Source organism: Lissotriton vulgaris, chromosome 7 (assembly GCF_964263255.1).
Source record: "Lissotriton vulgaris chromosome 7, aLisVul1.2, whole genome shotgun sequence".
In the NCBI taxonomy this organism is placed as follows: domain Eukaryota; kingdom Metazoa; phylum Chordata; class Amphibia; order Caudata; family Salamandridae; genus Lissotriton; species Lissotriton vulgaris.
In genome coordinates, this window is record NC_141695.1 from 187,698,085 (window position 1) to 187,842,263 (window position 144,179).

Genomic DNA, 144,179 nt, shown 5'->3' on the forward strand with positions numbered 1-144,179 from the left:
GATTTAAAGCGATGCAAGGAGTTCTTTTCAGCATCTACAACTGTCAGGTGCATGGCTTCATGCGTCATAAGAGCAATATGTGCCTCTTCTTACAGTGGAAAGTCATTGACATAGGAAAGGGATAATATAATATATGTTTACTTTATGAGTGCAGCCCTTTCTAGGTTTTGCAACAAGACAGCGCCTGCACTGTCGCTTGCGAGACATTTTGTTAGCTCACAGTGGGTATGGAGCGCATCCATTCCCACCACTGGTTGGCTGCGCTGCTTCTTCTTTATGTTAAGGCCCTCAACTAGAGGGCATATCTTTCCCAAAAGTGCCTTTCGTGTATTCTTTCCCCTCTGCAATACTTGTGTTGCTGTTGCCATATTCACGTGCATTTCCCCACCCTTTTGTGCTTATTCCCACCCCCTTGCCCTACCCATGTTGCTCTGGCCCCCATCCGCCCTGCCTATTGCTTCCCTGTCACTCCTTGAGTTGCTTCCTGCCTACCTTTCTTAACAAAATTACAAAAGAATCTCCCATTTAATTTTTCAGGTGTGCCGCACATTCTTCATGCATGTGCCTTCATAATGATGGCTAGTCATGTCATAGGCTTGTTCTTTTAAAAGGCCATGCTCACGCTACACAGCACCAGATAAGCTGTGCAGAATGGCTTGAACCATTAGCAAGGCCAAAATATCCCAAAAGCGAGACCTATTGACTTGTATTTGTATTTGTATTTTGCAATTGAATTTATAAGGCTCACAGCTACCCACAGGGGGTATCCCGGCGCCAATAGAGTAGTGATTACGCATCGCAGTTGTTATTGAGAGAAGAGCCAGGTTTTAAGATCTTTGCGGAATTTTAACAAAGATGGTTCAAGTTTCAGTGTGGCCGGAAGAGAATTCCACAACCTGGGACTTCACAATGCTTGCTTCAATGCACCTGTTACGTATTCAGCATCAAAGTTTCCACATGTTACTTTAAATGTTTTATCAATATCTATCAAAAGGAGTGCTGCCCAATGGTGCAAATCCAGAATCAGTTTTTAGTTTTAAACTCAGCAACAATGTTCATAGTGTTTCTTTAAAACATACAATACTTTGTTTGAAAAAAGGGCAGCAGAACCTTGTGATAAACAGTTGCTTTGTATGTCATTCGTTGAACACAAGTCGAGAAACTACCTTTTCTCTATCCCATGAAGCAGAACATTGCATGCAGGTGGACATAAAAGAATGACACACATTATAGCCAATATGTTATTGACATCTCTGTAATGTTATGTTATGTTGTGTAATTGAATGTAAAATTGTGTAATTTTATGTTATGTTATGTTATGTTGATATTTATAGCGCACTAATCACCAGATAGGTTATGCAGGTGCTTGGGCAGGTGTGTATTGTGAGGTCCCAAAGGTGCTTATATGAAGAGCCAGGTGGCAAGAAGTGACAAGGAGACTCTGATGTGATGAGGTCGTTCCATGTCTTGGGTGCAATGCAGGGAAATGAGTGACCTCCAGGTTTGCATTTGCGGATGAGGGGATTGTGTGCGAGTGAGAGTGAGGAAGATCATAGGTGTCTGGTTGGTTGGTGAAAGTGTATGTGGCTGTTCGAGTATTCTGGTCCTGTGTTGTTTAATGCTTTGTATGTTCATGTGAGCAGTTTGAATTTGCTGCGCTTGTGAATGGGGCGCCAGTGAAGGTTCTTGAAGTGAAGTCTGATGTGGGTGCGGCGTGGGAGGTCAAGTATGACTCTTGCTGTGGTGTTCTGGATGGTCTAGATCCTGTATATAGGTTATTTAGAGATTCCAGTGTAGAGAGTGTTGCCACAGTCCAGCATGCTTAGGATGTGGAAGCAGGAGGTGCACCCTGAGATGACTTGAGCCGTCATATAGAGCTTGTCGTTTAAGATGATCCTTAGATTTCTTACAAGGAATGTGGGTGTAAGTGCTGCTCCTAGCTCCAATTGCCACAAGATAAAATCCCATGGGGAGGTCTTATTGCTGAAGACCAGTACTTTCGTCTTCACGGCGTTGCGCTTCAAACAGTGGGCTCACATCTAGTCTGCTACTATGGTCATGCTGTTAGTGAAGTTGGTTCTGGTGAAGGTTATCTTGTCCGTCAGGGAGAGGATGAGGCCCTGGACTGGGCCACCTCCTTCCTCTCCGGGAGAACCCAGAGCGTCCGCCTTCCTCCCTTCCACTTCGAAGCCACCAAGATCATCTGCGGTGTACCCCAAGGCACATCCCTCAGCCCAACTCTGTTCAACGTATACATCGCACCACTCACCCACGTCGCCCGACGACACGACCTAAACATCATCTCCTACGCCGACGACACCCAGCTGATCCTCTCGCTCACCAAGGACCCCCACAACCTCCACGAAGGAATGAAGGCCTTCGCCGACTGGATGACGAAGAGCCGGTTGAAGCTAAACTCGGACAAGACGGAGGTCCTCATCCTCGGTTCCACCGCCTTGGCATGGGACGACTCCGGGTGGCCGACGGCACTAAGAACACCCCCTACACCCACTGACCACGCAAAACACTTAGGGGTCATCCTCGACTCCACACTTTCCATGACGAAGCAGGTAAACGCCGTCTCCTCCTCCTGCTTCAACACCCTCCGCATGCTCCGCAGGATCTTCAAGTGGATCCCCACCAAAACAAGAAGGACGGTCACCCAGGCCCTCATCAGCAGTAGACTGGACTACGGCAACGCACTCTATGCAGGAGCCCCGGCCAAACTACTGAAACGGCTCCAAGGCCTCCAGAACACCTTTGCACGCCTGATCCTTGACATCCCCCGCCGCTGCCACATCACACCCCACGTGAGAGACCTGTACTGGCTCCCCATCAACAAGAGGATAACCTTCAAGCTCTTCACCCACGCACACAAGGCACTCCACGACACCGGACCTGCATACCTCAACAGCTGACTCAGCCTCTACAACCCCGGCCGCCAGCTCCACTCCGCAGACCGTGCCCTCGCCACCGTACCCCACATCCGAAGTTACCTCCGGCGGCAGATCATTCTCCCACCTCACCGCTAAGACGTGGAACACCCTACCCATCAGCCAACGGCAGACCGAAGTCCTCCTAACCTTCAGGAGACTCCTCAAGACTTGGCTCTTCGAACAGTAGCAGCGTCCCCCCCCCTAGCGCCTTGAGACCCTCACAGGTATGTAGTGCGCTTTACAAATGCTATGATTGATTGATTGATCGGCGTAGGAGTTCATGGTGTTGTCTTGTGATTGGATGATGTTGGTGAGCGGTCTCATGTATATGTTGAAAAGGGTGGGGTTGAGGAGCGATCCCTGTGGGAGTCTGCACTCTTAGTCTCTGAAGTGAAGGTTGGCAGCCTGACCCTTTGTTTTCTTCCCATGAGGATGCAACAGATCCATTTGAGAGAAGATCCTTGTATGTCAATCTCACTGAGTCTTCTGCTGAGGATGTAGTGGGTGACAGTGTTGTAGGTCATGGGGAGGTTGAGCAGGATGAGGGCTACTGTTTCACCTCAGTCTAGGATGATTAAAATGTTGTTGGTGGCCATAATGAGTGCCGTTTCAGTCCTGTGATTATTCGGATTTCATGTTGTCTAGCAGATGATGAAATTTGTGGTGGGTTATGAGTTGCTTGTTGATGGCCTTCTCAATCACTTTGGCTGGGTAGGGGAGCAGTGAGATGGACTGGCAGTTGCTCTATTTATTCGGATTGTTTGTGGGCTTTTTGAAGAAGGTGTCAATTTCTGCAAAATTCCATTCATCTGGATGTAATGGAGGTGTTGATGATGTGCATCAGGGTGGTGCTGATTGGTGGTTTTCCCAGGTTGTAGTTGTGGTGGGGTCATGGGTCATTGGTGCCCCTAAATGGAAGGTCCACATGATTGCTGCTGTGTCATTTCTGGTGAGGGTTGTCTATTCGACAGGTGGCCATCTTGGTTGATGGTGGGTAGGTTAGCAATGAATTCTCTGAGGTTGGGTTGATGTGCAAATTTTCTGTAGATATTTGTGATTTTGCTGTGGAAAAAGTTGTGAAATCTTGATGATCGTGAAATTTTCTTTCAGCTGTTGGGGCTTATTTCGATGCAGTCCACTAGTTCCTATTCTTTGATGTCTCCTATGTACTGATGTTAGTGTCTGAGTGCAGCCTTGTAGGTAGTTCTGTCGGGGGTGTTGTGGCTTGCTTCCCATTTCCTTTTGTAGCTGTTTACAGTGTTATTTGATGTCTCGGAGGTCTTCTGTGTATAGCTCGCCTACTTGTTTGATCTACTATGCTTGTTGGGTTTGAAAGGTGTGAGGGAGTCTGGGCCGTTCTTGATCCAGTTGTTTAAGTATTTGATGTCCTTGCCAAGGTTATATGTGGGGCCAGGTTGATCTGTGTAGAGGGCGCTGAGCCAGTCTGCTTCGGTGATTTTGTCCCAGCTGCGGCTTGCAATGCTATACCTGGAAGGGGTGTTGACTTGAGATGTGTTGATTTGGAAGTGGATGATAAAGTGGTCGGTCTATAAAAGCTGTGTGGTGGAGATGTATTTGTTGCTGTCATTTGTGGTGAAGATGGGGTCCAGTGTGTCTTCTGTGTTGTGTGTTGGTTCTGAGACGAGTGGGGTGAGTCTGATATTGCTCAAGCTTTCGAGGAGTGCTGTGGAGCAGGGGTAGTTTCAGTCTTCTAGGTGAAAGTTGAGGTCACCGAGGAGAATGTAGGCTCTTGAGATGTTGGTGAGCAGAGCAACAAAGTCAGTAATGCGGTTGGTAAAAGTGGCTTGTGGTCCTGGTAGGATAGGGATCCCTTCAGGGTGAAGTTTTCAGAGGTTTGCACATTAAATTGCAGGTGTTCAATGTATAGCGTGGTGTTCTCTGTGGATGTTGTGCATTTGGTGGATTCTTTGTAGATGATAGCGAGTGTTCCTCCTGTCTTGTGAAGGAGGTCCTGTCAAGCAATCTTGTAGCCTGCTGGGATTGCTGTGGCGATGTTGGACGCTGTCTGGATCCTGCAAAGATAAGATGAAACTTCAGTTAGTGTTTAAGGACAGACCGGACACTTTAGATGCGTGACTGGCTAAATCAAAAGGTATACACATAGAGTAAAAATACAACAAGTGTATGGTATGATGTTAGCATTAATTAGATTTGATGAGATTTACTTTGTGTCACACAACCAATGCCCACCTTCATGAACCATTGGTTGCTTGTAACTCATTAACGTAATAGTGCAGGTAGCAGCAGTGTATTCTTCCTCACGCACACAGAACAGGTACAGCATGTGCAGCGGCAGGGATCATTTCCCATTGTGAGAGAACTAAGTCTTGGCTACTGATCCTAATGTGCAAATGTATAAGTCAATGGCTCAAACTTGCAAACATGGTCTCAGTGTCTACCTAAGCATATGCTTTTCAATTTAAATTAAGAAATGCTCCTTCCACAAGGGCATCATATTTTACAAATAACACAGAAACAACTTTCAACATATAACACCACAAGCCTACAGTATCTTAGCTATATGTTTCTCTATTTATATATAAAGCTTATACATTTCTTATTTGTTGTATCATTAATGACTTTACATTCTAGCCAACATACCCAAATTAAAAGACAATCATATTGCGTTTGCCAGTGCTTGGTTTTTTGCTTCCTATATATGGAACATTTGAGAATCTATAATCCTATTTTATCTAGCGTGTCTAACCCCACTACCCCCATGCATGGGTTTGTAGATTCTTGCGCCTTACTGATTTGTGGGTCCTTGCTGGGCCCTTGGTCCTCACTCCTCAGAGGTTAGCATCTCCAATTTGTATTTAGGTCTACATACATGCCAATGAACTGCATACCGAAGTCATGGCATGGGACTTGCTACTTAACCTGGATACAGTATTTACAAGATGGTATTTTTTTAACAAGCATGCCAAGATGTGAATGAAACACATCCCCCAACCACAACATGTTAGGATAATGGCAGGATAATGTTTTCCATAATGGTTGCAGGACAGTAACTGGCCAGATGTACTAAGAATTGATTTGGTATAACGTCATGCAAATTGCACATGACTTGTACCAAATCCATTCTGTTTTTGTGAGCCAACCTATGTACTAATAGGTCGGTTCGCAAAAAACCTGATTGTGGGTCAACCTACCTCATGAATATTAATTGCAAATTGCAACCCACTATGGATTCCAGCCATCACAGCGATGAAGGCCTACTAAGGTCAGGAGACCAACCTGTCCGTGATTGCTTTTTAATCAAGCAATTTTTACAAATAAAATGCAACCCTTTTCCCCTAAAGAAAAATGGGATGTGTTTACAAAAAATTGTAACTAACATTAGTTTCAGCATTCTGCTGTCCTGCACACATCTTCCTGTCTTATATGTGCCATTTCTTTGATCTTTAGTCTCTGGCAGCTGGCAAAGAACCATCAACATTCACAACAAAATAACACCACAGCAAAGACGCTATTGGGTTCGATGGCTAGGTACTGCCTCCAACATTTAATAGTTGGTGGTGGAGACATTAATTATGTGTATTCTAACTGAAAAACACTGTAGCCCAGTAGTCACCCAGGTAAGGGTCTGGACTGAGGGCTCAGATCAGATTGCACAGGGACTGACTGGCATCCACTTAGAAGATCCAGGTGTTTGACCAAAGTTGTTACTGACCTTGACTGATATTTAGATATGGGTCCTGGTGGGTCAGCCATGCATTCCTAGCATTGCGCTACCCAATAGTATGTCAGTGGTAAACAAAACTTACCTGGTATGCTTTAGGCACAACTGATTAAAGTCACGCCTTAACCATGTTCTGCATTGAAATCATCATCAAAATGTTCCTCTATCTTCCAATGAAAGATCTGATTCTGTAGGATGGGCCATTCCGTGAAACAAGTGCTTCTATAAGCAATCAAAGGAGTGGAATACATGAACATCAACTAACCAACAAGCAAGGGATAGCAGAATTACATCACACGCTATTTGACCTTTGCTATCCTATCACTCGCACACTCATGCCTACACATTAACCACTATCAGTGTAATAACAAAATGACATAAAACAAGGAAAGTGGAGCCCCTACCAACCTCCATAAGGACGAGCTGGCTATGTGTTTCTGGCACTGAGTTTGCCACCAATGTGGCCAGGGGTCAGAAAGGCAGTGCCAGGGACCGCAAAGGGCAAGCCAGGGGCTGCTACTGTGATGCTTGGTGACCCGAAATGATGTCCATGGCTAAATATCTGAAATTTTGTTCTGACCTGAACCTTAATCAAAGGTGAAATGTGGCTGCCTAGTTAAAAGTTTTGGGTGTTTGCAAAGCGAAAAAAATTGCTGGGTCCTGAACGTCGGTTGCAAACCCTAGTGAGAGTGTCTTCTTGTTTTCTGACAATTGTGGGTTTGTATTTGTTTCTTAGCCACATGATTGGATCACAGGACCTGAAGTCAACTAGTCACAGGCAGTGGGAAGTCGACCAAGTGCAAGATGAAAAAGTGGCCAAGAGGAGGGAAATCGGAGCTAGAGGTGCGTGCAGATGTTGCTTGGAGGCTACAATGTGGTTATAAACTCTACTCCAAGCTCTAGTTGCTCGCAAGAATTGATCAAGGACTTCCAAACCTGGATAATACAGCAAAACGTCCAGCAGACCGTGGGAGATTATTCCTTCCCTCTCCTTCAGGTTTCTGACTTGGGCACTGTGCAATCTGGGTGCAGGGCCTCACACTAGAAGGGAGTATGGTGCAATCTGGGTGCAGGGCCTCACACTGGAAGGGAGCATGGTGCAATCTGGGTGCAGGGCCTCACACTGGAAGGGAGTATGGTGCAGTCTGGGAGCAAGGTCTCACACTGGAAGGGAGTAGGGTGCAGTCTGGGAGCAGGTGCTCACACTGGAAGGGAGCAGGGTGCAGTCTGGGAGCAGGGCCTCACACTAGAAGGGAGTAGGGTGCAGTCTGGGAGCAGGTGCTCGCACTGGAAGGGAGCAGGGTGCAGTCTGGGAGCAGGGCCTCGCAGTAGAAGGGAGTATGATGCAGTCTGTGAGCAGGGCCTCACACTAGAAGGGAGTAGGGTGCAGTCTGGGAGCAAGGTCTCACACTGGAAGGGAGTAGGGTGCAGTCTGGGAGCAGGGCCTCACATTAGAAGGGAGTACGTGCAGTCTGGGAGCAGGGCCTCACATTAGAAGGGAGTAGGGTGCAGTCTGGGAGCAGGGCCTCACACTGGAAGGGAGTATGGTGCAGTCTGGGAGCAAGGTCTCACACTGGAAGGGAGTAGGGTGCAGTCTGGGAGCAAGGTCTCACACTGGAAGGGAGCATGGTGCAATCTGGGTGCAGGGCCTCACACTAGAAGGGAGTATGGTGCAGTCTGGGAGCAAGGTCTCACACTGGAAGGGAGTAGGGTGCAGTCTGGGAGCAAGGTCTCACACTGGAAGGGAGCATGGTGCAATCTGGGTGCAGGGCCTCACACTGGAAGGGAGTATGGTGCAGTCTGGGAGCAGGGTCTCACACTGGAAGGGAGTAGGGTGCAGTCTGGGAGCAAGGTCTCACACTGAAAGGGAGCATGGTGCAATCTGGGTGCAGGGCCTCACACTAGAAGGGAGTATGGTGCAGTCTGTGAGGAGGGCCTCACACTAGAAGGGAGTAGGGTGCAGTCTGGGTGCAGGGCCTCACACTAGAAGGGAGTAGGGTGCAGTCAGGGAGCAGGGCCTCACACTAGAAGGGAGTAGGGTGCAGTCTGGGAGCCAAGAGGAGGGAAATCGGAGCTAGAGGTGCGTGCAGATGTTGCTTGGAGGCTACAATGTGGTTATAAACTCTACTCCAAGCTCTAGTTGCTCGCAAGAATTGATCAAGGACTTCCAAACCTGGATAATACAGCAAAACGTCCAGCAGACCGTGGGAGATTATTCCTTCCCTCTCCTTCAGGTTTCTGACTTGGGCACTGTGCAATCTGGGTGCAGGGCCTCACACTGGAAGGGAGTATGGTGCAATCTGGGTGCAGGGCCTCACACTGGAAGGGAGCATGGTGCAATCTGGGTGCAGGGCCTCACACTGGAAGGGAGTATGGTGCAGTCTGGGAGCAAGGTCTCACACTGGAAGGGAGTAGGGTGCAGTCTGGGAGCAGGTGCTCACACTGGAAGGGAGCAGGGTGCAGTCTGGGAGCAGGGCCTCACACTAGAAGGGAGTAGGGTGCAGTCTGGGAGCAGGTGCTCACACTGGAAGGGAGCAGGGTGCAGTCTGGGAGCAGGGCCTCGCAGTAGAAGGGAGTATGATGCAGTCTGTGAGCAGGGCCTCACACTAGAAGGGAGTAGGGTGCAGTCTGGGAGCAAGGTCTCACACTGGAAGGGAGTAGGGTGCAGTCTGGGAGCAGGGCCTCACATTAGAAGGGAGTACGTGCAGTCTGGGAGCAGGGCCTCACATTAGAAGGGAGTAGGGTGCAGTCTGGGAGCAGGGCCTCACACTGGAAGGGAGTATGGTGCAGTCTGGGAGCAAGGTCTCACACTGGAAGGGAGTAGGGTGCAGTCTGGGAGCAAGGTCTCACACTGGAAGGGAGCATGGTGCAATCTGGGTGCAGGGCCTCACACTAGAAGGGAGTATGGTGCAGTCTGGGAGCAAGGTCTCCCACTGGAAGGGAGTAGGGTGCAGTCTGGGAGCAAGGTCTCACACTGGAAGGGAGCATGGTGCAATCTGGGTGCAGGGCCTCACACTGGAAGGGAGTAGGGTGCAGTCTGGGTGCAGGGCCTCACACTAGAAGGGAGTAGGGTGCAGTCTGGGAGCAGGGCCTCACATTAGAAGGGAGTAGGGTGCAGTTTGGGAGCAGGGCCTCGCACTGGAAGGGAGTATGGTGCAGTCTGGCAGCAGTGCCTCACACTAGAAGGGAGTATGGTGTAGTCTGGGAGCTGGGCCTCACACTAGAAGGGAGTAGGGTGCAGTCTGGGAGCAGGGCCTCACATTAGAAGGGAGTAGGGTGCAGTCTGGGAGCAGGGCCTCGCACTGGAAGGGAGTATGGTGCAGTCTGGCAGCAGTGCCTCACACTAGAAGGGAGTATGGTGCAGTCTGGGAGCAGGGCCTCACACTAAGAGGGAGTAGGGTGCAGTGTGGCTGCAGTGCCTCACACTGGAAGGGAGTATGGTGTAGTCTGGGAGCAGGGCCTCACACTAGAAGGGAGTAGGGTGCAGTCTGGGAGCAGGGCCTCGCACTGGAAGGGAGTATGGTGCAGTCTGGGAGCAGGGCCTCACACTAGAAAGGAGTAGGGTGCAGTCTGGGAGCAGGGCCTCACACTAAGAGGGAGTAGGGTGCAGTCGGGCAGCAGTGCCTCACACTGGAAGGGAGTATGGTGTAGTCTGAGAGCTGGGCATCACACTAGAAGGGAGTAGGGTGCAGTCTGGGAGCAGGGCCTCACACTAAGAGGGAGTAGGGTGCAGTCTGGCAGCAGTGCCTCACACTGGAAGGGAGTATGGTGTAGTCTGGGAGCTGGGCCTCACACTAGAAGGGAGTAGGGTGCAGTCTGGGAGCAGGGCCTCACACTGGAAGGGAGTATGGTGTAGTCTGGGAGCTGGGCCTCACACTAGAAGGGAGTAGGGTGCAGTCTGGGAGCAGGGCCTCACACTGAAAGGGAGTATGGTGCAGTCTGGCAGCAGTGCCTCACACTAGAAGGGAGTATGGTGCTGTCTGGGAGCAGGGTCTCACACTAGAAGGGAGTATGGTGCAGTCTGGCAGCAGTGCCTCACACTAGAAGGGAGTATGGTGCAGTCTGGGAGCAGAGCCTCACAGTAGAAGGGAGTAGGGTGCAGTCTGGCAGCAGTGCCTCACACTGGAAGGGAGTATGGTGTAGTCTGGGAGCAGGGCCTCACACTGGAATAGAGTATGGTGCAGTCTGGGAGCAGGGCCTCGCACTGGAAGGGAGTATGGTGCAGTTTGGGAGAAGTGCCTCACACTAGTAGGGAGTAAGGTGCAGTCTGGGAGCAGGTGCTCACACTGGAAGGGAGAAGTTTGCAGTCTGGGAGCTGGGCCTCACACTGGAATAGAGTATGGTGCAGTCTGGGAGCAAGTGCTCACACTGGAAGGGAGTATGGTGCAGTCTGGGAGCAAGGTCTCACACTGGAAGGGAGCATGGTGCAGCCTGGGAGCAGGGTCTCACACTGGAAGGGAGTAGGGTGCAGTCTGGGAGCAGGGCCTCAGCCTGGGAGCAGGGTCTCACACTGGAAGGGAGTAGGGTGCAGTCTGGGAGCAGGGCCTCACACTGGAAGGGAGTAGGGTGCAGTCTGGGAGCACAACCTCACAATGGAAGGGAGTATGGTGTAGTCTGGGAGCAAGGCCTCACACTGGAATGGAGTATGGTGCAGTCTGGGAGCAGGGCCTCACACTAGAAGGGAGTATGGTGCAGTCTGGGAGCAGGGCCTCACACTGGAAGGGAGTAGTTTGCAGTCTGTGAGCAGGTGCTCACACTGGAAGGTAGTATGGTGCAGTCTGGGAGCAGGTGCTCACACTGGAAGGGCGTATGGTGCAGTCTGGGAGCAGGGACTCACACTGGAAGGGAGTATGGTGCAGTCTGGGAGCAGGGACTCACACTGGAAGGGAGTAGGGTGCAGTCTGGGAGCAGGGCCTCACACTATAAGGGAGTAGGGTGCAGTCTGGGAGCAGGTGCTCACCTGGAAGGGAGTATGGTGCAGTCTGGGAGCAGTGCCTCACACTAGAAGGGAGTAGGGTGCAGTCTGGGAGCAGGTGCTCACACTGGAAGGGAGTAGTTTGCAGTCTGGGAGCAGGTTCTCACACTGGAAGGTAGTATGGTGCAGTCTGGGAGCAGGGCCTCACACTGGACGGGAGTATGGTGCAGTCTGGGAGCAGGGCCTCACACTGGAAGGGAGTATCGTGCAGTCTGGGAGCAGGGCCTCACACTGGACGGGAGTATGGTGCAGTCTGGGAGCAGGGACTCACACTGGAAGGGAGTATCGTGCAGTCTGGGAGCAGGTGCTCACACTGGAAGGGAGCAGGGTGCAGTCTGGGAGCAGGGCCTCACAGTAGAAGGGAGTAGGGTGCAGTCTGGAAGCAGGGCCTCACACTGGAAGGGAGAATGGTGCAGTCTGGGAGCAGGTGCTCACACTGGAAAAGAATATGTTGCAGTCTGGTTGGCATGGTCTCACACTAGAAGGGAGTAGAGTGCAGTATGGGAGCAGGGCCTCACACTGGAAGGGAGTAGGGTGCAGTCTGGGAGCAGGGCCTCACACTGGGAGGGAGTATGGTGCAGTCTGGGAGCAGGTGCTCACATTGGAAGGTAGCATGGTGCAGCCTGGGAGCAGGGCCTCACACTGGAAGGGAGTAGGGTGCAGTCTGGGAGCACGGCCTCACACTCGAAGGGAGTATGGTGCAGTCTGGGAGCAGGTGTTCACACTTGAAGGGAGTATGGTGCAGTCTGGGAGCAGGGCCACACACTGGAAGGGTGCATGGTGAAGTCTGGGAGCAGGGCCTCACACTGGAAGGGAGTATGGTGCAGTCTGGGAGCAGGGCCTCACACTGGAAGGGAGTATAGTGAAGTCTGGGAGCAGGGCCTCACACTGGAAGGGAGTATGATGAAGTCTGGGAGCAGGTGCTCACACTGGAAGAGAGTAGTTTGCATTCTGGGAGCAGGTGCTCACACTGGAATGGAGTATGGTGCAGTCTGGGAGCAGGGCCTCTCACTAGAAGAGAGTAGGGAGCAGTCTGGGAGCAGGTGCTCACACTGGAAGGGAGTATGGTGCAGTCTGGGAGCAGGTGCTCAAACTGGAAGGGAGTAGAGTTCAGTCTGGGAGCGGGGCCTCACAGTAGAAGGGAGTATGGTGCACTCTGGGAGCAGGGCCTCGCACTGGAAGGGAGTAAGGTGCAGTCTGGGAGCAGGGCCTCACAGTAGAAGGGAATAGGGTGCACTCTGGGAGCAGGGCCTCACACTGGAAGAGGTTAGGGTGCAGTCTGGGAGCAGGGCCTCACAGTAGAAGGGAGTATGGTGCAGTCTGGGAGCAGGGCCTCACACTGGAAGAGGTTAGGGTGCAGTCTGGGAGCAGGGCCTCACAGTAGAAGGGGGTATGGTGCAGTCTGGGAGCAGGGCCTCACAGTAGAAGGGAATAGGGTGCACTCTGGGTACAGGGCCTCACACTGGAAGAGGTTAGGGTGCAGTCTGGGAGCAGGGCCTCACAGTAGAAGGGAGTATGGTGCAGTCTGGGAGCAGGGCCTCACACTGGAAGAGGTTAGGGTGCAGTCTGGGAGCAGGGCCTCACAGTAGAAGGGGGTATGGTGCAGTCTGGGAGCAGGGCCTCACAGTAGAAGGGAATAGGGTGCACTCTGGGAACAGGGCCTCACACTGGAAGAGGTTAGGGTGCAGTCTGGGAGCAGGGCCTCACAGTAGAAGGGAGTATGGTGCAGTCTGGGAGCAGGGCCTCACACTGGAAGAGGTTAGGGTGCAGTCTGGGAGCAGGGCCTCACAGTAGAAGGGGGTATGGTGCAGTCTGGGAGCAGGGCCTCACAGTAGAAGGGAATAGGGTGCACTCTGGGAACAGGGCCTCACACTGGAAGAGGTTAGGGTGCAGTCTGGGAGCAGGGCCTCACAGTAGAAGGGAGAATGGTGCAGTCTGGGAGCAGTGCCTCACACTGGAAGGGAGTAGGGTGCAGTCTGGGAGCAAGGTCTCACACTGGAAGGGAGCATGGTGCAATCTGGGTGCAGGGCCTCACACTGGAAGAGGTTAGGGTGCAGTCTGGGAGCAGGGCCTCGCACTGGGAGGTTGGGAGATGGGCTTCGCACTTACTACAACTCACAATAACAGCGATGACAGACTCTCACAGTCATAATGTGTAAGGACGGGGAGCTCTGTTAATTCACATAAGTCCCCCCTTGTCTACATCGCATGAGCTGCCGATCTAGGCCCCAGCGCACAGATACCATAGGGCCAGATGTGCGAACACATTTTCCCATAGGCACATAATGGGGTTGATACATCTGGCCCTAGCCCTTCTCCTAAGGCAGCATTCCCTTAAACATATGGGGAAAAATCTTCGTTCTCACGGCGCCATACATGCCAAACTCTTAAAATCTTATGCTATAGACGTGACCCCAGTTTTCCCTCAAGGACTCCGCCCATTTGATCTAAAGCCGTCCCAGTCACCACAACCCTAAAAATAAATGACCTTAACTTGTCATGCTTCAACCGCCTGACTGCTCCTGGGTAACCTTATTGGAAAATCGGTAGCCCTTCGATGATATCCCAGCTGAGCACCATTAACCTTCAGGGCCTAGCAATCAGAGCACAAATGACCTTGACACATCACGTCAATCTGCGAATGCCTCCATTGGCCGCCTCCAAGTGTGGCTTATCGGCTTCAGAGCCCTCACCCTTGACCCACCCCCTCTGTCTGCACGCCAAGATTCGCTCTGCAGGAGGCTCTCAAATCACAGCAATGAAAGAAAGACTTTGGTTGGATAGCATTACAAAACAGAAGACATTTCAAGCTCGAAAAAAATTGGGGCTTGGTTGAGTCGGAAGCAACTCCATTGAGAGAACGGGAGTATAGCGTCTCTCCCACACAAAGCGCTATAAGATTATCTAGCAAATACTCACTCCGGCTGTCAATAAATGCTCTGCGTCTTATTCTAAAGTATGAGAATGCTCTTTTAATTCTGCTGTGCCATACCCAGCTATCAAATGTTACCCATAGAACGCCCCTCAACGGAGGGGGGAGGTCTCCCCATGCCAATACTTAAAATGCATAAGAAATACCCACCCCGCCTGCCACCACCTCACCCTCCACAACACCCAACAACACCTGTTTGCTATGCAGCAGCACACCCACTGCAGAGGGTCTCACTCGAGAAGAGCATGTTGTGATGCCAACAATCTGTCACAACCACTAAAGGGACCACTTCCCGGAGAGGCCCCCCCCAGGCACCCCGCCTCCAGCAGTAACAAGGCTAGTTGATGCGGGTTTAACTGTGTGCATTCTCGCCACCTCATTCATCACCGCCATGGATTTAGTTGTCCTGCTCTTCGCTTCTCGTTAGCCCCCCTGTCGCTACAGTGAAAGCATGGCGCGCGCCGCCCTTCCGCTCCTATTACTGTCCGTATTCAATGGAACAGCTATCCAAGTGTTCGTTCTCTGGGCTTAGGGAGTCGATAAGGTTTGTGGGCCCTGCTTTCGACCGTGGGGGCTTCTTGACCAGGAAGTCAATGTGTAAGTGTGGAGATTCTGGTTCAAGTGCTGAAGCCTCCACACATTTCAATTGAGATCTGTGGATCACAAAGACCTGGCCAAGCCACTAAGTGCTGACACAGCATTTGTGATGAAAGGTGGACCCGGGGGTGGAATAGGCAGCGTGGGTCTCTTCTACCACGGTGTAGGAAATGCACTCCATGACATAGGGCAAAAAACAAATGATACGTCAGTTTTCAATGTAATAGTGTTCCATTGTGTAACAATAAAAAATTGGCGCGATTCATTCAGGTTGCTACAATGGGTAATAGTAACTCTTACTTTTTACAGTGCTATGAAATGGCTTCACTGCTATAGAAATCGATATATAAAATACACATATGTATTATTATTGTTGATATCAGAGAGCAGGGTCTTCATAAAAGAGTCTGGAGTCATTCAGGGAGGCGAGAAGCTATTCATTTCAATGTGAGGTTCTCTGTGTTCCAGCAACAGCAGGTTGGTCTTGTCAGGGTTCTGTACCCCCATGCAACTCTTTCTCTCTGCAACTCCCCACCACACAGCAATATTCCATTCCATTATTCACTCAGCATTCAATACACTACCTAAGACAGGCTCAAATAAGCACTGACAAAGCCAATAGGTCTCACCCGGGAAGAGCCATTGTTGAGTGCATTGGCATAGAGTTTAGTGGCATAGAGTAGAGTGCAGGGGCACAGAGTGGCGTATCCTGCATTGGTGTAAAGCATAGTGGTGTAGACTAGATTGTTTTAGAGTAGAGTGCCGTGGTGTAGAGTGGAGTGGCGTTGAGTAATGCTGGAAACACTAATATGGGTATCCTTTTAAAGGTGCAAGCTTGAACAACCCACAGACACAATTTAGGTACTTCCTCAAAACACTAAGGAGGAGTAATCCTTGACACCATGGACGTCTCCGATAGAGGTGTATAGGGTACTAAAGGCGCACATTAGTACTACTCAGGAAACCTGTTAAATAAGTACCTGACCAAAGTTGGTAGCGCCATGTTGCACGGATTCTGCTGGTAACACAGTCCTGCGTGTTAGTTTGATAGGACGTTCCAATGTGGGGACTGAGTCCCTCTACTATGTTGGTGCCTGTCAGTCCAATCCTGGCTAGCTCACAGTGCTGCACCTGATCTCCAAACCTTCCCAGAGTAACAGGTCATTTCAGCAACCCCTCTAGTCCCAAACTAAACTGTGGAAACAGTTCCTCCCCTTTTGCTACTCACTTACTTACTAATGCTTGCCCATACTATACATAAGATAGACACGCAGGAAGTTTGCAATACATTTATTGAAACTATTGTAGTCTATTGTGAGGCAAATGTGCTGCAATCATTAGGCAAATGCAACTAAACAAAGTAAGTAGCATTACTAAGCAGACTGTATAGATCAAACATCCCTACCATGGAAAATTAACTATCTGTTCAGGTCTGCTCTTACTGTGTGAGCACAGGGATATATTTACGATCTCTGTGATTGACCTAGTACATCATACCTGGTGCATGCAGTTAGGTTATCTGCATCATGAGTGTAAACCTAGATTACACAGGGCAACAGGCCACGCACTACTGTCATTCCAGAACAGTTGTCTCTGCCGGGAATTCTCCTCTCTGGCCCCCAAGGGGACGAAACACAGTTTGTATGATAATACCATTGTGCTATTCTGGAGATACAGCTGTGTGACTGTGTTATGTCCAAACAGTAGGAACTGTTGTGGAACGAGCAAACAAAACAGTACACCCTGTTGTTATGTATTCCAGGCAACCGTGTACAAAATGTAAAGAAAAGGAAGATGGCAGTGGTGTAACAAACTGCCAGCACAACTGTCAGGTGGGTAAATACAACATAGGAATATGTATGGTGTGCTCAAATGGATAAACAATATGCCATCATTGTAGTGTATGTTAATATATGGAAATATTTTTTTTCTCACATATACAAATATTTTACAATTCAGAACACTACACCAGTTGAGGCATTTTGATCCGTCAATATTGCAGATCCAATATGAATTTTTTAAAACACTCCAACAACAGCAGAAATTCATACAAAAGTCTATAAATGAACAGTATTGACAGCCAATAAATTGTTGACACGAAGGTCTAAAGATGAAGCACACAGCCGACACGTGTTTTGTGGTATTGACGACTTTTTCAAGGCTTGAAAATAGTAGGAACCTCATTTGATCTTCTCGAATTGAGGATTACAGCGTCAGCACCTCTCTTACGTTTGGCAGAAGTGAACAAAAAGTCCAACGCTTAAGATCTAGAGACCTGGATAGACCAAATGAGGAATCTATTTGAGACCTCCGGTTAAATATCTGGAAAAGTAATCCACTGGATTTTGATTGTGCTTCTCAGGTTTCAGGTACAATCTCATAGTCATCCTCTCACAGCCTCAACCCCCCACCTTGCGATGTACTAATGTCATTTTGTATTGTATTGCCACTGTGAATGACCCTTGGCTTTGTAACGGTTTAGAAGCTGCCCAGGCGTAAACTTTTGTGTCTGCAGGAGTGAGGAGAGGAACAGGCTATATATAGGCTGTTGAACTTTTCCACTGGCATGAAATTAATTAATGCCCCACTGTTGATGATGAACATTACAGGTTGACCATTTACCTTCAATGTAATTCTGGGACAGGGTCTAAACGGGGTTCAGCATTTTGTTCAATGATCTTTTCTTGAGCTTCGGTCTTCACGGGCAGCTAACCTCACATGTGCATGTTGTCCTTTTGTGAACATCATTAGCAAGCCCCCAACTCCTTCACTGGTACTAGATAGCAATGTTGAAGGGCCTTTATATGATGAACTTGATGACAACGGACTTTGCTTGATCTCTGCTTGGCGTAGTCGATATTGCTTTTTGATGTTGTGGCCGTGATGAGAGTGTTTCCGGCACATTCTCGTGTCCATCTTTTCTTTCTTTTCTTTCGTGACACACTTAATTTTTCTTTAGACAAACACACAGTTATAAAGTAGTTCTCCTTCCGAGAAACATTACAGATTTTTTCCTAGGGCTGGACATTTACCCTCACTTGAAAGCAAAAATCCACACCAGAAGCATAGTTTTGTTTTCTTCGAGGACTTTGATTTATGGGCATCTCTTTTATGCTTGCTTTTCATGGTCAATGCTGTTCTTTGTGCGTGTCCCTGCATCTATGTCAGCAGCTGGACGTTCCGCTCATTCCTCTGCTCTCACAGCCATCAGCATTTTCTCTAGACTGAGTGCCTCTCTCAACATGAGCCCTCTGAAAGCCAGCCATCGAAGATGCTGAGGCGCATGTCTTCTTTATCTGTGAAATCACTGAACTTGCAATGTTTAATAAGTGCATCGTCTTCCAGCAAACTCATCCATTGTTTCGCCAGTCTGTTGTCATGCTTTGCTTAAGATATTACCTTTCATAGTCAACATTCAGCATTGGATTGAAGATGGCATCCAGCGCTTCTTTCACTGTTCGGTACGATTTTGCTTAAGCCAGTGAAACTTTCTTTACAACTTCTTTCAGTCGATCACCTGCAAGGTTTTTCAAATATTTGATGATTTTCTTATCATCTTCCTCCTCAAGAACATCTATGAAGTGATTGAATGTTTCAATCCACTCAGTCCACCTGGCACCAATGTTTTGTTTCTTGACTGTCTCAAATGGTGGTGGTGGCATTAAGAACATGACTGTATTCTATTTCACACTAGCTTATGCCGCCATTGTATTAGCATGTGTCTTCCAATAGGTTTTGCAGTGCAGGGTGGCTTACATAACTTCTGCAAGCCACAGCCACGGGCAGGTGCATGTGTCACAGTAGACTCCAATCATTTTGGAGTGTAAGTATCCGCTCTTTGTTTTCTATTTCTGGTACTTTATCAGTGCTTTAGTTACTTTTCTTACGTCAACTGAATTGTTACTCCCTTGGCTTGTGCTGATACTTCAGTGAGTAATCGGTCATCACGCTTCTCATGCATGTATTGCACATTCTTCAAATGACTCAATTTCTCAGGGCACACATCACCATGAAGCGCTAAGGTTGTTTCTGTCACTTTGGCGTGTTCAGAGCAATACACTGTTTCAGGTCCCCCCCTAGTCACTTACAGCTAGATTCATCAAAGGGCCGTTTTGCGAGTCCTTAATAGCGATTATTAAGGAATCGCTATTAAGGACTTGCAAAACGGGATTCATGTAGGAATCGCTAAATAAATTGTGATTCCTACACATTCCTTATTTGCGATTAGCAAATTGCTAATCGCAAATAAGGAATAACTCCCCATTCATTCCTATGGGCCTAGCGGCCAGATTCATGAAAGACCCGTTTTGCGAGTCTGAAATAGCGATTCATAAGGAATCGCTATTACAGACTCGCAAAACGGGATTCATGTAGGAATCGCAAAATTAAATGCGATTCCTACAGATTCCTTATTTGCGATTAGCAAATTGCTAATCGCAAATAAGGAATAACTCCCCATTCATTCCTATGGGCCAAAAGGCCCATAGGAATGAATGGGGAGTTATTCCTAATCGCAAATAAGATAGCGATTTGAAGGATGCCAGGGGTGTCCAAAGGACACCCTGTAGCACCCCTTAAATGCACATTTCAATAGGTGTTGCGCAGACACATGTCCTAAGGACATGTGTGTGTGCAACATGCAACTCAGAAAAATGCTTTTAAAAGCATTTTTCTGAGTTTTCGCTATTTACCACGAGGTTTGACCACGCGGTAAATAGCGGGCCGAAATTGTGAATTCGCAAATTTTAAATGGATGATGAATTGCATTTAAGGAATCTCAAATAGAGATTCCTTAAATGTAATTCCTCGCAAAATCGCAAAATCGCTATTACCGATTTTTGCATTTGGGATGATGAATCCCAAATGCAAAAATAGCGCTCGCAAAGGGCCAGATTCTCAGAATCTGGCTCTTTGCGAGCTGATTTCGGCTTGATGAATCAGGCTGTAAAGGCCCATAGGAATTAATGGAATCGCTAATAAGGAATGACTCCCCATTCATTCTTATGGGCCTAAAGGCCCATAGGAATGAATGGGGAGTATTCCTTATTTGCGATTAGCAATTTGCTAATCGCAAATAAGATAGCGATTTCAAGGGTGCCAGGGGTGTCCAAAGGACACCCTGTAGCACCCCTGAAATGCAAATTTACACAGGTGTTGCGCACACACATATCACACAGGCTGGGCTCGCACACCGCTCACTCATCAGCGGGATCGCCCCACAGGATCATGGTAATTGTAGTTACCTTTGTTCAGAACGTCGTATCTTCTTATTAAATTAAATATCATATCTTCGCCATCCCTGGACACGTGTTTCGTGGTATTTGCCACTCGTCAGCAGGGAGCAGGTCAGTTTCAGGGGTTGCCGATGGCTGCCGCATATCACCCGGTATAATACCAAAAGGCGCGCGGGTGCAGAGTCCCATGCTCGTCAGCCAGGAACAAAATATCACACAGGTTGGGCTCGCACACCGCTCACTCATCAGCGGGATCGCCCCACAGGATCATGGTAATTGTAGTTACCTTTGGTCAGAACGTCGTATCTTCTTATTAAATTAAATATCATATCTTCGCCATCCCTGGACAGGTGTTTCGTGGTATTTGCCACTCGTCAGCAGGGAGCAGGTCAGTTTCAGGGGTTGCCGATGGCTGCCGCATATCACCAGGTATAATACCAAAAGGCGCGCGGGTGCAGAGTCCCATGCTCGTCAGCCAGGAACAAAATATCACAACCTGTGTGATATTTTGTTCCTGGCTGACGAGCATGGGTAGCTACAAAGGTAACTACAATTACCATGATCCTGTGGGGCGATCCCGCTGATGAGTGAGCGGTGTGCGAGCCCAACCTGTGTGATATGTTGCGCACACACATGTCCAAAGGACATGTGTGTGTGTAACATGCAACAGAGAAAAATGCACTAAAGTGCTTTTTTCTATTTTTTTCGCTATTTACCACGAAGTCAGACTTCGTGGTAAACAGCGGCCAAATATTGCGAATTCGCAATTTAAAATTGGTTAATGAATTGCATTTAAGGAATCTCTAATAGAGATTCCTTAAATGCAATTCCTCGCTAATATGCGATTTTGCAAATAGCGATTTTTGCATTTGGGATGATGAATCCCAAATGCAAAAATTACGCTTGCAAAGGGTCAGATTCTCAGAATCTGGCCCTTTGCGAGCGCAATTTCCTTTCATGAATCTAGTTGTATGTGTTCGAGGCACAGCGCAGCGTCTTTGCCACCAACCTCACCATCGGTAATGGCGGACATTTTTAACACGCTTTTCTGCCAGGGCTCCGATACTTTCTGTGGCTGCTGTGATAGGGCTGGCGCCGGTCTTTGACTCCGTGCATGCTGATTGCAGACTGCCATGCATCAACTCTGGCACACCCAGCACGCACCAACAGTTTGCCATACGGCTGCAAACTCCCAGCCAGACCAGTCTTGTTCTTCACATGCACGTATCTCCTACTTGTCGCCAGATGTAGCATCTTTATTCTCCAACATTCTTTCATATTCTGCACATTACGTCAAACTTTCCTTAACCACACTTTACACATCCTCCGTATATTATGTAGTTCCTGTTCAGAGTCTGCTCAGAATCACGAGGGTCCTAGTGCGTGTAGAATCGATATGCTACACCGCCCATAACCTTGCCATACTCGATTTTATTGATTTAAGAACCTATTCGAAATCACATCAGTTCTACCTTCTGCACCAATTGCCTTCCATGACCATTGAGGGCTCCCAGACAATATCCGTCTGCAAAGAAATGTACCCAGAGCTCGGAAATGCCAAACTCCGGCCACCCTCTGCAGATGCAGCAGTGCACAAAGAACATGCAGACGTGTTGATGATGCGAGGCAATCACTGACCCACTGAAGCGCTCACTTGCAGAGCTTGGGAAGACACTGTTCTGGGGCCTATACTGGTCATTAGAGGCCCTCCAGCCGGGCAGTATGCCAGGTGAACCAGTGTCCTTGTTACAGCTGACTGACTGATTGTTGAAGGAAATCTGAGAAAGAGTTTTCCCTTGGTGGACAGATTGTACCAATAAACAATTAAACGAACAATTATGAAATTGTCAACACATGAAAAACATCGCAAAATATTAACCCATACGTTGAGTGTTGCCTACTTCTAAGTATCACCAGACAACGTAAAAAATGTAATATACTTTCATTTAAAAATACAATGGTGTATTGCAATTAAAAATTATAAGCATAAAATTCATAACCGCCTATCATCCTATCTTAAAAACATGTATTCTACCTTTATGTAGAGAAAGAAACCCCAAATTGCCCTAGGCAACTAAACATCAAAAACAAGCAAAAACTTTTTTGCTTAAAATAAATTACAGAATAACATAATTAGTTTGTACTATTTTACTTGGAGTATGTGTTTAGACAGATATGTATAACATTTACTGATATCGTAATGTTGAAAGGGAAAAAAACTTTGAAGTTATTTAGCTTTGAAAAGTGTGTTGTGGCAGAACCACTGTTGGTTTCATGCAATTGTCCCCAGGTTCCACACTACACTGGGTATCCCCATTGATTAATATGAGCCATGTCTTAATCAGCAGATCCAACAAGGGCGGGTGTCATCAGTGCTGCACTGGTCTGTCTGACATTGAAAGCCATCTCAAGATGTTGGTTGTTGTACAAAGCCAGTTGGGCTGGAGAAAAGTCAGTACCGTGTATGCAAGTAACACGCAAAAGAGTGATGAACAAGTGGGGGTTTACACAGCATTGAGGGAGAATGTTGGGAGTTGTTGGAATGACAATAGGGGAGAAGAACAAGGGGAGAGGCGGGGGTATTAGCATCCATAGATCCACCATGGGAGGTAGATCCTTCTCCTACTTAGCGGCCAAAACCTGGAATTCTCTCCCCACCCACCTCCGCCTTACACAGAACCACCTCTCCTTCAGAAAGCAGCTAAAAACCTGGCTATTCGATAAATAATGCACCAACCCTCCCTCAAGCGCCTTGAGACCCTCTGGGTGAGTAGTGCGCTATACAAATTCCTTAACTTGAACTTCAGATGAAACTAGATCCTGGGAACCTAACCTTTCAAGAACTTTAGTGTATCCATTTTGTTCACTAAAGTGCGTATCGTGCGCATCAGATTACATCACAAAAGGCCACATTACTTTTTAGGCACGAGACAATTAAGTGATTTGCCCGAAATCATAGGATGTTGACCCGAAGGCGCACTCAAATCCGGTTCCCCAGTTCCAAAATCGTTACATTAGCTCTGGTCAGTGGCCACATCTCCTCTTCAACCTTCCAATGGAATTTGGCACCTTCAGGAAAAAAGACTTGTGACTTGTCTTTTCCTGTGTGCATACCCTTGCTACCAGTCTGCGGGTACTTCTGTTGTGCTGGTCAGATACAGCTGTGCCATTAACACTTGGCCTGCCCTTACCACTCTGCACCAAACCTTATTCCCATAAACCTCTATGGTCATCCTTCTTCCATCGTTCTGCCCTTCAGCCTCCTTGCAGCTTTTAAAATTCCAGTGTACCATATGTTTAGTGAGCTCGCCTCCTATTTGACTGGCAATGCCAGCTTGAGCAGCTTCTGTTTTTAATCTTTCCTATGGATGATTGACATCTGTTCATCAAGAGAGGACTCTGTTGATATAAACATGTCCTGTAATGTACTCAGCATATCTGTGGAAGCTGCCTACCTCGAGCTGCAACCCCTCAATTAAACCTCAAATGTGACAGTAACATATGCAATGTTTGTGTTACAATCTCTCCTTCAACCACTGACAGCAGAAGCCGGTCTGTCGCTACCAAATATATCAAACTTGATTTATTTGCAAAATCCACTTGTGTCAGAAACCAGACAGAATTGCCAATGTCTGTAGGCGCTGGCTGTATTTACTTGTCAGACAATTACTGGACAAGGGCCAGGTAGGGCGCATGAACTGGCTTATTGTAGTTAAGTATCCATTCTGTTGGAAAAATTACACCCATGACCTTCATGAAGATCATTTTAAGCTTTTCACACATCCGAGGACGGGGCAACTGTTAAAAAAAAATGTGAAGACAAAAAATAGCAACATTTCACTTCTAATGGCAAAATTCACTTGCAAAATTGTTTTACATCGAAAAAGTTTGATAAACCCTTTTTTGTGAAAATGAGACACATAGGTTAGTGTTTAGAAGTTAACAATGTCACAACATTCTCTAATTGCAAATTCATCAGCTTTCAGTAATCTTTGCAGATGAAATGTAAATTCCGACACTACTAGTGATGACCATTACCACCATTTATAACTGAAGACTTCCATAAAAAAAAAATACTTGAGTGGATCTAGAAATAGAAGATGGTCATTACAGGTCAGGAAGCCATGAGGCAGTTCCAAAAGTCAAGAATCGGAATAAACATGCATTTAATACAACACCTTGAAAGTTAGGTTGGAAAGGCGGTTTGTTTGTTACCCAGGGTCACTGTTGCTTCGGCATTTAATGAATCTATGTCTTCAGGGCCACTACAACCACTTATAATTTTTATTCTACAATCCATTGTAATCTCGAACTTCAGTCCATTAATGAATTGCAAAGCAGGGGCATTTCTTCGCTCCTTCCCACAGATCTATTTTCTGGCTGGTATTCGGTTCCAGACTCTCAGTTGGGTTTGTCGGTGTCTGTTTCAGGTTTCACTTGGGTTCAGTAGTACTGGGGGGAGGGGGGAAGTGCACAGTACATTTTCGCCCTAAAATTGAATTCTTTGATTTGCCAAACTCCCTCTCCCCTTAGGGAAAGCAACCAGAGTAATTAATATGCGACATGGGTATAGATTTCCGAATTTATTGATCACCTGTGTCATTAAGCAATTCCATTTTTGTCACCTTAATGACTACGATCTGTCGTGGTCCTCCAGATACCTTCTTGGTAGGACGTAAGTGCTGCGCCTCACCTGGCTACGGCTCAGGTAGATAGAGCACCACTCTGCCCGTTGGTACTCCAGGCGTCCCTCTGGGCCGTCTCGGGGAGGGATTTGCTTAAGGACACAGGTGATCTTTATTGTACTCACTTATATGCAGTAGCGTAGTCTTAGGTCGTGAAGAAAGCAGTGGACAATAGGTCCCCTATCTGCTGAAACATGTCGACCTCTTTTACAACTATATAGTAGATATTTGTTAATCCTACTATGTTCGCACACTGTTTTTAAGCTTTTGGAAGTATTATAGATAATTAATAAATCACTGTTTGCTCCATACTCTCCATTTTTTATTCTCACACTTTCACTCCCCTCTTTTTTTGCTCATGCACTGCTTTTCAGGTATCGTAGATGAGTAACCATTAAAGACCCTAAGCCACATTGGGGCATCCACTTCTTTTTACTGTGGGATGCAGTAATACACTTCTTGGCGGAAGGAGTCCCAGATGATGACAAGGGCGGCACCGAACGATATCTGATGGGTACTTTTACACCTTAGATGCATCATTCACTGGTTAGGGATATGCGTTAATTAAGAGTAGAACGGTGATCATTAACTCTTAACACACTATTTCCTTTAGACCCACTTTTACTTTGTGTTTTCAATGGCACATTCAGTAACCACCGAGCCCTTTTAAACTGGGCATCTGGGGGTGGTACAGAAAAAGGCGCAAGTGCAAAAGCCAAGCTCTTGCCTGGCTATAAGACATACTCCTCTGCCTTTTCAGTAGGATCTGCATGTGTGCTTGTCACTGGCAATCACTTGGAGTAGCATTACAACCCATCGTTCTTTTGCCCACCATGCCACCTAAGTGCCAAGGGTATGCCCGGACGTGGGTCCCATGCTCACTGTGCCACTGGAACCAAGCTATACCCAACTGATGAGATCTAATCAGTGTGGAAATGGTCTTGGGTTGCTTGTGTTCTGGGTCAGGGAGGACCTGGCCTGCAGTGTGGGCTGGACTGTTCCTATTGGAGCAGGGTCAGACTGATTTGCATATGGCTGGGTCCAAGCTGGAATGACATGGTGAACAAAAGAACGATGGGTTGAGATACTACTCTGAGCATTTGCCAGTAAATAGACACATTTCAAACATTCCTTCCATCACCTTTCACGTGTTTGCACCAGGAGATTGGCCAAATAAGAGCTACCCATTTCAGATCTGATGGCCCAGCCAGTTTTAGTGAGGGCGGGGGTACAGAGCACCTGGATTACTTGCTTGAATGTTATGGTCAGAGAGTACTCACCATTTTGTGTCATGGGCTTTGAACCCGGTGTTCAAGGGCTTCCAAAGTCACACTCCGGTTGCTATGGTGAACATTTCCCTACCTGGATGCTTTCCTCCCATCTCCGGCCCGATATCCATCTATTCTGCAGGTGCTCGTTGCTCCAGGCCTCTCCCATACACAAGAACAAACATGGTACTGTTAGAAAAAGTGCAAGCTTCACACATGCATGCATGCGCACAAACATACACACACACACACACCCGTTCCCTCTCTCTCTCTCACACACACACACACACGCACGCACACACACACTCAAACAGCATCAACAAACATGAAGGGAATTGTTACATGCCTTATGATGGAAGAGAAAAAACAAAGTACAGACAGAACTTTCACAACATTCAGAGAGTGGCAGTCACTCATTACCGGAAGCACTCTCGCATCCCTACGGGGTACTAGTCGCACCTTACTGGAAGCATTCTTACACTCTTGACATACCAGCAGTCTCGCACTGCTGACAGCACTCGGCAGACCCTGTCCAAAAGGCAGCTGCACCGTGCTAGAAGCACTCACAGCCCTCAGAATTAAGCAACCAATACTGACAGCACTCACAGCTGTTAAAGGGTGAAATTCTGACACTACCAAAAGCACCCTCACAGCCTCCTCACTAGCATTCTCCCACTATAACACGATCACAGACCAGAAGTCACAGACTACCTGAAGCGCTCTTACACTCCTCACACTCGTTAATCCACTCTCACATGCATCCGAGACTTCACCCCTCAAAAACTAGCACCAACACTCCATCCGAGATGCACTCTTACAGCTCTTGAACTCATTAATGCCTCACAGACTCCGAGTCAGACCCTATCAGGAACACTCTCACACCCTCAACAACTAGCAGCAACTCTCCATCAGAGAAGCACTCATACACCACTCACACTCAGTAATGTCTCATAGACTATGAGTCAGACACTATCAGAAGCACTCTCACACTCTCACACCACTCAAAAACTACATACACCTCTTGCACTCATTAATGTCTCACATACTACGAGTCAGACCCTATCAGGAACTATCTAACATCCTCAAAAACTAGCAACAACTCTCCATCAGGGAAGGACTCACACACCCCTCAAAAACTAGCACCAACACTCCATCCGAGATGCACTCATACACCTCTTGCACTCATTAATGCCTCACAGACTACGAGTCAGACCCTATCAGGAACACTCTTACACCCTCAAGAACTAGCAGCAACTTTCCATCAGAGAAGCACTTGTACACCACTCACACTCAGTAATGTATCATAGATTATGAGTCAGACACTATCAGGAGTACTCTTGCATTCCTCAAAAACTAGCACCACACTCCATCAGAAAAGCACTCATGCACCTCTCGCACTGATTAATGCCTCACAGACTACGAGTCAGACCCTATCAGGAACTATCTAACATCCTCAAGAACTAGCAACAACTCTCCATCAGGGAAGGACTCACACACCCCTCAAATACTAGCACCAACACTCCATCCGAGATGCACTCATACACCTCTTGCACTCATTAATGCCTCACAGACTACGAGTCAGACCCTATCAGGAACTATCTAACATCCTCAAGAACTAGCAACAACTCTCCATCAGGGAAGGACTCACACACCCCTCAAATACTAGCACCAACACTCCATCCGAGATGCACTCATACACCTCTTGCACTCATTATTGCCTCACAGACTCCGAGTCAGACCCTATCAGGAACATTCTTACACCCTCAAGAACTAGCAGCAACTTTCCATCAGAGAAGCACTCGTACACCACTCACACTCAGTAATGTATCATAGATTATGAGTCAGACACTATCAGGAGTACTCTTGCATTCCTCAAAAACTAGCACTACACTCCATCAGAAAAGCACTCATGCACCTCTCGCACTCATTAATGCCTCACAGACAACGAGTCAGACCCTATCAGGAACTATCTAACATCCTCAAAAACTAGCAACAACTCTCCATCAGGGAAGGACTCACACACCCCTCAAAAACTAGCACCAACACTCCATCCGAGATGCACTCATACACCTCTTGCACTCATTAATGCCTCACAGACTACGAGTCAGACCCTATCAGGAACACTCTTACACCCTCAAGAACTAGCAGCAACTTTCCATCAGAGAAGCACTTGTACACCACTCACACTCAGTAATGTATCATAGATTATGAGTCAGACACTATCAGGAGTACTCTTGCATTCCTCAAAAACTAGCACCACACTCCATCAGAAAAGCACTCATGCACCTCTCGCACTGATTAATGCCTCACAGACTACGAGTCAGACCCTATCAGGAACTATCTAACATCCTCAAGAACTAGCAACAACTCTCCATCAGAGAACAACTCACACACCCCTCAAAAACTGGCACCAACACTCCATCAGAGATGCACTCATACACCTCTTGCACTAATTAATGCCTCACAGACTACGAGTCAGACCCTATCAGGAACACTCTCACACCCTCAAGAACTAGCAACAACTCCCCATCAGAGAAAGACTCACACACCCCTCAGAAACTAGCACCACCACTCCATCAGAGATACACTCATACACCTCTCACGCTCATTAATGCCTCACAGACCACAAGTGAGACACTATCAGAAGCACTCTCAAACCCTCAAGAACTAGCAGCAACTCTCCATCAGAGAAGCACTCATACACCACTCACACTCAGTAATGTCTCATAGACTATGAGTCAGACACTATCGGAAGCACTCTCACACCCCCTCAAAAAATACATACACCTCTTGCACTCATTAATGTCTCACAGACTACGAGTCAGACTGTATCAGGAACAGGGCCGGACTGGCCGTTGCGGGCACCGGACAATCCCCCTCTGCCTCAGCAGCCCTCAATGTCCTCCATTGGCTACCACTCCACAAAAGAATCTTGTTCAAACTTTTACTGACTGTATACAAAGCAACCAGGAAAACAGGTCCCCTCTACTTCTCCAAGCGTTTCACCTATTACAATCCACTACGCTGTTTAAGATCCTCAGGGACCAATCTTGTTATAATTCCAAGATTTAAGTTAAAAACCAAGGGGGGAAAAACCTTTTCCTTCCTGGCTGCCAGAGCCTGGAACAGCCTCCCTGTTAATCTCAGGCAAGCTGAAACTGAACCCCACTTCAGGAAACTTCTGAAAACCTGGGTGTTCCAGCAATCTGACACTTCAGTCCTAGCAGCTATATGATCTACTTTACTTCCTCGTTTCCAACTATCTTCTGCTTGCTTAGCGCCAAGATGCTCCTCCCGGAGCGATAGCCGCGCTTTACAAAATTCCATAAATATCAAATATCAAGAGTGGGGGCCGGTTTTGGGCCTCTGGGGGCCTTTTTTGTTACAGGGCCGTTTTTGCAGCATAGCTGCTAAATCGGCCCTGTAACAAAATCGTCCGAAAACCGGCCTCGGCAAAGAGCTCTGCCGCACCACCAATCTCCCCCTGGGCAGCCGGCCGAGCATTTTGCCAGGGCCGGTTTTGGTTCCCAGTCTGGCCCTGATCAGGAACACTCTAACACCCTCAAGAAATAGCAACAACTCTTCATCAGAGAAGGACTCACAACCCCTCAAAAACTAGCACCAACACTCCATCAGAAAAGCACTCATTAATGCCTCACAGACAACGAGTCAGACCCTATCAGGGACTATCTAACATCCTCAAAAACTAGCAACAACTCGCCATCAGGGAAGGACTCACACACCCCTCAAAAACTAGCACCAACACTCCATCCGAGATGCACTCATATACCTCTTGCACTCATGAATGCCTCACAGACTACGAGTCAGACCCTATCAGGAACACTCTCACACCCTCAAGAACTAGCAACAACTCCCCATCAGAGAAGGACTCACACACCCCTCAGAAACTAGCACCAACACTCCATCAGAGATACACTCATACACCTCTCACGCTCATTAATGCCTCACAGACTACGAGTCAGATACTGTCAGAAGCACTCTCAAACCCTCAAGAACTAGCAGCAACTCTCCATCAGAGAAGCACTCATACACCACTCACACTCAGTAATGTCTCATAGACTATGAGTCAGACACTATCAGAAGCACTCTCACACTCTCACACCCCTCAAAAACTTCATACACCTCTCGCACACAACAGTGCCTCACAGACTCTGTCAGGAGCACTATCACACCCCACAAAAACTAGCAGCAACGCTCAATCAGAGGAGCACTCATATGCATCTCACAAACTAGCAGCAATGATCTATCAGAGAGGCACGCACACACCTCTCCTAAACTAGCAGCAATGCTTCAACAGAGAAGCACTCATACACCTCTCGTACTCAGCAATGCCTCACACACTAGGAGTCAGACACTGTCAGTAGCACTCTCACACTCTCACACCACTCAAAAACTACATACACCTCTTGCACTCATTAATGTCTCACATACTACGAGTCAGACCCTATCAGGAACTATCTAACATCCTCAAAAACTAGCAACAACTCTCCATCAGGGAAGGACTCACACACCCCTCAAATACTAGCACCAACACTCCATCCGAGATGCACTCATACACCTCTTGCACTCATTAATGCCTCACAGACTACGAGTCAGACCCTATCAGGAACTATCTAACATCCTCAAGAACTAGCAACAACTCTCCATCAGGGAAGGACTCACACACCCCTCAAATACTAGCACCAACACTCCATCCGAGATGCACTCATACACCTCTTGCACTCATTATTGCCTCACAGACTCCGAGTCAGACCCTATCAGGAACATTCTTACACCCTCAAGAACTAGCAGCAACTTTCCATCAGAGAAGCACTCGTACACCACTCACACTCAGTAATGTATCATAGATTATGAGTCAGACACTATCAGGAGTACTCTTGCATTCCTCAAAAACTAGCACTACACTCCATCAGAAAAGCACTCATGCACCTCTCGCACTCATTAATGCCTCACAGACAACGAGTCAGACCCTATCAGGAACTATCTAACATCCTCAAAAACTAGCAACAACTCTCCATCAGGGAAGGACTCACACACCCCTCAAAAACTAGCACCAACACTCCATCCGAGATGCACTCATACACCTCTTGCACTCATTAATGCCTCACAGACTACGAGTCAGACCCTATCAGGAACACTCTTACACCCTCAAGAACTAGCAGCAACTTTCCATCAGAGAAGCACTTGTACACCACTCACACTCAGTAATGTATCATAGATTATGAGTCAGACACTATCAGGAGTACTCTTGCATTCCTCAAAAACTAGCACCACACTCCATCAGAAAAGCACTCATGCACCTCTCGCACTGATTAATGCCTCACAGACTACGAGTCAGACCCTATCAGGAACTATCTAACATCCTCAAGAACTAGCAACAACTCTCCATCAGAGAACAACTCACACACCCCTCAAAAACTGGCACCAACACTCCATCAGAGATGCACTCATACACCTCTTGCACTAATTAATGCCTCACAGACTACGAGTCAGACCCTATCAGGAACACTCTCACACCCTCAAGAACTAGCAACAACTCCCCATCAGAGAAAGACTCACACACCCCTCAGAAACTAGCACCACCACTCCATCAGAGATACACTCATACACCTCTCACGCTCATTAATGCCTCACAGACCACAAGTGAGACACTATCAGAAGCACTCTCAAACCCTCAAGAACTAGCAGCAACTCTCCATCAGAGAAGCACTCATACACCACTCACACTCAGTAATGTCTCATAGACTATGAGTCAGACACTATCGGAAGCACTCTCACACCCCCTCAAAAAATACATACACCTCTTGCACTCATTAATGTCTCACAGACTACGAGTCAGACTGTATCAGGAACAGGGCCGGACTGGCCGTTGCGGGCACCGGACAATCCCCCTCTGCCTCAGCAGCCCTCAATGTCCTCCATTGGCTACCACTCCACAAAAGAATCTTGTTCAAACTTTTACTGACTGTATACAAAGCAACCAGGAAAACAGGTCCCCTCTACTTCTCCAAGCGTTTCACCTATTACAATCCACTACGCTGTTTAAGATCCTCAGGGACCAATCTTGTTATAATTCCAAGATTTAAGTTAAAAACCAAGGGGGGAAAAACCTTTTCCTTCCTGGCTGCCAGAGCCTGGAACAGCCTCCCTGTTAATCTCAGGCAAGCTGAAACTGAACCCCACTTCAGGAAACTTCTGAAAACCTGGGTGTTCCAGCAATCTGACACTTCAGTCCTAGCAGCTATATGATCTACTTTACTTCCTCGTTTCCAACTATCTTCTGCTTGCTTAGCGCCAAGATGCTCCTCCCGGAGCGATAGCCGCGCTTTACAAAATTCCATAAATATCAAATATCAAGAGTGGGGGCCGGTTTTGGGCCTCTGGGGGCCTTTTTTGTTACAGGGCCGTTTTTGCAGCATAGCTGCTAAATCGGCCCTGTAACAAAATCGTCCGAAAACCGGCCTCGGCAAAGAGCTCTGCCGCACCACCAATCTCCCCCTGGGCAGCCGGCCGAGCATTTTGCCAGGGCCGGTTTTGGTTCCCAGTCTGGCCCTGATCAGGAACACTCTAACACCCTCAAGAAATAGCAACAACTCTTCATCAGAGAAGGACTCACACACCCCTCAAAAACTAGCACCAACACTCCATCAGAAAAGCACTCATTAATGCCTCACAGACAACGAGTCAGACCCTATCAGGGACTATCTAACATCCTCAAAAACTAGCAACAACTCGCCATCAGGGAAGGACTCACACACCCCTCAAAAACTAGCACCAACACTCCATCCGAGATGCACTCATATACCTCTTGCACTCATGAATGCCTCACAGACTACGAGTCAGACCCTATCAGGAACACTCTCACACCCTCAAGAACTAGCAACAACTCCCCATCAGAGAAGGACTCACACACCCCTCAGAAACTAGCACCAACACTCCATCAGAGATACACTCATACACCTCTCACGCTCATTAATGCCTCACAGACTACGAGTCAGATACTGTCAGAAGCACTCTCAAACCCTCAAGAACTAGCAGCAACTCTCCATCAGAGAAACACTCATACACCACTCACACTCAGTAATGTCTCATAGACTATGAGTCAGACACTATCAGAAGCACTCTCACACTCTCACACCCCTCAAAAACTTCATACACCTCTCGCACACAACAGTGCCTCACAGACTCTGTCAGGAGCACTATCACACCCCACAAAAACTAGCAGCAACGCTCAATCAGAGGAGCACTCATATGCATCTCACAAACTAGCAGCAATGATCTATCAGAGAGGCACGCACACACCTCTCCTAAACTAGCAGCAATGCTTCAACAGAGAAGCACTCATACACCTCTCGTACTCAGCAATGCCTCACACACTAGGAGTCAGACACTGTCAGTAGCACTCTCACACTCTCACACCACTCAAAAACTACATACACCTCTTGCACTCATTAATGTCTCACATACTACGAGTCAGACCCTATCAGGAACTATCTAACATCCTCAAAAACTAGCAACAACTCTCCATCAGGGAAGGACTCACACACCCCTCAAATACTAGCACCAACACTCCATCCGAGATGCACTCATACACCTCTTGCACTCATTAATGCCTCACAGACTACGAGTCAGACCCTATCAGGAACTATCTAACATCCTCAAGAACTAGCAACAACTCTCCATCAGGGAAGGACTCACACACCCCTCAAATACTAGCACCAACACTCCATCCGAGATGCACTCATACACCTCTTGCACTCATTATTGCCTCACAGACTCCGAGTCAGACCCTATCAGGAACATTCTTACACCCTCAAGAACTAGCAGCAACTTTCCATCAGAGAAGCACTCGTACACCACTCACACTCAGTAATGTATCATAGATTATGAGTCAGACACTATCAGGAGTACTCTTGCATTCCTCAAAAACTAGCACTACACTCCATCAGAAAAGCACTCATGCACCTCTCGCACTCATTAATGCCTCACAGACAACGAGTCAGACCCTATCAGGAACTATCTAACATCCTCAAAAACTAGCAACAACTCTCCATCAGGGAAGGACTCACACACCCCTCAAAAACTAGCACCAACACTCCATCCGAGATGCACTCATACACCTCTTGCACTCATTAATGCCTCACAGACTACGAGTCAGACCCTATCAGGAACACTCTTACACCCTCAAGAACTAGCAGCAACTTTCCATCAGAGAAGCACTTGTACACCACTCACACTCAGTAATGTATCATAGATTATGAGTCAGACACTATCAGGAGTACTCTTGCATTCCTCAAAAACTAGCACCACACTCCATCAGAAAAGCACTCATGCACCTCTCGCACTGATTAATGCCTCACAGACTACGAGTCAGACCCTATCAGGAACTATCTAACATCCTCAAGAACTAGCAACAACTCTCCATCAGAGAACAACTCACACACCCCTCAAAAACTGGCACCAACACTCCATCAGAGATGCACTCATACACCTCTTGCACTAATTAATGCCTCACAGACTACGAGTCAGACCCTATCAGGAACACTCTCACACCCTCAAGAACTAGCAACAACTCCCCATCAGAGAAAGACTCACACACCCCTCAGAAACTAGCACCACCACTCCATCAGAGATACACTCATACACCTCTCACGCTCATTAATGCCTCACAGACCACAAGTGAGACACTATCAGAAGCACTCTCAAACCCTCAAGAACTAGCAGCAACTCTCCATCAGAGAAGCACTCATACACCACTCACACTCAGTAATGTCTCATAGACTATGAGTCAGACACTATCGGAAGCACTCTCACACCCCCTCAAAAAATACATACACCTCTTGCACTCATTAATGTCTCACAGACTACGAGTCAGACTGTATCAGGAACAGGGCCGGACTGGCCGTTGCGGGCACCGGACAATCCCCCTCTGCCTCAGCAGCCCTCAATGTCCTCCATTGGCTACCACTCCACAAAAGAATCTTGTTCAAACTTTTACTGACTGTATACAAAGCAACCAGGAAAACAGGTCCCCTCTACTTCTCCAAGCGTTTCACCTATTACAATCCACTACGCTGTTTAAGATCCTCAGGGACCAATCTTGTTATAATTCCAAGATTTAAGTTAAAAACCAAGGGGGGAAAAACCTTTTCCTTCCTGGCTGCCAGAGCCTGGAACAGCCTCCCTGTTAATCTCAGGCAAGCTGAAACTGAACCCCACTTCAGGAAACTTCTGAAAACCTGGGTGTTCCAGCAATCTGACACTTCAGTCCTAGCAGCTATATGATCTACTTTACTTCCTCGTTTCCAACTATCTTCTGCTTGCTTAGCGCCAAGATGCTCCTCCCGGAGCGATAGCCGCGCTTTACAAAATTCCATAAATATCAAATATCAAGAGTGGGGGCCGGTTTTGGGCCTCTGGGGGCCTTTTTTGTTACAGGGCCGTTTTTGCAGCATAGCTGCTAAATCGGCCCTGTAACAAAATCGTCCGAAAACCGGCCTCGGCAAAGAGCTCTGCCGCACCACCAATCTCCCCCTGGGCAGCCGGCCGAGCATTTTGCCAGGGCCGGTTTTGGTTCCCAGTCTGGCCCTGATCAGGAACACTCTAACACCCTCAAGAAATAGCAACAACTCTTCATCAGAGAAGGACTCACACACCCCTCAAAAACTAGCACCAACACTCCATCAGAAAAGCACTCATGCACCTCTCGCACTCATTAATGCCTCACAGACAACGAGTCAGACCCTATCAGGGACTATCTAACATCCTCAAAAACTAGCAACAACTCTCCATCAGGGAAGGACTCACACACCCCTCAAAAACTAGCACCAACACTCCATCCGAGATGCACTCATATACCTCTTGCACTCATGAATGCCTCACAGACTACGAGTCAGACCCTATCAGGAACACTCTCACACCCTCAAGAACTAGCAACAACTCCCCATCAGAGAAGGACTCACACACCCCTCAGAAACTAGCACCAACACTCCATCAGAGATACACTCATACACCTCTCACGCTCATTAATGCCTCACAGACTACGAGTCAGATACTGTCAGAAGCACTCTCAAACCCTCAAGAACTAGCAGCAACTCTCCATCAGAGAAGCACTCATACACCACTCACACTCAGTAATGTCTCATAGACTATGAGTCAGACACTATCAGAAGCACTCTCACACTCTCACACCCCTCAAAAACTTCATACACCTCTCGCACACAACAGTGCCTCACAGACTCTGTCAGGAGCACTATCACACCCCACAAAAACTAGCAGCAACGCTCAATCAGAGGAGCACTCATATGCATCTCACAAACTAGCAGCAATGATCTATCAGAGAGGCACGCACACACCTCTCCTAAACTAGCAGCAATGCTTCAACAGAGAAGCACTCATACACCTCTCGTACTCAGCAATGCCTCACACACTAGGAGTCAGACACTGTCAGTAGCACTCTCACACTCTCACACCACTCAAAAACTACATACACCTCTTGCACTCATTAATGTCTCACATACTACGAGTCAGACCCTATCAGGAACTATCTAACATCCTCAAAAACTAGCAACAACTCTCCATCAGGGAAGGACTCACACACCCCTCAAATACTAGCACCAACACTCCATCCGAGATGCACTCATACACCTCTTGCACTCATTAATGCCTCACAGACTACGAGTCAGACCCTATCAGGAACTATCTAACATCCTCAAGAACTAGCAACAACTCTCCATCAGGGAAGGACTCACACACCCCTCAAATACTAGCACCAACACTCCATCCGAGATGCACTCATACACCTCTTGCACTCATTATTGCCTCACAGACTCCGAGTCAGACCCTATCAGGAACATTCTTACACCCTCAAGAACTAGCAGCAACTTTCCATCAGAGAAGCACTCGTACACCACTCACACTCAGTAATGTATCATAGATTATGAGTCAGACACTATCAGGAGTACTCTTGCATTCCTCAAAAACTAGCACTACACTCCATCAGAAAAGCACTCATGCACCTCTCGCACTCATTAATGCCTCACAGACAACGAGTCAGACCCTATCAGGAACTATCTAACATCCTCAAAAACTAGCAACAACTCTCCATCAGGGAAGGACTCACACACCCCTCAAAAACTAGCACCAACACTCCATCCGAGATGCACTCATACACCTCTTGCACTCATTAATGCCTCACAGACTACGAGTCAGACCCTATCAGGAACACTCTTACACCCTCAAGAACTAGCAGCAACTTTCCATCAGAGAAGCACTTGTACACCACTCACACTCAGTAATGTATCATAGATTATGAGTCAGACACTATCAGGAGTACTCTTGCATTCCTCAAAAACTAGCACCACACTCCATCAGAAAATCACTCATGCACCTCTCGCACTGATTAATGCCTCACAGACTACGAGTCAGACCCTATCAGGAACTATCTAACATCCTCAAGAACTAGCAACAACTCTCCATCAGAGAACAACTCACACACCCCTCAAAAACTGGCACCAACACTCCATCAGAGATGCACTCATACACCTCTTGCACTAATTAATGCCTCACAGACTACGAGTCAGACCCTATCAGGAACACTCTCACACCCTCAAGAACTAGCAACAACTCCCCATCAGAGAAAGACTCACACACCCCTCAGAAACTAGCACCACCACTCCATCAGAGATACACTCATACACCTCTCACGCTCATTAATGCCTCACAGACCACAAGTGAGACACTATCAGAAGCACTCTCAAACCCTCAAGAACTAGCAGCAACTCTCCATCAGAGAAGCACTCATACACCACTCACACTCAGTAATGTCTCATAGACTATGAGTCAGACACTATCGGAAGCACTCTCACACCCCCTCAAAAAATACATACACCTCTTGCACTCATTAATGTCTCACAGACTACGAGTCAGACTGTATCAGGAACAGGGCCGGACTGGCCGTTGCGGGCACCGGACAATCCCCCTCTGCCTCAGCAGCCCTCAATGTCCTCCATTGGCTACCACTCCACAAAAGAATCTTGTTCAAACTTTTACTGACTGTATACAAAGCAACCAGGAAAACAGGTCCCCTCTACTTCTCCAAGCGTTTCACCTATTACAATCCACTACGCTGTTTAAGATCCTCAGGGACCAATCTTGTTATAATTCCAAGATTTAAGTTAAAAACCAAGGGGGGAAAAACCTTTTCCTTCCTGGCTGCCAGAGCCTGGAACAGCCTCCCTGTTAATCTCAGGCAAGCTGAAACTGAACCCCACTTCAGGAAACTTCTGAAAACCTGGGTGTTCCAGCAATCTGACACTTCAGTCCTAGCAGCTATATGATCTACTTTACTTCCTCGTTTCCAACTATCTTCTGCTTGCTTAGCGCCAAGATGCTCCTCCCGGAGCGATAGCCGCGCTTTACAAAATTCCATAAATATCAAATATCAAGAGTGGGGGCCGGTTTTGGGCCTCTGGGGGCCTTTTTTGTTACAGGGCCGTTTTTGCAGCATAGCTGCTAAATCGGCCCTGTAACAAAATCGTCCGAAAACCGGCCTCGGCAAAGAGCTCTGCCGCACCACCAATCTCCCCCTGGGCAGCCGGCCGAGCATTTTGCCAGGGCCGGTTTTGGTTCCCAGTCTGGCCCTGATCAGGAACACTCTAACACCCTCAAGAAATAGCAACAACTCTTCATCAGAGAAGGACTCACACACCCCTCAAAAACTAGCACCAACACTCCATCAGAAAAGCACTCATGCACCTCTCGCACTCATTAATGCCTCACAGACAACGAGTCAGACCCTATCAGGGACTATCTAACATCCTCAAAAACTAGCAACAACTCTCCATCAGGGAAGGACTCACACACCCCTCAAAAACTAGCACCAACACTCCATCCGAGATGCACTCATATACCTCTTGCACTCATGAATGCCTCACAGACTACGAGTCAGACCCTATCAGGAACACTCTCACACCCTCAAGAACTAGCAACAACTCCCCATCAGAGAAGGACTCACACACCCCTCAGAAACTAGCACCAACACTCCATCAGAGATACACTCATACACCTCTCACGCTCATTAATGCCTCACAGACTACGAGTCAGATACTGTCAGAAGCACTCTCAAACCCTCAAGAACTAGCAGCAACTCTCCATCAGAGAAGCACTCATACACCACTCACACTCAGTAATGTCTCATAGACTATGAGTCAGACACTATCAGAAGCACTCTCACACTCTCACACCCCTCAAAAACTTCATACACCTCTCGCACACAACAGTGCCTCACAGACTCTGTCAGGAGCACTATCACACCCCACAAAAACTAGCAGCAACGCTCAATCAGAGGAGCACTCATATGCATCTCACAAACTAGCAGCAATGATCTATCAGAGAGGCACGCACACACCTCTCCTAAACTAGCAGCAATGCTTCAACAGAGAAGCACTCATACACCTCTCGTACTCAGCAATGCCTCACACACTAGGAGTCAGACACTGTCAGTAGCACTCTCACACCCCACAAAAACTAGCAGCAACGCTCGATCAGAGAAGCACTCACACATCTCTCAACCTGATTAACGCCTCACAGGCACTATCATGAGCATTCTCGCACCCTGCAAAAACTAGGAGCAACGCTCCATCATAGAAGTACTAATACACCTCTCACGCCATTAATGCCTCACAGACTACAAGTCGGACACTATCAGAAGCTTTCTCACACCACTCAACAATCATCAGAGGAGCACTTTCCCACTTCTCACAAACTAGCAACAATGCTCCGATAGAGAAGCACTCATACATCTCTCACAGACAAGCAGCAATGCTCCATCAAAGAAGCACTCTCACACTCCTCAAAAACTAGCAGCAATGCTTCGACAGAGAAGCACTCCCACACTCCTCAAAAACTAGCAGCAGTGCTCCATCAAAGAAGCACTCTTACACTCCTCAAAAACTAGCAGCAATGCTTCGACAGAGAATCACTCATACACCTCTCACACTCATTATTTTCTCACAGTCTACAAGTCAGACACTATCAGAAGCACTCTCCTGCCCCTCAAAAACTAGCAGCAATGCATCATCATGGAAGCACTCATTCACCTCTCACAAACTAGCAGCAATGTTTCGTCAGAGAGGCACTCATACATCTCTAACACTCATTAATGTCTCACAGACTATGAGCCAGACACTATCAGTAGCACTCTCAAACCCCTCAGATGCTAGCAGCAACGCATCATCAGAGAAGCCCCCATACACCTCTCACATTCATTAATGCCTCACATACCTCATAGACACTCTCACACCCCTCAAACGCTAGCGGCAACGCTCCATCAGAAAATCAGATCTCACTGCTAACTGAAAGTGAATCTTCATTGATTGGTTAGGTTGTGTTTTTGAGATTACAGAGTGGTGAGTGGAGGCATGCACTGATAATTCAGAGGATGGATAATTAAGTAAGTGGGTGAGTAGGTGAATGCATGGATGATGAGTGTTTCTGGGAGCATGGAAGAGTGACTTCATGAATCGAAGTATCCAAGCATTTTAGTTAGAAGCCCGATCAATTGCCAGTGCTTGTTTCTTCATTTCCCATGGTGAAAGCTATTTTTCTCTTTCCCTTACAAAACTCCTTCACTCCTCACCCTACCAATTTTGAAGGGATTCCGAGCTCTTCGGCTCCCACTGACTGGAGTAAATGCCACTACTTGTGGAGTGGGGATTGGTAGGAGACAAGTTCATGAACACCCACAAAGATACTCTGAGCACAAAACACAAACTTTACAGCTTTGAAGTTGGATTTGCACATCATTGGCTGGCCACCCTTCCCAGCAACTATGCACTCTACAAATCTGCATAGCACAGCATAGCGCATGCACAGAAGCACACCACTGTGCTGCACTGTTACCATGAATAAATGAATTAATGAGCGCAGTCACTTTTCGTGAGCATGCTGCATTCAAGTAATTTACACATGTAAGTTCAACTTACACATGCAGACGGAAAACAAGGTCAAAATATCTTGCTGTGAAACGGAGGAGAGATCAGGGAACTTTAAAAAATGCCCCTCCCCTTCCTTTTTAGGTCTTGCCTAGCGAACGCAGCGCATGCGCTGTTTTGCCTTGGCAGGACTATTGTCGTCGCTTTGGTTTGCGAAGGGAGACAAACCATGTGGGCACCTGGACAGGCGATGTGCACCCGCACGGCGTTATGACACTTCATACGTGTGCACATCTACTGCCCCCGTGTAGGGCTTGTTTTACACAGCGCGCACATCGCGCGCTTTCACTCCCCCCCTCCATCGACTCCACGGAGACAGCTTGTCAGTGACTTTTCAGCGGAGGACACGTGGGACTTTCTTGCAGTTTTTCCTGTGTTCCTGCGTGTGTTAGTCTGCTGCCTGCCGGGTGCCTGCTGCTTGGCACAGAGTTGACTGCAGAGCGAAATTTCTCAATGAAGACTCCCCCCCCCCCCTTGCTTGGCAACGTCGGTGTATTTACAGCTTGATTCCTTCAATGCATACAATTATGTGGGAGGAGTTCTGCCTCGGGGGCAGGTTTAATCGCTAATTCACAAACCAGCAGTTAAAAACAGCTTTTTCAAAGATATTGTGTAATTTGTAGCATCGCCAAGATAGGGATACAGCCGGCATTGCATTAGCAACCTGAAGAATACAAGGAATGTGTGTTCCCAGGAGCCGGTCGTGCTCTCCAGCTCCTTCCAGGAAGGATCCAATGGCGTGTTTTGACTCACTAGCGCCCTTGTTTCTACCTTGCGTGCTTTGAAGAGTATCTTGTTTTACTGCATGGAAGCTTACAGCACGCTGAGCAATGCAGACAGCTGGTTCCCGGGCTTCGACTTGAGTTTTCTTTTGTGAATGAAATTTGACAGTTGGCGTGTGCGTGCATGCTGTGCGTTTCACAATTTTGCAATTAAACTATCTGGAGATTTTGCATACGGCAGTTATGTATGTTTGTCTGTTTACAAACCAGCAGTGGCAAGAAACAAGGACCTTACCAAACAAGCATTTGCAATGCAATAGGTCTCGCATTTGCCAAAGTCTGAGCTATTGGCATTTAAATGACAATGCTTTTTATTTATGTGTAGTTTTTCAAAATAGATCAATAAAATGGCATTGTTATTTACAATGCCAATCACTTAAACTTGTGCAAATGCAAGACCTATTACATTGTAAATGCTTGTTAGGAGGGGCTGTGGAAGGGGTCTGAGAGCAGGATAAAGGCTCCCTGGGACTGGGCTGATATCCCTCCATCTATACATTCATGCTTTGTGCAGTCCCGTTTTAACAAGAAGTCCTGAGTTTCAGAGAAATGTTTGGCTCTTGCATATCAACATCACTCGTTTTACTTCTTACAACTCCATTAGGCCAGTGTGATAAGGCACCTTCCCCTTTTGTTGCAGAGTGCAGCGGGGGGACAGCTGGTACGGGTATTTAATTGCATACCAACACCTGCAGCTAACACGAGAAATGTAATAAAAATACTGATATCAACCTTGAAATATGCAAACCTGTGAGCATTCTATTACCGGTTTAAGTAGGTCACCAAAAACATGGGATTGTGGACAAGTAGGTGTGCCTTTTAAACATCAAATTCTTACAATGTGTAATTTAAAAAATATTTATAAATTAGATGCAAAAAATAATGTTCCAATACCATGTTGCTTGCCCCTCGTCACATTTTCTTTTATTGGAATCTGCTTTCAAGTTAACCGGACCCGCTACATTCGAGAGTGTACTATGTAGAGCGTCCTCGCCGCGAGACGCTTCTGGTGACGTGGAAATGTTCTTTGTTAAGAACTCTAAAGCATTTTGGAGTTCAGTTCATAGGGGATCACAGTGCCACAAAACATAACCAATCTGTAGGTCCCTCACACCAACACGTGCACGTGTACAACCACACATGCCATGTTGTGCAACATGTGTAGCACGTGCATTATCTCACTACGCTATCTTGCAGGCCTTGGCATATGTGACATGCAGGTTGCATATAAATAACTTTGGCTAACGCCCAGCCTACTAAGCTATCTTTTCAAGGCTGCAGGGTGGAGCCTGCAAGTGACACATAAGTGCTCGGCTGGACCTTCATTTTGTTCCACCGGGCATTTCCCCGGTGGGCTGGAGCTCTTGGGGCCTGGTTTTGAAAGCCAAGGGCCGATCCTGGTGCCCCGGCCACTTTACCCAGCTCCTTGAGGTTAATTGTAGCTGGCACAGAGAGGCTTCAAGAGAGAGAGAAAGAGCAGGAGCGATAAGGAAGGTACAGAGGAAGCAATCAGAGAGAGAGAGAGAGAGAGAGAGAGAGAGAGAGAGAGAGAGAGAGAGAGCTAGATAGGGAGAGAATGAGAGAGAGAGATAAGGAAGGTACAGAGAAAGTGAGGAGAGGGGGAGATGAGAAGGTATAGAGAAAGTGAGGAGAGAGAGAGAGAGAGATGAGAAGGTATAGAGAATGTGAGGAGGGGAAAGAGAGAGAAAGAGTGCTAAAAGAAGGAAGGAGCAGGGTTTGGACAGATGGTGGTATAGGAGACACAGGTTGAGTAGGTGCTGCATCGGTCCACTAGTAGAATTTTGCTGGAAAAAGTCTTGTCATAAAAAATGCCCCACTTGCCTTCTAAACAACAAGGTTGTGGGTTACTTTGTAGCGTAGGCATATGCTAAAATAAAAAAAGGGAGACAAGCAAATGAAAAAAATAAGCAAACAAAATGTGGAAGGCAGATGCTCCAATAAAAACAAAACTATAGGTTCACACTGGTCTGCCATTTTGGAACAGTAAAAACCAGAACAGCATGCAAAATACCATTTCCAGTTGGTGGCTTGCAGCAGTGGTGCTGGCTCTCAGCATAACAAAGTTGTGGTTGGTTGCAATGGCAGCACCACTGCTGGTACTCTCATTCCTCAAATAGCACTAGTTACCATTTGCAGGTGAGCGTCTGGCTGGTGAACTAAATGAAATATCTCCTGATGTTGGACTTCTGTGGAAGCAGATTAATACAGAAAAAGTAGGCAAACTACTATTACTCACACCACCTGGCATCCTAAAGACCAGCAGTCATCTACTAGGCAGAGGCAAACATTGACAACATAGTCAAAGGCGGATCCACTGTCCGAATGTGTGTATGCTGTTCTGATCGCCTGAATCAATATGTGAATGACAAATCTGTGTGATAAATAACTCAAATGGGCTTACCTACAGCCCATTTTCTCTAAGCAAAATTATGTATTATATTTGAGAAATCCTGAGGCTTGAGAGACACCTAATACAGTCTTTTAGGCAGACCTAAAATACACAGAAATAGACAGAGCACGGGGAGGATGAGTTTGGAGAGTACTTGGCCCACACACAAAAGACATACAGAATGGGTCCAGAGCATCACAGTGTTCCCTCAAAGACCTGGAACAAGTGTGCAACTGCAGGACCAGTGTAAGATTCCTTTAAAGAAATGAAACAAGTGTGATACTGCAGTGCCAGCCAGTGCAAGCTTCCTTGAAAAGCAATGGAGCAAGCTTCATTCGAAGACAGGAAAATATGTGGTACTGCAGGGCCAGTGCGAGCTTCCTACGAAAACATGGAACAAGTGTGGCATTGCAGGACCAGTCCAAGCTTCCTTCAATGACATGCAACAAGTGTGGAACTGGGCAGCATCATTCAATGCCTCCCTTAGATACAACGAACAAGGAGCATTTTAAATTTGGTAAAAGTGTAGGGAACAGTAGTGGGGTCTTTAAGTGCAAGCTTGATTCACACACATAGCAAGATTTCCAAATACAAAACAGGAATAGCACCAGGCAGGAGTAAACGCTTCCCTCACACCCTTAGAACACGTACCTATCCAGTCGGAAACAATGCAAGCTTCCATCGCATGCACAGAACATGGACAGCATCTGTGGCAGTAGGTCAAGTCTGTTTATAAACCCACACACACAGGGGGTCATTAGGATGGAGGATTTTCTGCATCCTCCGGGCCGGCGGAAGCCACCGCCGGCCCGGAGGATGCGGAAAATCCTCTGCGGACCCACCAGGACCCACCGCCACATTAGGATGGCTGGTGGGTCATGGTTTAGGTCCGCAGCTTTTCCGCCGCGGCTGGCTTACAACCGCGGCGGAAAAGCACTAAAATGGTGAAGGTGTCTCTTAGACACCGTCAGCCAGATTTGGATGTGCTTGGGAACATGCTTTTCCGCGGCGGCTTTTCCGCCGTGGAAAAGCATGTGTAACTGCACTGCAGGGGTCCGTTGCGGGCCCCCTAGGTGTAGTGGGGGGTGGGGGGTGCACATGGGGGGTACCTATGGTACCCCCCTGCATTTGGGTGCACAATGCAGCAGGCACTGCGCGGTGCCTGCCGCTTTGTGCACGCAAATGCTGTGCATGCATTTTTAACATTGCTGCGGGTGCAGCTTGAAGCTCCACTCGCAGCAATGTTAAAAATAGAGGATGTGACCGCCACCCTGGCGGTCACATCCTAATCTGCACAGAGGGAACGCCGCAGCCCATGCGGACGTTCCCTCATGCTCTGGGGTCGCGGACGGACTCAAGTCCGTCCGCGATCCTAATGACCCCCATAGTGTGGAGAACTTTTCAGCAGTGTAAATGCCCCTTACACACAGCACAGGTACAAGATTGTCATCAGCAGTGCCCACTAGGATATCTTCACATCCGTAGAGGAATCACAATGGCTGAAGCGTCCAAGTGTATTTAAGGCACAGGTAATCCAAAGAAAAGTATAGAGGTGGGTGAGCTCCTGAAGGCACAAGCCAGATGCTAGTCTCTGGTTCAGTTTTAGGTACACGTGGGCCCAAAAAGAGTTGAGCTTTCTTGTGCCTTCTGTCTGCTACGCACACTCTAACCTCATGCACCAAGAATGAAAGACAAGTCATTAAACTTTGATGTCGAACAGGAGCAAGAAAGGGATAGCAATATAGTAGCTAAATTGCACAACGAGAGCAGAAAACCTGGAATAAATCCTGGCTTGGCTACATGACCATATAATGTGATCCTGGGCAACTGTATTATTTTACCGTTCCATCTATTTTTGTCCATTATTGAGTATGAGAACATTTTGAAATACAGGAGGATGTGTGCTGTACAAAGATTTTTCGTGTTTGACTCAATGCATTATAATATGGCTCTTTGTAAAACAAGACTATGTCCCACATATTTGGATGCATATAACAACGGATCTGTCTCTTAGTTTGTTATAGTAATGCCATCAGAGTGATGGGTGGAAGCATGAATATTTCTGAGTTCATGTTTAAAAACATCATTTTTAATAAACACCTCTCAATGCAGTGATACAATGTGTTGTACTAACCTGAAATGCTTGTCAAAGAAATATATCTTTCTGAATGTTGTTGTTCCTGGGCACTTAGAGTCAAGACAGACCCTTAACTCAGCTCTCCCTGTACAGTGTATAACTGTTACTCGAGTTTCCTCTCTCTCAATATCTTGCTTTGGGGAGCAGTTTCTAGTTTTTGAACATTCTGTCTGGTTACCATGGGTCTCAAAGGGATAACTATTCCTACTTCTGGTTTTTAAAAGTAAAAACTGTGCCTTAGAGACCCCAAGCAGATGTAAAGCTAGTTGTGCATTTAAAAAAAATAAAATGCAGTAGCGGCTGCAACTGATCGCGAGCGGTGGGCGGGGGAGAGGGACGGGGTGCGGTATGGAATGAAAAAAAAAACCACTGGGGATGGATGTTCCTCACCAGGCTGTGTAAAGCAAGCCCAGTGGGGAAGATGCAAAGTGTGCAGGACTGTGTGGCCAGCCTGAGAGGGCCGGCCAAGCAGTCATGCGCACTTAGGTAGTGCAAACCACTCCTCTCCCTAATCTGGCCAGCCCGCCCTAAAGCCACTCACTTCAATAGGAAAAATAAAATGATAATAACAATATGTTTTTATCATTTTATGTTTAGGTCTCACCCAGCGTTGCAGCGCACATGCGCTGTCGCTTTGCGAGACATGCAGAATACATTATACCAGGGAAGCTTCATGTAAGCTCCGCCCACTCTCCGCCCATGTTTTTCATTCGCTTACATTCTAAATGCTGCATTCTCATCGGTTTTCAGCTTGTTAGTCCCTCCTCCTGATGGCCATGTCGTCATTTGTGTCCTTTCATGGCTATATGCCCCTTTACATTCAAAAGTATTTTGTTCCCCTGCCTACCCCCGTTTCCTCCTGTGGTCCGTAATTTGTCAACACACCACCCTCCCACCCACCCCACTCCCGTTCATGCCTTTGGACGCCCGCACTTCCGTTATAAATGCAATAGGTCTTGCGTAAATAATAGTCCTATTGCATTTTAAATGCTTGTTTGTCCTGTGATTTGCTAGCTGAATTCGCACTCCTTTTTACGTGTTGCCTAGTGTTGCAGCGCATGTGCTGCTCGATTTGTTTGTGTTGCGTGCTAAGCCGGAAAGCAGCAGGAATCCCTGGCGAGCTGGCTGCGGCACAGGGGGCCATGGAACACAGCTTGCCCGACCTACCCCTGGTGTGCAACTCTAACACACTGCCTTTCCGGGCTGGGGAACATCTTGTTTTATGAAGCGTAGTTTTCAGGCTCTCAAGCCATAGACATCCTAAATTCCACCATGCATTTTTGGCAAGCTGTATACATCCTAAGGGTTTCAGAGCCAAACACAAAACCGCTTTGAACAAAGGTTTTGACAGCAAAACAGCGAGCCTTTTATATTGCTAGTCGTGCTCTAAAATAATAGCTGTTCTATTTGCAGAACAATACAGGCAGTTTTACATGCGCAGATTGCTGTAGCTAATGCCACTCTTGGCTGAAGAGCGTGCCAGAACTCTGCATGCGCACACCAGCGAACACGCTACAGTACACACGCAGTCTCGGCTTGGCACACAAACAAAATGAAGGCTACCGAGACAGCGTGCCACTTGCAGCTTTTGAACTATCCGTTAAAAACTGGAAAACGAAATCTACCCTGAAACATGCTTCGGGGCTTCCAGACCGCTGCCGGGCCACCACACTGCGCCAGTTCACATGCACGGCTGCCAACTGCTGCAGCTAGGAGAAATGGTGGAACCAAACGTGGAAAACATATCGCAGCCGATAACATCTCGCCCCTCATAAAAATAAGAGCAACTCTTATGCTGTTGAGACGTTAAAACGTGCCCCGCTTTCCAAAACGCACCACGGTACTGCACAGTTGGTGATTTTATTTTGTACTTTCCCTTTTGGTTTCTGGCCGGAGCACAGGATACGAGTGGCAGGCCAGTCTCTCCTGTCCTGTTACCTGGGGTTGTTTATTTAATCAGTGCTTGAAATAGAAATACAGAATTACAGCTACTCCTTGTCCCAGAGTACCTGTTTGCTGCTGAGTAGCGCTGTACAATCCCTCCCAAATAAATGAAGTGCAGGTACTGAGTAACTGCCTGTTTAAAGCACTACATTTGATAGTATTAGCCGAAAAACATATTTTTAAAAATCCATCGTCACTTGAGGATCTGTAAGTGAAACAACACCTATGTGACATGCATGTAAGACTTGGTTGGCAGGGCCAGAGAGGAAAATCTAGGTGGTGTACACCCCTGAGGAGCATTTAAATTATACACAATTAAATGGCGCTAGAAACATACCTTGGGTAGATGTGTGCATTGGTATGGTATGGCCGTGCAGCATAAAGCGATATACGTGTATACTAGCAAGATGTGTTTATTTGTATAGCGCTATATACTATCCAGGCTCCTTCAGAGCACTAGGTCTTATATCCATGCATACATTTATCTATTTGTCTGCATTGTGCTCTATGCTATCCTGGTTGTCTCTGTGATCAGCTCTCGCTATGTCATTACCCCACCCCCTTAAGCTGCCGCCCCTTTAAAGCAACCCCTATAATAATTGTTGGAGCTGATAATCACCGGCCGGATCAAGTGCTGTCAACCTGCAAAGCTCCAGGCTTGCACACAGCTGGGCAGGGTACATTCAATGGGTACTTTTGTCTGCACAGAAAGTGTATGCCTTTCTCAAAACACCTCTGCTGCTACAAGTACTCTGCACCCTAAAGTTCCTCCACATACACGCCAGCTTCTTATTCTAAAAGAGATTGTGCCCGTAACACCACCTAGAGGTAAGATGAGAACTTATCCGCTTCCGGTCTTTGGTCTCTCTGATGAAATGAATAACTTGTGATTTGTGCTTTTCTGTTTGTTTAGTTTGAAACGTGCACCATTGATTTACATGTGTGTCTGTGTTAGAAGAATAGAACATCATACAGTCTTTCCTTTCACAGCAGCAAGATTCTCATATAGTTCACTTTACAAAAACCTCGCACTTTTCAGATGGTTAAAGAAAAGTAAACACCAGTCTCCATGTTAAAAGAATAAGAACAATTTATCTGAAGATAAAAAACAACATTTAAAGTAATGTTAATGCTCCTTCAAATTCACAGCTCCAGCTCAGTTATTTAGATTTCAATAACAGGTCTCAAGCGGCCGTTGTCATTGGACCCCAGCCACGTACATTGCACTGGCTTCCCCAATAGTAACTACGCCCCTGATTCTGATCAGGAAACTTCTGACCTATTCTGCCTGCTTTTAGCAGGCAGAGGGGTGACCTGGACACCCATGGTGGGTGAGGGGGTGGTTTGACTAGAGAACAAGGTACAGGGAACGCATGTGCAGGGGAGCATTGTGTGCAGGCATGGTCTGCTCTAGGGTGTTGCGACCGGTGAAACCGCACCTGGTGCGGACTTCGGGTTGTAGGCACCCTATTTGCAAATATATAATTGATTTAAAATAACCTGCTGCCTGTTTCCTTGCATCCAGCAATGTTCAGGCAACAATAAAAATGTCAAGATAACTCCAGTGATTAATGTTGTTGCTGGAGAGAGATCTGAGTTTTGTCTAGTGGAAGTTTTGACTCATCATAAAGCAGCACAGAGGGTTAATGTATTCGGGCTGCAAAGAATGTGTACCATGCAGAACACAAAGTACATATAATGTAAATAGGCCAGCTGGTTGCTGCTATTGTTAGATAGATCATTTGTGCCTTGCAACTTATAAGTTAAAATCCTAACATAGAACAGTGAGCTATTGACTGTCAGGTAAGAGCGGCATGTAAACTGCAAGGTATAAATTAGAGCGTTATCATTTTTTCCTGTCTTTCGTTATCCAAATGTTGCATAAAGGGTAGCATCTCCAACCATGGTGTTACCTTTTAAATTCCGAGTTTGTGTTTCTCCAGACCAAGCACTCTTAAACTATATTGCCTTCAGGTATGGATGACATGTGTCACACCTACACTGTGTAGTCCTTTATCTGATGCAGCATTTCCTATACACTGATTTACACACCTATGATTGATTGTCTCTGTGTAATGTGTGTGTGATGTAAAGTGCTCTGACACCCTACACTGGTAGGAGCAGCACTATAACACTTGAGGGGCGCAGTTGAAGGGTGGAAGTGAGGCAATCAGTGGCAGAGGCAGTCATTGAGGGAGGGGGGGCGCCAACAAACATTGTCGCACTAGGAGTCACTAGCACCAAAGCGTGCTCTGTCTGCAGGGGTCAAGCGAAGCCTTGGCTGTGATGCTGTCGACAGACCCTGCAGCACCTGAGACTTGCCGGAGTCTCCGGGGGTGAGTTATCGGCCGCAGTTTGCGGAACCGAATACGAAGGTCCTGGAGAAACTTAGAATTCCGAGTTGTGGAATTTCACCCAGACTTATCTCTCCTAGTGAAATACTTCGATTCTTAATCACAATCTTAGTATTTCGGATTTTCAGTTGCATTCTGCACACAATTTAAGCATCAGGGCACAGGAGAAGAGAAATCCAAACAATTCTCATTAAAGTTGCATATATTAAAAATGCTCTAAATGCCAGGAAAGAGATTAGAAGAGAGTAGGTCAGTAATACAAACAATTAAAATGGCAGCAATACTCAGGGAGTGGAGACGACGCTGCTGAGCTCTGATGACATTGTTCCCAGAGCTCCAGGGCGCAAATAATAAATTACGGTCACGTGGAGCATGCTTTATATATGCACTGTCTGTGATAAGGATGTTCATTTTTATGCCTGCTTTATAGTTCTAAAACTATGTGGGGGGTAAAAAAGCGCTTTAAAGTGGAAGAGGTAGGGATCTGGAGCATGGGCATCCGCAGAAATTTTTCCAGGGGGGCTAACCTTGCAAACGAAGGGGCGTGGCTAATTTTAAACAATAGGGGCGGGGCTAAAATGGCAGACAATCAGGATCGGGTAATGCTCAGGCCAAGCTGAGAAAAAAAAGTGGTGAATTCTGCATTTGAAACTGGACAACAATTAGGGCACACTTATAAACCCTAATATTACCCCCCTGGCTCCTTAAAACTCATACATTCCCTGTTCCCTAAAATTAGCCCCCTTGAGGGCGTGGCCAAGATGGCGGGGTGAGCGGACGCTTCCTCCCGTAGCTCCTCCGGCCCAGCTCAGCTCGAGCCCCGATTCCTGCGCTTCTCTCCCCCCGCGGCTGCACTGCGGGCGAGAGAACTGTGCCGGAGTTCCTGGGGCACATTTTGATATCACTCTGACTCCTGTTGCCCCGGAGGAAGTGCCCGAAAAGTTTGTTCAACAATCGGCCCACGGAGAAGAGCCTGGATCGGCCCGAGAAGAGCCTGGAGGCGGAGCGTCTTGCGGCGCTGTCCGCGCGCCTCGGCTGGGCCGAGTGCTGAAAGCTAGTAATCCCGAGGGAACGGACCTGACGGGCTCCGCGGTGCACGGAGGCTTCCTGGCCGGAGCCTTCGTGACCAGAGTCATCGCTGGGCAACGGACCCCGGACCCACGCTGGCGATCTGCCCCCTTGCCATGGATGTTGGTGTATGATGCCATGCGGACCTCGAGCCTGGAGGCAGGAGACGGAGGGATTTGAGCGGCGACCGATCTGGGTGTTTCGGCCGGTACAACTGTGGGACACTGGTTTTGCACTTTCCCGACCCATTGCTGCCCAAGGGTCGCCCGCGGACTTGCTGGCCTAGACCGCCCTCCCGGGTTCCGCCCTTCCGCCATCTTGTCGCCGAGGAGCTGGAGCTGGCGACCCTCGCCCGCACCCTTGTCAAACGGATGGCTTCTTTACTCCTAGCTCCTGCACCATCCTCCCTGGGAGTACACTGCTGAAGGACTCTGGCTTTGGCCCTGTTACCGCCCTGGTTGGCCTGATGATCGTCTCGCCCCGGCCTGTGCCGCCATTTTGTCGCCTGTGACGCATCACCCTTGTCTTCGGCGGGGCCTTCACATCTGGTGCCCGCGAGCGACTGGGCGCATCTACAGCGGCCAGCTCTGAGCTTCACCCACCGCGGAGGCCAAGATGACTGGGAGTGGAGGCGCGAGAAGGGGGGACCGCACTCTACCAGACATGCTCAGCAGGGCCCAGCAACTGCGGGACAGGACACAGCCGTCCCCGGGGTCCTCTCGGGCCTCGGCAGACGCCACCGGGGGCGAACCACCGGTCACGAGGTCCATCATGGAGGACTTATTCAGCTCCCTCAAAGAGGAATTCCAGACGCTCAAGACCGAGGTGGCCAGCGAGGTCCGTGAAGTGCGCAGAGAGGTTGAGGGCCTAGGCGAGCGTGTCGACACGGTGGAAACGGCGGCCCAGCGTCGCGATGAGGAGATAGTCCATCTCCAGCAGGACGTTCTCCGCCTACGGGAGCAGTGTGTCGAGCTCCAGGCCCACTCTGAGGACCTCGAGAATAGGTCCAGGCGAAACAATATCCGGGTGCGGGGCGTCCCGTCCGCGGATGAGGGAGAGGACCTGGTGGCCTACCTGCAGGATCTGTTCCGGGACATTTTGGGAGAAGGAGCGGACTTCCCGATCCGCATCGACAGAGCGCACAGAGTGGGCCGCCAGCGCCAGTCATCGGCACCCCCACCTGATATCCTGGCGTTTCTGCCGGATTTCCCCCTGAAGGAGCGCATTATGAGGGAGGCCCGCAGGAAGCAGCCAGTAACCTTCAGAGAACGGCCCGTGGCGCTCTACCAGGACCTGTCCGCCATCACGCTGCAGAAGCGCAGGTCCTTCCGTATCGCTACGGACTTTCTGCGGGAACATGAGACGGCCTACTCTTGGGGTCACCCCTTCCGTCTCATCTTTCGATGGAATGGGGTGCTGCACCAGCTGCGCTCCCTCCAGGATGTCTGTGGGGTGCTGGGACTCACGGCTACAGAAGAGGAAGGGGCGACACCCGCGTGGAGGCGCCCCGAGAGACGGGGCCGACGGAGATCGAGAAGGCGCCAATCGTCGGCGTCTGCGAGTCGCCCTGACTCCCCTACCATCAGGGCGGACATGGCGGAGGCCCTGAGAACTGCGGCCAGGAACCTGCCTGAATCTAACGGCGTGGCCTTGACGGCCTAACTTCACTCCGGGGGGAGAGATTCTTAGCCTCTGCGATGCTGGGTTGGGGCTAGGGGTTGGGGGGGGAATGGTTGGAGGTGAGTGGCTGAACGTCCACTTGATTGTTTTCTACAGACTCGCCCGTTTGGGCTGGACTGAGACAATGGGGTGTTTTTTCTTGTTTATGGTTTTGGCTAGTTGCCATGTGTTGGTTTTGGGGGGGTTTAGGAGTTGGTTCGATGTGGGTGGGGTCCCGTCCGATATTGTCCATGCACACGCGAGGCCGGCTCTGGCCTTCCCTGCGCCCCTGTCCCGCGCGCCCCCTCCACTGATCCCTCACTTACTACATAGCGCTTTGATTCCCTGGGAGCGATGCCGTCCTTGAAAGTGGTGACCCTTAATGTTAAGGGTCTGAATAACCCTGTGAAGCGTAGGGCGATCCTTTCCCTGCTAGAGGGGTCGCGGGCGGACATTTGCCTCCTGCATGAAACTCATTTACTCCCCAAAGATTGCCATAGGCTGCGTTCTGCCAAGTTCCCCACCCAATTCTTCTCCTCGGCAGCGACCAAGACTGCGGGTGTAGCCATTCTTCTAGCCAGCTCCTTTAGGGGCGAGGTATTGTACAAATTTGCCGAACAGAAGGGGAGACTCCTAGTGTATCGCATGCGGCTTGGGGGTATCGCCTTTACGGTTGGCTCCGTGTACAGCCCGAATGACCACCAGGATCGCTTCCTGGAATCTGTGTTGGTGGACGTCACTGCCTCGCCCGATCGCCATGTTGTCTTGGGGGGAGACCTAAATATGGTCTTCGACTCAACCTTGGATAGGTCTGCCCAGCGCTTCCCGCAGACGGGGGAGCTTTCTCGAGCGGTACAGGACCAGATTGCGGAGATGGATCTGCATGACCTCTGGCGCACTATGCACCCCACCGATAGGGACTATTCATGTTTTTCTCACGCGCACCGCACTTACTCGCGGTTGGACTATCTTTTGGTGAGCGGGCCGCTTCGCTCGGCCGCCACGGCGGCAGACATTGGGGTCTTGTCCCTGTCCGATCATGCACCGGTTTCCGGAGTTTTTGCTTGGCCGGCAGCCCCCCCCTCCAGAGGGATGTGGCGGCTTCGGGACACGCTTCTCCATAGGAAGTCGGTGGTGAAGCGAGTGGGGGAGGTCATTCAGGAGTACCTGGTCCACAATAGCAACTCCGACACGTCTCTAGCGACGCAGTGGGCAGCCTTGAAAGCGGTCCTCAGAGGGGAATTTATTTCCATCTCCTCGGCGGAGAACAGAGAACGGCAATGTAAGAGGGATGAACTGACGGCGCAAGTCAGGGAACTTGAACAGGTTCACCGCCGGACGGGGGCTCCTCGAGTTTGGAGGCAGCTGAAGGCGGCGAGGAAACTCCTCTCTGCGCTGGACCTGGACCGGGCGGAATATGCAGCGTTGCGCCTGAGGCATGCCTTTTATACCGGCGGGGACAGATGCGGTAAGCTCTTGGCCCACCGGCTCAGGGCTGCGCAGCAACGCAACGTAGTAAAAGAGCTAGTGGGCGCGGATGGGGTCCCGGTTTCCGGTGATGCGGAGGTGGCGGATTCTTTCCGTGGCTTTTACGAGGCGCTGTACGCCGCAGAACCCTCCCCACCGGGAGAGGCTGAGGCCTATCTGGAGTCAGTGACCCTCCCAGCCCTGGAACCCGCCCGGGCGGACCACCTGGAGAGGGACATCCATGTGGAGGAAGTCATCTCCGCTATTGCACGGCTGAAACACGGTAAGGCCCCGGGCCCGGATGGCTATACGGCCTTGTTCTACAAGACCTTCTGCTCCACTGTGGCGCCTCTCCTGGCTCGCTTGTTCAACTCCTTCTCTGAGCCGGGGGCCATCCCACCGGACCTTCTCTCGGCGACGGTGTCGGTTATTCCAAAACCTGGGAAGGATCGGACCCTGTGCGGCTCGTATCGGCCCATTTCGCTTCTGAATGTGGACCTCAAGCTCTACACGGGGATCTTGGCGGCCAGACTGGGACTGCACCTGCCGGGCCTGGTGGAGGTGGACCAGGCTGGTTTTGTACCTGGTAGGCAGACGGTCGACAACACCAAGAGGGTGACGCACGTGCTAGAAAAGGCCTCACGCGTCCCGGGGGAGCGGATGCTACTGTCGGTCGATGCGAAGAAGGCCTTTGATAGGGTTCATTGGCCGTACCATGAGCTGGTTCTCGGGAAGCTGGGGATCGGCGAGAAGTTCCGCACCATGGTCTTTAATTGTTATAAGAGACCGTCGGCATCGGTGCGCGTCAACGGACACAGCTCTAGTAGCTTTGCCATTGAGCGTGGCACGAGACAGGGTTGCCCCCTCTCACCGCTCTTGTTCGCCCTCTACATGGAGCCGTTTGCCCAGAGGATTCGCGACAATCCGGACGCTATTGGGGTGAAGATGGGTCAGTATACACATACTGTTAGCTTATATGCGGACGATGTCCTGCTGACCCTGGATGACCCCAGGCGGTCGCTCCCTGCCTGCGTCCAGGAACTGAACGCCTTTGCTCGCGTGGCCGGCTTTAAAATGAACATGTCCAAATCGGCTGCCCTGGATGTGTCACTTTCCGCAGACACCAGGCGGGACCTCCAGCGTCTTTTCCCTATGCAGTGGTCCTCCTCCACGGTGCCATACCTGGGGATTCTGTTAGCACCTTCGCTGCCTGAAATGGTCACGGCCAACTATTCTTCCCTGGGCAAAAAGATCAAGGAGGAACTCGGCCGATGGGGCAAGGGCCTGCTCTCGTGGCTGGGCCGTATCGCGGCGGTGAAGATGACGGTACTGCCTCAGATCTTGTATCTTTTTCGCGCTCTACCTCTCCAGCCCCCTGTGGGTTGGATACAGCAAGCGCAGGCTGACATCTCCCGTTTCGTGTGGCAAGGCCGTAAGCCTCGGATGAAGAGGGTTCTTTCCACGCTTGCCCCGGAGGCAGGGGGTCTCGGAGTTCCGGACCTCCGGAAGTACTTTCAGGCGGCGCAACTCCGGTATTTGGTGGAATGGAGCAGGTGGGAGTCGGACAAGCACTGGCTCTTTCAAGACCAGGCCGTTGCGGGCCGTACCCTCCAGGAGGTTCCATTCCTGCGGCGCGCTCACCGCCCGTCTAATCTCTACGCCTCTTTTATCACCCGGGTTCCGCTACGGGTGTGGGATGCGGTGTGTGAGCTCCGCGAGCTCACTACTTTCCCATCACCGTTTACTCCTATTGCTGGCAACCCGGACTTCACCCTGAGCCTGGAACCGGGAGCCTTTTCCCACTGGGTGAGCGCGGGTTGCAGGGCGCTCTTTCAGATTTACGGGCCGGAGGGCGTGCTCCCCTTCCAACAGCTCCGACAGGAGTTTGGTCTGACGGAGGGGGACAGGATGCGTTATATGCAGGTCCGCCATTGGGCACTCCAACCCACAGTGCGCGACGTCGCTGCCCGTCCAATCACGCCCTATGAGCGGTGGCTGGTGACCCGGACCTCGGATGCCAAGCTTATCACCGATTTATATAAATTTCTCCAACCCCCGCCGTTTCATTACCATAACCCGGGGAGAGAGCGCTGGCACAGGGAGTTGGGCAGAACTCTGAGCCACAAGGAGTGGGACAAGATCGCATATCGGGCGAGGCACTCTGCGTACCACACTGGGCTGACGGAGACCTTTACCAAGGTGTCTACCTACTGGTATTACACCCCGGAGAGGCTCTACGAAATGCACAAACTCACGGATAAGGGCTGCTGGCGTAGCTGCGGACAGGAGGGTACTCTCTCGCACATTCTCTGGGCGTGTCCGGTGCTGTCTGCCTATTGGAAGGAGATCTTGGATGAGGTGGACAGGCACTTTGAGATCGAACTCCCGCGCTTCCCGGCATATGTCCTGCTGGGCCTCCCCAATGACTTGATGTACCCGCTGAAGTCCCGCAGGGGCAGGCAGATTGCGATCGCGCTAGGCTCGGAGGTTCAAAATATCCTTGTACACTGGCGCACCCCCACTGCCCCCTCTATCACTGGCTGGTTACACAGGCTTTGGCAGGTACTGGGTATGGAGAAGATGTCGCTTACAGTGGCTGGAAATGTAGATCAGTTTGAAGAGCTCTGGCACCCCTTTTTGGCACTGCTGTCCACGGAATTCCGCGAGCTCACATGTCCGCGGTACCTACGCCTTCTTCGGCTGACACCGCCGGCGGCTCCGGCAGTATGAGAGAGCTGGGATCGGGGGTTTGGAGGTTGGGTGAAGGGGATGGGGGTACATGCTTCTAACACGGACTTTTGGACGGGGTTGTTGGGGTATTGTTTTCTTCCTTTTTCTTCCCTTTGTATTTTCCCCTCCTAATTTCTTTGGGGGCGGGGGGCTCGGAGGGACTGTGTTATTTTCACTGTGTTGCGGGACGCTACTCAGGCTTAGCTTTGATTGGGAGGTTGGGGACTACTGGAGGTTTCTTCGCACTGCCTTATTGCCTTACGACATACGCCTTGTTCCCCTCCGGGGCTGCCGACCTCCCTACTCTCCTCTAGACTCGATGCAACATTCAGCCTTTTGTACTGTATGTAAACTTGACCTCCTATTCCCCTTCCCCATGCCTTTTTGTGCTTTAATAAAATGCTTTAAACCTAAAATTAGCCCCTTGGCACCCCAAAACCCATAACCCATACCTGCCCTGACCCCTAAAATTGTCCTCCTGGCACCCCAAAACCCATACGCGCCCTGAACCCTAAAATGTCCCCCCTTCCAACCCAAAACCCATACCCACCCTGAATCCTAAAATTACCCCTGGCACCCCAAAACCCATATCCACCCTGAACTCTAACATTTCCCCTGGCACCCCAAAACCCATACCCGCCCTGAACCCTAAATTTACCCCTGGCACCCCAAAACTCATACCCACCTTGAACCCTAAAATAATCACTGCCACCCCAAAACCCATACCCACCCTGAACCCTAAAATTACCCCACTGGCATCCCAAAAGCTGAACGCTACGGGGCAGATTTACAAGCCAACTGGCATGGGTGCAAATTCAGGACAGTGAGTGTAAAAATTCAGGACAAAGGGTCAAAATTCGGGACAAAAATTCAGGACAGCGGGTCAAAATTCAGGACAAAATGTAAGGTTTACAGACATATACTATTGCGCAACCTTCTCTGATGTAAGTAAGCAAATAGACAACCACTAAAGTACAAGTGAAAATAAGTTTATATTAGGTTGAGACAATTGTGCACTTCATGGTTTGTCAGTATAAGCGCAGCTTTAAGCAAATGTGCAGGTCTTTTTGTGGTAACAAAACCGCCCCCACCTTTCCTGCTCCCAGAGAAAACACCTGATGCCCGGTCCGGCCAGTCTGGCCTTGATACCACCCTCCAATGGCGCCCCTCATCTTCACATAGACCCTCTCTCACGTGTATTTAATTTCTTCTATAGTGCTACTCATCCCAAGTATGCGTGGCAGAGTTTTGGAGTGCGTTACAACACACACATATTATAAAGAGACAATCACTCATATAAATGGGAAAGTCAATGTATAGGAAATGTTGCTTAAGATAATGGGGCTTACAATGTGTAATCAAACTTTCATTCATCATTCAGTCTTTCACCATTCATTCTGTCCTTCCATCTGTGTGCCCAACAATGTCCATATTCATCCATTTACATACCTATCCATCACGTATCCTTACAACCATCATTTCACTTATCTATCCCTCAATCCACCCTTTTACTCATCCATCGTTCATCCATCTACCCTTTCACCCTATCCATTTATTCGCTCATCCATCCACTCTTCCACCCATCCATCCATTAACTCATCCATCCAGCCATTCACCCGTTCAATTATCCATTTACCCATACCCCTCCCTCTTTCAATTACCCTTTCACATAGCCATCCATCCTTAAATCCACCCACCCATCCATCTACTCATCCACTCATGAATCCATCCATTGAACCTATCATTCATCCATCATTTCACTCATCCATCCACCTTTTCACTCCTTCACTCATTGATCCATCCTTTTGTCCATCTACCCGCCCTTTCACTCACTCATCCAGCCTTACATCCACCCTTTCACTCATCCGTCCATCCATTAACCCTTTCACTTATCAATTCATCAATCCATCAATTCACTCATCTATACAGCCACCCATCCCTTCACTTTTCACATGAACTATGAGACCTATCAAGAACTCAATCATCAATCATTTCACTCATCCATCCAACCATTCACTTGCCTGTCATCCACCCTTTCACTCATCCATCCATCCATCATTTCACTCATCTATCCAGCCACCCATCCACCCATCCCTTCACTTTTCACATGAATTATGAGACCTATCAAGAACTGTAGCTGTAGTTCCTAACGCAAGGGGTGGGGTGGAGCAGGGTTCACTATGCCCCTGCACAAAGGCAAACTGAAAAAGTGGAAGGCATGAGTCATGCATGATGCACAGTACTTTGACGTGGGGCGACTGACATGGTGTTGTTTCCAGAGCGTTAAGTGGGATGAAAAAACTAGGGGGGTCTCTCCAAAAGGGTGTTTGATGTAATAAAATGCGTGGCTTAAAACACATATTCTAAAAATCTGTGCTTAATATAATGTTCCGCCCGACTGGTATTTTTTTGTTGCTTCTGTCATTGCATCCAGATACATAATACAACAAGTAACGTTACACTTGGAACAAGTAACGTTACACCTACAACAAGCCAGAACTATTGGCTTTGTCTATTTTTGTTAGTTGCATAAAATAAATAAAAAAGCAGCAACCATGGCTGCTATACTATAACTATAATCCTTTCTTTTCAACTTCTTTCACCGCCTTCCTTTGGCTAACCGGATTCTCAGGTAGCTGCAGCTTGGGCGTTTTTGCACGTCTGTGTGACAGAATGCCCTGCCCTGGCCTGAGGCTGGAGGAGGCCCACCACATGCTGTGCCAGCCCAGACTGACCCATTGTCATTCTGTATGTGGCAATCAGCCCCACACAGAATGTCAATGGGTGGGGTGGGGCTGCTCAGAGGAGTGCGAGGCGGCCCCATCAGGGAGATGAGGCCTTTTGCAGGGGAACAGCTCGGTTCCCTGCAGTGCCTAAAATTAAGGCGGACGGTTGGATGATGTCCTGCCTGAGGATGAGCCCCGGTGCCAGGCCTCCCTCGGGGATGCATTTGTGCACATGGGCGTGCGCAGGGGGGGGCAAGGAGAGGCGCTCCAGGGGGGGAGGGCAAGCGCCCCTCCTTGCCCCCCCAACCCCCTCCCCTGCGGACGCCCATGGTCTGGAGAGCTGTCCAGGCAACTAGAAGGTATACTAGGCAATACTGGACAGTTGGGCTTGCTTACAATGTTTTAGGATATTTGAGTAGGTTTTCTTGGGATGTGCTTGGGGTAGCGGGAAGGCAAATGCTCAGGGGTGGGTTTTATCAAGGGAGGGAGTTTGAGAAACCTTTGGGATTTTGCGCAAATGTAAAAATACAGATAGTAAGAGATTATATGTTGCAGTTAGCTTTTGGTGCTATTGTGCTTTGAGACAGTGGGAAATGTTCGGTATGTAACTCTGCAAATATGGCTCACTCAGGCCTCACCTATGTAGCATGTGGAAAGGGCTATGTTCATTGGTAGAACATTTTAACAGCCACTGAACAGTAAGTGTTTCTGTGTCGAATAGATACACTCAAGTTGCTTCTCACCAGTGCACCATCTGACCAGGCATCTTGCCAATCAATCAATCAGTAGAATTGTTGAGCACTACCTGTCACCCGTGAGAGTATCCAGGCACTAGAATGTATGTTTGAAGATACACCTGTATACAGCAAAGGGTTCCAGGTTCCCACAGGGTCATGACATCAGGGCTAGTGAAAATACTACATTATGTACATGTTAGCTTAGAATATCTTCAGCTATGTTAGAAAAGCTTCTTTTACTAATGGTTCTCAGGATTACACAAATGTGGGCAGGGTGCTGTAAGCCATTGAAAGGCAAGCTCCAGTTTATGGGCCAGATGTAGGTAATCCCAGATTACCGACCCTTAAATACAGAATCATACCGATTCGGTATTTAAGAACTGGCAATCGGGATTTAGGTAATTTTACAGATTTCATTACCGAATCGGTATGATTCGGTAATTACCGAATCGGTATTTAGCGATTCGGTAATTGCCATTCAGTCCTATGGGCTTGGAGGCCCATAGGAATGAATGTCAATTACCGAATCAGTAAATACTGATTCGGTAATTGGGGGAAACATTGAAGGGTGTCACTTTGACACCCTGTTCCACCCCTCAATTGTTCATGGGTGCACATGTTGCAGGCATACATGCCCTCAGGGCATGTATGTCTGCAACATGGCACTGTTTAAAAAGAAAAAATATGCTTTTTAAAGGGTTTTCATTATTTACCACCAACTTCTAGTTGGTGGTAATTAACGAATTCTTAAACCCCTGTAACACTGATTGCAGTGCTACCTACATGTCAAAATACAGAATCAGTAATTTTACAGATTCGGTATTTTACAGAATCGGTAAAATTACCGATTCGGTAAAATTACTGAATCTTTATTTTAACATGCCCCTACATCTCCATCTTCAAATACCGGTCTGTAACGGCCGAAATCGGCCGTTACTGACCGGTATTTGCCTTCCTACATCTGGACCTATGTCTTTTGTGTATTTAGAACCGCAATTAGAAGACCTCTATGTCACATTTCCGGTAAGAAGTGAAGGCTGGCAGAGTAGGCAAAATGAGGAGAATATTGATAATAGAGCTGCCCCAATCACACAGGGAGTCTGAGGTAAACAACACATCCAGTGGGAGAGATTCTACACAATGTAACAAGAAAGTTAAAGCACAAAAAGAGCAGGCACTCCAAAGGTAATTTCGCCTTCAGAATATTTAACATCCGTGGTGAGCAAGACATCAGATAACAACATCAACAGTAAAAGGGATGTGGAGTAAAGCACTCTGGAGCTTCAGGTGGTAGTCCCGAAGCTCAGTAAGTTCCTCGCCCACATTTGCAGGTATTGATGCAGAGTGCAAAAATTCCACATGTAAGACAGCCTACAAATGGAGTGCCTGCAGAGCTGATACTTACAGTGATGTGATGCAAGTACCACAATTACAACAGTCTCAGTGTAAAATAGCCTAGGTTGTCAGCTATGCCCACTAATCCTGCCGAGCACACGTTAGCATGCAGCGAGTGGCAGAAGGATGGACAGGGTCAGGATCAGGGGCGCAACTAAACCCGAACTTCGGGGGAGGGAGCTAACACTCCCAGCCAGGGCTGGCCCTAACACTGGCCGCACACAGTGCAACAGTCTATTTTGGTGCTCCCTCCCCCATTTCTCCTTCTTCATGAATTCCCTCACACCTTCCAGGTAGGTCGCTCCCCCACCGCACAGCACTGCCTGTGCCCGTTCTCTCCCTCGCTGCCCCCGTGTCTCTCTGCCCGGTTTTTCCTTCTGCTCCCCTCGCTGCCCCCGTGTCTCTCTGTCCGTTTTGCCTTCTGTTGCTTAGCTGCCTCTACATTTCTGTGACCTTTCTGCCCTTTCTTGGGACCTTTCTGCCTCTGTGCCACTCGTTTCCCCCCGTTTTTTGAGACCTTTCTGCCCTTTCTTGGGACTTTTCTGCCTCCTGTACCACTCATTTCCCCCCGTTTTTTTGTGACCTTTCTGCCTTTTCTTGTGAGCTTTCTGCCTCTGTGCCACTCATTTCGCCCTGTTTTTTGTGACCTTTCTGCCCTTTCTGCCTCCTGTGCCAGTCGTTTCCCCCCATCTTTTGTGACCTTTCTTGTGACCTTTGTGCCTCTGTGCCGCTCGTTTTCCCCCATTTTTTGTGACCTTTCTGCACTTTTTTATGACCTTTGACCCTGCTCGCAGGCAGGTCGCCCCCACGCCGCTGCTCATCACCTGACTACCTGGTTCCTGCCACCCTGCTGCTTCCTTGTTTCCTGGGTTTTTCCCTTCCCTCTGCCCTGTGCCCCAGTTCCCCCTGCCCCCGCCGCGCCCGATCCGGCCCTTTCCCGCCGCTGCTTCACTGTGGCCCGCCCCCCCCTCACACCCATTTTCCTCCCCTCTCCTGCCTCCCAGCTGCTCCTCCCTCCCAAGCAACCTCATATGCAGGCCGAGAAGCGGCCGCACATAGGGTGCGCAGATGGCGTGCCGAAGGCGCGCCTAAGGCAAGCCGGTCTGCGCCCATCCGCGCCTGGACCGCACGCAGCGCCAGAACCCCTGGACCCCACGAACGCCACAACACCAGAATCCACTACGACGCCAGCACCCTCCACGCACTCAATGCCAGCCGAAACCACACCTGCTTTTAGGCTGCCCCGAAACGGGCCCACGGACCCTTCTCCTGCCACACCTGTAGCTTCACCTGCAACAGAACCACCAAACCTCCAAGGACTGGACCCAACCACCTCCACTGCATACTCCTCAACACCCACTCCACACGCAAACATGCCATCGAGCTCTGGGATCTGCTCAACACCTCCGCCCCAGAAGTGGCCTTCCTGACCGAGACCTGGTGGAATAACTCCTCGGCGCCCGACATCGCCATAGCCATCCCACAAGATCACCCGCAGGGATCGCACCAACGGAATCGGAGGAGGAATAGCCATCCTCCACAAGTCCACCCTCAAGGTCGCCACCCATGCAGACGACACCCTCAACACCGCTGAATACCTGCACTTCCGGATCCACACCGAACCCAACACCACCCTCAGAGGAACACTCATCTACAGAACCCCAGGACCCCGGGCTCAGTTCAGCGACTCCATCGTCGACCTCGCCAGCACCCACGCACTCGCCTCAACGGACTACATCCTCCTCAGGGACCTGAACTTTCACCTCGAGAACAACAACAACCCCAACTCCACCACCCTGATCGACAACCTCGCCAACCTCGGCCTCAGACAACTCGTCACCGCACCAACCCACGCCGCCGGCAACACACTGCATCCCGATTTCTCCACAGGCTCCCACGTTGCCTTCGATCACACCACCGAACTCCACTGGACCGACTACGGCTGCATCCATTTAACCTTCAAGAAACCAACCACGCACCACCGCACCCAACAGCTGCCTCGCCGCTGCTGGAGCAAAGTCACCGAAGACCAGCTGATCACCTCCCTCGCCAAGAACCAACCCACCGACCCCACCAACCCAGACGCCGCAGCTCGAAACCTCAGCCAGTGGATCGACGACTGCACCAACACTCTCCCCCCGCTCAAGAAACCCTCCAACAGCCACGCCAACAAGAGAGCCACCTGGTTTACCAACGAGCTCATGAACTCCATCCACTCAGGATTTACGTCTGACCGGTGCCCACACCACGTATTCAACAAAGCAGACGCAGCCATCGCACCCCAACTACGGAAGGTCATCAACATGTTCAGAACATTAATAAAGAGTCTGGAAGTCATCACATGGAAGTAGCACAAGGAGAGGGGAAACAACCTTTACAACGCACTACCATTACAACAAAACTTTTACAACGCAAGATCAATTACAACGCATGCCATTACAACGCAACCATTACAGAGCATGACACTACAACGCATACCACTACAACGCATGTCATTACAACGCAATCAATACAACGCATACCATTACAACACATACTATCACAACGCATAGTCCCCTTACACTATCCAACACTTACTCTACTTTTGCATCCCCTGGAGTTAGAATAGTAATTTTTACCCCTACACTATCCAACACTTACCCTACTGTTGCACCCCCCCGGTGTTAGAATAGTAACTTTTACCCCTATACTATCTAATACTTACCATACATGCAAAGTAATGGTATGCGTTGTAATGGTATGCGTTGTAAAGGTAGTATGTGTTGTAATGGAATGCGTTGTAAATGTAGTTTGTAAAAATTTGTTGTAATGGCATGCGTTGTAATGGAATGCGTTGTAATGGATGTTACATTGTAAAAAATGCGTTGTAAAGGTATGCGTTGTAAAAGTATGCATTGTAACGTCATACATCCCAAGGAGAGGGGCTTGGTTGAACAATGAAGTGTGTCACAGGTAGGCCCCCTAGGGGTGGGAGTAGATTACAGGGTGCGAATCGTGACACTCTGGATTGGGTCCCAATGATCTGGTAGGAGCATACAGTGAAGAAAATTAGGAAAGACTTCTTCGAATTTGCCAATTTTTTGTCAGTGTTTTACAAGAAGGATTTTAAATTACATTGGGCCGGTGATTGGAATCCAACGCAGACAGACATCATTCCTACACCATGGGCTGCTTGTGTCAGGACCAACCTTATCACTTTTGGTCAGCCTTCCTCGATTTGATCTCGTCACTTCCTCCGGTTCTCACCGCTGCCCCAGGAGCAGTCGTGCAGCACATATGTGCTGTGTCCTGCCAGACCATGGGTAGGGAGGCACTACCAGGATAGGCAGGTATGCGTGGAGCAACAAACATGAATCTGGACATCACGCATGCATTACCTTCTCTATTTCGCGACTCCAACCTGATGGCAACATTGCACACTACACTACTTCCATGCTCCTGGCGGCTGCTGTTTCTTGCAAGAGAGTTACATAGCGGTTGGGCTCATCTGTTGACATCAGACACCTGTTCTATTTGGAGTAGTGTCCAAAGTACTGCTAAATGCTCATAGTGGTCCCCTGGATGTGAAAACACTAAGGGCCCGATGTAGGTCGGTCAGTAACGGCCGAAAATCAGCATTTTCGGCCGTTACCGATCGGTAAATAGGCGAATGGTATGTAGGGGGCATTATTTTACCGAATCGGGAAAATTACCGATTCGATAATTTTACCGATTCGGTAAAAAGAGTAACCAGTAAATTTACCGATTCAGAGCCACCCATATGTAGCTGGGACTCTTCAGAGTCCCAGGAGCCTTAACGAATCGGTATTTTACCATCAAATCCAATTTGATGGTAAAATACCGATTCTGGTGTGCATGCACATGTGTGCATGCACACCTATGCCATGTGACAGGCAGACCTGCCCTTAGGGCAGGTATGCCTGCCACATGGCACCCGTGCCTGTTTTGGGGGTGCCAGAGGGTGTCAAAGTGACACCCCCTGCACCCTTGTGTGATTTATAGATTTTCATATTGGTCACTTATTTTCCTTGTCACCTTCCCCCCCCCCACTGATGCACACAACATACAGATATATTCAATTATAAGGCGAACACGGTTTCTGGAAGAGAGCTGGAGAGACCTAGCAAGAAAAAGTATTTTTTTCCTCATTTTTCTTACAGTCTATGGGATCCTTATTGCCTTGTTCCACTCCATCCTACCAAGTGCCTTAATTTGTTAAAACAAATATATATATATATATCTATATATAAAACAATAATAATAAATAAAGTGTCGGCCCCAAAAAATCTGATGTCCCCTTTTTGTGGTCAGCAGCTGCAGCGTTACCAGTGGCTGGAGCCCCTACCATATTTGATAGCGGCCAGTCCATCAGCTCTGCATGCACACTTCACAGGAGTGTGAAAAAACTGCCCTTATTGGATTTCCACTATGTTTGTAGAAATAGAAGAAGGGCCGCAAAAACATTGAATGATCACTATATTGGTGATTCTTCTTCTGTTTCGTGACCTTCAAGGGACTTTTGATCTACTGTCCTTTGCGGCTCTGCAGACTGAGACAAGGATGGTGCAGAGGGTGCCAAAGAGTCCCGGCTCCCTGCAATAAGGGTTGGTGATACTCACTGGCATTTAAGTATTGAGCTTGCACTGACATATTCTGAAGTACCTATTAAGGTCCTGGATGTAATCCGCCTCTATTCATGAAATTTAACCTTGGAGTCTTAGCATGTTCCAGACAGGCACATTGGGTCTGTAATAGGTCTAGGAATTTTTTTTAAAACTCTGGAGTCATTTGCATAATTTCGGTAATTTATAGTTACACTAGTTATGCAAAATTTCCTAAATTACGCCACACCATGTAATTATGCGCTATTCCTCTAAAAGTTTACCACAAATGCACAGAACAACATAAGAGGAGCTATTGTTATTCATGATGCTTTTGTTTTTTTACTACAAAATGCGCCCTTACCTAAAAAATTGACACCGACACAGTTTATACTAAAATATAGTGCAGAAAGACTAAGCATTCTTCCCCAGGAGGCGAGGACAGCGAAGCCAGACATGCATGCACAGATGGCTGCTACACTGCTAGGAAAGACTGAGGAAGATGAGGTAACGAGCGGAAGGCCCGCTAAGATCGAAGACGCCGAGAATCTCCCTACAAGTAGAGACGCCGAGACTATGACGAAGAAAAGGAGGCCCAGTGGGACAGCTCGACACTGGTCTGAATCAGTGGCATAGCAAGGGGGGAAGGGAGTAGGTCCGCCACAGGCGGCAGAGTTTTGGCGAAGGCGGCCTTCCACCGTTCTTACCTGCAGTTTTGAGGCTGCACTCTCCCCACTCTTCAATCGGTGACAAACAAAATAGAGATCTTGCCAGCACCCCCACCCTCACCCCCTCTACACTCTGGCCACTGCAGGGGGGCAAACTGAAAAATGTCCTAGTTTACACAAAGGAAAGTTTCAATTCTATTAACCCCTTCGATGCTGATGACAAGCTCAGCTCGTCATCAGCTACGGCGCTCGTATGCTGATGACGAGCTGAGCTCGTCATGTAACGCGGTATTTTAAAAAACGCCGCACACAGCGGGAAAAGCCGCCGCAGCGATGTGGTTAAGGGCGCAGAGGCGAGGATTATGCATTTCTTTCTTCACTCTTTATTACCAGCAATTTTAAAGAAACTTAAAAAACAACACATCAAAACTACAACTCCCATGAACACCGGGAGTAACTATGGTCACCAACAGTCCAATCAAGTCACATTCCGACAGTCCACATATTACAATCAGCAGCGTAGTCCTTCGACTTTCTGCGCTGAAGGAAGTTAAGCCCTTTGGTATTTAATCCGCTTTGGAATCCGATCCTGGGACGAAAGTGTAAAAAGTTAATACCTTTCCCCTAAACTGATCTCAGCAAAAGAGCCAAAACATTTCAATACATAGGGAATTGCATATGCACCTAAACACTGGTTTATAATGAATACAGAAGTGTGAGAGGTTGGCTCGATATGCAGCGTTCGCTATTCTAGCGACCACTATGTATCGTTCCAAACGACCCTTATGGTGATTGGTTGAAAGTCAACCTTAGACCAGCTATCCTAGTAGCGTGGATACGAGCAGTCTTCGGGCTAAACTCTAGAGGGCGTGTTAAGCCAGCTGTAATACCATTGCATACCCCTTGAACACCAAGTGAAAGGACACCACACAAGTGTTATGAAAATAAACAGTATATTTATTAGAATCACAACAGCCCTGTACTCTTTATGAGGACAGGGTACTAAGCACAGAACCAAAGCTCTTACAAAATACTTCAAGTGCACAATTAAAACAAGTGCCCGAGGGCACGGCAAGTTTAGTGGTCTCGGGCGGACCCGATAAGGCAAGTCAGAAGCGAGGGACTCGGGACCCTAGAGTAAGGAGGCTATGCAGGCACCGAAATGCTGAAGTTACCTAGCCACGTGGGCTGCGGCTGCACAAGTCTTACAGGCGTCGGGGGTCTTCGCTGACGAGCCAGGAGCCGGAAGAAAAGGAGTTGCTGGCCGGCGACCAGTGATGAATAGTTCGTAGAGATCCAAGCCTGGATCAGTGATCGTTGATACCTGAAAGCAGAGGGGACCAAGTTTGTACTACTAGCCAGTAGTCAGAGGGTACCAGGAAGGCACCGGATGGCCGTCACCTCGACTAGGTGAGTGGGCGACGCTAGGCGCTGCAGTCTCACAGACCAGGAGGCATTGTCGGCGACCAGGATGGAGGTGCGAGCTGTCCCACAAAGGTTGATGCTGTCGGCGTCGCTGGGCCCAGGATTGGGGCAACAAGCCTTGGCAGATCTCAGGGCCACGTGGTGGGCCTAAGATGGCGTCTTGAGTGGACCAGGAGGGTCCGGGCTGCTCCTCTCGAAAAAGGGAGCAAGGGCCGGTCTGGAGCAACCAGACCAGCAGCGTTGGTTGTCGGATGTCGTCAAAGAAGGGCACAAGCCAGCGGCTAGTGACCAGACAACATGCTGAGCAGCGAGCAGAAGGGCCCCACGCAGATCGTGGAGATGCTGGGAGACTGCACTTCGGAGCTGGAGCTACTTAGGGTCGGGGCTTCTCGGACCCCAGAGCACTCACCAGAGAATTGCTTCGATGGTCGTGCTGGTTAAGAAAGCATGCAGGTTGTGATGATGGCCGGTCCCTCGAGGTCTCGTCGCACCCACAGATCTCAGCTGAGCTGACGACGTGGGTAGAGGTCGGAGGTGCCAGGGAAGCCGGTTCTCGTCGAGCTGTGCCGTCGGATCCTTGAGGAAGGACTTGCAGCAAACCGCAGAGTTCTTAGATGGTGCCTGCGGATGCAGGGTGACTACTCCTTAGCCACAAGGGAGAAATCTTGAGAAGAGTCTCGAAGTCCTTTCGTAGAAAGTATTCTTGATTCAAAGATAATCTAATTTGGAAGGGTCCCCGCTCCGGCCTTTATCCTAAAGAAAGGGGCGGTTACATGACTAGGTCCTGCCCTAAGGGTGGGACCAGGAAGGGGGGTAGTTACACCCCTCTCCCCCTGCTGGACTTTCCCCAGGTCAGGGGCTGCGCGCCCCTGGAACTGGTTCTAGCCGGCATATGCGTAGTGAGCATCGGGGTGCCACTCCGCAGTCACCTCCTAGCGAAGCCCTACCTACCCAGAATACACAAACCCTGTCTGGGACGGTGCGAACACCGCCCTTGACAGGAAACCCTTTGTCCAAGCTCTCCTCGCTGGAAGGACTCCCAGCAGCAGGAGGTCAGACTTGTGTCTGTGGTGGCAGCGTCCATTTTGTGGAGCTGAGGCTTTAGTTAACTTTAACCGGGGTTCACAGTTACGTACATGTTGTGTCCCTCTAGAAGGGCGGAATGCTAATCTCATCGCCAGGAATGGTGAGAGGGCAGCACCCCGATTCGTATGACACCTTACTCGACATGTCTTGATAACGCGATACCGAAGTTACCGATATGATACGCGTTATCATGGAACAGCCATTGGGTCTTGGTTCCGCAAGCTGCAACCGGGCTCGGCTCATGCCAGAGCCCAATTCACACGGTTCCATGCACTCTGCCTTCAGGATTGTCAAGGCCTGCCATAGGAGTGACTGAGAGGAACTTGGGTGTCCATTTTAAGGTTAGGTATAGGGATACTACACCTACAGCAACGGGCGAGTACGCCACGTGGCCCCAGCTGTCGTGCAGCCAGTTGTGTCAGATTTAGATGGCCATCCAGGGGTGGCATAATACATGCTTCAGCCCCTGGTAGGCCCTGGGTACACCGATGCCCTGAGTTACAGGGTCTGACAGGGTGGCCCAGTTCCAATTGGGTAATGCACCTAAGGTACACATATGAATTTAGCGAGAGAACATCTAGGCTGTGGGTCTGATTGGCAGGCCCACAGCCCGAGAAAGTCGTAAACCAGTGAAACAAAAGCAAAAAGTCTGGGTGATCATAGGATTGCAGACCCTACTCTCCTACATGACCCCCCCCCCAAACGCTGGGACAATAAGCTAACCTTGACCAGGTGAGTCTTCTTGTTCTAAGTGGAAATACCTGGAGAGCCCATCTGCATTGCCATGATCAGTGCCAGGTCTATGCTCCACTGTGAAGTCCATCCCCTGTAGGGAAATGGACCACCTAAGCAGTTTGGGGTTTTCACCCTTCATCTGATTTAGCCATAGGAGGGGCTTATGGTCGGTCTGAATCTTGAAATGAGTGCCAAACAAGTATGGCCTCAGTTTCTTCAGGGCCCACACCACAGCGAAGGCCTCCCTCTCTATAGCTGACCAATTTTTCTCTCTGGGGGTCAGCCGTCTGCTTATAAAAGCAATGGGCTGGTCATTACCATCAAAATTCAGTTGAGATAGAACAGCTCCCACACCCAACTCAGAAGCATCTGTTTGGACAATGAATGGTTTGGAGTAGTCTGGACTCTTGAGGATAGGTGCCGTGCACATTGCTTGTTTTAGGTCATCGAATGCTTTTTGACAGCTCGCTGTCCACTGAACCTTTTTTGGCATTTTCTTACTCATCAGTTCATTGAGCGGAGTCACAATCGATCCGTAATTCCTGACGAACTTCCGGTAGTAACCAGTCAGGCCCAAGAAAGCTTGAACCTGAGTCTGGGTGGTTGGAGGAGCCCAGTCCCTGATTGACTGTATCTTGCTCTCCAGTGGTTGAACTTGGCCTCCACCGACAAGGTGGCCCAAGTATACAACCTGTGTCTGCCCTATCTGGCACTTAGTAGCCTTGATAGTGAGACCTGCTGCTTGCAGAGCCTCTAACACTTTCCGCAGGTGGACCAGGTGATCCTCCCAGGTGGAGCTAAAGACAGCAATATCGTCAAGATACGCCGCACAGAAGTCATCCAGCCCGGTGAGAACGTGATTCACCAACCGTTGGAAGGTGGCAGGTGCATTTTTCAAACCAAAGGGCATCACCACGAACTGATAATGCCCACCAGGGGTAGAAAATGCGGTCTTAGGCTTGGCGTCCTCAGCTAACCTGATTTGCCAATACCCAGCTGTCAGGTCAAACGTACTTAAGTAGTTGGCCGCAGCCAACCTATCGATAAGCTCGTCTGCCCTTGGTATTGGGTGGGCGTCAGTCTTAGTGACTGCATTGAGACCCCTGTAGTCTACGCAGAACCTCCTCTCTTTCTTACCGCCCGGGGTGTGAGGTTTCGGCACTAGAACTACTGGACTAGCCCAAGGGCTATCCGAGGGTTCAATGACTCCCAACTCCAACATTTTCTGCACTTCAGTCTTGATGCAGTCTCTAACATGATCAGGCTGCCGGTATATTTTACTCTTGACGGGCAAGCTGTCACCAGTGTCAACCTCATGGGTGCACCAATTGGTCTGACTGGGTTGAGCTGTCACCAGTGTCAACCTCATGGGTGCACCAATTGGTCTGACTGGGTGTCAATCCATACGTCGGAAGGATTGAAGAACCTGTTTACAATCCTCCTGTTGATGTTCGGAGAGGCTGCCACAAAAGACAACACCATTTACCGAGCCATCGTCAGGATTCTGAGTGAGCAGGTCTGGGAGAGGGTCCCTCTCCTCCTCCTGTCCCTCATCTATGGCCATGAGCAAACTCATGTCCTTCCTGTCGACATATGCCTTGAGCCTGTTGACATGGAGCACCCTGTGGGGGCTCCGGGGAGTTCCCAGGTCTACCAGGTAGGTGACCTCTCCCTTTTTCTCCAGGATGGTGTAGGGCCCAGACCATTTGTCCTTGAGTGCTGCTGGGGCCACTGGCTCCAACACCCACACCTTCTGTCCAGGCTGGTAAACAGTCAAGACAGCCTTTTGGTCATGCCAAGCTTTTTGGAGTTCTTGGCTGGCCTTAAGGTTTTCGGATGCCTTCTCCATGTATTCAGCCATCCGCGAGCGGAGACCAAGCACATAGTCCACTATGTTGGTTGCAGGCTTTTTGAGAGGTCTCTCCCATCCTTCCTTCACCAAACACAGGGGTCCTCTCACAGGATGCCCGTACAAAAGTTCAAAAGGGCTGTAGCCAACCCCCTTCTGTGGGACTTCTCTGTAAGCGAATAAAAGGCAGGGGATCAGGACGTCCCATCTACGCCGAAGCTTTTCAGGTAGTCCATGAATCATCCCTTTCAGGGTCCTGTTGAATCTCTCAACAAGCCCATTGCATTGTGGATGATAGGGTGTAGTGAACTTGTAGTTGACACCACATTCCTTCCACATAGCAGTTAAGTAGCTCGACATAAAGTTTGCACCTCTGTCGGAGACGACCTCCTTAGGGAAGACCACTCTGGAGAATACTCCAACTAGGGCTCTAGCCACAACAGGCGCTGTAGTGGTCCTAAGGGGAATAGCTTCAGGATACCTGGTGGCATGATCCACTACCACCAGTATAAACTTGTGCCCTGATGCTGTTGGTGGTTCCATGGGACCGACGATGTCGATCCCCACCCGTTCAAAGGGCACCCCCACCACAGGCATTGGTATAAGGGGGGCCTTTGTCGTGCCACCTGACTTACCACTGGCTTGGCAAGTGACACAGGAGTGGCAAAACTCCTTGGTATCTTCGTTCATGTGAGGCCAGTGAAAGTGTGAGACAAGCCTGTCCCACGTCTTCGTCTGGCCTAAGTGTCCTGCTAAGGGAATCTCGTGGGCCAAGGTAAGGAGGAAACCACGCTGAGACAAGGGGACGACCAGCCTCCTGGTCATGCCAGGCTTGGGGTCTCTTGCCTCAGTGTACAGGAGTCCATCTTCCCAGTATACCTTGTGGGTACCTGTGGCGTTCCCAGCAGCCTCAGCAGCAGCCTGCTGTCTGAGGGGTTTAAGAGAAGGGCAGTCTAACTGGTCCTTCCCCAGGTCCTCTCGTGTGGGTCCCCCTGAGCCCAGAAACTCAACTTGATCAAGTTCGAGTTCTTTAGGTTCAGTTTCCCGCAATTCCTGGAGGTCAGCCTCCTCTGAGACCTGACCAATTTTAAACCCCTCACCACCGACCAAATTAAGGGTATAGTAAAATCGATCAAAGCTGGGTCAGCTCTGGATCCCTGCCCAACCTCGGTAATTGCAACCGTACCAGACACAGTCATTCCCATTATCACACATGTCTGTAATACTATACTGACATCTGGAATCTATCCTGCTTCATTAAAAAACACACTGATAAAACCCCTGCTAAAAAAGCCTGGTCTAGATAAAGGTGAATTAAAAACTATCGCCCTATCGCAAGTCTCCCTTTTCTAGCAAAAGTCACCGAAAAGGCCATGAACCAGCAACTCTCGGAATTCATTGAGAGTCACAATCTGCTGGATGATACACAGTTCGGTTTCCGCAAACACCACGGAACGGAAACCGCTCTCATCAAGGCAGCTGACGACATAAGAACCATCCGTGATCAGGGAGGTACAGCATTGCTTGTCCTTCTGGATCTTTCAGCTGCCTTCGACACGGTCGACCATAAGATCTTGGTCGACCGTGTCGAAAGGATGGGTATTCAGCTAACTGCCAAGGATCTTCTTGCCTCTTTTCTGGCCAACAGAACCCAGGCAGTCACCATGGGCCTTTTCCAATCAGCGGAACTGTCGTTGCCGTGTGGGGTCCCTCAAGGCTCATCCCTCAGTCCGACACTATTTAATATCTATGTGTCGGACCTTGCTAGTGTCATCAAAGCACACGGGATGAGCCTCACCTCATACGCTGACGACACCCAGCTGGTCTTGGCCACAAAGGGCGATGGACAGGAGGTAGCAGAAAGATTCCAAAGGGGGATGATTGCTATCGGTGAGTGGATGGCAAGAAATTGCCTGAAGCTCAATTCCGATAAAACGGAAGTGGTCATCTTTGGTAACCTTCAGCCAGCCTGGTCGGCAGCTTGGTGGCCATCGGTTCTTGGTGTCCCTCCTACCCCCACCGCTAAGGTTAGAAACCTAGGAGTGACATTTGATGACAAGCTATGTTTCATGGCCCATGCAAACAAGGTGGCAGCTAACGCCCATTTTAAGCTCAAAGTAATAAAAAAGATCATTCCTTACTTACCAGATTCAGCAGCCAAGACGTTAGTCACCTCCTTGGTCCTGACATCGTTGGACTACTGCAACGGTCTTCTGCTTAATGCACAAAGCAGAGTCACGAAAAAGCTTCAGACTGTGCAGAACGCAGCGGCACGCGTGCTATCCAAAAAACCCAAGTTTACTCCCATCTCGGACACCCTGAAAGATTACCACTGGCTAACCATTCAAAATAGGGCTAAATTCAAAGCATTATGCATAGTTTATAAGACCCTGCAAGATCAAGGACCGCGCTTCCTCAAAAAACTACTAATTCCTTATAACCCGTCTAGAACACTTCGGTCCTCCTCACTGAACCAACTTGTGGTTCAACGAAGTAGAACAGTCTCATGGGGTGATCGCCGCTTTTCTATCGCAGCCCCTAAAATCTGGAACTCCTTACCGAACCACATTAAAATAAGTTCCACGCTCCTCCAGTTCAGAAAGAAACTGAAGACGTGGTTATTCAACCAGTAAACCCAGATACCAATCTGCTGATCAGGGATACACAGCATTGCATACCAGCGCCGAGACGCCTACGGGTATTTGCACGCGCTCTATAAATATCATTAAATAAATAAATAAATAAATCCTCGACCTGGGGCAAGGGGGAAGGCGAAGCCTTAACCCGACTGCTCTTCTTCTTGGGTGGTGTCTGGTCCGTTGTTCCAGGATCCAGCACCTGTTCAGTGGGACATCGTCTGACCTGTGACCTGGTCACAGCAAACACGTGTGCTGGCAAGCCTAACATCTCCATGTGAGTCCGTTGCTCCACTTCTGACCATTGTGATGACTCCAAATCATTGCCCAACAAACAATCCACTGGGAGGTCTGAACTAACAACAACCTTTTTCTGGCCATTTACCCCTCCCCAGGAGAAAGCAACAATCGCCATACTATGACTGGTAGTGACGTTGCTGGCATTGGTCACCAGGAAATCTGTACCCGGCATGATCTGTCCAGGGTCCACAAAGTTAGGCGTCACCATGGTGACGCTGGCACAAGTGTCCCTATAGGCCTGAGCCATTCTTCCATTTATTAAAGGCGTCTGTCGGTATTTGCCCAAAGTATTGGGACTGACATCAGGGGATATATCCACATCCCCTGTACAGACAAGGACAGCCTGAGTGAGGGTACCAGCTAAGCTGTCACACCCCTCAGAACCCAAGGTTAACCCAACTAGTCCCTTGGGAGGCGCACTACTACTGCTGGCTGTACTAGGGGGCACAGGTGCCTTAGGGGCTGCAGTAGCAGGAGTCTGCCCTCCTTTCTTGGTGCACTCACTAAACCAGTGAGTTTTACTTTTACAGTATTGGCACCACCTTTTCGATTGGCCTTCTTGATTCTTCTTTTTCTGGGAAGCCTGACCCCCCCCCCTCTTTGGGTTGTTGGAGACCTGTCGAAGACTTCTGGTCAGTTTGTTCCCCTTTCGAATCTTTACCCTTCTGGTCTGCTTTCTTCTGACTACCCTGGTTCTGGCCCTGGTTTTGCTTAACCCTTGTTCTGACCCATCTGTCTGCCTTCTTTCCCAATTCTTGGGGAGAGGTCAGATCCGAGTCGACAAGGTGCTGATGCAACAACTGGTTCTGACAATTGTTTAAAATCTGTTCTCGCATGATCAAATTATACAATCCTGTGTAATCAGTAACCTTACTGCCCAGCAACCAGCCCTCCAAAGCCTTAGTGGCACAATCAACGAAATCAGACCAGTCCTGAGACTGAGTTTTCTGGGTATTCCTGAACAGCAACCTGTACTGCTCAGTGGTTAGGCCGAACCCATCAATCAGTGTGTTCTTCAGGATCTGGTAATTGTTAGCGTCCTCGACTCTAGTAGTGAGGAGCTTATCTCTACCTTTACCGTCAAAGGAGAGCCACAAGATAGCTGCCCACTGACTCTGGGGGATGCACTATACAGTGCAGGCCCGCTCCAAAGCAGTAATCCATTTGTGGATGTCGTCCCCTTGCTTAAAGGGGGGCACTATCTTATTCAGGTGCTTAGTGTCTAAACTCCTGGGTTCCCGTGGGGGAATGCTGTCACCAGTGGGAATTGTCCCACTCAACTCTTGCTCTCGAGCAAAGGCGAGTCTCTCTTTGGCTAGGGCAAGTTCTTCCCTCTCGATCCGCAGATTGACTTCCCTCTCCTTTGCTTCGTACATTCTCCTCTGAGGTGATGTCATCCCTCTTCGAGCAGAACCTCGAGAGCCATTGGTTCGAGCGGATCTGTTAGAGCCTCTCGACAGAGACCTAACTCGTCCGTTCCCAATGTTAAGCTGTCCCGAGAGAGGGCCCAGGGGTCCCCTAGTACCAATCTCGTGCCGGCTTAAGTTGTCCTGAGTTAGCTGACTAACTATGACTGGACCTTTGTCTGCCTCGTCCCCGGATGTCTCTGGTTCCTCGTCCTCCTCTTCGTCCTCGGCGGAGAGATGGATAAGGTCAGGGTCACCTCGGGTTCCCTCGAGGGGAGGCATCTCCATTTCTGGATGAGAAGGGTCGGTGTTATCCGCCCTCCTAGCATCATAAGTCTCCAAGAGACCAATCAGAAACGGAATGGTAGGGTTTGCACCCTGTTTTAACTTCTGAGATGTACAGATCTGTCGCATCTCGTGGAAGCTAAGTGCAGCATATCTGGAGGTGACCTGTGGAGGGTCGACTGACACAAGGGGAGACTCAGAGTTTCCTCCTTTGTCCGACATGCTGCTTCTAGTGTGGTGTAAGTGATGCACCTACCTACACTATTGGTTTACCTACTGATCCCTTGCTAAGAGTTGTAGCCAAGGTGTGCTAAGCCTTGAGGAGCTACGACAGCTGGTTCAGTAGAACTCAGAGTATTCTAAGCTAAGTTATATGTACCTGGAGTACTTATGTGATCTTTCACAAGATATTCTTAGGATACGCGTGGTAAAACAACAGCAAGCTCAAATCCCAACCGCTGCTCACCAATGTGAGAGGTTGGCTCGATATGCAGCGTTCGCTATTCTAGCGACCACTATGTATCGTTCCAAACGACCCTTATGGTGATTGGTTGTAAGTCAACCTTAGACCAGCTATCCTAGTAGCATGGATACGAGCAGTCTTCGGGCTAAACTCTAGAGGGCGTGTTAAGCCAGCTGTAATACCATCGCATACCCCTTGAACACCAAGTGAAAGGACACCACACAAGTGTTATGAAAATAAACAGTATATTTATTAGAATCACAACAGCCCTGTACTCTTTATGAGGACAGGGTACTAAGCTCAGAACCAAAGCTCTTAGAAAATACTTCAAGTGCACAATTAAAACAAGTGCCCGAGGGCACGGCAAGTTTAGTGGTCTCGGGCGGACCCGATAAGGCAAGTCAGAAGCGAGGGACTCGGGACCCTAGAGTAAGGAGGCTATGCAGGCACCGAAATGCTGAAGTTACCTAGCCACGTGGGCTGCGGCTGCACAAGTCTTACAGGTGTCGGGGGTCTTCGCTGACGAGCCAGGAGCCGGAAGAAAAGGAGTTGCTGGCCGGCGACCAGTGATGAATAGTTCGTAGAGATCCAAGCCTGGATCAGTGATCGTTGATACCTGAAAGCAGAGAGGACCAAGTTCGTACTACTAGCCAGTAGTCAGAGGGTACCAGGAAGGCACCGGATGGCCGTCACCTCGACTAGGTGAGTGGGCGACGCTAGGCGCTGCAGTCTCACAGACCAGGAGGCGTTGTCGGCGACCAGGATGGAGGTGCGAGCTGTCCCACGAAGGTTGATGCTGTCGGCGTCGCTGGGCCCAGGATTGGGGCAACAAGCCTTGGCAGATCTCAGGGCCACGTGGTGGGCCTAAGATGGCGTCTTGAGTGGACCAGGAGGGTCCGGGGTGCTCCTCTCGAAAAAGGGAGCAAGGGCCGGTCTGGAGCAACCAGACCAGCAGCGTTGGTTGTCGGATGTCGTCAAAGAAGGGCACAAGCCAGCGGCTAGTGACCAGACAACGTGCTGAGCAGAAGGGCCCCACGCAGATCGTGGAGATGCTGGGAGACTGCACTTCGGAGCTGGAGCTACTCAGGGTCGGGGCTTCTCGGACCCCAGAGCACTCACCAGAGAATTGCTTCGATGGTCGTGCTGGTTAAGAAAGCGTGCAGGTTTTGATGATGGCCGGTCCCTCGAGGTCTCGTCGCACCCACAGATCTCAGCTGAGCTGACGACGTGGGTAGAGGTCGGAGGTGCCAGGGAAGCCGGTTCTCGTCGAGCTGTGCCGTCGGATCCTTGAGGAAGGACTTGCAGCAAACCGCAGATTTCTTAGATGGTGCCTGCGGATGCAGGGTGACTACTCCTTAGCCACAAGGGAGAAATCTTGAGAAGAGTCTCGAAGTCCTTTCGTAGAAAGTATTCTTGATTCAAAGATGATCTAATTTGGAAGGGTCCCCGCTCCGGCCTTTATCCTAAAGAAAGGGGCGGTTACATGACTAGGTCCTGCCCTAAGGGTGGGACCAGGAAGGGGGGTAGTTTCACCCCTCTTCCCCTGCTGGACTTTCCCCAGGTCAGTGGCTGCGCGCCCCTGGAACTGGTTCTAGCCGGCAGATGCATAGTGACCACCGGGGTGCCACTCCGCAGTCACCTCCTAGCGAAGCCCTACCTACCCAGAATACACAAACCCTGTCTGGGACGGTGCGAACACCGCCCTTGACAGGAAACCCTTTGTCCAAGCTCTCCTCGCTGGAAGGACTCCTAGCAGCAGGAGGTCAGACTTGTGTCTGTGGTGGCAGCGTCCATTTTGTGGAGCTGAGGCTTTAGTTAACTTTAACCGGGGTTCACAGTTACATACATGTTGTGTCCCTCTAGAAGGGCGGAATGCTAACCTCGCCGCCAGGAATGGTGAGAGGGCAGCACCCCGATTCGTATGACACCTTACTCGACATGTCTTGATAACGCGATACCGAAGTTACCGATATGATACGCGTTATCATGGAACAGCCATTGGGTCTTGGTTCCGCAAGCTGGAACCGGGCTCGGCTCATGCCAGAGCCCAATTCACACGGTTCCATGCACTCTGCCTTCAGGATTGTCAAGGCCTGCCATAGGAGTGACTGAGAGGAACTCGGGTGTCCATTTTTAAGGTTAGGTATAGGGATACTACACCTACAGCAACGGGCGAGTACGCCACGTGGCCCCAGCTGTCGTGCAGCCAGTTGTGTCAGATTTAGATGGCCATCCAGGGGTGGCATAATACATGCTCCAGCCCCTGGTAGGCCCTGGGTACACCGATGCCCTGAGTTACAGGGTCTGACAGGGTGGCCCAGTTCCAATTGGGTAATGCACCTAAGGTACACATATCAATTTAGCGAGAGAACAGCTAGGCTGTGGGTCTGATTGGCAGGCCCACAGCCCGAGAAAGTCGTAAACCAGTGAAACAAAAGCAAAAAGTCCGGGTGATCATAGGATTGCAGACCCTACTCTCCTACAAGAAGAATATCAGCATACTGAAATATATAGAAAGTATAAGAGAACCATATAGAAAACAGTTGACGACAGCATCATCAATACATAACTAGTTCAAAGCAAAGAAATATATCTGTAGCATGAATATAAGTACATTACTCCCTGATAATGAGAACATCTCGAATAGACCTCTATAGCTATAGTAACGGTCAAAATCTAAACCCCCCGCGGGTGGGAGGCAACCGAAGATTATGCCCGGGACGATAATCCTCGCCTCCGCGTCCTTAATAAAATTGAAACTTTCCTTCGTGTAAACTAGGAATTTTTTTATTCTATGTCAGGACCGGAGGCGAGGATTATGCATATTTAAAGCTTACTTACCACCAGAGCAGCGGCAGCGGCACCATGGATTGGCTTGAAATAAAACTTTTTAAAAGTGGAATCAGATGACCAATCCGCCGCATTCATGATATCTTCCAATCTGCCCCCCACCTGGACAGCCTTGGAAGCCATAGCCTCTCTAGAAGAGTGAGCCCCAAACTCATTATTATTGATGCCGGACTCTGTCATAATCCATCTAACTTACCTAGCAATGGTAGGGGATGACACAGCCTTGAATGGCCTCCTAATGGCAATCAGGAGTTGTTGTTCTCCCGGAGGCCAACCCTCCAAAGTCAAGTTCTCATAGGCCTTTAGGCATCTGATCACACACAATTTTGGGGACTCAGGGAAAGCTGGATATGATACCGACCTGATACTCGTTTTTGTCCTCCGTGAGATGTTGAATGTAACCCCCTCCGGGGTAAAGACCCTAGCCGAGAGAGAAAGAATTTATGGTACAATAGACTAATCCTTCTTGAAAGAATTCTGCCAGGAAGTTCACTATATCTGTAATGCTGGCACCCACGGGATCCAGGTGTCTCTTCACACCAACGCACCCATCTTCTCCAAGCCGATCAATACCTCTTAATGGTCCCTAGGGCCCAGGCTTGCTGGATAAGGAAATCAGCCTTCTGCAAAAGTCTGATGTCCTGCCAGCGTCGCCTGAAATCCTCCACGCCATGAGACGGAGATGGCCCTGGAGAACCAAAGGGTGAGGTTGGCCTAGAGGGTCCACCAGGATCCGATTATAGGATGGAAGACGTAGCGGGACATCCCAAGCTAACCCTCGGAGACCGCTATATTGTTGTAATCAAGATGATCTAAGCTTTTTGGCACTAGGCCTGCGCTGCCACCCTCTGTATAAAGAGGAAGGGAGGAAAGGCATACACCAGAATTGTCAACCAATCCTGAAGGAAGGCGTCTACTGCTTCCGCCCCCTGATCCGGTCTCCAGCTGAAGTAACGGGGCTAGGGGCGGTCCATCTGGATGCAAACCAGTCCACTAAACATGGACCCCAAAGTGCTGTCAGTGCTTGGAAAACCGCCTGATCGAGTCTCCAGTCGCTGGCATCCTTGAAGTGTCTGAAGTTCTGCGTCCCGGGTAGATACTCCGCTGTCACAGAGATCTGAGGCAATAGTACCAGCGGTCTTTGGCCAGCTCTGCCAGGGCTTTTGAACAGGTACCCCCCAGCCGGTTGGTGTATTATACTGCTGTCGTGTTGTAAATCCGAAGGAGCGCATAGCATGAAACCCTGTCCCTCGTCAGGGACCGAATGGCAAAGGAACCCGCCAGCAGCTCCAGACAGTTGATATGGAGAGACAACTCCTCCGCTATCCATCTGCCTCCCATTGTGATTGGCCCACACCTGGCACCCCAGCCCCGGCGGCTGGCCTCCGATTTGATCACTAGGTTTGGCTGAGATTCAAAGATCGCCCGACCATTCCATGCCTCCTTGTGGTCGATCCAACACTGAAGCTCTGACCTGGCTTCTTGTGTCAGAGCCACCAGTTCTGAGTAAGTGAGACCTCTCGTGAGATGGGACGCTTTTAACCTCTGCAGTGCTCTGTATTGCAGTGGACCGGGAAAGATGGCTTGTTTTGAAGATGACAACAAACCAACAATCCTGGCCAGCTTCCGTAGAGATATCCTGTCCCGTCTGAGAACCTTCCGTAGTTCCTTCTTGATCTTGGCAATTTTCTGATCTGGAAGATTCAAGGTCGCTGCTTTCGTGTTGATCCGGAAGCCCAGGAAAATCATGCTCTGCCGCGGAACCAAATTTGACTTCTCCTGGTTGATGGTGAACCCCAAACTCTGGAGCAGCGATATTGTGGTATTCAGGTGGGAAATCAGGCATTCTCGGGACTGATCCATCAGCAAGATGTCGTCTAAGCAGTTAATCAATCTGATGCCCAGGGTACGTAGGTATTCCACTACTGGCTTGAGGAGCTTAGTAAAGCACCAGGGTGCTGATGAAAGGCTGGATGGCGGGTACCGGAATTCGAAGATCTGCCCCTCCACTTGAATTGGAGAAATCTGCAGAGGGGGAAAGATGGGGACTGAAAGATAAGCGTCTTTGAGGTCAAGATGCGCCAACCAGTCGTCCTGCAGTAAAAGATATGGCAGGAGGTAAATCCCCTCCATCTTCAAGTGGCGATAAACAATCCACTCGTTGAAAGACCTGAGATTGATGACTGGGCGGAAGCCCTTGTCCTATTTCTCCACCAAGAACAGATTGCTTACAAACCCCCTAGGGTGCAGTTTTGAGAGTGAAACTACCCCTTTGTCCAGAAGGTCCTGGACCTCCTGATCTATAAGGGATTTGTCCTGAGCAGAAAAAAACAGAGGACGAGGTCTGACTGATTGTACCGGGGTTCCGTAAACCTCTATGTGAAACCCCCTTACCATCTCTGAGGAAATCTCTGCCCATCTGTGAAAATACATGAGTATTCTCCCTCCTAATCAATGAGGAGACAACAGACTGGTACTTACTACTATATCCACCAGAGTTGTTGTGGGCACTCTGCGGCCCCGGTTTTTCTTGCCCTTGCCACCACAGGAGGGATTGAATGTTTCTTGTCAGCCATCATGCCAGACTCTATTTCTTCTTGCCTGGGCTCTGTTAGGGCCTTAGTGGGACAGGCGGTCAGAAGAGTGACCCCTGCCTCTTCCGGCCCCTCCAAAAACCTTTCCATGGAAGATTTTCTTCATCGACGCCTGAGCCTTGTCAAGAGCTGAGAACGTCGAAACACACCTTCCCAGCTCCTTGACAAAGGGATCGCCGAAAAGTGCGCCTTGTGCCACTGGACCAGCCTCCAAAGAAGAGAGCTCCCCTAACTTAGGATCTATCTTCAGTAGAAGAGAGAGGCAACGCTCCGCTGAGAGGGCACAGTTAGCGTTGTCCAAAAGACACATAGCTCTCTGAGCCCATCCCGCCACATCGTCCCTGGGCTCTATAATCTTAGTCAGCGGTCCAACCACATGGAGGAGTTTGACTTGACAGGCCTTCCATGACCTATCTATCCCCTTCTTGGGATCCCTTATATTTACTAAAGAAGGTGCAGAACTTCAGGTCTATCTCTGGCGTAGCTGTGACCTTGTTCGGTAGAGAAGGACGGGTCATTCAGATCTGAGGTGGGCCCTCACCTCCTGAGAAAGTGGTTATCTGATCTTATTGCCAACATAGTCGGCCACTTTCTTGTCCGGGAGCCATTTTGTCGAGTGTGGCCTGAAGATCCCCGTAGGGTCAAACATGTCAGAATGGGCACCCTCTGCGTCCCCCGCCTCAGAGTAGGAGGATAGTGAGCGTCAAAACCGGCTGAATCCTGAGTCTCGTCCCAGGAGCCCTCATCATCCTCAAACTCGCCCTCCAATGTGTTGGGAAACCTCTCTTTGGGATCAAAATCTGTGTTGACCTCGTCGCTGGCAATCCCAGGTACCTCTTCCTCCCGGCAGGGTGCTTCCTTAATTTTCGTACGCTCTTGAGAGAGACTTCAGTCAGCCGGCTGAAGCCCTCAAGGTGCCCCGTGTCATGCTTATGTGCCTTACATGGGCGAGACGGTGTCACCCCTCTAGGCCCAGACCCCCGTATCCCAGTATCCCCGTGCCCTTGAAGACATGGGCAGACAACCTGTAAACCCTGTCCTGCAGGGAGGCCAAAGCCTGCGCAATGGCCGGAGAAAGCAGATTGCCACCCCGGCAGGAATGCGCTGAGGGGAGGCCTTATCCTGCTCCAAGGACTATGTGGGTACATAATTGTGATCTTTCTAGGACTGCATTACTATGGAGGGCGGGAGCACTGAATATATGCAAATATACGCCTGTTGATACCAAGGGCAGCCCCCTCGCCATGCTCCTTAAGTCAGGCTCTATAAAGGTAACGATAAAAATCAGGCAAAAGCACTAACACTGCCCAGAGCGGTAAAAGACTAAAGCTGTGACGGAAACTGTAGCGATGTCACCTTCCAATAGTGCACTATGCCCTTAAATTGTACCGCAGCGCGGTGTCAGGCGAGGATTGGGGGGGGAGGGGCATGAGCGAAGAATGCTCACTCTCCTCAAGCGCACACGAACCACCGGAGTGCGAAGAGCAGCTTCGGTGATCGTAAAAGCGTGTTAGAGGCGCGAAAGAGCGCCACCTAGCACACCCACGCGGTAAACTAAATTGACACGCTTGTGCTAAAGCCCACCGTGCAAACAAAATAGACCAATGTCTGAAAGAAAAGCAGTAACAGCACCAAGCCAACAAGCGCTCTAGTCAAAGCTAAGGCAACACAAGTCAGAAAAGCCCAAAGTCTAACCCCCTAAAGTAAGGAGAAGGCATGAAGGGACTTAACTGACGAGGCAGCAGTGAAGAAAGAGGAAGGACTAGGCTGCTGATTATAATATATGGACTGTCGGAATGTGACTTGATTGGACTGTTGGTGACCATAGTTACTCCCAGTGTTCATGGGAGTTGTAATTTTGATGTGCTGTTTTTTAAGTTTCTTTAAAATTGCTGTTAATAAATAGTGAAGAAAGAGATGCATAATACTCGCCTCCGGTCCTGACATAGAATCAGGGACCACCACCGGCAGCCAAAGGGCTAGCTATGCCACTGGCCTGAATACACGTGATGCCCTGCATCCCACCAGGGAGGTGCACTCTTTTGCAGCGTTCCGGGAATTGGCTGTGGCTAACCCAAGTGTGTGAATCTAGTATGGGGGACAATGAAAAGGAGTTGTGGAATTATAACAGATACACAATGGAATTGCCTTTAGTCTGATTTGATTGGCTAGCCGTCTTTGCTTTATTTTGAAGGCTAGGAGAAGAAAAATAATTTTTCTTTGGCTTAAACTTCTTTGAGGAAACCTTGGTGCAAGTTACATGAGTACCGAAGGCTAAGCTATCTTGTAGGACTGATGACATGTATACCAGTTTCTCAAGGGGAGGAGGAGCAAGGGACTTAAAGGAAGAAAGGACCGCCTATGGGACTGAAAGAAAAGCCAGGGAGAGATTAAAGACAGTGCAGGAAGGAAGTTAAGATAGAAAGAGAAGAATCAGAAGGGATACGTAAAAGTTGATGGAATTAAAATAAAAGTCTAAAATAGGAGTATATTTTTCTTTTGAGAGACATGTATTGTTTTATTTAATTCCACCCTTTTACTTAGAGGTTTCATTCTCCAGGGTGCGAGCTGGTGAGAAGAGATGCAGGATGACCTGAAGCTGTGACATGGAAGAAATACAACACCAGAGGATCAAGACCCACCCTGCACCTGAAAAAGAAGAGAAGAACCTTAAGTGAGACACTGAAATGCTTGTGAATTTGAAATAGCAGTGACTCTGAACTTGCTAACAAAACCCCCACATATAATTAACTCTCTGAAATTTGATTTCTTATGTCAGCTCTCTTCTTGTTGGACCCTCAGGGTCATTAGACTTTGCTACTGTCTGAGATTTTGTGTATTTTGTTGAGGTGCGTACATCCTTGGTTGCTATGTCTTTTCGTATATAGGGTGAGAGTATCACAGTTTACTTGTCGAGCTATCGCATTCTTCAATTGCTTCAAGTGGGTCCCCAATCAAAAAATTCAGACTTATTCAGACCTTACTGGCCATTCTTAAAGAGCTGGGTGCCTTCACACATGAATATATCTAGTTTTATATATCTCCAATTTATGGTTTAATCCAGACATCTGTCATGTAAGGAAGGTATCGCTATCAACAGTTTTGGCCATTCTTAACCAGTCTGCACCAGATCTTTCAACACATTCTCAGGGTGCTTTGACACATTAAGCATCAAATTAGGGAGTGAAGAGGAGTGAGACATTTAAGATGTCAAAAGTATGGTGTGTATTGCCATTTTAATCTCCTTGAACTAGATTTTGGAAGTAACTGGTGAATGTAATCTTACATGCTTATATATCTTATATCTTATATATCGTATATGCTTATATCTTATACATACATGCTGTCAGAAAATCTGAGATGTTTAGAGAATGGGGAAATTCCATTCAACTGTTTTCGAGAGAGAAATTATTTAAAAAGTGTTTCTAATCATCATCTTCATCATCAGAAGCTTCATTTCGACAGTACATGTCATAAAATCAATGTAAAATATAAATAGTTAAAACATAAAATATCATACAGACATATACACATATAAACGGAGCATCAGCACAGCATGGCTTAAGCGAAACGAGACCCTCAGCATAGCTCTATCAGTCAAAATAGATCCAACTAAATTTCAGTGCAATTTTTATAAAGTTAAGGGGAACTAGGGTTTGATCTATGATCTTCTGATCCCCATCCATCCCAGGAACTTGGCAACAGAATTGCATATTGCAAAGAAGGGTCTGAGTGAAGTAATCTCCATTTTGATTTGGTCTGCATAATAGGGACATTTATTATCAACAGTGGAGGACCACTTGCATGTGAAAGATTTCAGTGGGAGGGTACCTACATGGAATTGAAAATATATCTCCTGTCAAAGGGCTTTCTAAAAACCTCCCTGTCAATGAGGTTCTCTCGGTTGCTCTGAGGTTTTTTATCCTAATCATTTCCCAATAGTGTTCTTTCAATTTTTCTTTTGTGGGGAACTGAGCACCCATTGGGTTCTCCCATAGTTTCTGCATTCCCTTATTGGACAATACACCCTTGATGTCGAGGAGCCAGATGATCCTGAATGAGCGGTCAGTCTCAATGACATCCCTGAGAGCGTCAGCATATTGGCCATCTCAGGGGTGGACCATATCGTAATCTAATATAAGATAGGGCAAAGTCTTGCTATGTCTTCCAAAGATTTTCGACCTAAGTCATTTAGCAGAGGTTTAAAGGGAGTGCTTTGTAGGGAGACTAGTGATTGTTAGAAATAACTAATTCTCTGCTATGACTAGAGGAATCAAATTCTCAAAACTCCAGAGTTATGACCCATATAGGACCGAAATCATTACTTTGGTATCATAGATCTGCAGTACCGGGTTAGTCGGCTTTGTCAATGAAGTTTTTAATTGTTTTGTTAATACACCTGCTAACTGGCAGTGTTTTACAGCCATAATTTCTATATCGTGCCTACAACTAAATTATTTAGCTAATGGGATTCCCAGATAAGTAAATGCCTCTATCCTTTCTAAGGGCTCCCATCAAGTTTTATTGTGCCCCTGAATAATCGATGCTGGTTAAAAACCATAAATTTTATTTTTGTACCAAGGAAGACCAGGCTTGGCAGTTCAGGCTTGACTGTTCCCTTGAGGAACAGGGTCAAGACTGATTTGTATATAGCAGGATCTAAACTGAGGTGGTAAAGTGAGCTAAAGAATGATGATGGATTCAACTCAGATCTGTGACTGGGGGTGAGTGTCTGAAAAGTATCAGCGCTCCGTCCATCATCTCCTTGTGTTTGTATTGATTACTATCCCTCTTGTGCTGCAGAATTTGGCAAAGTGGCAAAGTGCACGTTGCAAACCACTCGGGGTTTTGAATATTATGAGCGTGTCATCTGCAAACATTAGGATGGGAATCTTTGTGCCTGGTAAAACCAGAGCGTCTGATGGATATGTTGCTAGGAATCAAGAGACTCCATTTAAAAAGAGGGAGAATAGTGTTGGAGCCATAACACACCCTTGGCGTACCCCCTTTTCCACTGGGAATTGATCAGTGACATTGCTCTGAAGGCCCCAACGGACTTGTGCAAAGTTGTCCTCCTGAAGCCTGACAATTAAAGACAACAAGTCTGTGGGCATTCCCAGATCTTGTAGCGCTATACAAAGCTTTTTACTTGAGCCTAAGTCAAAAGCTGAACTAAGGTCAACAAAGGCAGGATACATGCATTCCTTTCCTAACATAACTGTCCCCCAAATATATGAGCAGAAAGCGAGATGCTTGGTCAATGGTGCTATTGTACGCTTGAAACCCCGCCTGCAAAGGAGATGAGATGTAATGGGAAACACCCATTCACGCGCTGCCATCGCAACGCGGCTTTCAGATCGAGGGAACCTTTACATCGCAGGGTTTTAGAACGTATGCTACAATAAAATCGTAGATGGTGCGATATTACCTGTAGAGGCCAAAAACAATATACAGAAAGCCCGGGAATTGAACCATCAAGTATAAGCCCCCACTGAAACAGCCGCTGCGCTATGAGAGACTCGGTATTTGTGAGTGGAAGGCATGTCTCATCAACTTCAATGCTGTCACAAATACGAGTCTGTGAGAGACCGAAAGTCACACCGGGCAACTAACGGTTATCTAGTTGCGAGAATGGAAAGTTAAGAAATAAGGTGCGAGAGCATGGGGATCCTCACACCCAATTGCACTTCCAACACCATCGGCATGGCATCTGAGGGAGTAGGATATTCAACTGTGTCAAAGCACAGTTAAAAACCTGAAGGGGATATCAATAGATTATGAGCTGTAAAAGTCAGCAAATAAAGTCTAGGTAAATAGTGGGAGAGGATCGAACTCTCGGAGCATAAGAGTATCAACCCTTGGATCGAAATGCATCTGCGCCAGTCAAAAACCACTTCAGGAGAATCTCGCTATGGGCACCCGACAATGGTGGAATTTGAAAGCTCACTGGTTAGTATTTGGGGCATGATTCTGGTGTTCTCATTAACTGATCAGTGACTTCGATTGGAAGAGTGGGTGCTTGTAATAGTCACATTAAAACAGATTTATACATGTTTAAGCCAACCTGCAGTAAATTAAACCATCTACTTTTGTAGCAAACAGTGCTAATATTAGCTCAGACAACAATGAAGCAGTGATTTTATTCAGTTCTTAGTTCATTACAGAAACAAAATGAAGCCATTGATCACTGGTGTTAAGTCCCTTTTTAGGTCTCGGCCTGCGAAAGACTGCGCAGACATGCGCAGTCTTGCTGGCGAGATTTAATGATCTAGGGAGAGTTTCACTAGCGAGGTTAAGCCCCGCCCCTCTTCTACATTGGCTGGCCTCCTAAACAGTGGCCAGCCATTGGAGTAGAGGTCCTAGTGACGTTCTTCTTTCTCGCTAAGCCCCGACTGCTGGCGTAAAAGTTTCTTATCTTCTTTATGGGTCCAGATGGCCCCATAAAGAAGGTAAGGAACCTTTTACCCCAGCAGGAAGTCATGCCAAGTCCGTCTAAGTGGGACTCGGCCTTTCGGCGCTTAACGTTCCCTAATTGGTCTTTTCTTTTGATGTAAATTAGTCAAACGTGTAGTTTCATTTGTTTTTTCCGCTGCCACATAATTGAAGTGATCCTGAAAAGCTCCGGCGATCCTCTTTCGCTTTCGGGACCGCGCTGACCCCGCTCGCCCAAAGCAGAGAGAGAGGAGCATCTGTGCGCCGCGCTTGTCATTAACATCTGTTTTTCATACTCTTCGGTTTAGCTGCTCCATCACAATTTTCTCTTGTCTTGCGTGCTCGTTCTCTTCTCGGCCTTTCTTATCCCCTCCCTATGCTCTGTTGCTAATGGAAGGCTTTCATGCATTGAGTTCAGGCTTCGTTCTCCAGATCCATGTGGCAGTGGTGTTTTCCGATGCACTGCACTGTGTACGCATTTAAAGTGTCTTGGGAAGAGATGTGCCTATCAGCTTTAGTTTCGTGCTCACATTTTCAGCACATCAACGTGTTAAATAAAAAGACATTTGCACTAACTAACCAGGATGGAGACGTCCGGTTGCTCTAGCACCAGTGCAATGCATAGAACGTAGCGCCTAGGGTCTATCTTCTGTGTGCCAACCATAATCTCCTTTCTGGTGATGGGCGTCACGACCTACGCTGTATGTGGAAGCCGTGAAGTCTCCCTGAAGACGTCAAAGGTGATGCATGCAGAAGTGGGATTGAAACTGTGCTCATTAGTGCCTAGCAGCAGTTTCTAGGCGCTTCGGAGGGTGAGAGGAAGGCTGCGTCAGAGGGCTGTGCTTCTGAGAGGCAGGTGTGGTCTAGCCTTCCGGGGGGGGCGAGGAACTTTTCATAAGAGATGCTTGTCCAGTAAGGTGGAGTGGGCCGGGACAGGGCCAGTCATGAGTAAAGTGCCCCCTGCTGGCATCCGAGCACCTTGTGTGTAGGCACTCTCACGTGCACCGTAGCTGGCGAGAGGTGGACTCTTTACACAACCAGAGAGGCAAGCCTCAAAATCAGAACTGGGTCTGTTCAAGTCTGTGCAAACCCTGTGCTGCTCACAGCCTAGCAAGCTGCAGAGAATGCTGGGTGTGGCTGTCTATGTGAAATCATTATAGGTTGTCTTTGTGTTCAATTTATTAGAAAGCTTCCCATGGCTTCCTTCCTGCACAAGGCCAGGTCAGAGGCAGTGCGACTCTCCCGCCATCTTGTGTGACAATGGATTCCATGCCAGTAGAGGTAGGGCTGTCCAGACCACGTTTTCAAGGTGACCTCCGATGATGCAAATGAGCACCTGTCCTTCATTTCATATATGCAAATATATCTCGTGATATCCTGAAAATCCGTCACGGACCCAGGCTCTCCTGGACTTAGGTTGGATACCCTTGCGCCAGAGCGATTGTTTAATGTTAGTTAGATTGACAAGTGTTCATGTTATCTCAGAGAGGAAGTATGATTACATACGTTGCACAAATGCTAGTGCAGTTTTAAACTCACACTTCCGGGATGCTACGTTGCACTCGTACTGACGTAGTTTCGTGCTTTCATTTGCAGCACATCAACATGTTAAATAAAAAGACATTTGCACTGACTAACTAGGAAGGAGACGTCCAAACAACGGTGGCCGGTTGCTCTAGCACCAGTGCAATGCATAGAACGTAGTGCCTAGGGTTTATCTTCTGTGCGCCAACCATAATCTCCCTTCTGGTGATGGGCGTCACGACCTAGGCTGTATGTGGTCAAAGGTTCTTCATTCCCTTTTAACCCGAGCACTCATTTACCAAAAAAGTCTCCTCCCCCCGCACACCTCTTTGTGACATTATCTGCTAAAATGCTTTCAAATGTTTTCAGTGTGCGACAGGAAGGGCGGGCATGGGAGTAGTGGGGCTTTTTTTAAGTCTCTGGCGGCCTCGTGATGCAGGGTGTTTACCTCAGCACCCAGTGATGGACCCCCGGGGTGCATGGTAGCAAATAAGCTGCCAGCGCCTCCACAGTGCCCCGGATGCTTCTTCATAAGTAATTTTTAAACTACATTGGCTCTTGGAATTATGCTCTGGGGCTCTGTGTAAGTGTGTGTGGCTCTGTGTGTGTGTGTGTGTGGCTCTGTGTGTGTGTGTGTGGCTCCGTGTGTGTGTGGCTCTGTGTGTGTGGCTATGTGTGTGTGTGGCTATGTGTGTGTGTGTCTCTGTGTGTGTGTGTGTGTGTATGTGTGTGTGTGGCTCTGTGTGTGTGTGTGGCTCTGTGTGTGTGTGTGGCTCTCTGTGTGTGTGTGTGTGTGTGGCTCTTTGTGTGTGTGTGTGTGTGTGTTGCTCTGTGTATGTATGTGAGGCTGTGTGTGTGTGTGGCTTTGTGTGTGTGTGGGGCTCTGTGTTTGTGTGTGTGGCCCTGTGCGTGGCTCTGTGTGTGTGTGTGTGGCTCTGTGTGTATGTGTGTGTGTGGCTCTGTGTGTGTGTGTGGCTCTGTGTGTGTGTGTGGCTCTCTGTGTGTGTGTGTGTGTGTGTGGCTCTTTGTGTGTGTGTGTGTGTGTGTTGCTCTGTGTATGTATGTGAGGCTGTGTGTGTGTGTGGCTTTGTGTGTGTGTGGGGCTCTGTGTTTGTGTGTGTGGCCCTGTGTGTGTGTGTGTGTGTGTGTGTGTGGCTCTGTGTGTGTGGGTGCAAATGCAATAGGTCTTGCATTTGCGAGAGATTAAGCTATTGGCATTGTAAATGACAATGCCTTTTATTTATCTGTTTTCAAAACCAACACATAAATAAAAATGTTGTCATTTACAATGCCAATAGCTCTAACTTTTGCAAAGGCAAGACCATTGCATTGTAACTGCTTGTTTATAGTGTTGCAAGTGTCAATCCATTTGCACTCGAGTCCTTGGAGGAGATACTTCTTGTCGCCTCCTCTCGATGGTAGCTTTGCTTGTTCCAGGCAAATCCGTTTGATGTCGTCTGGTGTATGTTTTTAGGTCTCAGCCTGATCCAGCGCATGAGCTGGTCTGGCCGAGACATTTAGTAGCTGCTTTGAAAAGTGCTACTGTCCCGGCGACCACCTTACTATCACGCGCACAAGAGTGTGGGCGCATGCGCGTAATAGCAACCTGGTGGCCGGCAAGGTAGCACTTTTTCATTTCATTTCGCGGCCGTGCGGCTTTACTTTTACGGCCGCGCGGCCGATGCTTGTTCCTTTTGTGTCTTTTGTAATCACGTTTGTAATCACTGCCAAAGTGGATGCCACATGGGCATACTTTCTTCTCACTGTCGCCCATTATATTGTTCGTTACGTCTAGAAGCTTCTTTGTCTCCTAAAGCAACCTGACATTTACCTTTTTTCCTATGCCAGGTAAAGATCAGGCAAAGTGGGTGGCTCCATTCATATGGTGCTGTCTGTGCACTTTAGATGTTTTTAACAGGTATAAAGTCTTTACATCTCCACATTGGTGTTGCTGCCAAATCCTGACACAGCTGCACTTTGCAGCCACAGAATACAAGCTCTACTTTTGGGCATTATTGCTTCTTCCTCATTAAAAAAGTGCACTCTTGTGAATATGTTTGGGAGGGGGCGGGTTCTCATCTCTGACCTCCAAAGTTGTTCAAAGTGTGCAGTCGAGTCAAACGGGCTGTTCCTCAGGTTTGTTTCTAATGTGGTGTAGCAAATCTTCCTGTTTTCTCCTTCAGCCCCTCTTGGAAGAATCCGGAGGCATTTTTTTATTACTACGAGACATGTTTACGCACATCTTTCATCTCCATTTAAAGTTCCCTGTTCTGACCTCGCATCATATGGCTTAAAACCCACATTTGATGTTTTTGCCTGTCTACACTCTTCTGTCAGTCATCAACCACCTACCCTGAAGCCCAGGCTCCTTTCAGTTCTTTAAAACATATTTTGAAGTCAGATCTTAACAAGCTCATTTTTGATGTCGTCAATAATTTTATGGTTGGAATCCTTCATGATGGACCGATTTTCAGACTACAGCTGGTGTTTAACATCCGATGCTGTAGGTAAACGTTTCCATGGCAATCAGCTTGTGGGGCGAGCATGCATCCTAGATTGTCCCTACGGTCTCTGGTTACTGTCCCAGGCTAGTCCAGGTGGATGTGGAATGTCACCACGAGCACCATTTCACAAGGGGGATGGTGGCCATGAACAAACAAGCGTTGGCATAGCCAATCAGTCTCGCTTTTTGGACCCTACAAGTATTTAGTTATGCAGCAGAATATCCTTGGTGCAACAACACCAACTGTTGCATGGCTAAACACTTATAAGGTCCCAAATGTGAGACCTACTGGCATTGCCAATGCTTGTTTCTCCATGTAATGACAAACCAACGGTGCTGTAAGTACAGAGCATCCAATTCTGCTTCTTTGTTGCGAAATCCTTGCTCTGATCTGCTGTGTAGTCCAATATACATTAAGCTACATGGGCACCTTAAACAGTAAACAACGTTGGTGGATGCACAGCTGGTATGATGTTGTAAGGTAGTAGTAGTTTGCTCATGTGGGAATGTTTTGGTGTTGAAAGTGAAATCACAAGCAGTACAGTTGTCACATGTATAGTGGCCAGTAAAGACATTGACAAAATAGTATTGTCATTTTGGAGTTTCTCTATGTTTGTGATGACATGTGTCTAATAAATGTTTCTACCATTCCTGTAGGAGAAAAGCAGCGGTTCCTTAAATAGATCCATAGTTTTCAGAATTGGCCAGTTTTTTTCTAATGATATTCACGATCTCATTAGTGTCAGGACAGAATGTGGTGACACATACAGTTTTGTTCATTTTGGGTTTTGCCTGTGTTTGTAGGATCTGTTCTCTTGGACTGTACCAAGCTCTTTTCATAGAGTTTCTGATGAGGCACTTGGGATAACCAATCTTGCATAATTTATGGCTCAGGATGGTGCCTTCTGTAAAAAAGTCCTCCTTTAGAGAGAAGTTTCTTCGGAGCCTGGGAAATTGGCTGTAGGGAGTTCAGAGTTTGAGGATGAAAACTTTGGTATTTAAGTAAGGTGTTGTGTTGAGTGGGCTTTCTATAGAGTGATACAATTAGTTGATTGTCTAGATGTGTAATCATCAAATCCGGAAAAAGGGATGGAGATTCTGTCATGATTAGATGTAAATCTAAGAGACGGTTGGCACTCGTTTAGATATTTAATGAAGTTCATGAGGTCAGTTTCTTACCCAATCCATATCAAAAAGATATCATCTGTGCATCTTTTCCAGGACTTACCCCCAGATGCATCAAAGTTATGTTTTGTGAGTCCTTAATAGCAAATTTTAAGGAATCGCTATTAAAGACTCGCAAAACGGGATGCATGTAGGAATCTCAATATTATTTGCGATTTCTACTGACTCCTTATTTGCGATTCGCTAATTGCGAATCGCAAATAAGGAATGGCTTTCCCATTCATTCCTAATGGCCTAAAGGCCCATAGGAATGAATGGGGAGTCATTCCTTATTTGCGATTAGCAATTAGCGAATCACAAATGTGCCGCAATTTCAAGGGTGCCAGGGTGTCCAAAGGACACCCTGTTGCACCCCTGAAATGGTAATGTTCACTGGTGTTGCGCACACACATGTCCCAAGGACATGTGTGTGTGTAACATACAACTTAGAAAAATGCACTAAAGTGCATATTTCTAAGTTTTTGCTATTTACCACGTAGTATGACTTCACGGTAAATAGCGCCCCCAGATTGTGAATTCGCAATCTTGGAATGGTTCATGCATTGCAAATTGCGATTCCTTAAATGCAATCGCAATTTGAGAACTCGCAATTATTTGTGAATTTTTAAATTGCGAGTGCATGAACCCTTGATGCATCTCAAATGCCATTTTTGCGGGCGCAAACGGCCGAATTTTGCGATTTGCACCGCTTGCGCTCGCAAAAATGCTTGATGCATCTACCTGTATGTGTTACCCTCGAAAGGGTTTTTGTTGGTCATGACAAACTCGCATTCAAAGTTGCCTACAAAGAGATTCACCAGGTTAGGAGCAAAAATTGCTCCCACTGATGTGCCCTAGCATTGTTGTTAGTAGGTGCGATTGAAAATAAAGTAGTTGGCAGTTTGTGCTATTTCCAGTTGGTCTATGATCAAATCTGTTGGTACTCTGAATGGAGCTGGTCGTGTATTGAGAATGTTTTTTATAACCTCAATATATAGCGCTAATGCAGGTCAGATGTCTGGGCATCAGGGACCGCCCCCTGGTGCCCTGGGCTGCTGGAGCTTGCAGTCCACAGTCACACTGGGAAAGAATGCTGAACTCTTCAAAAAAGTGATTCTAATCCAGAAATCCCAAATAAATGTGAAAGAACCCGCTGTTGTACTTTCCAAAGCAGGCTTCTGTACATTCCAGCAAAAGTTAATTACAGACATCTGTAAACGTCTGCACTCACTCCGAGAGTACATGGTACATTTCACAGACCTGTGACGTACAACTGACATGAGTGGCCTGTGATTGTCTCATGTGCCACACATGAATACCACACACATTGTCTCATTGATGCTCCCTTCTATCAAATCCCAAGAATCCTCCCTATGGTTTCAGATGCTTCTTCTATCTGGTCTGATGCCCCCTACCACCCCGCCAGATCATACGAAGCTTTCTCCTTGGTGCAACACCCTTATATTATGTACACCGCAACCATATTTCCCATACGTCCCTGTCAAGGACCACTGCCCCTGACTCGACCTTCATTCTCCCAAGGGGCGGCACTTTATGTCTTACGTTATGGTGGAGCTCAACACAAATCCTAAAGACCTATAGTCAATGGAATCCAGGGCTTTAAGTTGGATGAAAAAACTGGGGGGTCTCGCAAACGGGCGAGGCAAATGCAATTAAGGGCGTGGCTTAAAAACACAAGCTAAAAATCTGTGCTTAGCATAGTGTGCCGCCCGACTGGTATTTTGCTGTTTCTGTCTTTAAATCCAGATATATGATACAACAAATAACATCATACTTACAACAAATCAGGACTATTGGCTTTGTCGATGGTTGTTAGTTTCATAAGATAAATAAGCAGCAACTGCGGCTTGTATATAATATTGAAAAAGCTTCCACATAAAGACCTGGTGACACCACGACAATGTTGCTGCTCCTTAGTTCCGAAAAGAGAAGAGAAATCCAGAGAGAAACTGACTCTCTTTAAAGGATTTCTCTTCCCCTATTACGCACGAAAAAAGAAGGACTTCCTGGGCCAGGGCACAAAACAGAGCCGATAGAGACCCGTTTCGAGGCCTCCATAAAAAAAACTGCCGGTGCTCAGACCCGGTGAGACCCGGCCCACTTAAAGTCCTGATGGAATCCCATATGCCATCTACGACGTCCTTGGCAATATCCTGTGTGATGTCTGGTGGAGTCTTGTAATTTGGTTCAAGGTGAACAATCAACACCAACTTTAGCAAAATTTAACTCAGAATCCAAAGCTGAGTATTGTGCTGAATGTGTTTAAACTTAGGGAAGGTTAACGGTGATAGGAATGCGTGAATTATACTTTCCTGTTCAACACTCCCCGGGGCATTGATGTTTACAAGTACTGGAAAAACTGCTGAAGCAAAGATCACCTCGTGTATGTAACATTTCAGCTAAAATGTAACACGAAATAATAAATATGTCAGCAAAAGCAAGACGGAAGGGCTCAGCACAGAAAGGATTCACACACACGTCACTCACTGATTTACACGGTGTTCCGGAAGTGAGGCAACAATCTGGGATCTCTGCGGACCGGACATCAATGCCTCGCGGCGGCCTCCGCCCTCCCACCTGTAACATTTCCCGCCATTCCGAAAGCTAATTTCCGCGCCAGAGATAAGGCCGCGAACGAGCCCATTTCACTGACGAAGACCGCCGCACCAAGAGCAGAAAATGGTAAAATAATTAACCAGGTCTTATTACAGTCTCGGAAATATGATATGTCCCCCCTCGGAATTGGAATGGCATTCATAAAATAATTACGGCTGCATTGGAACACGTCTTGCTCAAATGAGGAGATAGTGTACACTTTTATTTTTACTTCCTCAGTGAAGCAATTTGCGGTCACGCACACCCCCGCCCAAAGCTCCTCTGTTTCTAATGCATTGGTTCAGCCCATATCATCCCTCTCCAGTTCATATAAATTTGCATATCCGCAGGCACATGAAATTGTGTTAGAAGCTGAAGCTAAGAAAAGCACTAACAAGGCCAGTGTTTCTGAGTGTTTACAGTGGAATGCACGTGTCTAGAATTAAATATGAAATGCAAGATATCTGAACTACATTAATTACAAATAAAATTATTAAAAAGTTGTTTCATCCAATCAGCAAGCTTTGCTCAAGATGTGAGAGTAGGGCTCATTTGGGACCAAGTGGGCGGACTCTCTGCTCATTCCTTATGACCTTCACGGTGTAGCCGATCCAGTCTCTCTCCGATTACGAACTGTGCTTGCTCATTGGTCACCATCACATTGAAAGAACCCGTCTCATCTCAAGAATTTGAGGATGCTCCAACAGCCATCTTAAGTACACAACCGTTAAATTTACAGAACAGAAACTTTGGAATTTATGGTTGAAAGAACTAGTTAGATGGTTAGTACTGAATCATGCCCCTCGACTGAGCATAAAGGGCTAACAATGGACGGCAATTACTTTCTCCAAAACAATTTCAGTACACTTTTTTGTTAAAAGGTAAGGCATTTGGTCACAATTTACCTTAATGATCCTATTTGCGTCTAAGGCCTCCATTGCGAGTCTGGGGATACCACTTTGCCAGACTATAGCTTTCCAGTAGGTCCATACGCAGGATTATCAGGTACAGAAACACCAGGCTTGGTTTTACCAAGCACAGCTTCCCACCCAGTAAAACCACTGCTGAATGCGTTAAGAGCTGAGGGCGAAGGTACAGCTTCCACTCCACTGACCCCCTGCAACGCCACATGGAAGCGCTCCATAATACCCTCCTTTGCACAAAGACCAGCCCTCCCCACTAGACCAGTTGACCCTCACTGGCTCCTTTGGGTGCTTCTAACCTAGACAGCCTTGCCTAGCTACAGACACCTCTCGCCTAACTGTTCACTATAGACCATTTTGACCCAGTTAGTATCATTCTGGTACCTAACTATGAGTAATTTACTGCTTGCTTTCGATGCATCTTACTCAATCCGGCGTCCAAGTTTCCCATCAAATCTAAAATGAATGTATAACAACATCTGAGCCAATGGGGGAACAAGTCAAGTCAAGTCAAGTCAGGTCATTTATATAGCGCGCTACATACCCAGAGGGTCTCAAGGCGCTTGAAGAAGGGTGGGGAATTACTTGTCAAATATCCACGTTTTAAGTCCCCACGTTTTTAGTCCCCATTAACCAGGGCTGTGTAGTGCGGTTTTAGTCTACCTTGAGCTCTTCCAGAGACATAGCTGGTTCTTCTCATTCTCCCTGATGGCATGCAGAGAGATTTAGGCAATAAAGAGGTTGTCACGCTTACAACATAGTAATATCGGACATATGGTGAATATTTACACAGTTGATCAACACAACCTCTTGATCTTAGAGAGAAAAGGAACTGGAATCAGCTCATGAAATGGATCACATTTTTACTGTCTACCAGGAGCAAATTAGGGGCTGAAAAACCTCAAACCCAGGCTGCGGTTCTGCAGGGTACCACAAGCATCCCTTCCAGGCTTCCTCAGGTCTCCCTCAGCTTCCATTCTCATGTCTTTGTTATGGCCTACAGCTCAGGCTGACTCTTGAGTGTCATCATCAGCTCCACCTGCCTTACCATGTTTACTGTGAATCCACCGCAGCGGATCATTACCCCTTCAGATTGGAGGTGGGGGTGTACCCTGAGACCGCTTGCCTCAGGGTTAATTTCCTTCCAGTCTCAGCTTCCTTTGTCATCGATTGTGAATCGGTGCCAGACACTCAGCATGAAACTATTGGTTCCCATAGTCATACACTCATAGTTAAGGTCATGATTATGTCACTGTGAAGAACGTTGCATGAAGAAATAGCATTAAGAAAACACCACTAGAAAGGAAAACTGTTGGAGCAAACTCTTAGTCTCTTTTATAAAAAAAACAAGCATTGGCAAAGCAAATAGGTCTCACCTATGCAAGAGCTGTTTGCTTTGGCAATATTTTTTTGCCATGTTGTACACAGTGTGTGGCTGCTGTTCAGCACAACTGAAAGTTAGTGGCGTGGAGTGGAGGGATTTGGAGTTTCGCAGGCTGGATTTGTTGAAGTAGTGCCACAGAGTGGCATAGGGGAAGTAGAGTGTTGTAGAGTTGAGTTGAGGGAAGTAGAGTCCAGTGGTTCAGGGCAGAGAGTGTCGTAGAGTGCAACATCATGGAGTGCAATGTCCCAGAGTGGAGTAGCGTAAAGTGGAGTGGCAAAAAGTGGTTTGAGTGAGTTGGAGTGGATTGAGGTAGTGGGGTGTATTGCATTGGAGTAGATTGGGGTGGATTGAATGGAGTGGGGTGGATTGCAATGGAGTGGATGGACTGGATGAAGTTGATTGTATTGGAGTGGGATGGATTGAAATGAGGTGAGGTGGATTATATTGGTTTGGTTTGGGGTGAGGTGGATTGGATTGAGGTGGGGTGGATTGGATTAGAGTAGAGTGGTTTGGAGTGAGGTGGGGGGAATCACAGTGGAGTGGAGGGGTGGATTGGACTGTAGTGGGGTTGTCTGGTTTGGAGTGGAGTGGATTGGATTCAGGTGGATTGGACTTGAGTGGGTGGATTGGATTGAAGTGGGATCGATTGGAGTGAGGTTGGCGGGATGGATTGGAGTGAGTGGGTGGACTGAACTGGTGTGGTTTCTATCAGGGTAGAGTGGGTGGATTGAAGTAGAGTAGGGTGGCTTGGGTGTGGGGGTGAGGGGCAGTGACAGCCCTAGGTAAGCCAGACAGGATGCCTGTATGCCCCCCGCCACAAGACCGATTTGTTTCAAACTGTCAAGATCCAGCGACGCATGGGTCCACCCTGATTCTACCGCCAGGCCGCATTTATTGCCATTGTAGCCAGGACCCTGTCTGGCTTACCTGAGGCTGTCACAGCCCTCCCCCCCCCCCACACCTTGTCCTGATGAAGACCTAGCGTGACTACCGAATGGAGCACACCATGGGTTGAAACATCGACGATCAAGCAAGGCCCAGATTGACCAAGGCTCTACATATGAAAAGGAACATTACCAGTCAACAGAGTCATTCATTTCTCATCATTTTCTGACCTATCCCTCACATGTACATAAAACCTTGCCACGCTGTATATATATTACACAATCATCGAGCACTGAGCACATATGTCACATGATCACCATTTATATGTAAATATTTCACTGTATGTTGACAGCCTCTATCTGTTACATTTGTGAATATATATGAATGATTGAATTCTGATAAACAAAAACAGTAGACAGTATCTTGAGTCACGTTTTATTTGTTTACAAAATTGTGTCTTTGTTCAAGCATTTGAGATATGGTTGCTATCAATTGAAATTAGGACACGCAGTGCGCTATAAAGTAACCACCTTTAACCCAACAGAACTCTTCTTTGCATACTTATGTACACCCATGTTCTGAGGGACATAGGGTCACCCCATTTTTGTTCAACTCTGACATCTGGGTATGACTACTCTAGTTCATGGTAACAAAGAGGCCAAAACTTCAGGGTTTTTCTCCTTTTCCTTCAGAGGTGTGCTTTCTGAGGTGAACCAGGGGTTCAGGACCTCTGGAGGTGCTTCTAGGGGATCTGGGACTAACTCTTGTAGAGGCCAGCAGGCCTTGGGCACGCCCAGTTGCAGATCTAGTAGCAGTAGGTCAGCTGGGCAGTTGCAGGGGCACCTCTGAAGCATGTTCTGATCCTGTAGTTCAGAACAGGAGTCCCTGTGTGTGGGTTGAAGTGAGCAGGTGCAATTTTCTGTCTCAGAGATCAGAACAGGCCTCAAGCATCAGGGCAGTCCTCTGACAGCAGGGCAGTCCTTCTTATGTAGTATCCACAGGTCCAGTAGTGTACTCAAGAGTGGGTCTGGTGGTCTTGTATTTCTACCTGATGTCAGCTTTAGAGTGGAAACAACGTTTTGAATTTCCCCCCACAGATGGTTTTGGAATTTCCTTCCCCCCTGCCCTGGTCCCAGGAAGTTTGGGGTGACAAAAAACTAGTTTGAATTCCTTTGTGTTTGGCCGGAGGAAGCTCATTTGAAATGTAAGTGGAGCAGTGTACAGCTCCGCCCATGCCATCCTAATAGGATGGCCCATCATGCCAACACCTAGTCCCCCTTTGTGTTACTCTCTGCAAATAATACACAAAAGCCAACTACACCTAGTCATGTGACCCAAGAAACAGGCCTCAGACACCAAATTGTTAGCACAAAAAAATGCAAACTTTGTAAAAGGTGTATTTTCAAAATTGGAATTTACCATTAAATAGGAGTTTTATTTACACATCATTAAACAGTATACATATTCCCAAACAATTGTTATCACTTATTAAATGTATTAAGATAATCCAATGTTTTAAGGGGATATTTGACAAGTAATCCTCCTCCCCTTTCTAAGCGCCTTGAGACCCTCTGGGTATGTAGTGCGCTATATAAATTCTCTGACTTGACTTGACTTGACTTGACTATGCTTTGCAGTAGTGAGAAACGTATTTCAGAGTTTCTCCCTCCCAGGATATGTACAACTTAAAAGAACATGTCCAACTTCTTAAATACACTGCAGCCTACCCTAAGGGCTGTTCAAGGCCTATCCTAGAGGTGATCTATATGTATTAAAATGGAAGGTTTGGGCCTAGCAAAAGTTTTCTTTTGTCAGGCTGTAATGGCAGACCTGAGAATACTTTAAAAGGCTACTTAAGTGGGTAGCACAATAAGTGCTGCAGACCCACTAGTAGCATTTCATTTATAGGCCCTGGGTATATGTAGTCCCACCTTACTAGGAACTTGTAAGAAAATTAAATGTGACCAATGGGTGTAAGCCAATTTTACCATGTTAAGAGAAGTGAGCACACGCACTTTATCACTGGTTAGCAGTCGTAATGTACACAGATTACTAAAGACAACAAAATGAAATGTCTGCAAAACAGGAGGGGGGAGGCAAATATGTTTAAGGAAAGACCACCCTAAGGCTGGCAGGCTTAACAAGAAAAATATAAAAGTAACAACACTTCCACCAAATAGTATTGCACCAACAACAACAGACTTTATTTTTTCCAGCATATGTCTTCACCCCTTCCATGCGTCAGACGGCTGGGAGCACTGATGTCATTTCAGCTTAAATTTCTACATGCTCGTGGGGCTATCTCAGCCCTCTGAGCACGCAGAATGACACGAGAGGTATCATTGAAAAGGGGATAATCTCTCTCTCTCTCTCCCTAGTGGATCCCTGCTTGGGTATCGTCTCAGGAGGGCGATCCCCAAACAACCTCCACATACTTTCTGCTACCCACATGAGAGAACATGATGGGCATTATCCCCAGTCTGCCCTCGGGGGGAGGGAGGGCAGAAAGCCCACTAGATAGCAGGGATTTTTTTCTCTTATAAAAGTGGGGTGGGGGCTTCCCACGAAGGGCAAGACCATGCCCTTACCCAAATATATTTGTGAACAGTATTTCTGCCTCCCAAGGGATGGGGCAGAAAGCCCACTAGATACCAGGTAATATGTTTTTATGGGGACTGCCCTAATTGGACATGTCAGTGCCCCCATTTACACCGAAAAATTCCACAGTCTTTCTGCCCCTCCAGGAGGCAGATGGGGCAATAGCCCCTGATGGGCACACACGGGGGGCAGAAATCCCACTAGGCACCAGAGAATGTTTATTTTATACGTAGAGGTGGGGGCTGCCCAAAATAGCTATGCAAATGTCCCTAATACCCAAAAAGAAATTGCCATAGTCTTTCTGCCAACCCGGGGAGGCAGATGGGGGCAATATCGCCTTATCCGTCACAGTGGGGGAAGAAAGCCCACGAGGCACCAGGAATTATATTTTTATTATATGTAAGGGTGGGGGCTGCCCAGAATGGGCATGCCATTGCCCCATCCCCCCAGAAAAATTAGCCACAGTCTATCTACCTCCCCCGGGAGGCAGATGTGGGCAATAGCAAATGATCTGCCCCTTTGAGACAGAAAGCCCACTAGGCACCAGGGATTATGTTTTATTTTCATACTTAGGGGTGGGGGATGCAGAGAATGGGTATTCTAATACCCCACCGCCAAAAAAGTCTTTCTGCCCCCTCACTCCCCCAGAAGGCAGATCGGGGCATAGCCCCTTATCTCCCCCCCTGGGAGGGGGGGGTGGTAAAGCCCACTAGGCACCAGAGATATGTTTATGGGCATGTTAGGGAGAAGCTCCATAGGCAAGGGTTGCTCCCCTGTTTTTTAGGCACACATTTTGGCTGTTTCAGTTATATTTTTTGTTTCATCTGCCCCCAAGCGGGGGCAGAAAACCACTAGAAACCAGGGAGAGTTTGTGTGTGAACTGGAATTTAGCTTACGGTCTGCGTGCACTGACCTTTAGCTGGCATTTTGCGTTCGGTGTGTGTGGATCAGCACTTGGCTAATGGTACGTGTGGACTCACGCTTGATGACGGTGTGTTCAGAATATCGCTTGACTGGTAGTGTGTGTGGAGTGGCTCTTGGCTGACAGTTTGCATGGATGTTGCTTGGCTGCAGGGCCGTAGCGGGAACCGGGTGTTTCTCCGGTGGGCCGGAGGGGTGGGGCCCCGTTTTCTGGCCATGGGATCCGCTTTTGCAGCAGTGCTGCAATATCGGCCCCAGTAACAAAAGCGGTATTAGTGCTTTTTACTAGCACGCCACACCCTCTCCCAGCACCCGTCGAGCAGCTATCTGCCAAGGCTGGTTGCTGTTTCCAGTCCCGCCCTGCTTGGCTGGCGGTGTGCACGGATGGTGCTTGGTTGGTGGAGTGTGTGGGTGGAGCTTGGCTGGCAGTGTGCATGGATAGTGCTTGGCTGACTGTGTGCATGGATGACATTTGGCTGGCGGTGTATGTGGATGGCACTTGGCTGGGGGTGTGGATGGAATATTCTTTTTTTTTTAAACAAACTTGATTACGTTTTCCAGTTTATAACAATTCCATTGTATCCACTGTTATTACAGTCAGGTGACATGTAACAATCGGCTGCTGGGATTTTACATGCAGTACAATTGGTATAAACACATTATGATCACACCATACATGGATATGTGAATAACCACAATAGGTTGAATAACCGCAAGGAGGATGTATGACGTTACAACGCATACTTTTACAACGCCTCCTTTACAACGCAATTTTTACAGAGCAACATCCATTACAACGCAAACCATTACAACGCACGCCATTACAACAAATTCTTTGAAACTACCTTTACAACGCATTCCACTACAACGCATACTACATTTACAACCCATACCATTACAATGCATAACATTACATTGCATGTAAGGTAAGTATTGACTAGTGTAGGGGTAAAAATTACTATTCTAACTGAAGGGGGTGCAACAGTAGGGTAAGTGTTGGATAGTGTAGGGGTTAAAATTACTATTCTAAATCCAGGGGGTGCAACAGTAGGGTAAGTGTTGGATAGTGTAAGGGTACAATGGGCCCGATTCACAGAACTAACTTAAGGCAAAATCCTAAACTTACTACTTTTGGTATTCACAGAAGTTAGGATTTTGTCTTAAGTTTGTCTTAAGACAGACTTAAGACAGACTTAAAACAAAATCCTAACTTAAGTCTGTCTTAAGATAAACTTAAGACAAAATCCTAACTTCTGTGAATACCAAAAGTAGTAAGTTTAGGATTTTGTCTTAAGTTAGTTCTGTGAATCGGGCCCTATGTGTTGTAATGCTATGCGTTGTAATGGTATGCATTGTAATGACTGTGTTGTAATGGCATGCGTTGTAGTGGTGTGCGGTGTAGTGTCATGCGTTGTATTGGTTGCGTTGTAAATGCATGCGTTGTAATGGATGTTGCGTTGTAAAAGTTATGTTGTAATGGAAGTGCGGTGTAAAAGTTGCGTTGTAAAGGTTGTTTCCCCCGCAAGGATCTCCCGGCGGTGTGCATGGATGGCGCTTGGCTGTCGGTGTGTGTGGTTGATGCTTCGCTGGTAGTATGCATGGGTGGCGATTGGCTGGTGGTGTGCGTGTATGGTAGTGTGCGTGTACTGACTCTTGGCTGGTGGTGTGGCTTGCATGGATTCTCCAGTGTTTTCTTACCCAGAAAACCCTGCAAACCTCAGATTTACTTACAGAGTCACATTTTCCTCACATTTTTGTGTGGGTAAGTTGTAGGATCCAAAACACACAATTCCTAGGGGGTCCAAGGGAACAATTGTTATAGACCAAGTAGTGTTCTGTCCCCAAACTACAATATACCATTACAAAAGAGAAACTACTGGTCTGTAACAGGAGGTAATAAGAGGCAACAAACAGAATCTGTATCGTCACCTTTACCCTATGCTAAATTAGGAAGGAATCCCAGCAGCCCACCAAGTGGCAGAACTTCATCATCTGGGATTGACAAAACTGGTAATTAGTGGCACAGCTCACCTAGTGAAACGGAGAGCTGTACTTAATCATAATACCAGTGATGGATCAAGCCATTGTTATTATGTTAAACTATCCACACTCTGTTTTTAGTCTTGACACTTTGGTAGCACATATTAAAGTAGTTTCAGTTGTCATGGTAGCCAATTTTAAATTGCAATCTTGTTTTTGTTATACTTATTATCACTGCAAAAACTTTTTCAGCACCACTAATTCTTAAATAAATTGTGGCTTGATCCATCACTGGTATTATGATTTAGTACAGCTCTCCATTTCACTAGGTGAGCTGTGTCACTAAGTACCAGTCTTGTCAATCCCAGATGGTGAAGTTCTGCCACTTGGTGTGCTGATGGGATTCCTTCCTAATTTAGCATAGGGTAAAGGTGACGATACAGATTCTGTTTTTTATCCTCCTATTACCTCCTGTTACGACCAGTAGTTTCTCTTTTGTAATGGTAAGTTCTAGGATCACCACGCAGGTACAAACGACCTACCATCCAGAATTCCCCTTGGTCTCCAGAGAAAAATTATACCTCACTTGTGTAGGTGCCCAAAGTAGCGTTAGCCTAAAAACGTATGAACAAGCTGCCCTTTTGGACCCGCTTTGGGCCCCCTCAATATGTACACATTTTTGGCCCTTCCATCTCATAGGCACTTGGCCCATTCACACAAGTAGGTATAATTTTTTTCGGGAGACTGAGCCGAATGCTGAGTGGTATGAAATGTGTGCCGTGTAGGTATCCTACAACTTTCCCACACATATATTAGAGGAAAATGTGACTTTTTAGCTAAATTTGAGGTTTGCAGTGGATTCTGGGAAGGAAAATGTTGGGGAATAAACGCAAGCCACACCTCCCTGGACTCCCAAGGGTGTCTAGTTTAAAAAAAGTTTCGATAATTAGTTTCCCCTAGATGCCTGCAAGCCCGGGACTAAAAATACAGGTGCCAAACTATCTACCACAAAACAACCTGGTTTTTCAAGTGAGCCACCTGCGCTTTTGGTCCCGGGCTCAGCCGCCATCTAGGGAAGCCATCCAAACCCAGACATTTCTGAAAACTAGACATCCAGGAAAGTCAAGGGAGGTGTGCTTTGCATGGATCCCCGATGTTTTCAGAAATGTGGTGGTTTAGTAGGTTTCCCTAGATGGCCACCGAGCCCGGGTCCAAAAACCCAGGTGCCCCCCCTGGCAAAACCAAGAAGTTTTGTAATTGGTGATTTTGATGTTTCCGAAATATGTTTTGGGCCCTTGTCTGTCCTGGGTACTTGACCCACCCACACAAGTGAGGTACCATTTTTATTGGAAGACCTGGAGAAATGCTGGGTGGTACAAAATGTGTGTCAGGCCAGTGATCCCACAACGTTCTCACGCAGAAAAGTAAGGAACATTTGATTTTATTAGCTACATTTGAGGTTTGCAGGGGAGTCTGGGTAAAGAAAATTGGGGGATCCACGTAAGCCGTCCCTTCCAGGACTCCCCTGGGTGTCTTGCTTTCAGAAATGTCTGGGTTTAGTAGGTTTCCCTAGATGGCCACTGAGCCTGGGACCAAAAATGCAGATGACTCCCTCGCAAAACCAGATAGTTTTAAGATTAATAATTTTGAAGTTCCCGCAGTACGTTCTGGACCATTTCCTGTCACGGATACTAGGCCTAACCACACAAGTGAGGTACAATTTTTTATCGGGAGACATGGGGGAATGCTGGGTGGGTGGAAGGGTAAACAACCATTACTTCTTTTACTTCGCACTTCTTTTACTTAGCTTCTTTTACTTAGCATTGTCTTTTACTTCGCATGCTTTTACTTAGCATGCCTTTACTTCGCATATGCCTTTACTTAGCATATGCCGTTACTTCGCAGAAGAGTGGATCACGGGCAGAGAGAGGTAAGTGGAGCAGTGTAGTTAGGGTAGTGTAGTAGTGTATGTGTAGGGTTGTGTTGTAGTGTATGTGTAGTGTAGGGGGTAGTGTTTTAGGGTTTAGGGTAGAGTTGTAGTGTATGTGTAGTGTAGGGTGTAGTGTTTTAGTGTTTAGGGTAGAGTTGTAGTGTATGTGTAGTGTAGGGTGTAGTGTTTTAGTGTTTAGGGTAGTGTTGTAGTGTATGTGTAGTGTAGGGGAAGTGTTTTAGGGTTTAGGGTAGTGTTGTAGTGTATGTGTAGGGTAGGGTAGTGTTTTAGTGATTAGGGTAGTGTTGTAGTGTACGTGTAGTATAGGGGGTAGTGTTTTAGGGTTTAGGGTAGTGTTGTAGTGTATGTGTAGTGTAGGGGAAGTGTTTTAGGGTTTAGGGTAGTGATGTAATGTATGTGTAGTGTAGGGTAGTGTTTTAGGGTTTTGGGAAGTGTAGGGGGCGTGGAGGGTAGTGTTGGTGTGTAGGGAAAAAAATAAGAATCTTTATGCGTAGTAAGATCCTGCGAAGTAATGTACTGCTAAGTAATGCCAATTTAATGCTTTTAATTGTTTTTGCGAAGTAATTTATTTATTTATTTTGCGATTTCTAAAGCGCCTGGTGACCCGTAGGCATCCCCGCGCTATAAACCTGTTGAGATCCAGAGGAGGGGGAGAGGGAGTGCATTATTTGGGGAACAAGAGGGTTTTAAGTTTCCTGCGGAACGTAATGTGGGAGGGTTCCAGACGTAGACTGAGAGGGAGTGAGTTCCACGCTGTGGAGGCTTTGACCGAAAAGCGACGACCGCCGGTGCGAGCCTTCCTGAATTTGGGCACCGTGGCAAGATGTTCGGCATCAGAGCGAAGGGGTCTGGAGGCTTTGTATGGGGTAACCATATTTTTAAGCGCGGCTGGGCCAGCTCCATTGATGAGCTTGTGGGTGGTGCATAGGGCCTTGAACTCCACTCTCTGGTGAACAGGGAGCCAGTGTAGAGCTTTGAGGGCAGGTTTTGCCGAAACTCTTGGGGGGAGGTTCATAATGAGCCTGGCCGCCACATTGTGGGTGCGTTGGAGTTTGGCCAGGGTGTACTCAGGAGCCCCAAGGTAGATGGCGTTGCTGTAATCAAGCCGGGCCAAGACAAGACCCTGGACAAGCAATTTCCTGGATGGGAGGGGAAGAAGAGGCAGGATCTTGCGTACGGACCGCAGGAGACCGAAGCAGGTGCCTGCTGTCTTGGCCGCCTGCGTTTTCATGGTTAGGTCAGGTTCCAACCATACTCCTAGTGTTTTGATCTCATTTTTACGAGAGGGGATTTCGCCGAAGGTGTCGGGCCAAGATGTTGGTGGAAAGGACGTCCATTTGTTGCCCAGGAGCATGATCTTGGTCTTTGCACCGTTCAGCTTCAAGGCCGAGTCACACATCCAGGTATGGATGTCCTGGAGGCAGTGCAGCAAGCTGTCAGGATGGTTCTCCAGGTGGGACAGGGAGACGACTAGTTGGGTGTCGTCAGCGTAGTTAATTATTTTTATACCGTAGGAGGCCACTACGTCTTCCAGGGGGGCCATATAGACATTAAACAAAGTGGGACTGAGCGACGACCCCTGGGGAACTCCATTCTTCAGTGGAAGAGGTTCTGACCGGGAGTCGCCGTCCCACACCTGAAAGGATCGGTAGGAGAGAAAGGATTCGATCCACGCTCGCGCCGTCCCCACAATTCCTGCCTTGTCCAGGCGGTGTAGTAGGACACGGTGATCCACCGTATCAAAGGCGGCGCTAAGGTCCAGGAGGATCACTGCCACTGATCCCCCTGAGTCTAGGATACACCTTGCCTCCTCAATTACAGAGAGAAGTGCGGTGTCCGTGCCATGGCCGGGTCGAAAGCCAGTTTGGGATTGGCGCAGGATATTGTTTGTCTCAAGAAATTGGGACAATTGCGAATTGACTAGCTTTTCAGCCATCTTACTGATACAAGGGAGCAGTGAGATCGGTCTGTAGTTGGACATGTCGTCCGGGTTAAGTTGGGGCTTTTTCAGCAGAGCCTTAACGACTGCGTTCTTCCACTTGGGGGGCACCGTTCCTCCAGCGAGGGAAGAGTTGATAAGGTCCATAATGATAGGGGCTATGGTAGGGGACACCTTTTTGTAGGAATCTGACTGGGGCTGGGTCAAGGGGGGAACCGCTTTTCATTTTCTCTAGCGTGGACATCACCTCAGTGAGGGAAACTGCTCTAAAGGTGTCCAGCTGTGGGCTATTGTTGTCGTCCGCTGTATCCGGGATGGGAGGGGGGCTGACAGTAGGAAGGGAGTCCAGTATCTGCAGGATTTTCGAATCGAAGTGATTGGCCAGATCCTTGCTTCTGTCTGGGGGGGGGGAGTGAGTGGGGGGTGCTGTTGGGATGTTTAATAGTTCTTTGACTATCTGATAAGATTCTTTGGATGAGTTAGTCGCGGTTTTTATTCTGTTGTCGTAAAACGTTGATTTAGCTAATTTCAAGGCTGTTTTGTATCGTCTTACCGCGTTGTGATATATGTCCTTGTTACTGTGGAGCCAATCTTTCCTCCATGCTCTCTCAGCCTTTTTGCACTCTTTACGGAGCGCTCTGAGTTCGGAGTTATACCAAGGGGCATGGCCCTTGGTCTTGTTTTTTGCCTCTCGATTTTTGATGGGGATGAGGCTGTCGAGGGAGGAGGAAATCCAGTCTCTGAACTGGATGTCTGCCATGGCGGGGTCGGCTGCAAGACTGGGGATAGTAGCGTCAAGCGCCAAGGCCCAGTTTTCCATCGAAAGTCTGGCCCAGGATCTATCCTTGGTGTAAGTTGGGGGATTGTGGGGTTTCTTAAAGGCCCCTGGGAGATGGGCCGAGACCAGGAAGTGGTCCGTCCATGGGAGGGGGAGGGAGTTGGTGAACTGGAGGGAAGGAATGTTCGAGAATACAGGGTCGAGCAGATGTCCTTTCGAATGCGTGGCTCCTGAGTTAGCCAGGGAGAAGCCAAGGGCGCCAAGTTCACTGATTAAGTCAGATGGCCCTGTGTCTAGTAGATCATCGAAATGGATGTTGAGGTCGCCTGTAATCAAGAAGTTAGATGTTAAGTGAGCCAGGGATGAAACGGTTTCTAAGAAAGCGGCGGAGAAGGGACCGAAGTGTCCAGGGGGCCTGTAGACCAGAAGGCCTGACAGGGAGTAGGTCGGTGAGAGCGTCAGCGTGAACAGACAGCTCTCCGACTCCTGGCTCTGAATCTCAGTAGATCGGCAGGTGAAATAGTCTCGGTAGATGATGGCTATTCCACCACCTCGACCCAGAGGGCGGGGTTGGGACATGATGAGAAAGCCCGGGGGAAGGGCCGAGACTATGTCGGAGTTGGAATGACTGGTGATCCAGGTTTCCGTTAGGAAGAGTATATCCAAATCGTGATCGATAATCAAATGGTTTATGGTATGCGTAATAAAATACTGCTAAGTAAAGGCATTTGCGAAGTAAAAACTTCGTAGAAAAGGCATGCTAAGTAATAGCATTCTAAGTAATGTCATACATGGAAGTTTCCATCACAGAAATATGAAGAATATGTGTTTTTTTACATAGTTTGTGGTTTGCAAGGGATTCTGGGTAAAATAACCTGGTGAGATCCACACAAGTCACCCCATCCTGGATTTCCTTGGGTGTATAGTTTTTAAAAATGTATAGGTTTGTTAGGTTTCCTTTGGTGCCGGCAGAGCTAGGATCCAAAATTCACAGCTAGGCACATTAGGAAAAAAAAGGGTCAGTTTTCACTGGAAATATGTGATGTTTCCACGTTGCGTTTTGGGCCGTTCCTGTTGCTGGTACTAGGCCTACCTGCACAAGTGAGGTACCAATTTTATTGGGAGACTTTGGGAAATGCTGGGTAGGTGGACGTTTGTGGGTCCACGCAGATTCCAGAACTTTCCATCTCAGAAGTGTGAGGAAAATGTTTTTTTTCACAATGTTTGAGGTTTGCACAGGATTCTGGGTAATATGACCTGGTGAGAGCTACAGATGTCACCTCATCCTAGATTCCCCTGAAAGTCTAGTTTACAAAAATGTATAGGTTTACTAGGTTTCCCTAGTTGGGAGTTGAGTTAGGGTCCTAAATCCAGAGCTAGGGACATTGTAAAAAAAGGGTCAGTTTTAACTGGAAAAATGTGATGTGTCCATGTTGCGTTTTGTGCCGTTTCCTGTCACAGGCACTAGGCCTACCCTCACAAGTGAGGTACCATTTTTAACAAGAGACTTTGGGAAATGCGGGGTGAGTGGAAATTTGTGGATCCACACAGATTCCAGAAGTTTTCCATCACAGAAATGTGAGGAAAATGTGTTTTTTTTTTACAAATTTCGAGGTTTGCAAAGGATTCTGGGTGAAAGAACCTGGTGAGAGCCACACAAGTCACCCCATCCTGGAATCCCCTGGGTGTCTAGTTTTAAAAAATGTATAGGTTTGCTAGGTTTTCAATATGTTTCAATATGTTTTATTTTCAACTGTTAGTATCTATTAAAAGAATCTTGAAAGATCTACACAAACAACTCTTTGCTGAAATCAGAATTTTGTCTGCTTTTCAGAAATGTATCGTTTTCTAGGATCCATTATTGCTTTCACACCCATTTCTACCACTAACTGGAAGGAGGTTGAAAGCACAAAAATAGGCTCTATCCTAGTAAAATGCCAAAACGGTATAGAACATTTTGGTTTCCTGACAAAAGTCTGGCTGTCCCTGAAAGCTGAGAATATGGTGATTTCAGCACCACAAACCCTTTGTTGATGTCATTTGCAGGGACAAAAACCAGGCGCTTTCTTCTGCAGCATTTTCTTTCCCAGGGGAATCCACAAACCCTGGGACCCTTTTGAATCCTAAGGGTGTTGGGAAAAAAACACGCAAATTTGAGGTGCATACCTTATGTAGACAAGCAATAACTACCAGAAATAGACAAAAAAAAAGGCTTAGCACGGGGGGTGGGGTTTCAGAGGGGAAGGCCTAGCAGCGAAAGAGTTAACAATAGATATCCGTGCAGTAAATGAAATCCCAACTTTTAGCCCAACATTGTACGTTGAAACACATTCAGCAAACTTCCAGGTTTTAACATTTGTCTATTCCTTGCATTCATCAGCAATTTGGAATAAATGTAAAATCAATTGTGGTCCATCATTCAAAAGATCAGGTCTATGGGAGGTAGATCTGTATCAAATTCCGAACAGTTCAATTGTTCCTACTGAAATTGCGTTTGGCTAATTTAATTAAAAAAGGAGTACAATTAAAACAAGTGCAGCATGCTTGACTTATTCTCCTAATATGAGCCAAGCAGAATAAATACAGAAGGCTACTGTAAGATAGGTTAATAGTGTATGCAATCAATAACACAATTTCATTACTTCCATATATGCTTGTATGCCAACGTTCGTAAATAATGGAAAAAGCCACTTTTGTCGCACATTCTGTGACTTTGTTAAAAAAGCATTAAGTGTAATATTTTGTCTTTCCATCCATTATCAGTCTTCACTAATAAAGGGGAGCACCCTATTTTGCTCAAAATGCTGTGGTCGTTAGGGCGCCCAATCTAAATTTGACATATCGGGTTTGACGTAATTGGGCTGTATCAAAGTGAAATAAATTTGAAATCCAACGTTATCTTAAATATTCAAATAGATGGGCTTGAGAGCACCCAACTTACAAGTACAGATGATTACTTTCTCTCAACATAGATCCAATAATGATCCTTAACTATTCTTATGGTATCAGCACCAGTTTTCATGGGATTGTTCCAGAAATGGCCAAAATTAACACCAGTTAGTGGGTCCTTAATGTACATCACACAAAAGTTTGCAAATATTCCTCCATTTGTGAGCACTTCTAATATTGTTCACAAAAATGACTTTGGATAAGGATTTGAGTTCACTCGTAACCTGTACAATATTAGGCATTATGCAATAATATCAGAAGTGGGCCTGAATTCCAGCTCTAAATAATGGTAATCGAGATGTACCAGGTTCTAATCCTACTAATGATCTCAAAAAGTTATGTTCAACTACTTGCAGCTCCCTAGCATTACTAAATCCCAACAGTTCGGCCTCTTGGATTGGTGATGCAACCATTATTTGTCTACATACCTTGAAGATTGTATTAATAGGCCTTGGACCTTTGGACATTGCCTCATTGGGTAACCCATTCTGGAATGTTCTAGTTCCCCATAGGAACTTGGAGATGGGGGAACCTGAAGTCACACTTTAATCATGGATATGTGCTCTCCGAGGACCCAGTTGTGTCCTCTAGACCCTGCATAATGTCCAAATTGTGGTTTGTAAGGCATGTGACAAAATGATAGCATGGTGATTCGTACTATCAATGACAACTATTGCAGTGTGTTTGAAAAGAGATAAATATCTGTTAGGTATCTATAGTTGTGGTCCTGAAGAAAGCCAAATGACCCCTTGTTGGGGGTGTTTTTTTTAGTGGCTTAAACATGCACACCCATATTTGTCCATTGCATACTCCAATAACATCTAACTGTGTTTTTGATATTGCCAAAGGTTCCCGTAAGGAATAGAAAGAAATAGAGAGCTCAGGTCACCTGCCGGCAGTTTTTAAGTAGATCCCTTACAAAATACAATCCGCTGATAAGAAGAGATGAAGCCCTTCCTGTTACATTAGGTACTACGGTTGAAGACCCGAGGATGAAGCATGCCGTCAATATCAAAAGTGGGTAAGAGTCCATTTAAAAAATAGTTTTTCCCCACCACCAGGATAGATAGCATCAGGGAGGCAGAATTTTGAAGAATCACAAATTCTCTCTTCTTTGATTTGGTATCGGATAGCAGTGGGAAGCTAAGTTAACCCGTAAATGTAATTTCTCGCCCCCTTCGTTTGGTATTTACTGGATTATAAACTTCAACATCCTTTACCATCTAACCTTGACAGACACCACAATGTCTGCCAAGACATGATGTACATAATGAGCATTCCCCCAGAAGCCAGCATTGAACTCTAGTGGCTGTTTCAAGGTGAGGGCTTTTCCCTGCGGTCAGTAAAGTGTCATCAACAACTATTTTCTGTAGTGAGTTTTAAAGCTCAAAAGCTGATTTTAAATCTAAATGTCAAGTATATTGAGACTTTCTCTTGGTTGATGCATTTGGTGCAGATCATGTACAGCTGGAGTTCCTGGTCAATGGTTCCTAACTGCTTTCTAAAGCAGTCCAACACATCTATCAAGACATTACTGGGGTGAATCTAACCCTGCAATTGGTTCAGTAGTAGCTTCTCTAATAGAGTGATAGGTTTAAAGTCGGCAGTGTCCCCATCATTACTTTTCTTGTCAAGGTAACTACCATAGCTGAATTCAAATAGAGTGGTATTTTATTAAATGTCAGTGCTGCATTGTGACCCTTAGTTATGACTATCCAGGGACAAAATATTAAAGAGTTAAGTGTGCAGAGGGAGGCATGGATTTACTATTTCATAACTATATATCTATGTACCATGATGATATACATATCACCAAACTTCATATGTGGACTTTGGTATAGAAAATCTATATATAATTGACATCCAATATTTTGTCCGTCGAGATTCTGGTCACGACATTGTGGTTTCGATATTCTATCTTTGATATTCTCGTCCCACACCTCTGTCATGTACCCTTCCACAGCATACATTTAGGAAACTGATTTTTAGGTTTTTCCTGTGACAGTGCATGCTCTGCGTGAGCTGCAGTCTCTCTTGCGTGCGAGAGATATTGTATACAACAAGGGGCTTGCAGTCAATCCATTGCTTAACATTTGTTGGCTTCATTGTCACTCTCATTTTCTGTCTTCTAATTGGCTAGTGCATGCTCGAGTAAGAACAAGTACACATTGCCTCAGCTTCATTGCTGTCCTTCCGCCTGCCATAATGTAGCTATGTTTTACTGTGCTGCACATACTTTTCAATGAAGCTCTGTTCCACTTTGAAATGGATGTTTATTGAGACAACAGATGTTATATGGTTCCAAATGTATTTTCCCTGAGATATAGACATGGACTCAATTGCTTTCTTTATGTAATAAGATTTTATTTCAAAATATCATATTTATTTTGTTTTTTTTTCATGTGAAGGTTAATTGATTTGCTCAGAATCAAAGGGGTGTTGTGCAATGACCTAAATAGGTTTGGCAAAGCCAATAGGTCTAGCCTATGAGACTATTGGCTCAATCTTTGACTTTTGTTAATGTTGTACAGCATGGGCACTGCAGGCTTTCACAATGATTTGCCGCAATACTGTATAGCAGCGTGACTAAAAAAAATAATAAAAAACAGAAAATGATGCAACCATCACTGATATACTTTTTTTTTAAAGTGCATTAGCCATGGCTGCATGACAACACTTTTTAAAATTAGTGTTTGCCATACTGCAAAACACGCATGCAGCTGTACAGCAAGGCACAAAACATTGCTAAAGCCAATAGCTGTCATAGGTGAGACCCATTAGCTTTGCCAGTGGTTGTTTCATTTTCATTCAGCACTCTGAGACTGCATGTTTTTAAACTCTATCCCTCCTGTTCTGCTTCCCACTCTCAAATACCTGCCCCCTACCGTCCTTCCCCCACCCACGCTGTCTGTCTAAGGATTGTTTTTGTTTAATCTTCTGCATTTCACATAGTGCATGAAAACATAAGCTTTGACACTCATAGGCTTTTACGACGTTGGGGTAAGGGCCATCTGCTGTACTCACTCAGCTTGCATCTAAGGCAGAAGGTGTACTTAGCTTGACACTTCTCCTGGAGGCCAATACATCTGCTCCCTGGGCTAGTAAAGACCACCAAGTGGCTGAATCCTGTTTAAAATAAATTAGGCAAGCATTTTCCTTATGGGAGGAATGGTGTAGAATATACTAAGAACTCAAGGTCTGTTGAAGGGTGAATGAGTTTGCGTCTGGAAACAAATCTAAAATGTCAAAGAGAGGTGCGTGGGAGGCAGAGTCTCACCCAGGTTGATCCAATAGAAGTGCCTTATTTAGGGTCACTTCTATTTCCTCTAGTGTAAAAGGAGGGGTCAATGGGTTAAGTGTTTGATCCACAAGCGCTATAGAGCCTTATGTAAATTGCTAACCCCCTTGGGATCACTAAGACGCACATATGGTAAGTTTTTTGTTACTGCATTTACACGCTAATTTGCTGTATTAGTAGTCTGTGAGCGTTTCTTTGATTTAAGAGGTTTCCTTCTTATCCCTGCTTATTAGTTGCCTGTGTAGACTGTTTTCTGTTTCGTTTAGTGGATGCTACTCCTGCTTAACCCCCTCCCCCACCTCCCTACGTGTGCAAAAATAGGATATGCCAGGATCACTGCAAGTGGCTAGAATTTCATAGCGTTTGTTTTTTCAACGTTTATAGCCTTAGGACCATGTGCTTCTATTTTTAAGAATAAACAATAGAATTGTTATTCCTTTTCTTTTTCTTGCGGCATGTGCCGTCGATAGATGTGGTTGGTTCTTCCTTGCTGTTGCTGAGTTTGCTATAGTGAGACTGTCTACAGCCAATGCATTTTGTTCCATAGTTTGTGTTTTTTTTAAGTTGGGGTTTATTCTGATCCTATCTGGGTTCCGTGTCGGTGTTATGCTTATTAATGCATCAACCTTTTGAGTGAAGAATGGAGGGGGAGTTCGGATTGGCACATTGCTTAATTCTTTAGGCTTAAAATATTTCAAGCTGACATAAAAAAAAAGGTTGAATATTCCTTGTAGAGCCAGTAGTGGTTCTGGAATGATGAGGTATTGGCCAGTTAACATATACGGAGGACATTCCTTACTGGAACACTAAAAAAATCAGACTCTGCAGTATGGGGGTGCAAGCTATCTTCACCTCCTGCGTGTACAGGTTTTGGGTGCCACGGTCCAAGGCTTCTGAGACTTTGTTGTTACTTGCCAGGACTGCAGGGCCCATTAGTACACGAGGAAGAGTGCAGACATTGACAGGGAAGGAGCTCCCTAATGGTAGGAAATCGTTCAGGATGGAGTACAGTTTAGAACAGTAGGTGTGGCTGTTGGGTGACATATTGGAGAAGTGTGGCTCAATGGTTAGAGCAGGCAGACCTCGATGCAGAGCTCTGGCCAGGGACCAGGGTTCGAGTCCTGCTCCAGCGGGTCTCGGGCTCATTAATTCCCCTGACCGGATATTCTCGCCTCAGTGCCTATTCTGATCATGGGCCCCACGCTGCAACTCTGGGCAATAGCTTGCTTAGTCTCCACAACGGCCCCCACAACACGAGGGATGCCTGTTCTGCACCATGGGGGTGCCCAGGAGTGGACACTTCACAGGGAAAGCCAGGAAGGGTTCCCTTGCGGTATTCGTACAAGCGCCGGGAAACCCACTGCGGGTAGCTGTGTGCTATACAAGTACAAAAACATTTACATTTACATTTACATATTCCTTTGCAAGATCCTAGTTGACTTCAGTAGCATTGGTGGATGCTGTTGTTGTTATATCTGAGTCTGGGTGGGGGGTGCCATGTTGGCTATAATGATGGTCTGCATGGCAAGTGGCGAAGGGCATCCAGTGTTTTCAGATCATTCGACGTGGGGCGCCACTCTAGCTGGACCAGAGACCAATGCATTCATCATTTTTTTTATCTATACGCCTAGGTCTTCAGATACGAGTCATGGTGCTGTTGCACTAAATGGTCTATTCTATTAGAAGGTTTAGTACCTTTGGAAAGAAAAATGCAAGTAGTTTATTATATACTCTTGATGATTCGTCATAACTTGCTGTTTGCTGCAAACTATGCTCAACTATAATGACCTGGATCTCACTAAGGAGCCTCTCTCTCATCAGGGCTGGTCACCTTGTCCTCTCACCCTTTCCTTTTGCAGTGGACTTATAAAACTCCTCTGGGGTCTGTGTCCTCTGTGCTGGAGCGACATCACCGACTATCACCACCAACTAAAACATGCCAACCTAGCATGCCCCCAACAATCAGTATATCAATTAAAGCGCACAAAAGCGCCATATCCTCCTACGACACCCTGCCACGTGCCGAGCACTCCCTCACAGCTGGGAAAGGACCAAGCATCTAGCATGGCAGATCCTAAAAGTCTAGGGGATATTTAGAGGAAGAAGGAAGCACCACAGCACTTTCCATCTGCCACTTTCACTCCACCACACAACAGTCAACAAATATGTGGTAGATGACAGGAGTACAAGAGTACTTAATCATACAGTGGCGTATGTATGAAGCAGCACTGTGGGACCAAAATACTCAGCAGAAAGATAGGAGCAGAAAGTATCCGGTGCACTTTGGTTACCTCTGTTCGCTTTCTTCTAACAGTGCTCATTGTGCTACACTGTTACCAACACACCACTGTTGTTGCCTACTGTCGCCCTGTATCAGGACAGGAGTAAGGGGCAACAAACACTGGGGCTTATTTACAAACTCCTTGCTCCACCTGTGCATCACTTTTTCTCACGTGGCTCCTCACAGCCCTGTGCCAGGTCCAAATGAAGGTTGGATGAGCAAGGAAAACTGTGGTAGAGTGGGTGAGGTGTGGTAACGTGAGGCAGTGTGGAGGTCCACCCTTTGTTCCAGTGTTCAGTGACTGTGTGGCTAGACTTGACTGCAGTGGGCAGCCGCAAGCTGCGCGAGAACTGCCTCCCACTCCCCGCAAGTTGAGCCTCCGGGATCACAAACCGGCCAACTGACTGACACAAGCAGTCCAACTCATGCCCTTCTGGCCAAGACCACGCCCAGGCCCAAGGCCAGCAAGGGCTGCCAAAGAAACGTAACGCCAAGGCTAGCGAGGACCACCAAGGAAAAGTAGTGCCCCAGCCTGAGGCCAACGAGGCACCCCAAACTAACGTAACACCCAGGCCCAAGGCCAGCGAGGGCCGCCAAGGAAATGTAACCCCCAGGCCCAAGGCCAGTGAGGACCGCCAAGGAAAGGTAACGCCCATGCACAAGGCCAGCAAGGACCTCCAAGGAAGCGTAACACCCAGGCCCTGGGCCCCAAGGAAACGTAAAACCCTGGACCAGGGCCAGCGAGGACCCCCAAGGAAACATAATGCCGAGGAACAGAGCCAGCGAGGACCCCCAAGGAAATGTAACGCCCAGGCCCAAGGCCAGTGAGGACCGCCAAGTAAACATAACGCCCAGGCCCAAGGCCACCGAGGACTCCCAAGGAAACGTAATGCCAGGCCCAGGGCCAGCGAGGACCCCCAAGGAAATGTAATACCCAGGCCCAAGGCCAGCGAGGATCCCCAAGGAAACGTAACGCCCTGGAACAGGGCCAGCGAGGACCCCCGAAGAAACGTAAGGCCCAGGCCCAAGACCAGCGAGGACCGCCAAGGAAACTTCACGCGCAGGCTAAGGCCAGCGAGGACTAGTTAGGAAGCGTGTTTTAGTGCTGCAGAATGCACTGAGACAAAGTTGGAAGAAGGTCACCTGCAGCCTCTACCTGAAGGGGCTGAGTTAGTGGCTTAGACATAGTATCAACCTCGCTCTGGTGCTTCAAGGCGCTGTGCGCAGCACACAGAGCTACGCTAACAAGAAAGAGGTGGGGGTGAGCATCGAGAGAGCATTTCAGTACTGTGCCAGAGTTCAAGTCTTTATTATTTGGCTACCATAACATCATAGCTAACAAATAAGTCTTGATTCGTGTACCGTGACTACACATCTACAAGGTACATAGCTTCGGAATTAAGAAATCGAATCTGTTCTTCCCAGTATATTCTTACCTTCGTGATATTTTAGTAGTAGACATTTTTCCTGAAATTTTATGGCAACCCAAAAGTACCAAATCGATAATTTAGCATATAATATGGTCCTCCATCTGAAAGAGACGTGGTAAAGAAAACAGTAAAAACACCCAAAAGCCAAGTCCATTCAGAAGGAAGTGAAGAACTCTGACAGCAAGTACATTGCCCTACACTCCAGAAACTCACAGAAGCACTGTATGCAACTGCTCACAGGGCTACGTCTACCTCACGCAAGCGTGTGACGTGATGACGTCTGCCCCGGTGGTGTCGCGGAGCGTGGAGGGCCAAGCATTAGTGGCAGGATTCGATGGCGAAATAAAAAAAAATTCTCTTTGCGCCTTGGCTTGTCATTCGAGCTGGAAAATGTTCTCTCCGTGCTTTGAAACGGTATGATCTGTGTGACAAGTAACCACACGAGACAACAGTTTCTTCATAATCGAGAGAGGTGATCCAATTAGAAATGGCGCATTGTGTTGGACAGGTGAGCCCGAGCTCGCGCAGCTTCAAAGGAGAATACCAATTAATGCTCAAGGTCACGCACAAAGCAACAAAGGACAGGCATTTAAATAACCATGGGCTTTAGATATGCAGAGGAGGAAGAGGCTGATATGACAGAGTCATTTAAAGCAGCCTTCCAGGGAGGCGAAAAAAGCACAGTCCTCCTTGCTGTGTGCCATCATTAACAATGACCTATAATAAGCATTCTACAATGTTGTACTGCTTGATGACATCGTCTGGGCATCATTAGCAATCACCAACAATAAGCATTCTAGAATGTTGCACTGCTTGATGACATCGTCCGGGCATCATTAGCAATCACCAACAATAAGCATTCTAGAATGTTGCACTGCTTGATGACATCGTCCGGCATCACTAACAATCACCTACAATAAGAATTCTGGAATATTGCACTGCTTGATGACGTCCGGCATCATAAGGAATCACCAACAATAAGCATTCTAGATTGTTGCACTGCTTGATGACGTCGTCCGGCATCATTAGGAATCACCAACAATAAGCATTCTAATATGTTGCACTGTTTGGTGACATTGTCCCGCATCATTAACAATCATCTACAATAAGAATTCTAGAATGTTGCACTGCTTGATGACGTCTGGCGTCATAAGGAATCACCTGCAATAAACAATCTAGAATGTTGTACTGGTTGATGACGTCGTCCGGCATCATTAGCAATCACCAACAATAAGCATTCTAGTATGTTGCACTGGTTGATGACATCGTCCGGCATCATTAACAATCACCTACAATTAGCATTCTAGAATGTTGCACTGCTTGATGACGTCGTCCGGCATCATTAGCAACTACTAACAATAAGCATTCTAGAATGTTGCTTTGTCTGATGACGTTATCCAACATCAGTAGCAATCACCAACAATAAGCATTCTAGAATGTTGCTTGTTTGATGAGGTCAGCTTGGTTTCTAGCTGTATTGTGACATCATCCTGTCGATGGAACCTTTTCATATCTGAATGGCATATATAGAGTAGTGCTATATGAAGGAGGCAGTTAAAAACGGGAAACAACCATTACAACGCAGATGTTCCAACGCATTGAAATTACAACGCAGTTGTTACAACGCACCTACCATTACATCGCAATGCCATTACAATGCATGGCATTACAATGCATGTGCTTTTACCACGCATGCCTTTACAACAAATTTTGCTGTAATGGCATGCAGAGTAAAGGCATATGCATAGTAAAGTTTTGCGATGTAATAGCAACCACGTTGTAATGCCATGCAATGTAATGGCATGCAATGTATCGTCATATATCCTTTAAAGACACCATCCAGCTGTGGAGCTGAGTATATTCCAGCTGAGTTGGCTCTGGATCCGGGTTTTACCTAATAAAACTTGTCAGGGAATCGGTGGGGCAGTAATACACTCGACTTCACCTCAAAAAGGGCACCGTTTTTCAGCAGGTGTGGGAGAAGCACAATTAAATAATGCCAGACACATACACACACACAGGTGTAATAATACACACAAGGACAAGTCTAGAAGCCGTGTGGAGTATATGGCATTGGGAATTGGCACAGTATGCCCGTAAGCAAGGCTGGTTGGTCATTCGTATACACCATCAATATCGCTGCATTGCTCGGGAGCATCTAGTTAATTTCACATCACTCTGGCTCGAGCAGTTAATTGCACATCACTCTGGATAGGTCAGTTAGTATGTCATTCCAGTCTGTGTCCCGCCCCCTGTCACCTCTTCCCGAGACCCACCGCTTAGCCCCTTGCTGGTGGGCTGCATAAATCCATCATGGCGGAGCTTCCCTTCTGAAAGGTCGATGGCAGGGGTATAATTCATCTCTTTATAAGCTTACCTGACTGCTGTGCCAGAAATCAGGCCGCCTGTGGAGTATGTGTTTATTGCAAATGAGGCTGTGCTATTGTTCAGCTCTGGCAATGTATCATGTCTCCCCGAGGGCAAAGGTCACCTAGTAATCTATTGCAGCCATACAAAGGTCAGCGCAGCATTCATTAGCAAAGTGCCCGGATGAGCTCTCCTCATCATCTCCAGCTTAACACACCGGCTCACATAATGAAACAGACTTCCACTTATCATTGGCCCTCTCGATTGACTGACAGCTCATCACTCAAATCAACCTCGTTCATTCCTGGGCTGCTGTCATTGCCCCAACACTGGACATCTCTATGGTGGAGTAGCATCTCGTAGAGGGAGAATCCGGGACATCAGCTGATGTGCACTCAGCAGTGTGATGTGAGTGTTCAGGGTGAAACAAGGTTAAAGCACAAGGGTTTTGTTTGATTTTGAGTTTGTGAAGAGCGTGCGCGCCTTCACTCTTATTAGCACCAGAATTGAGGGAATAAACAATACATATTGTTTAAATTGGTTCCATTGCACTGGAAGACTTTTCTAAACAGACAAGAAAGTTCACATGACTTTCCTAAAAGTCAGGTGGTCAGTATTAGATTTCATGGCGAGGCGGTGTGCTCCAAAGAGGGAGTGTCAGCACAGAAGAGGCCTGTCCTACTAGACACTTAAAGCAAGTGCTGGCATCTAAAGGCAGGAGCAGGACAAGAGTTAGAGTCTAGACAGAAGGTGCGTGAGGCTCCTCGGGGAAAGGAGGGCTGGTCTGATACTTGCCCTGGGGTCTAGAGAGAAGGTGCGTGAGGCTCCTCGAGGAAAGGAGGGCTGGTCTGATACTTGTCTGGGAGTCTAGATCGAAGGTGCGTGAGGCTACTCGAGGAAAGGAGGGCTGGTCTGATACTTGTCTGGGAGTCTAGATCGAAGGTGCGTGAGGCTCCTCAGGGAAAGGAGGGCTGGTCTGATACTTGTCTGGGAGTCTAGATCGAAGGTGCGTGAGGCTCCTCGAGGAAAGGAGGCCTGGTCTGATACTTGTCCTGGGGTCTAGAGAGAAGGTGCGTGAGGCTCCTCAAGAAAGGAGGCCTGGTCTGATACTTGTCCTGGAGTCTAGAGAGAAGGTGCGTGAGGCTCCTCGGGGAAAGGAGGGCTGGTCTCATACTTGTCCTGGAGTCTAGAGAGAAGGTGCGTGAGGCTCCTCGAGGAAAGGAGGGCTGGTCTGATACTTGTCCCAGAGTCTAGAGAGAAGGTGCGTGAGGCTCCTCGAGGAAAGGAGGGCTGGTCTGATACTTGTCCCAGAGTCTAGAGAGAAGGTGCTTGAGGCTCCTCGAGGAAAGGAGGGCTGGTCTGATACTTGTCCCAGAGTCTAGAGAGAAGGTGCGTGAGGCTCCTCGAGGAAAGGAGGGCTGGTCTGATACTTGTCCCGGAGTCTAGAGGGAAGGTGCGTGAGGCTCCTCGAGGAATGGGGGGCTGGTCTGATACTTGTCCCAGAGTCTAGAGAGAAGGTGCGTGAGGCTCCTTGAGGAAAGGAGGTCTGGTCTCATACTTGTCCCGGAGTCTAGAGAGAAGGTGCGTGAGGCTCCTCGAGAAAAGGAGGGCTGGTCTGATACTTGTTTTGGAGTCTAGAGAGAAGGTGCGTGAGGCTCCTCAGGGAAAGGAGGGCTGGTCTGATACTTGTCCCGGAGTCTAGAGAGAAGGTGCGTGAGGCTCCTCAAGAAAGGAGGGCTGGTCTGATACTTGTCCCAGAGTCAAGAGAGAAGGTGCGTGAGGCTCCTCGAGGAAAGGAGGTCTGGTCTGATACTTGTCCCAGAGTCTAGAGAGAAGGTGCGTGAGGCTCCTCGAGGAAAGGAGGTCTGGTCTCATACTTGTCCCGGAGTCTAGAGAGAAGGTGCGTTAGGCTCCTCGAGGAAAGGAGGTCTGGTCTCATACTTGTCCCGGAGTCTAGAGAGAAGGTGCGTGAGGCTCCTCGAGGAAAGGAGGTCTGGTCTCATACTTGTCCCGGAGTCTAGAGAGAAGGTGCGTGAGGCTCCTCTAGGAAAGGAGGTCTGGTCTCATACTTGTCCCGGAGTCTAGAGAGAAGGTGCGTGAGGCTCCTCAAGGAAAGGCGGGCTGGTCTGATACTTGTCCTGGAGTCTAGAGAGAAGGTGTGTGAGGCTCCTCGAGGAATGGAGGGCTGGTCTGATACTTGTCCCAGAGTCTAGAGAGAAGGTGCGTGAGGCTCCTCGAGGAAAGGAGGTCTGGTCTCACACTTGTCCCGGAGTCTAGAGAGAAGGTGCGTGAGGGTCCTCGAGGAAAGGAGGTCTGGTCTCACACTTGTCCTGGAGTCTAGAGAGAAGGTGCGTGAGGCTCCTCGAGGAAAGGAGGGCTGGTCTGATACTTGTCCTGGAGTCTAGAGAGAAGGTGCGTGAGGCTCCTCGAGGAAAGGAGGGCTGGTCTGATACTTGTCCCAGAGTCTAGAGAGAAGTTGTGTGAGGCTCCTCGAGGAAAGGAGACTGGTCTCATACTTGTCCCGGAGTCTAGAGAGAAGGTGCGTGAGGCTCCTCAAGGAAAGGCGGGCTGGTCTGATACTTGTCCTGGAGTCTAGAGAGAAGGTGCGTGAGGCTCCTAGAGGAATGGAGGGCTGGTCTGATACTTGTCCCAGAGTCTAGAGAGAAGGTGCGTGAGGCTCCTCGAGGAAAGGAGGTCTGGTCTCACACTTGTCCCGGAGTCTAGAGAGAAGGTGCGTGAGGCTCCTCGAGGAAAGGAGGTCTGGTCTCACACTTGTCCCGGAGTCTAGAGAGAAGGTGCGTGAGGCTCCTCGAGGAAAGGAGGGCTGGTCTGATACTTGTCCTGGAGTCTAGAGAGAAGGTGCGTGAGGCTCCTCGAGGAAAGGAGGGCTGGTCTGATACTTGTCCCAGAGTCTAGAGAGAAGGTGCGTGAGGCTCCTCGAGGAAAGGAGGGCTGGTCTGATACTTGTCCCGGAGTCTAGAGAGAAGGTGCGTGAGGCTCCTCGAGGAAAGGAGGGCTGGTCTCATACTTGTCCTGGAGAGCTATGGACATCAGAATACTTGCACCCCCTCATCTGCCATCACGGATCTGGGACATCTGGTCGTATTTCCTGCCTCTCGTGCTAGATGCATCGCTGTATTCTGTGTGGGGAGCAGGTTATATGCTGGGCCTGAAGAAATACCCAAATAAAAGGTAATTGCCATCATCAAAGAGGGCCAGATAAAAGCATTTTGTACCCAAAATCTGAAAATCTGATAGAAGAAATAAAAGCCTCACCATTAGCTATTTTAAATGAACGAAACCAGCCAAAGCATCCCATTTAATCTGAGCATCCCAGTTTATTTTCGAAGTTTTAACAAGCACGGACAGTGCTGATGGTGCAGACATATCGGCTTTCCAGTGGTTTTGCCAAACACTTCATAATTTGCAACAAGAAGAAAAACATTTTTTTTTTGCCAGTGCTGTGCACCTTGGCACAAAGAAAGGTAAAAACGTGAACCGATATTATTGCGTGCATAAATCACAAGGATGCAGTTGCCTTTTTGGCTTTTAAAATTAATGGTGGACGCCAATTTCGGAGCAAAAAATAATAATAAAAAAAGTTAAGAGTGTGCAAAAGTGTTTTGTCAAACTACAGCTGCTTGGCCACGCCAAAACAATAACAAAAATAAAAGAAGGAGGGGGTAGAGCAGCAAGGGTGGTGAAGACAATGGGTGTTTAAAAAAGTAAATAGTGCTGTGCAGTGAGGAACAGTACATAAAAGTATGATTTTAAAAGATGTCAACAACTGAGCAGGAGAAGAATGGAGGCATCGGAGGAGCTTGTGGTGGAGAACAATACCTAGAGCTCACAGGGAGTGAGGAGGAAAGCAGAACATAGGGAAGAGCATAACAAAGGCCATGAGGTGGTTAAAGCTAAACAAAATTGTAGTTCCCTGAATGTGAGCAGTGGAACACTGGCGGCTCCCCTGCTATGACAGAGGAGCGTCGGCCCACTGCTTTTAAGCAATGTAACTAAAGAAAAGATAAAATGATTATAACTGAACGTTATTATCATTTTATTTGTTCCAGCTGCCGGGGCGGACGGGGCAGCTCGGCTCTCGGAGCAGGGCAGGGGAGGAGTGGTTTGCTTTCTCCTAAGTGCACATAACTGTTTGGCCGGCTGTCTCGGCATTACAGCCTGTGTGGAGTACATGTCCAGGCTCCCAGTTCCTGGCTGAGCATCGAACCACAACGCTCAGACCAATCACAACTCTGCATTGCAGCGTTGTGATTGTTTAGGGGTGCCAGGGTGCTTACCAATCACAACGCTTGGTCAGAGAAGACTGGCTTCTTCCTGGTTCCTGAGTCCTGACACGGAGGAGTAACGCGGCGGCAATAAGGTGAGTAAAAAAAATAATACATCCCCCGTACCTCCAACCCCCCCAGCACTCCCTCGCCTCGCTGGCCGTGTTCCGTGAAGGCCGCCACTGCAGTGGAAGGATACAAGTCATCCAATCAGAAGGATGGTAAAGGTGACAAACTTTCAGAGTAGAGACAAAAACAAGCAGAGAAAGAAGAGCTGTTAAATAGGAAGCAAGCAAATGAGAGTGACAGGAAAGGCAGCCAATGTAGTGGGCGGGTCCAAAATATTGCAAGTATTGGTTTTGTCCACAATAGGCTTTCACCAACAGACAGGCAAAGGCTGTCTATAAGTGAGACCTGATCATTGGAGGGAAGAGCAATGCTTTGATTTCTGCATAACACTGCATACCATCCTTCTGCAGTTTCTAAGCACTGTTAATAAGAGATGTAATTACTCCGTTTGATAATCCTTGATTCACAAATCTAATAACGATAAAGCCTGGGATGGCCTAGCCACGATTCAAATTTGTAAAGCGCAGATAACAAAAGATGCCAGCAGTCAGCTCAGGGCTTCTCAAACATTTTAGACCAGTGGTTCCCAACCTTTTGACTCATGAGGATTCCCATTAAATCACTGCTGGAAGCCACGGACCCCCAAGCAATTTGAATGATAACGTGAATGGTCTTGTTTTCGTACTCCATCCCAATTGTATTTCTTTTGCTGTAGTTTCATAGAATGGAGGGCCCAGTGGTTGTCCTGCATTCATAGGTGCCAAGATGTCCCATGTAGCACGTGACATCTTTTTTAACTGACCTCACATTGTATTATGATACTTGTAGTCCTGCACTGTAAGGTGCCACATAGCACCAAGCCTAGTTGACTGCCTTGTGCCACTCTTGGCTTTTTGACACAGGTCACACATTTTGGCCTTCCATTCAGGTCTATTTGTGCTATACATCTGGCAGCTATGTATTTTTAGCTTGCACCACTTAGCATTGTGGTACTTAGAGTCCTACTCTCCCCACAGACATGGAAGGGCCCTTGTCCTGTGTGCCATCTCAGTAAACTGGTTTTTTTTTTACCCGTCAGCACTTTGGACTCTGTGACATGCAACCTAACATTAATAATGACTTTTTAAAAATGCCAAGGTGGCCCATGTCTTCTCTGAGTAGCTTATATAGCTCTGCATGCTTTGATGTTCCATGCAGTCATGGTGTTCACACCATAATAATGAAATGAAATGAAATGAATGAAACTTATATAGCGCACGACTTACCCTGGGGCATCTCCGCGCTTGCTTAGGGAACCCGTCCTGGTATTCCCCTGTGAGATAACCATGGCAGGGTATCCACAAGGTGAAAGCCAGGCATCCCACCGCGAGGGGCCGTTGTGGAGATTAAACAAGCTATTGCCCAGAGTCGCAGAGTGTGAACCCGTGAGTCGAGAAGGCACCGGAGCGAGAATTATCGAGTCCGTGGAATTTTGAGCCCAAGACCCGCCGAGGCGGGGAATTGAACCCTGGTCCAGGGCTGAACTCAAGCTCCAGGTCTGCCGCCTCTAACCCCTGAGCCACACTTCTCCACTAAAAGAGACAGAAGCTAGAAGCAGAAATCCTAAGTTGTCCTAGGCAGGGAAATGGACGTTACAATGCGGGCAAAGTCACCCATGCCTTATTCTCACAAGCCTAACCACACATGCCTTAACCACACATATGTTAAGTCAGTGCGCGGTCTAGATGCTGGGATGGGCAGGCACAGTAAGAGGAGGGATCGGGAGAGGATGCGGACAGGTAAGTGGCACTGTGGCCAGGTTTAGGAGTTGGGGGTATTTTTAATGGTTAGAGGTAGTTTTTAGGGCTCAGGGTAGTTTTTAGGGCTCAGGGGATTCAGGGTAGTTTTTAGGGCTCACGGGTGGGTCAGGGTAGTGTTAAGGGCACAGAGGGACGGTTAGTGTTTAGGGTTGGGGGGTCGGGGTAGTTTTTAGGATTATGGGGGTCGGTGTAGTGTTTAACGCTCAGGGCGGTGGTGGGGTAGTGTTTAGGGCTCAAGGTGAAGTGAATTAGTGTGGCTCACTGGTTAGAGGCGGCAGACCCGAGAGCAGAGGACGGCCCGGGACCAGGGTTCGATTCCCGACGCTGCAGGTTTCTGGACCAGGGTCAGCGGACTCGATAATTCTCTCTCCTCGGTGCCCACTCTGATCAGCGATCACACTCGGCAACTCTGGGCATTAGCTTGCCTCATCTTCACTAACGGCCCCACCAGACCGCCGGGGATGCCTGGTCTCACCCTGGAGATACCCATTAAGGGACCATCTCTCAGGGAAGCCAGGAAGGGTTTCGCAGCGGTCGAAGCGCGGAGATACTCCTCCGGGAGTCGATCCTAGCGCTATATAAACTTGCAATTAATTAATTAATTAAAAGGTGGGTCGGAGTAGTGTTTAGGGCTCAAGGGGGTTTGGGGTAGTGCTTAGGGCTCTGGGGGTTCAGGTAGAGTTTAGGGTTGGGGGAGTCGGAGTAGTGTTTAGGGCTCGGGCAGGGTAGTTTTTAGGACTTGGGGGGTTTGGGTAATTTTTAGGGCTCAGGACAGGGAGGTTGGGGTGTGATCTTTACCACACATCCATTTTCCAGTCATGCCTTTACCACGATATTGCATGGTAAAAGTGTGCGTGGTAAAGGAACGCGTTGTTCAGACACATTAGTTGTTGGAGCCGCTTAGTAAAGGCCCGCGTGATTTAGCCATGGGAGCCTCTTTCATTCAACCCCTATGCTGTTGTGTGTCGATTTACATACTGTATATAGGTTTCCAGACTTATGACCTTATATAGGCACAATTCCCGTTGCCCTTATTTAGGCATAGCAATCCAACCCTTATTCAGGCATTTCCATGCTGAACCAAATACAGGCATAACTACCTACACCCGTCCATCAACGTCATCACGAGTTCTTGGAAAACCAGACTCCTAAGCCTTTAGGACTTCCCCTTGCTAGGATATTGATTTCTCCAAGAACTCATTAATAATGCATGAACATCTATTCCTTAGGGGTTCATTCATGACGTTCTTATGCCCGACTTTTACATCAACACTGGCATTCCTAAACTCCTTCAAGGTATAAATATACCTTCACTTGCCATGGCAAACTACGGTGCACGGTACGATCCAGCTGCATACTTGCACAACACAGTTCACCATGGCAAGTTCGGAAGGAGATCGAGTCCCCGCCTGACGCACTGACCAGACGTTGTAATCGTCCTTGCAGAGAATCCATCTCTAGTGTTTCTGACTCCCCTTGCGGGGTGTTAGAGATCAAGACCCTGAAAGAGATTCCAACCACTCTCATTCTAAGGTATGGAGCAGACTAGAACCTAGACAAACTTTTGGTAACTATTGGAAAAACTAGACTATAGCTAAACAGCCCCTACTTCCTCCCTCGTACTACACTTTCATGTCATTGGGCCCACCCAGTGACATTCGGTGCCACTGGGTGGGCCCAATGATGAAGCACGCCACCAACCAGGTTGGTGGGTAAGGGCTTCATGAAAAAACAAAATAGTTTGCACCTTACCATACAGCCTTGAGTCACTCCACAAATAGGCTAGTCCTTATTGATTGAACATATAGGGCCCGATTCACAGAATGAACTTAAGATTCTATCCTAAACTTACTACTATTTTGGTATTCACAGAATGCACTTACTACTTTTGGCATTCACAGAATGAACTTACTACTTTTGGTATTCACAGAAGTTAGGATTTTGTCTTAAGTCTGTCTTAAGTTTGTCTTAAGACAAACTTAAGACAAAATCCTAACTTCTGTGAATACTAAAAGTAGTAAGTTCATTCTGTGAATGCCAAAAGTAGTAAGTGCATTCTGTGAATACCAAAATAGTAGTAAGTTTAGGATTGAGTCTTAAGTTCATTTTGTGAATCGGGCCCATTATCCCCGGGGATACAGACTAGCTATCTAGTCTTCTCTCTCTCTTTTGATAAATGATACAACATTGTAGCCCATTCTCCGTTCTTGAGCTGTGCTTTCAGAATCATCGGCAAGTCTGATTTTTAGACCCGCTACCTTCTTCTTGGAGGATTGAGGTTTTGGTTTGTTTTTCTGAACGCGTTGATTGTCTTTGGACTTCACACGTTCTTCCTTGTGGTCTGTCCTCTTCTTTCAGATGTCTGTGACGATAGCTGGAAGGTCAAAGAGGAATGTGGATCAGTATCTTGATACCTGTCAGGTTTTCTCAAATTATCCCTATTCCTGAGGTTACACCTCCTTTCAGAGGGCTCCTTTTGAGGAGACCTACCTCGGGATTGAGAATCTTTATCTTTGGAATGTTGTTTGTTATTTTCCCACTTCTTTTTAGAGGAGGTAGGATTGGGTTTAGAAAAGGCCTTTTTGGGACTTTCGGACAGTTGTGGTTCAACAGTATAATTCTATTAACTTCTGTATGTTGCTAATTAATTCATTGTCCGACATTGATTTAATGTCAGGGTCAGGTGTGTAGCCGGCTAAAATCGGCCAAGATGCTTCAGGTCTACCTGGTGGACCGAGCCTGGTAATGTGATTTAAATGTTTTAGGGCACCTTTAAACCAGAGATCATGCTCCTGGTATGTGAGTGGAATTTAAATTTCCTCGAAAGGAATATATTCCTCAGGTGGATCATCTTCTTTGTAGAAGTGAAACACATGTGCTACTGGATGTGATTGTGGGAATACTATCCATGAGTAGAAAACCTCTGTCTGGTGAGATTCATGTGCTTCTATCACAAAAAGACTGCTCTACCACCTCTTGGTGTTAGGCCATGTTTTATAAGATTTAGAGTCATGGCTCACCTTAAATTTGGAGGAATGATTCTGGCATTCTTATCCTTTTCATTAAAACATGCATAATCAAAAGCTGCTGCAACTTCGTCGGTTACAGCTCCACCGGTTTCGGTGTTAGTCTCGTTCTTAGACATTGTTTATTGAAAAATGCAGAGCAAGTTTCAAGGGAACAAAAATAAGGTGCACAATGTTTTGGAACACTGTATCCTTCAACGTTGAACAAACCAAACAGCTAATACATAGGATTTTCGTCCTACTCAGCTATGGCGGATTTTATCCCTACCCACTCCAGACATCTTATGGAGTATTATGAGTAGGGGTCTCTGAGAAAATCACAACTGAGTTACTTCAGTAATTAGTGCCTTACCAAACCATTGGGCACCATGTTGTGTAGTTCCTATATCCCTGTGCATTGGAATAATATACACTATAGTTTTGACATAGGACTGAGGTCAGTATGTCTCTATCGAGTACATTAAACTTAATTACTTGTGTGTGCCAGCTTACTCAGAGGTCACTAGAAACTTCTTGAATGAACAAGAAGGGATTTGTTTCTGACAACCGCATAAACATGACAACTTTGTTTCCCTTAGAATCGGAACAATCTCAGAATCGTGGAAACAATAGATAACAGTTTCACTCAGTCAATCGTGCATGCTTCGTTTCTACAGAGTTTGCACAGAAATAGAGAGACGGGCATTTCAATTAAAAGGGTTTATTGAACAGTCTTATTTCTCATGCAAGAGATATGAACTGCTGCAATCGTAAGACAGAATTCGAAGTATAATACGTACAGCGTTAGCAGTAAGATAAAATAATACTGCAATAGCATGTCAAGTCAAGTCAAGTTAAAATTTGTATAGCGCACTAATCACCCAGAGGGTCTCAAGACGCTTGAGGTAGGGGGGGTACGTTATTTATCAAATAACCAAGTTTTGAGTTGTTTTCTGAAGGAGAGGTGGTTCTGTGTAAGGCGGAGGTGGGTGGGGAGAGAATTCCAGGTTTTGGCCGCTAAGTAGGAGAAAGATCTTCTTCCCATGGTGGATCTTTGGATGCGTGGAATCGCGGCGAGGGCTTGATTGGACGATCGTAGTTTGCGGGTGGGGGTGTAAAAGGTCAGGCGCGTGTTGAGGTATTTGGGTCCTAGGTCGTAGAGGGCTTTGTGTGCGTGGGTGAGGAGACGGAACGTTATTCTCTTGTTGACGGGGAGCCAGTGGAGGTCTCTTAGGTGACCGGATATGTGATTGTGGCGGGGGATGTCAAGGATGAGTCTGGCAGAGGCGTTCTGAATGCGTTGGAGTTTTTTCTGTAATTTGGCTGTGGTTCCGGCGTAGAGGGTGATTCCGTAGTCCAGTCGGCTTGTGACAAGTGCTTGGGTGACGTCTTTCTTGTTTCGGTGGGGATCCAACGGAAGATCTTTTTGAGCATACGTAGGATGTTAAAACATGATGATGAGATGGCGTTGACTTGTCTGGTCATCGAGAGGGAGGAGTCCAGGATGAAGCCCAGGTTGCGTGCGTGGTCCGTTGGTTTGGGTGCGCTGCCCAGGGCCGGTGGCCACCATGAGTCGTCCCAAGAAGAGGGGGATGATCCTAGGATGAGGACTTCCATCTTGTCTGAATTTAGTTTTAAACTGCTGTTCTTCATCCACTCGGCAACGTCTTTCATCCCTTCGTGTAGGTTGGTTTTGGCGGTGTTTGAGTCTTTGGTGAGGGAGAGGATCAGCTGGGTGTCGTCTGCGTAGGAGATGATGTTGAGGTTGTGTTGGCGTGCGATGGATGCGAGGGGGCTCATGTAGACGTTGAAGAGGGTGGGGCTGAGCGATGATCCTTGTGGTACGCCGCAGATGACTTCAGTGGCCTCTGATCTGAAAGGGGGGAGGCGTACTCTCTGGCTTCTTCCGGTGAGGAACGAGATGATCCAGTCCAATGCTTTTCCTTGTATCCCGACGTTGCTGAGGCGTTTTATGAGGGTGCTATGACAGACCGTGTCGAACGCTGCGGAGAGGTCCAGTAGGATGAGGGCAGCTGTTTCTCCGTTGTCAAGTAGTGTTCGAATGTCGTCTGTGGCTGCGATGAGGGCGGTCTCGGTGCTGTGTTTGGCTCGGAAGCTGGACTGTGATGGGTCGAGGGAGCCGTTGGACTCGAGGAAGGCGGCGAGCTGACTGTTGACGGTTTTCTCAATGACTTTGGCAGGGAATGGGAGGAGCGAAATGGGACGGTAGTTCTTAAGTTCGGTGGGGTCTGCTGTGGGTTTCTTAAGGAGGGCGCTGAGTTCGGCATGTTTCCAGCTAAAATACTCATCTGGTGCTTCTAAAATAATCCTACCCCAGTGTACCTGCAGTGAACCTGCAGTGAACCTGTTGTTCCGCCGTGGACCTCACGGAGATCCACTGCAGAACAACAGGTTCACTGCAGGTCCCGACCGACAGTCTCAGTTAAAACCTCTGCCGGGCGACTCCATGGGCCATTTCCGGCAAATACTCAGTTGATGCTTAAGAGGGAATCCCCCTCGCACACATATAGCACCTAAGCGAGTGCTTCACGTTTTTTAAATTACACACTCACTTAAATTAATATTGCACTATCACTTATTTATTGTTCCTGAGGAAAGCCAGTTTAAATTATAAAGGCCTGACTGGAACATGTAGACCACACCTGGATGCAGGAGGCCCTAATTAATACTCCTACACATCTACCAGCCTTTTTTAATGCTAACAGAGGCCCAGTTATTAAAGTTTAAATTACCCTCGGGTACTGGGACCACTGTATAGCTTTTAGCTTTCACTTTCACGCCACTACACTGCACACTCAGTAAAATACCTGCTCCGCTGTATTCAGGCGTCAAAGCACACCCGGGACACATTTGGTGTCACTGGGTGGGCCCTATGATGAAGCATGCCACCAACCAGGTTGGTGGTTGAGGGCTTCATGAACAAACAAAATAGTTTGCACCTTACCATACAGCCTTGAGCCACTCAGACAATGTTGGACAGTGCAGCAGAAGTAACAGTAGTTCATCAAAACCTGAAGGGACTTTTGGAGACAGTGGACCTGAATGAAGACATTCAAGTTGAGACTGCAGACACCAGGGTTAGTTCTCCACAAAGGGTATATGAAATAACACTCCAGATGGAGGGAGACAAACCAAGAAGAGTGAAAGCACTTTTTTGGGAGCGACTTTCAAAGGGTTATTGTATACTTCTAGCAGAACTGAACTGGCCACCAGAATTTGTCAAAGAACACCCACATGGCGAATACATGATTATGCCAGCCTTCTCCAAACATGTTCTAATACATTTAAAATATACTTATGCCTGGAAATGGGCAGTTGCCCAAGCTCCAGCATTTTACAAAAATCATGTAGGATGGGATGAGGACTCACCTCATCACAAAATCCATTTAAAACAAATCAACAAACTACGCAAAGGCAGTACACGATTAAGCAAGAAGCTATAAAAACAGGTCAGGGAGATCCTAGAACAACTTGAATACCAAGGGGTGATTGAAACATGCACCTCATCAATGAACAATCCTTTGTTTCCTGTTTCCAAACCGGACAACACATATTGTCCAGTTTTGGATTACAGACACCTAAACTCTTGTTTCAAAACATTTGCAGTGCAAAATGTACATAGTACAGCATTAATTAATAACATTGTGTGTAAAAAATATAAAACCATGTTAGATATTTCAAATGCTTTCTTTTGTCAAAACATAGCACCTGATAGTAGGTATTTGACAGCTTTTTCAATAATGGGGACCCAGCGTTAATTCTGTCGTCTCCCACAGAGATTCAAGAATAGTCCAGGGTTATTCTCAGCAAGGGTAACAGACATACTACAAATTTATGATGTTGATGATATCTATCTGACAGACGATAACCTTAACAGGCACTTGAACAGGGTGAACACCATTATACTGGGCTTCGCCTAAGAGGGTTATAAATTCAATTTTAAAAAATCACGAATTGCCCATCTCAACGTCCTTTTCCTAGGATATGAACTATAAAGTGAAGGCAAAAGCCTGGCAGCCAACTTTTTAGAAAAGTGTGCACTGCTTCAACCTCCAAAAACAATGAGAAATTTACAGTTGATTCTAGGTTGCCTGAATTTTGTAAGAACTTACATTCTAAACTACGCAGAAAGGGTTAAAACTCTACGAATTATTCAAACCTGATTTTAAAATCATACATTAGACACAAGAACACACAGAAATTCTGCGTTCACTTTAAGCTGACATGTTAGCAACAAAACATTTACAAACACGCACAAACGTACGCAACTTACTGATCCGAACAATTCCGAGTCAATGCAGATTCACCTACTTAATTTTTAACGAAGGTAAAAAAGTACCAATGGCATACAAATCACATTTGTATAGACAAGCAGAAAAAAATCTGACAGCAGTTCAAACCGCTGTAGCAAAAGAAAGAGCCCTAGCCCCGGGGAAACGCATTATTGTCGTAACTCCTGTACCGACCTTACCGGCAGTTACAAAAGCAAGTATTGCGAATGTAAAAGCTTTACATCCAAGATGGATACAATTGGTTAATTCTCTTGCTGCAACTGGTGTTGAATACGTTTTTAATCCTTATTTGAAAACACAAGAATTCCTGCAATACGAACACGAATGTCCTCTGCATACTGAAATTCTCCCTCTTGATCAGTACAAATTTATAATTTATTCTGATGGATCTGCACAACCCGCTAGGGAGGTAAGCAAGCTTATAGTGCAGCATGCGCAATCGTTAAAGCTTGTATGCATGATGGTTAATTTAGACCAATGGTCACAAAAACGCAATCTCTAGGAGATTGTACAGCTCAGCGAGCTGAACTACAAGCATTCATAATGGCACTTGAAAATACAGATCGCTCATAGTGTGCGATTCTTTCTACTGTGTTCAATCTTACAATGAATATTTACAGAATTGGCTTCAAAATGGTTTCAAAGATGCAAAAGGTGGCACAATCAAGCATAAAATGCTTTGGGAACAAGTAGTTCAGTTGCGAAACGGACTACAAAACACTCACCTGATACACACGCTGAGTCATCAACGTGATGGCGTTCACGTTGAAGGGAAATTATTGGCTGATGAAGCAGCGAAAGGGGCTGTGCAAACGGCTTCCGTAGCTGCCATCACTCATTCAAAAACGAAAATAGACAGTGAAATAATACTGGCTGTCAATGCTACAAGCAAAAGCAGCGGTGCAGCGTTACCTAAAAGGTTTCCATTCAAATACTCATATACAATTGATGCGAACAATGTTCGGTTTGCTCGAATCCCTGGAGTGGGGGATAGGGTAATACCAAACATGGAACATAGATTAGGACTAATCCTAGCAGCACATGAAGGGATCGCCCCTGCTCATGCAGGTGTTTCTGCCACAGTATCATTATTAAAACAGAGATAGTGGTGGCCAGGTATTAGGAAACTGATCAGAAATTATGTTTTGGACTGTGAAATATGTCAAAAGATGAAAATCTCAACAGTGAAACGTCCTGCACAGACACCCCTGTTAATTTCAGATAAACCGTTAGCTTAGGTTTACCAGGACCACTGCGGTCCCTTACAAAGGGATGGTAACTATAAATATATCATGGTTGCAGTGGATTTGTGTTCAAGGTTCCTTTGGATGTGGCCTCAGCGTTGGGCTGACGCTCAAACTTTTATAAAAGATTTGCGAGTCTTTATCGGCACATGAGCAATTGGCACACTACATTCTGACCAGGGCCCTGCGTTTAGCTCTCGAGCTTACAAAGAAGCCATGGCCAGTTTAGGCGTAGCATTGCGGTATTCTTCTCCATTCCATCCTGAGAATAATTCTGTTGTGGAAAGAAAAAAATGGGACATAAAGCAGTCTATAACAGCTAGGGTATTAGGTTCTGGTGACGGGTGGGTCAAACATCTTTTTTTGGTCCAACGTGCATTAACCCCTTCTGTGCGGGGAACGTTCAGCGGACGTCGCGTGCACTACCTCGTTAGTGCTGCGCACGTCCGCTGAACGTTCCTATCTCATTTGCTCAATGGAACGTTCCGCACTAGCGCCGAATTTGCGGCGCAGGCAACGGGTTAAACAATTTGCCAAGAAGTTCTCTAGGGGGTGTCACTCCATATGAGGTCCTATTTGGGACAAAAATGTTGGTACTGGACCTTGATTGTCATGGGACAGTGGTGGAAAATAAGATGTTTGATATCAAAGATCATTTGGCTGTTTTACAGGACTTAAATGAACTAAGATCGAAACAAAGCAACGTGTTCCTGAAGCCAACCACCACTGGGGAAAATCCAACCATTCCAGCAAGGCCTATCTGGATCCCAAAGCTTGGTGATCTAGTCAGAGAAAAAAATCATAGACAAGAAGGAATTTTGGCCTTCTTACAGACAACCAGTACCTGTCCTAGAAATCCACGGATCGAGGACAGTACTTGTTTCGATCGACCTGATCAAACCAAACTATGTGGCCGATACTAAGCAGTAGGCCAAGTGGACTCCGACAATGTAGCAAACGCACTCCGCTAACTACAATCCAAGAGGTTCAAACGGAGAGACTCGCCTTTGACGATTCTACAGTGAGAAATGAAGGACTAAGCAACAAAGCTATGGAACTCGTCCCTCTTGAGAAGCAAATAACAGTTTGTCCTGATACACCTGTCTACATCAAGTAACAAGTGATCAAGTGGTTCAAGCGATTTTAACGAATCGTGATGCAATCCTACCATTGATAGAACTGCCCCTGGCTCTTTCATTAACTTTGATACTTTTTCTGAGGATCCTAGTGAACCTGACATGACGCCAGCAAAAGAAACTTTCAAAGAACAAACAACAGACTTTTTCTATCTACTGAAGAAGACTTATCTGTTTTATCATGGATTAAACTATGGATTGTTTTGGGAATATTCTTCTTTCTACTTTGGTTAGCTCTGGTAATGACTTTGGGTATGCTGATAAATGGAAGATATATTCAAATGGACACAAGTAAAAGAGTGAACTTACTTCTCCAGCCAAACAAACCATCCCATCGTGAAGCAAGACACTCATCAGCAGAGAACATCACAGCCATTCCTATACCAGATGGTATAGTTTGGGACAGAACTGAATATGACTATTTTGCCCCGTCTGAACATTGGGAGATTCCACACTTATTTAAAATTTCAATAAGTGACTTTATTACCTCTAATACCTTTTCTGATGATTAGGACTTCAAGACAGTAAATACCATGATGTTTGATCTAGAAATGTCTGCAGTATACAAAAATCATGAATATTTAGAGAGTTCAACAGACTTTGAACACATGTATTGTTATAACCATTATGGTCATCATTTGTTGCACAAAACTGCATCACCTAGAAATGTATTAATGCATAACCAATGGGAACATTGTCCTACACCTCCTAAGGGTAGCTCAAAAACATTTGCAATGAAATTTCCATGTTTTTCAGGGTTCAACTTATCAAATCTAGAACGTTTCATTTTAAAAATGTGAACAAGACAGGAACTGAAAATATGTTAACCAATACGAAACAGATTTATTCTGCAGCCTTTATTGCCCAACTGTCTAGACAGGGTTTCAACTTTTGGAAAGACAACATTGAGACCAAATCTGTCTGGGGTACAAAAGATTGGCAAGTGCAGGGGTTAGAAGCTTTGTTTAGAGCCTGTATCATCCCTGAGCAAATTATGTTTTTGAACGACACTGTTCAACAAACGTTTTGCATTGGGTTAGCCAAGGTCAAAGACATGAACACACCGATCATACCTACACCTGCAAGTAATAGCACTACACGGGGTGGTCGGCATACATAATATTTTGCATCACAACAGATCAGATCCAGAATGGAAAAATGATTGCTCTGGCCCACAGACACAAACAACCGTCAAAATTGATTCCTGAATAAAACACAGGGTTTTACTATCAATAGGCCAGACCCGACATATGTCCAAAGACAGCATCCAGGGGTAGTAACAACATACAGTGTAGGAAAACTTTGCCTTGATTGGCTACAGAAAGCTACACTACAGGAGGTAAAACAATACTTATCTTTACTTAAATAGGACGCAGACAGTAGGAAATTCTTGCTAGGACCAAGAGAACCGCATCAAAAACATTTAATATATGCCGGTATCTATGCTGCTTATAACAAAATATGGAAGATTACCCAAGCTGAGACTGCAGAACTAATACGAGAAATTGATCGTATTATTTAGAGAAATCTCTCTCTGTAGTAGACAATGGGTTAACGACTCTGTCGTCCAGGATATATTCATTGGACATTATTTGTATCTTCTGCCATAGACATCATGGAACAAGACTTGGTCATGCTGCAACATGGTCAGTCTGAATTATGTTCTATCATGCTATTAGGCTGGACGCTTCAAAACTTGCGTTCAGGCTATGTGCCTTGGCGTTTAATCAACACTATGTCAATGTTTTCAGAAATCAATCTCACTGATAAACAGATCAAACGGGCACAAAGGGGAGCAGACTATACAGTGATGAGTATTGAAAAACTGAAAAAATTACCATTCACCGTGGCAGAAAAACCAGCTACTGAATGGATCGTACAATGTAAAATTACTCTGCCTGTTACAATTTTCTGTTTTCAGTATTGCCTAAACCATATACCAGCAGGCACATATGAAAGGTTGGGTAAAGAAAACATCAAGACATCTTGGAATTTACCATACACACACAGATTTTGGACTGGGGGCATGAAGTGTTTCTTAGCGGTACTAACTGTGAAAACGCACTAAGCGGTTCTCTCCTTTGTCAGGGTATTCATTCACACGGGGCCTGCGATGGTTCCACTACAAACTTATCCTGTCACCTGCAAAGCTCAACAGCTGCAGTGATTAATCCAATTTTCAGACAACTTTCAAATGGAAGTTACCTCATGTTGAATGATCACAGCTGCTGTGGCATGTTGCCAGGTATTCCATATCTAATAACGGTTGCATCCAGGGTCACTTGCAGTATGCAAGTCTGGTTACCACAAATACAGACAGTCAGGGAGTCACCTTTATGGCCTTCACTGAACATCTCTTCTATACGAATTGATACTCTAAGCAGAATGAAAGCCATTTTTTTTACAAAAAACAGTGCAAATGACCTTTGCCGAAGAAACCTATGATCTACAAGTCGCAAGAACTTCTGCCGAGATACATGCCCTCTTGAATGCAAACTCCCCTATACATTTCTCAGCAGAAATGTTGGGACGTATCTTAAACATGTCTGATACGGGCAGTATTGTACATCCATTTAAGAACATGTGTTCAGGACTGTTAGCATCTTTTTGAGTAGTCCTCTGAATAATTCCCAAGTTCGTGCACTCTGTGTTTGGCGGACTGCAACTACTTTTTGGACTCATTGCTAGGATCCTATTTTTGCTCCTACTGCTCTGATATGGCAAGCCAATTCAGCAGTGTCACTCCAAGCCCCATTCAGAGAACTCTATTGGAGATGAAGTGTTGTGAGCGCATCGTCCAAATTCTAGGTTTACCTCGTCTACGAGAATTAAATACCACATGGTTTCTGTCATTCAGACCAATCTGGCAAGATTGCATCTTACCTGTTCTACGCTGCCTGCTTTGTGGTGAAGAACAATTAAACAGATGTCCCTGTAGGAATTATTTCAATTCTATTCAGTAGATTAACAATATTGCCACAAAAGTGATCAACAGTTTAAACAAGAGCAAGGAGAAAAGAAAACAGATTTAAACTGTTTTTTATTACTCAAAAAAAAAATCTTGGATCTTCTTTCATACACAAATCTAAAATATGGCAACAAGAATACTACTATGTAGGCAAAAGAATTCTCAGTAGTATCAGGCAACTTTTGCTATATACATGAAACAATAAATATAATGTCCAAAACAGTACTTATAGCTATACAGTCATTTAGTACTCAAATAATGAAACAGCAATGAGCAAAGCGTTGTGAAGAATGCATTCTAGACATCTGTGTAACACTCCCTTCAGTCATGCCTACGGATATCAATACTATGCTGAACCCAGTAACTGCCCATGCTCTGTGTTGTCCCCAGCAGGTACCAATCCCCAGGGCCGGCTGCAGATTAGCCCAGCACCATGTGACTCTGGGCAATAGCTTGCTTAATCTTCCCGACGGCCCCAGGCACCTAAAGACCCTTGCGGGTGATTGTGCGCTTTACAAATGTGGATTATTATTATAATTCTGATGACGGCATTCATTGAGATCTCACAGACGCAAATTGCTACTGCTGAGGTACGAGAGGAAACAACAGGCACGCCGGTAACATCTAATAAGAACATTGCTGATGCGACCAATGCTGAAGGTGATGCTTCTCATCTATGGGCGGTAAGTCTTCTAAAAGAGGTAATCCCACTTTCGCCTACAATGGTAGTGGACCTTTTGTCTACATATCTAGAAGATTTCATGTTTTCTCCAAGCCCTAACACTGACTTTTGAGTTTGGCACACAGTGTACTGAGAGACTCTGAATTTCACCTTCAATTTTTCCAAAACAAGGACTAACTTTGGAACTTTTTTCCTATGATTAATTTTTATTTCCAAATGTGAATTTTTCTTTTTATGGCACAGTAATCTGTTTACAGTAGAACTATTCATAGCGAACAGTACTGTTTGAAAAAACTACCAGAGACAATATGTCACCTTGTCAACAACAATTGATTTATGTAATCTAAAATAAAAATGGTTTTGGCCCTTTTTCTTCTTTATTTACGAGACATTTCATCATGTTCAGTCATTTAGCATTTCACTGTAAATATATTCTTGGAATGATACATTGCTTTAATATGTACAGCACTATTGCATTTTATGCATAGCAACACTTTTAGATTCATTTTTTAAGAAATGTTTTTTTATACATGTTTTAGCAAATCATGTTACACTCTATTTTAGATATGTTTATCATGTTTAAGATTTAGTAATGTTGTTCATACGAAAGTGGAGTGGATGTTGTGTGTCGATTTAGGTACCGTATATAGGTTTCCCGACTTATGCCCTTTTATAGGCAAAATTCCCATTGCCCTTATTTAGGCATAGCAATCCAACCCTTATTAAGGCATTTCCATGCTGAACCAAATACAGGCATAACTACCTACATCTGTCCATCAACGTCACAACGAGTTCTTGGAAAACCAGACTCTTAAGCCTTTAGGACTTCCCTTTGCTTGAATATTGATTTCTCCAAGAACTTATTTATTATGCATGAACATCTATTCCTTAGGGGTTCATTCATGACGTTCTTATGCCCGACTTTTACGTCAATACTGGCATTCCTAAACACCTTCAAGGTATAAATATACCTTCACTTGCCATGGCAAACTACGGTGCTCTGTATGATCCAGCTGCATACTTGCACGACCCAGTATGCCACAGCAAGTTCAGAAGGAGATCGAGTCCCCGCCTGATGCACTGACCAGACGCTGTCATCTTCC